This window comes from Eleutherodactylus coqui, chromosome 6, assembly GCF_035609145.1.
Source record: "Eleutherodactylus coqui strain aEleCoq1 chromosome 6, aEleCoq1.hap1, whole genome shotgun sequence".
Classification (NCBI taxonomy): domain Eukaryota; kingdom Metazoa; phylum Chordata; class Amphibia; order Anura; family Eleutherodactylidae; genus Eleutherodactylus; species Eleutherodactylus coqui.
The window spans coordinates 222,363,946-222,508,124 of record NC_089842.1 but is presented as its reverse complement, the minus strand read 5'-3'; the positions used below and the strand labels follow the sequence as shown (position 1 = coordinate 222,508,124).

Below are 144,179 nucleotides of genomic sequence, written 5' to 3'. Positions count from 1 at the left end.
AGCAACCGGTGGGGTGCTGCGGGTGACAAAAGGCAGGTAGTCTGCAACAGCCGGTGGGGTGGAGTGCTAAAAAGGCAGGTGGCCTGTAGCAGCCGGTGTGGTGCTGCAGGTGCAAAAAGGCAGGTGGCTTGCAGCAGCCGGTGGGGTGCTGCGGGTTCCAAAAAACAGGTAGACTGCAGCAGCCGGTGAGGTGCTGCGGGTGCCAAAAGGCAGATAGTCTGCAGCAGCCGGTGGGGTGCTGCGGGTGCCAAAAATAGGTAGCCTACAGCCGGGGTGCTGCGGGTGACAATGAAGGTAGCCTGCAGCAGCCGGTGTGCTGCGGGTGCCAAAAGGCAGGTAGCCTGCAGCAGCCGGTGGGGTGCTGGAGGTGCCAAAAAGCAGGTAGCCTGCAGCAGCCGGTGGGGTGCTGGAGGTACCAAAAGGCAGGTAGCCTGCAGTAGCCGGTGGGGTGCTGCGTGTGCTAAAAAGCAGGTAGCGTGCAGTAGCCGGTGGGGTGCTGCGTGTGCCAAAAGGCAGGTAGCCTGCAGCAGCCGGTGTGGTACTGCGGGTGCAAAAAGGCAGGAAGCCTGCTGCAGCCGGATGGGTGCTGCGGGTGCCAAAAGGCAGGTAGCCTGCAGCAACCGGTGGGGTGCTGCGGGTGCCAAAAGGCAGGTAGCCTGCAGCAGCCGGTGGGGTGATGCGGGTGCCAAAAGGCAGGTAGCCTGCAGCAGCCGTGGGGTACTGCAGGTGCAAAAAGGCAGGTAGCCAGCAGCAGCCAGTGGGGTGCTAGAGGTGCCAAAAAGCAGGTAGCCTGCAGCAGCCAATGGGGTGCTGGAGGTGCCAAAAGGCAGGTAGCCTGCAGTAGCCGGTGGGGTTCTGCGTGTGCTAAAAGGCAGGTAGCCTGCAGTAGCCGGTGGGTTGCTGCGTGTGCCAAAAGTCAGGTAGCCTGCAGCAGCCGGTGTGGTACTGCGGGTGCAAAAAGTCAGGTAACCTGCAGCAGCCGGTGGGGTGCTGCGGGTGCCAAAAGGCAGTTAGCCTGCAGCAGCCGGTGTGGTGCTGCGGGTGCCAAAAGGCAGGTAGCCTGCAGCAACCGGTGGGGTGCTGCGGGTGCCAAAAGGCAGTTAGCCTGCAGAAGCCGGTGGGGTGCTACGGGTGCCAATGCAGGTAGCCTGCAGCAGCCGGTGGGGTGATGCGGGTGCCAAAAGGCAGGCAGCCTGTGCTGCGGGTGCCAATGCAGGTAGCCTGCAGCAGCCGGTGGGGTGATGCAGGTGCCAAAAGGCAGCTAGCCTGCAGCAGCCGGTGGGGTGCTGAAGGTGTCAAAAGGCAGGTAGCCTGCAGCAGCCAGTGGGGTGCTGCGGGTGCCAAAAGACAGTTAGCCTGCAGCAGCCGGTGGGGTGCTGCGGGTGCCAATGCAGGTAGCCTGCAGCAGCCGATGGGGTGATGCGGGTGCCAAAAGGCAGGTAGCCTGTGCTGTGGGTGCCAATGCAGGTAGCCTGCAGCATCCGGTGGGGTGCTGAAGGTGCCAAAAGGCAGGTAGCCTGCAGCAGCCGGTGGGGTGCTGCGGGTGCCCATGCAGGTAGCCTGCAGCAGCCGGTGGGCTGATGCGGGTGCCAAAAGGCAGGTAGTCTGTGCTGCGGGTGCCAATGCAGGTAGACTGCAGCAGCCGGTGGGGTGCTGAAGGTGCCAAAAGGCAGGTAGTATTTTGGGATATTTATCTATATATAAAATTGAATGTATGTCTGCGTGTCTGTTTGTCCTTTATGCGCTACTGCACCATTCATCCGATCGCCATGAAACTTTGGGAAGTTGTTAAGTACACTCCTGGGAAGATTATAGGCATAGTACAATTATGCTATGATAAATGGCGCGCGTGCGAGCGTCGTCGACAGTTACGCCCCCCCACGTAGATCGTTTGATTTCCATCACTGCCACTAATTCTCTCACTTCGCGATGTCGTAGAAACATGAAATTTGGCACCAGCATTGATTATGTCATAAATAGGAAAAGCTAATGGGTCCCAACTCGATTATTCAATTCTAAGCGCCAAAGAATTAGCATCCAAATTTTACGTACGGAATCTAATTCTCTCACTTCCCAATGTCATAGAAACTTGAAATTTGGCACGAGCCATGATTATGTCATAAATAGGAAAAGCTAATGGGTCCCAACTCGATTATTCGATTCTAAGCGCAAAAGAATTAGCGTCCAAATTCCTAACCATTCCTGAATATACTTGTATTAGCAGATTTGCTTAAATGGGTTGTTCAGGACTTTTACTGTTGATAATCTATTCTCAGGATAAGTCATCAATAGTTGAACAGTGGGGGTCCGCTCAGGATCCCCTCTCATCTGCTGTTTTCTGGGCTGCTGTCAGTGTGAACAGCCCTGGAAGCAGATAGCGCTGTCCGTATTGCAGTGGTCGGTGTTGGTACTGCAGGTACAGCATTGATTCAATGCAGTACCAACCCGGGTTGCTGCAATGTTGACAGTGCTACTTGCTTCCAGCGCTGTCAGCAGGCCCGGCAAACAGCTGATCGGTATGTATCCCAAGTGGCAGATCATCAATAGTGTAGAGAGAAAGAAAAAAAATTCCCTGACATCTCCCTTAATTTCTGTATCAGGTTAAACGGAATGTAACGGGCCAACAACTGCAGGAATTAAAAATTTCCAAGGTGACTTGTCCATAAGCAGGCATGAATGGTCTGTAGTCAGTCAAGCTTACTTGGTTGGACCTTAAAGAATCCTAAAATATAACTTTTATTCTAATTAATTAAAAAGGTATAGAAGGACAAACATATACATGTATTTACAAAAAGAGAAAGGGTTGTTGAAAATAATCCGTTTAGAGCCACTAAAGCACTAAGATAATGACTGATTTGGTTAAGTTCCAACGGTGGGCGCTCAACCAACTAGTTCAATCAGTCCAGAACGTAACAGATTCTTTAAGGTCTTTAAGGCGTGCTCTAAAAACGTACCTCTTCAGGGAGGCGTACCGCATCCCCTAAACCAGTGGGTCACCAACCTTTTTGGCACCAGGGACCGGCTTCAAGCAAGACCATTTTTACAAAGCCCGGCAGGGTGGGGCAGGATATGGGCGGGGCTTTGGTTATATGGGGCGGAGTTATGAAGGGGGTTGGAGTTTAGTGCATACCTATTTAATTATGACATTTAGAATGTCCTGGCAGTACGCACATAGGGCAGTATAATATATCCCTGCCCCCGCCTGGCAGCACACACATAGGGCAGTGGGCAGTATATAATCTATCTCCCAAACCCCCGCCCCCCCAGCACACACATAGCGCAGCATATAATTTACTCCCCCCCAGCACACACATAGGGCAGCATATAATTTACTTTCCCCCCCCCAGCACACACATAGGGCAGCATATAATTTACTTCCCCCCCAGCACACACATAGGGCAGCATATAATTTATCTCCACCACCCCCCCAGCACACACATAGCGCAGCATATAATTTACTCCCCCCCAGCACACACATAGGGCAGCATATAATTTACTTTCCCCCCCCCAGCACACACATAGGGCAGCATATAATTTACTCCCCCCCAGCACACACATAGGGCAGCAAATAATTTACTCCCCCCCAGCACACACATAGGGCAGCATATAATTTACTTTCCCCCCCCCAGCACACACATAGGGTAGCATATAATTTACTTCCCCCCCAGCACACACATAGGGCAGCATATAATTTACTCCCCCCCAGCACACACATAGGGCAGCATATAATTTACTTTCCCCCCCCCCAGCACACACATAGGGCAGCATATAATTTACTTCCCCCCCAGCACACACATAGGGCAGCATATAATTTACTCCCCCCCCGCACACACATAGGGCAGCATATAATTTACTCCCCCCCCCCCAGCACACACATAGGGCAGCATATAATTTACTCCCCCCCAGCACACACATAGGGCAGCATATAATTTACTCCCCGGCACACACATAGGGCAGCATATAATTTACTCCCCCCCCCCAGCACACACATAGGGCAGCATATAATTTACTCCCCCCCCAGCACACACATAGGGCAGCATATAATTTACTCCCCCCCCCAGCACACACATAGGGCAGCATATAATTTACTCCCCCCCCCCAGCACACACATAGCGCAGCATATAATTTACTCCCCCCCAGCACACACATAGGGCAGCATATCATTTACTCCCCCCCCAGCACACACATAGGGCAGCATATAATTTACTCCCCCCCAGCACACACATAGCGCAGCATATAATTTACTCCCTCCCCCAGCACACACATAGGGCAGCATATCATTTACTCCCCCCCCAGCACACACATAGGGCAGCATATAATTTACTCCCCCCCCAGCACACACATAGGGCAGCATATAATTTACTCCCCCCCCAGCACACACATAGGGCAGCATATATTTTACTCCCCCCCAGCACACACATAGCGCAGCATATAATTTACTCCCCCCCCCCAGCACACACATAGGGCAGCATATCATTTACTCCCCCCCCAGCACACACATAGGGCAGCATATAATTTACTCCCCCCCAGCACACACATAGGGCAGCATATAATTTACTCCCCCCCAGCACACACATAGGGCAGCATATAATTTACTCCCTCCCCCAGCACACACATAGGGCAGCATATAATTTACTCCCCCCCCCAGCACACACATAGGGCAGCATATATTTTACTCCCCCCCAGCACACACATAGGGCAGCATATAATTTACTCCCCCCCCCCCAGCACACACATAGGGCAGCATATAATTTACTCCCCCCCACCAGCACACACATAGAGCAGCATATAATTTACTCCCCCCCAGCACACACATAGGGCAGCATATAATTTACTCCCCCCCAGCACACACATAGGGCAGCATATAATTTACTCCCCCCCCCAGCACACACATAGGGCAGCATATAATTTACTCCCCCCCCCCCCAGCACACACATAGGGCAGCATATAATTTACTCCCCCCAGCACACACATAGGGCAGCATATAATAAACTCCCCCCCAGCACACACATAGGGCAGCATATAATTTACTCCCCCCCCCCAGCACACACATAGGGCAGCATATAATTTACTCCCCCCCCCCCAGCACACACATAGGGCAGCATATAATTTACTCCCCCCCAGCACACACATAGGGCAGCATATAATTTACTCTCCCCAGCACACACATAGGGCAGCATATAATTTACTCCCCCCGAGCACACACATAGGGCAGCATATAATTTACTCCCCCCGAGCACACACATAGGGCAGCATATAATTTACTCCCCCCCCAGCACACACATAGGGCAGCATATAATTTACTCCCCCCCCCAGCACACACATAGAGCAGCATATAATTTACTCCCCCCCCAGCACACACATAGGGCAGCATATAATTTGCTCCCCCCCCAGCACACACATAGGGCAGCATATAATTTACTCCCCCCCCAGCACACACATAGAGCAGCATATAATTTACTCCCCCCCAGCACACACATAGGGCAATATATAATTTACTCCCCCCAGCACACACATAGGGCAGCATATAATTTACTCCCCCCCCCCCAGCACACACATAGGGCAGCAAATAATTTACTCCCCCCCAACACACACATAGGGCAGCATATAATTTACTCCCCCCCCAGCACACACATAGGGCAGCATATAATTTACTCCCCCCCCCAGCACACACATAGGGCAGCATATAATTTACTCCCTCCCCCCAGCACACACATAGGGCAGCATATAATTTACTCCCCCCAGCACACACATAGGGCAGCATATAATTTACTCCCCCCCCCAGCACACACATAGGGCAGCATATAATTTACCCCCCCAGCACACACATTGGGCAGCATATAACTTACCCCCCCCCCCAGCACACACATAGGGCAGCATATAATTTACTCCCCCCAGCACACACATAGGGCAGCATATAATTTACTCCCCCCCAGCACACAGATAGGGCAGCATATAATTTACTACCCCCCCAGCACACACATAGGGCAGCATATAATTTACTCCCCCCCAGCACCCACATAGGGCAGCATATAATTTACTCCCCCCCCCCAGCACACACATAGGGCAGCGTATAATTTACTCCCCCCCAGCACACACATAGGGCAGCATATAATTTACTCCCCCCCCCAGCACACACATAGGGCAGCATATAACTTACCCCCCCCCCCCCAGCACACACATAGGGCAGCATATAATTTACTCCCCCCCAGCACACACATAGGGCAGCATATAATTTACTCCCTCCCCCCAGCACACACATAGGGCAGCATATAATTTACTCCCCCCCAGCACACACATAGGGCAGCATATAATTTACTCCCCCCCCCAAGCACACATAGGGCAGCATATAATTTACTCCCCCCCAGCACACACATAGGGCAGCATATAATTTACTCCCCCCAGCACACACATAGGGCAGCATATAATTCCCCCCCCCAGCACACACATAGGGCAGCATATAATTTACTCCCCCCCCAAGCACACACATAGGGCAGCATATAATTTACTCCCCCCCAGCACACACATAGGGCAGCATATAATTTACTCCCCCCCCAGCACACACATAGGGCAGCATATAATCTACTCCCCCCCAGCATACACATAGGGCAGCATATAATTTACTCCCCCCCCCACGACACACACATAGGGCAGCATATAATTTACTCCCCCCCCAGCACACACATAGGGCAGCATATAATTTACCCCCCCCCCCCCAGCACACACATAGGGCAGCATATAATTTACTCCCCCCCCAGCACACAGATAGGGCAGCATATAATTTACTACCCCCCCAGCACACACATAGGGCAGCATATAATTTACTCCCCCCCAGCACGCACATAGGGCAGCATATAATTTACTCCCCCCCCCCCCAGCACACACATAGGGCAGCGTATAATTTACTCCCCCCCAGCACACACATAGGGCAGCATATAATTTACTCCCCCCCAGCACACACATAGGGCAGCATATAAATTACTCCCTCCCCCCAGCACACACATAGGGCAGCATATAATTTACTCCCCCCCCCAGCACACACATAGGGCAACATATAATTTACTCCCCCCCCAGCACACACATAGGGCAATATATAATTTACTCCCCCCCCAGCACACACATAGGGCAGCATATAATTTACTCCCCCCCAGCACACACATAGGGCAGCATATAATTTACTCCCCCCCCCCCAAGCACACATAGGGCAGCATATAATTTACTCCCCCCCAGCACACAGATAGGGCAGCGTATAATTTACTCCCCCCCCCCAGCACACACATAGGGCAGCATATTATTTACTCCCCCCAGCACACACATAGGGCAGCATATAATTTACTCCCCCCCAAGCACACACATAGGGCAGCATATAATTTACTCCCCCCCCCAGCACACACATAGGGCAGCATATAATTTACTCCCCCCCCCCAGCACACACATAGGGCAGCATATAATCTACTCCCTCCCCCCCAGCACACACATAGGGCAGCATATAATTTACTCCCCCCCCCCCACGACACATAGGGCAGCATATAATTTACTCCCCCCCAGCACACACATAGGGCAGCATATAATTTACTCCCCCCCAGCACACACATAGGGCAGCATATAATTTACTCCCCCCCCCCAGCACACACATAGGGCAGCATATAATTTACTCCCCCCCAGCACACACATAGGGCAGCATATAATTTACTCCCCCCAGCACACACATAGGGCAGCATATAATTTACTCCCCCCAGCACACACATAGGGCAGCATATAATTTACTCCCCCCCCCTGCGCACACATAGGGCAGCATATAATTTACCCCCCCAGCACACACATAGGGCAGCATATAATTTACTCCCCCCCCAGCACACACATAGGGCAGCATATAAATTACTCCCCCCCCCCAGCATACACATAGGGCAGCATATAATTTACTCCCCCCAGCACACACATAGGGCAGCATATAATTTACTCCCCCCCAAGCACACACATAGGGCAGCATATAATTTACTCCCACCCAGCACACACATAGGGCAGCATATAATTTACTCCCCCCCCCAGCACACACATAGGGCAGCATATAATTTACTCCCCCCCCCCTCAACACACATAGGGCAGAATATAATTTACTCCCCCCCCCAGCACACACATAGGGCAGCATATAATTTACTCCCCCCCAGCACACGCATAGGGCAGCATATAATTTACTCCCTCCCCCCAGCACACACATAGGGCAGCATATAATTTACTCCCCCCACAACACACACATAGGGCAGCATATAATTTACTCCCCCCCCCCAGCACACACATAGGGCAGCATATAATTTACTCCCCCCCCCAGCACACACATAGGGCAGCATATAATTTACTCCGCCCCCCCCAGCACACACATAGGGCAGCATATAATTTACTCCCCCCCAGCACACACATAGGGCAGCATATAATTTACTCCCCCCCCCAGCACACACATAGGGCAGCATATAATTTACTCCCACCCCCCCAGCACACACATAGGGCAGCATATAATTTACTCCCCCCCAGCACACACATAGGGCAGCATATAATTTACTCCCCCCCCCAGCACACACATAGGGCAGCATATAATTTACTCCGCCCCCCCCAGCACACACATAGGGCAGCATATAATTTACTCCCCCCCAGCACACACATAGGGCAGCATATAATTTACTCCCCCCCCCAGCACACACATAGGGCAGCATATAATTTACTCCCACCCCCCCAGCACACACATAGGGCAGCATATAATTTACTCCGCCCCCCCCAGCACACACATAGGGCAGCATATAATTTACTCCCCCCCAGCACACACATAGGGCAGCATATAATTTACTCCCCCCCCCAGCACACACATAGGGCAGCATATAATTTACTCCCACCCCCCCAGCACACACATAGGGTAGCATATAATTTACTCCCCCCTCCTCCCCGGCAGGATTACCTTGAAAACTGACCTAAGTCCTAAGAGGTGTACAGGCTGCTTCTTGCACAGAGGCGGCTCTTCCTCCTACTCGTGGGACGCTCTGCTGTTTGGTGCTGCAGTCCTCAGCGCTTCAAGAAGGCGCCTTGTGATTGGTTGCGGCAGCTGCTTCCACACCAGCAAGGACCATTATATTTCAGCCGCACTTCAGTAGCAGTGAGAGATTCCAGCAACCTCATTGGTTGTTGGGTACACACACCCCAGTTTGAGGTGTGGGGGGGGGTGTACCCAACAACCAATGAGGTTGCTGGAATCTCTCACTGCTACTGAAGTGCGGCTGAAATATAATATATGCGGCCCCTTCACTCACACTAACCTGCTATGTGTGGCAGCGGCCCCTTCAGCAGCGCTCTGCGCTCACACTAACCTGCTATGTGTGGAAGCGGCCCCTTCAGCAGCGCTCTGCACTCACACTAACCTGCTATGTGTGGAAGCGGCCCCTTCAGCAGCGCTCTGCACTCACACTAACCTGCTATGTGTGGAAGCGGCCCCTTCAGCAGCGCTCTGCACTCACACTAACCTGCTATGTGTGGAAGCGGCCCCTTCAGCAGCGCTCTGCACTCACACTATAGCAGGTTAGTGTGAGAGCGCAGAGCGCTGCTGAAGAGGCCGCCGGATTGTTCCTTTTAGAACAAAAGTTCCCGGCGGTGCCGCGGACCGGCAGTAAACACCTAATGGCCCGGCCCCGGTCCGCGGACCGGTGGTTGGGGACCCCTGATTAAAGAAGAATTTCGGTTAATCCCTTTGCTTTTATGCTCTTTACATTACAAGGGTTGCGCCATCGGTTGATCATTTTCTCCTTTTCATAATTAACCCATATAAAAGTAACACATTATTCGTCCCGCACAGTGAATATCATCAGAAAAAGCGATCAAAAGGTCATATGAACTTCAAAATGGTACCAATAGAAACTACAGGACGTCCCGCAAAAACTATGTCGACAGAAAAATAAAAAAGTTATGGTGGTCAGAAGATGGCGGCTGAAAATTGTTTTATTTTTTTTTTAAAGATATTTTTTTAAAGTAATATAAGAAGAACAATGATGATATAAATTTAGTACCGTAGTAATCGTACCGACCCCAGAATAACATGATGTGTGGAGCTGATTGGTGGGAGTCCTGAGTGGTGGACTCCGTTGATCTACATCCCCAGAATCCATATTACACGTGTTGGCAGTGGCTCAGTGATGGCCATATATAGCATACTCCAACGTATGTGGATGTATACAAACATGATCCATCAGAAAATGCACAATCATCAAGCGATCAGGACAGATCATCTAGTAGTCAGGGCCTAAATGTGGATGAAAAGAGAGTCCTGAGACTTGTTTTTCTGCCACAGATCGTCTGGTAAATACAGGTTGGAGTGACATGTGAATATACACCAGAGTCTGGAGCCGTGCTGCGGTTTCCATTATGGCGCTAGGTGGCGCTGTCTGGCAGCAGATATACTGTATATAATGTGCAGGTGCTAAATTTGCTGCTGTGGCAGGATGCAGACTTTGGGCTCCTAAAACCTCTACTCTATGAACGAGCCTCCAGCAGGGGGTCTCCTTACCACTGCCCCCTCACACTTTAAGGCCGAGCTCACATGAGCGTAAAATTACCATGTATTACGTGTGTGATATCCACGTGTGTAATATCCGTGTCTGTGATATGTGGTAATTCCCAGGCAATCAAATACATTGCATTTCTCTGTTTCGCTCACATTTGCATGTAAGTGTATATATATATACAGTTAGGGCCAGAAATATTTGGACAGTGACACAAGTTTTGTTATTTTAGCTGTTTACAAAAACATGTTCAGAAATACAATTATATATATAATATGGGCTGAAAGTGCACACTCCAGCTGCAATATGAGAGTTTCCACATCCAAATCGAAGAAAGGGTTTAGGAATCATAGCTCTGTAATGCATAGCCTCCTCTTTTTCAAGGGACCAAAAGTAATTGGACAATGGAATCTAATGGCTGCAATTAACTCAGAAGGCGTCTCCCGCGTTAACCTGTAATCAATTAAGTAGTTAAAAGGTCTGGGGTTGATTCCAGGTGTGTGGTTTTGGATTTGGAAGCTGTTGCTGTGACCAGACAACATGCGGTCAAAGAAACTCTCAATTGAGGTGAAGCAGAACATCCTGAGGCTGAAAAAAAAGAAAAAATCCATCAGAGAGATAGCAGACATGCTTGGAGTAGCAAAATCAACAGTCGGGTACATTCTGAGAAAAAAGGAATTCACTGGTGAGCTTGGGAACTCAAAAAGGCCTGGGCGTCCACGGAAGACAACGGTGGTGGATGATCGCTGCATACTTTCTTTGGTGAAGAAGAACCCGTTCACAACATCAACTGAAGTCCAGAACACTCTCAGGGAAGTAGGTGTATCTGTCTCTAAGTCAACAGTAAAGAGAAGACTCCATGAAAGTAAATACAAAGGGTTCACATCTAGATGCAAACCATTCATCAATTCCAAAAATAGACAGGCCAGAGTTAAATTTGCTGAAAAACACCTCAAGAAGCCAGCCCAGTTCTGGAAAAGTATTCTATGGACAGATGAGACAAAGATCAACCTGTACCAGAATGATGGGAAGAAAAAAGTTTGGAGAAGAAAGGGAACGGCACATGATCCAAGGCACACCACATCCTCTGTAAAACATGGTGGAGGCAACGTGATGGCATGGGCATGCATGGCTTTCAATGGCACTGGGTCACTTGTGTTTATTGATGACATAACAGCAGACAAGAGTAGCCGGATGAATTCTGAAGTGTACCGGGATATACTTCCAGCCCAGATTCAGCCAAATGCTGCAAAGTTGATCGGACGGCGCTTCACAGTACAGATGGACAATGACCCCAAGCATACAGCCAAAGCTACCCAGGAGTTCATGAGTGCAAAAAAGTGGAACATTCTGCAATGGCCAAGTCAATCACCAGATCTTAACCCAATTGAGCATGCATTTCACTTGCTCAAATCCAGACTTCAGACGGAAAGACCCACAAACAAGCAAGACCTGAAGGCTGCGGCTGTAAAGGCCTGGCAAAGCATTAAGAAGGAGGAAACCCAGCGTTTGGTGATGTCCATGGGTTCCAGACTTAAGGCAGTGATTGCCTCCAAAGGATTCGCAACAAAATATTGAAAAAAATATATTTTGTTTGGGTTATGTTTATTTGTCCAATTACTTTTGAGCTCCTAAAATGTGGAGTGTTTGTAAAGAAATGTGTACAATTCCTACATTTTCTATCAGAGATTTTTGTTCAACCCTTTAAATTAAACGTTACAATCTGCACTTGAATTCTGTTGTAGAGGCTTCATTTCAAATCCAATGCGGTGGCATGCAGAGCCCAACTCGCGAAAATTGTGTTACTGTCCAAATATTTCTGGCCCTAACTGTATATATATATATATATATATATATTGAGACTCTGAAGGGGTTAATTCTGGACGGCCGGTATGTTTCACTTCGGTTCAGAGGTTATGCTCAGTGGGTATGAAGGGAGTTTGTGTCTCACTGCATAGGACACGGGGAAAAACCAGGGGTGTAATATGATCTCCAGCAAAAGTTAGTTGCTGGAGATGTTTTGTAAAACATGTTTGGGTCTGTTTTTTTTGGAATAGATGGCAGGCTTGGTAGTGGGGCTGTCCATTCCACCCCCTCCACTCCAGGTCTTATTAGGGGGAGGCAAGCTCCCCAGGTGTAGAAGCTGGGTAATTAACCCAGTCCATAAAGTCTGCAGCTATGCAGACAGGGAGGAGGCCGGGTGCAGCTAGATATGCTGGAAGCTGCTGGTCTCAAGGGACGCTCTATCCTGGACCCAGGGAAGAAACTGGACTGCGTGCTATTGTGTGGTTTTTCGTGCGGCTGCAGCAAGCCATACAAAAAGTCAGGGAAGAACTCTGTATAGTAAGTGCTGGATAAGCAGGATTTTGTTTACACCTAAAGTTAAGGCTCTGTCTGAGCTAACTCTCCCACAATATATATAGATAGATTATATATATATACGCATCTTCAGATCTATTCCATTATGTCTGAGGAAGAACCCTGAGAGGTTCGAAAGCTCGCCATTAAAACATCATGTATTTTTTTTAGCCATTAAAAGGTCTCGTATCTACAAGATTACTTGGTTTCTCTTGCTGGGAACAATCATATATTGAAATTGCTCAAGAACACGTGCAAAGGATGCATCCTCTCCCTTTTTTTCAACCTCTATGCGGAAGTGATCATGAGGCGGCTGGAGTATTTGGTCAAGAGTCGGACACCACTGAAAGAATAGAATTGGAATTACCACTGGGGCCACTATGGGGGTCACCTACTATAGGGACCACTATGGGGTACCCTATTTACTACGGCAGTCATTATTATTACATAGGTCACTATAGGAGCTCTATTATTACTATGGCCTCTATGGGGATCACTATTATTATTGGGGTCACTATGTGGTACCCTATTACTACTGGGGTCATTATCACTACTGCAGCTGCTATGGGGGTCACTATTACTACTGGGGCCACTATAGGAGCTACATTATTACTGTGGCCACTATGGGGATCACTGTTATTATTGGGATCCCTTCCTACTGGGGCCACTATGGGGTACCCTGTTACTACTAGGGTCATTATCACTACTGCAGCTGCTATGGGGGTTGCTATTACTACTAGGGCCACTATGGGGGTCACATACTACTGGGGACATTGTGGGGGATCCCCTTACTACTAGGCCCACTATAGGAGCTCTATTATTACTGTGGCCAGTACGGGGGTCACTACTGGGGCCACTATGGGGGGGGTACTATTACTCCTGCATCAACCAATATAGGGGAACAATTGATACTGGGGTCACTATGACTATAAACAGTCTTACAATTACAAGGCAACAATAAAGCTGATGTGGCCCTCGGTGAAAATGAGTTTGACACCCCTGCTATACAGTATAGGCTGGTATCCTACTTTTCCTGAATCCTTAGACCCAAAGAGAGGTGTCTGCTGGAGTTAGGAGGACCTATCTGATTGCATTGACTGCCTAGATATGGTGGATGGCATTTCCATGCAGTTAGTATATACCGTATATACCGGCGTATAAGACGACTTTTGAACCCCGAAAAATCTGCTCTGCAGTCGGGGGTCGTCTTATGCGCCGGTAATACAAAAAAAAAAAGTGTAAAAAAGAAAAAAATCATTACTCACCTCCCCCGGCGTTCTGTCGCGCTCCGGCAGGATGTCGCTCGCTCCTCGTCCCCGGCGCAGCATTGCTTTCTGAATGCGGGGCTTGAAATCCCCGCTTCCAGAAAGCTAATACACACGCCGTCAGCCGGTACAGCTATTCAATGACAGCATTGAATGGCTGTGATTGGCTAAAACACACGTGGCTTCAGCCAATCACACTATTCAATGACATCATTGAATGGCTGTGATTGGCTGAAGGCGCACGTGTGTTAGCAATCACACCCATTCAATGATGTCATTGAATAGTGTGATTGGCTGAAGCCACATGTGTTTTAGCCAATCACAGCCATTCAATGATGTCATTGAATGGCTGTAACTGGCTGACGGCGTGTGTATTAGCTTTCTGGAGGCGGGGATTTCAAGCCCCGCATTCAGAAAGCAATGCTGCACCGGGGACGAGTAGCGAGCGACATCCTGCCGGAGCGCGACAGAACGCCGGGGGAGGTGAGTAATGATTTTTTTTTTCTCCATTGTAATACCGGCGTATAAGGTGACAGTTGGGGGGTCGTCTTATACGCCCCGTCGCCTTATACGCCGGTATATACGGTACACATATAGCACATTAGCATTTTTATTCAGATATGAAATGAGTATGAGCGCTGAGTTTCTGGTAGTTGGAGAGCGAGGTGTTTTTTTTACATCCCAGCATTTAAAGTCCCATAACTTTTGTTATTCTTCCTCTGAAGTCTGTTTTTTGTGTGACAAACTATAGTTTTTATTGGTACCATCTTGGGCTACGTATGGATTTTTAAATCACTTTTATTGCGTTTTAGTGCAAAAAAAAAAGGCTTTTGTTCTCTGCTATTTTTTATGTTTCTTTTTTACTAATTTATTAGGCTGTTTTTACATTTTTTTTATATATCCCTGCAGGGGACTTTAAGCTCTATTTCCCCTGTGAATACTTTTACATGCCATGATCAATATTGATTGCGGCATATAAGGGGTTAACAATGGGGATTGGTGTTCTCACTGATCCTCACTGTTACAGCAGGAGGCCAGCTGTCAGTCACAGCCGCTTCCTGCTGCGGATGGCGTGAGTTTAGCTTTTGAGCCCGTGCCATCGATAGAACATAAATGTATGCAATGGGAAAGGAACTACGTAAATTTATAAAAATCACCAGGATGCCTAGAAACTATGTTCCAAGTGTAACAGGGTGGGAGGAATGGTCTGGAGTGGAAGGTATGTGTCACAGAGGTTATTAGCCTCTGTGAGGTAGTCCGGTCCTCTTTCACTCCAGGCCAGACCTTACCACCTGTCCAGCCTGCCATTTAAGGAGACAGGTGGAAGGTAGAGGGAGGTGTGTGCACCTGGGAGATACAGGCTGCAGTTACTCTGTGACTTGAAAGTGTGAGCAGAGAGAGGCGCTGTGGACGAGGCGCTACCTGGTGGGAGCAGGACCCCTGGAGGGGATACGCCTGCCCTTGGACTAGAGCCTGAGAGATTGAAGGCATAAGGACCAGCTGCGCTCTGGACATCCACAGGTCTGTGCACCTCTATGGACTTGTATGGTCTCCTCAGCTGAGGAGTTACCTGTGTCACCTCCGGACTGAGGAGGGTTAAACCTGAACAGAAACTTTTTTGTTGTTGCTATCATTTACCATTTATCTGGAGACCCAGTTATTTATGTTTCTGTTAAAGACTGTATAAATAAACCAAACAAGAAGAAAAGTGACGGTTTGGAGTGCTCTTTAACCCCCGCTGTGCTACACAAGCTAAAAAAAAAACATCCACTGTAGTTATAGCATGGTTGCCATGGATGCTACAAAATTCATGAAGCAGAAGAACTTGAAGACTCGGTGAGATGATGAAGGATCCGGACGTGAGTGGTTGCATATGCTCAGACTGAGGTTCCACCTCCAAAGTTCCCAGAAAAATGCTCTTCTCAAAGTTGATTCGTAACTTTCCGTAATTCAGTTTTCAGTTTTTTTGTAACTTTGCTTCTAATAAACATATGAAAACCAAACTTGGTGCAGCTGTCCTGCCAGTGCCTTGTCTCTTGCTTCCATCACATTACAGTATATGATGTTGTATAGGGAGTAATAGTCGTGTCTCTTATTACCCAAAGTGGGAAATAGGAGACATTACTTAGGGTAATAAGAGGTAAATTTTTTTCTCTGTTGCACAATATGCATAATTAAATGGATGTTATGAATGTAGAGCCTTTCTGCAACTGATGGCAATAAGGCATCTGTGCACGCTGATGTAGTGCCACAAAAAAATGGGGCATCTCTTATGAACGCAATCAACACTTATTACCCCTGCTGAATTTGTTGCAGCCATGGGTTATGAGCACATGCACATTAACTTTTTGGAAGTGCCATTCCTTCTCCCTCCCTCAAACTGTTCACTTCAAAAAACTGCTAAAATCTATCTAGGTGAACAAAAGCTCGCTGACAGATCAGATTTTATTCTACACATAAAAGTATAGAGAAAAGGAGTAGAATTAGAGAAAAGCATAGAGATACAGAGAGGCTACTGTGATATATAGTATTTTGTGGTTTCACAGCTATTGGAGTCACAGCTACACTGCTCAGTGCTTCTCTATAATGTCTTCCATGTTGTGTTTTTGTTTATGAAAGATGTAGAGAGGAGTAGATACTGCTCCCCGATCAAAATGTGCTACGAATAGGAGAGATATGAATTAGGATCTCCTCTCCTCTGTTTACAGTGTATGGGAGGGATCGAGAAGAGATCCTGCTCCTCTATGTGTATAGTGTATGGTAAATTGCAAATATACACGTATAGCAGCGGGATTTCTGCTTCTCTCAAAAAACTGTAAACATAGAGAAGAGGAGATCCTACTCCACTATTTCTATCTCTCCCATCATCTGCAGGATCTCACCCATGTGTACACTATATGGAGAGTAATAAAAAAGGAAGCAGGATCTCCTTATCTATGTGTACAGTCTATAGAAGAGAGAGAAATGGGGAGCAGATCTCCTCTTCTCTGTGTATAGTGTATGGGAGAGATAGAGATAGGGGAGCAGGATATATCCTACGTGTATAGTGTATGGGAGAGCTAGACATAGGGAAGCAGGATCTCCTCTTCTCTATATGTATAGTGTATGGGAGAGATAGAGATAGGGGAGCAGGATATATCCTATGTGTATAGTGTATGGGAGAGCTAGACATAGGGTAGCAGGATCTCCTCTTCTCTATATGTATAGTGTATGGGAGAGATAGAGATGGGGGCAGGATATATCCTACGTGTATAGTGTATGGGAGAGATAGACACAGGGAAGCAGGATCTCCTCTTCTCTATATGTATAGTGTATGGGAGAGATAGAGATAGGGGAGCAGGATATATCCTACGTGTATAGTGTATGGGAGAGATAGACATAGGGAAGCAGGATCTCCTCTTCTCTATATGTATAGTGTATGGGAGAGATAGAGATGGGGGGCAAGAACTCTCTATGTGTGTGGTATATAGAGAGACTGAGAAAGGGGAGCAGTATCTCATCCACTCAATGTTTTTATTGTATGGACAAGATAGAAATAGGGGAGCAGGATCTCCTCTTCTCAGAGAGAGAGAGAATCTCCTCTTCTCTTTGTGTATAGTGTATGGGAGAGATATAAACAGAGAAGAGGAGATGCTACTCCTCTTCTCTGTATGTACAGTTTATGAGAGAGATAGTTAGAGGGGGAAAGGATCTCTTCAATGTGTTTAGCGTATGTTAAAGATATACTTAGAGAAAAGGAGATTCTGTGCCTCTGTGTATTATGTATGGAAGAGATAGAGATAGGGGAGCAAGATCTCCACTTCTCTATTTGTATAGTGTATGCAAGCAGAATCTTTTCTTTCAAAATGTATTTATTGAGGTTTTCTTTAGCAAATCTCATTCAGTAAAAAGGTGAATAAATAAATAAAACTTACTTATCAAGGTTACAAATATGTGCACTGCCTTGCTGAGTAGCGTGCAACAGGTCATGGTCTGTTAACAAATAGAGATGAGCGAACGTACTCGTTTCGAGTAATTACTCGATCGAGTACTTCCATACTCGGGTGAAAAGATGCGGGGGGAGGCGTGGCGGAGTGGGGGTAGCAGCGGGGAACAGAGGGGAGCCCTTTCTTTCTCCCTCTCCCCCCCCCCCCCCCCCCCCACTCCCCGCTGCAACCCCCCACTCACCCACGACGCCCTCCGAATCTTTTCGCCCGAGTATGGAAGTACTCGAAAATCGCGGCGCTCAGGCGAAAAAAGGGCGTGGCCGAGTAGGTTCGCTCATCTCTATTAACAAACCATAAATGGATAGAAGTGAGAATTTTATTTAAAGCAGTGTCAGTGCTGATCCTACATGCAAACCGTGATCTGGTTAAAACCTTGAAAACTTGGTAATAAAATTCTAGATTATGTAAAGCAGAATCTTTTCTTCTCTGTATGTATAGTGTATGGAAGAAATAGATATAGATGAGCAGGATCTGCTATTCTCTTTGTGTACAGTGTAATGGGAGACAATAGAGCAGAGGATATCCTTTCTGATTAGTTTATGTGAAAAAATAGGGGAGCAGGATCCTATCTACATGTATAGTGTGTGTTAGAGATACACATATGGGAGCAGTATCTCCTCTTCTCTATGTCTCTAATGCATAGGACAGATAGAGCTAGGGGAGCAGGATCTCCTTTCCTCTATGCATATAGCATATGTGTGAGATAGAGAAGAGCAGATCCAGCTCCTCAATTTCTATGTGTACAGTGTATGGAAGACCTATACACAGGGGAGAAGGATCCCCTCTGGCTGTATAGTGTATTGAAGAGATAGACATAGGGGAGCAGGATCTCCTGTTCTCTATGTGTACAGAGTTATGGGAGTGATAGACAGAGAAAAGGAGATCCTGCTCCTATATGTGTACAATGTATGTGAGAGACTGAGATAAGGGAGCAGGATCTCCCTCTGTGTGCGGTGTATATTAGAGATTCACATAGGAGAGCAGGATCTCCTCATCTCTACGTGTTTATTGTATGGGAGAGATAGAGATAGGGAAGTAGGATGTTCTCTATCTGTATAGTGTATGTAGAGACAGCTATAGGGGAGTAGGAGCTCCTCTTTTCTATGTGTATAGTATATGGGATATATAAAGATAGAGGAGATGGATCTTACTTATGTGTGTGGTGTATAGAGAGATAGAGACAGGGGAGCAGGATCTCCTCTATTTGTATAGTGTATGTTAAGGAAGCAGGATATCCTTTTCTCTATGTGTATAGTACATGGGAGAGAGATAAGGGAGCAGGATCTCCTTCTCTTGGTGTACAGTGTATGGGAGAGATAGGGGATAAGGATATCCTCTTCTTTAGAAATAGTTGATGGGAGAGATCTCTGTACTGACCCTTGATATCTTTAAATAGTTATAAGAGCGCCCCCTTGTTACAGCCCTGGGTATAATAGATAATGGGAGAGATCTCCGTACTGACCCCTATTAGAGAGCCTCCTTGTTACAGTCACAGTCCTGGGTATAGATGATGGGAGAGATCTCTGTATTGACCACTGCTATATTTATACATGGTTATTAGAGTGCCCCCATGTTACAGTCCTGGGTATAATAGATGATGAGAGAGATCTCTATAATGACCCCTGATATATCGGCTGTCTTTTTTTTCTAAACATAATAACTCCAATTTTGATAACCTCTCCGGATGTTGCAGTCCACCCATTCCATTTATTACTTTAGTTGCCTGACTTTGTACCCACCCAAGCTCTGATATTGCAGCAGTTCAGGCACTAAAGTGGAGCCTCAGGTGTAGCAGCCGCAGGTCTAGAGAGTAGTCAGATAGAAAGCCAGGAGTCAGCAACAGGAAGTCTCGGTTTGCAGTGCATTGGATAGAATCATAGAATGGTAGAGTTGGAAGGGACCTCCAGGGTCATCTGGTCCAACCCCCTGCTCAATGCAGGATTCACTAACTCATCCCAGACAGATATTTGTCCAGCCTTTGTTTGAACACTGCCATTGAAAGAGAACTTACAACCTCCCATGGTAACCTGTTCCACTCATTGATCACCCTCACTGTCAAAAAGTTTTTTTCTAAAATGTAATTTGTCCCCCCCCCCCCCTTTCAGTTTCATCCCATTGCTTCTAGTCTTTCCTTGTGCAGATGAGAATAGGGCTGATCCCTCTGCACTGTGACAGCCCTTCAGATATTTGTAGACGGCTATTAAGTCTCCTCTCAGCCTCAGGAAGAGTAGAGTGGGATAATTACCACACGTGATCTAGACTCTATGCTTTTCTTAATACATCCCAGAATTGCGTTTGCCTTTTTGGCTGCTGCATCACATTGTTGACTCATGTTCAGTCTATGCTCTATTAGTATACCCAAGTCTTTATCACATGTGCTGCTGCTTTGCCCAATTCCTCCCATTCGGTATGTGCTTTTTTAATTTTTCTTGCCCAGATGTAAGACTTTGCATTTCTTTGTTTAAATACCATTCCTTTAGTCGCCGCCCACTGTTCAAGCTTTTCTAGATCTTTTTGAATACTCTCTCTCTCTTCCCTAGTGTTAGCTATCCCTCCTAGCTTTGTGTTGTCAGCAAATTTGATCAGTTTCCCACCAATTCCCTTCTCCAGATCATTTATAAAAACGATGAACAACACTGTGCCTAGGACAGAGCCTTGTGGTACCCCACTTGATACATTCTTCCACTTGGATGTGCAGCCATTTATGACTACTCTTTGAGTCCGATCACTCAGCCAGTTGTGAATCCACCTAACAGTTGCCTTGTCAATCCCATATTTGGTAATTTTTTCAATAAGTATAGTATGAGATACTTTGTCAAATGCATTACTAAAGTCAAGATATACTATATCCACCGCATTGTCCTGATCAACCCAGTCAGTGATTCTGTCATAGAAGGAAATTAGATTCGTCTGGCATGACTTGTTTGTTACAAACCCATGCTGGCTCTGGTTAATTACTCCATTTTTATCCAAGTACTTGCATACATGCTGTTTAATAATTTGTTTAAAGATTTTTCCCGGTATAGAAGTCAGGCTCACAGGCCTGTAGTTTCCTGGATCCACCTTCTTCTCTTTTTTGAAGATAGGAACAACATTTGCCTTTTTCCAATCTTCTGGGACTTCTCCTGTTCTCTAGGAATTTTCAAAGATTATGGCAAGTGGTTCAGCAATTTCCTCCACTGCTTACTTTAGTATCCTAGGATGTAATTCATCTGGACCTTGAGACTTCAATTCATTTAGGTTAGCTACTTGAAAAAGACTCAGTCTAGTCGAAACGTTGTTTTAGCGCTGGGATGAATAAAGGATTTTATTTGCACCTGATTGCTGCCATCTCCACTCCTTACGGATTCATTTATGTTAGCTAAATGTTCCCTCACCATCTCTCTGCTTATAGATAGCCTGCATTCTTTTATTCGCCCAATAGCACAGGGAACATCAGTCAATGTTACATCTACTTTTTTAGAGAAAACTGATACAAAATAGGAATTTAAAAGTTTGGCCTTCTCAACATCATTCTTTACCAATTCATCATTTTCATCCTGTAAGCGTCCAATAGCATCTTTGACTTTTCTTTTGACATACCCCCAAAATCCCTTTTTATTGCTTTTGGCCTCTGTTACAAGCCTCAGTTCATTATTAGCTTTAGCTTTTCTGACGATTGACCTACAGTTTTTGCAGACGACATTATATTATTCTTTAGATATTTCCCCCTCTTTCAATTTGATACACATATTTTTCTTCCTTTTTAACATGTGTGCAAGTTCTGTGTTCATCTGTCCTCGTCTTTTTAAATGCCTTCCATTCTTCCTTCTTTTAGGGATTGTTAATGATTGTGCTTTGAGAATCTCATTTTGCAATATTTCCCAACTTTCTTGGACATTTCTATCCTTTCTGAGTTCATTAAAATCTGCCTTTCTGAAATCCAACCTTGAGGTCTAGGTTTTCTCAGGTCTTCCTCCTCTTTTTATCCAAAATTCAAGGATATCACGATCACTGCCTCCTAAGGGCCCAGCCATCCTTACCTCCTCAACCATTCCCTTCCTGTTGGTAAGAATTAGCTCCAAGATAGCAGATCCCCTTGTTTTCTCTTTGACCTTTTGGAAGATAAAGTTGTCAGCAAGAGTGGATAAGAATTTGTTGGATCCATTACTTTTATCTGAGAGAGATTCCCAACAAATGTCTGGATGGGTAAAATCTCCCATGATCACTATGTTGTACTTTTTTGAGAGCCTGGCCATTTGATGTGGAAAGAGTTCATCAATATCTTCTGCTTGCCCAGGTGGCCTACAGTAAATGCCTACAATAGTGTCCTTTCTGTTGTTCCCTCCTTGTATTCTTACCCAAACAGTTTCTACAGAACTCCCATGCTCTGAAGCTTGAATCTCTGTGGAGATTAATGTTCTCCTAACATACAACACAATACCTCCTCCCCTTTTTTTTAGGTCTGTTTCTTATAAATAAGTTGTATCCTTCAAGCCTTGTATCCCAATCATGTGTATCATTCCACCAAGTTTCCGTGATGCCTATGACATCATATTTCTCTTCCTGTGTTAGGAGCTCAATTCTCCTTATTTGTTTCCCATGCTCTGTGCATTTGTGTAGAAACATTTTAGTTTGTGATCGGTGTCTCTTTTTCCTCTACTTTCCTTCTGAATTTTTAGTCTTTGTTCTTTCTTCCCACTTCTAATGGCAAGCTTTTCAAATATATTAATTACCTGTATATTTTTACCTGGCCTTTCACTTCCCTTCCCAAATTGTTCTAGCTTAAAGCTCTCCTAATGAGGCGGGTAATGTATTCAGAAGGGAAGCCAAAAGTAGGGTATGGGTAATCACACTTTGTAAGAGAGAAGCAAGTTTAGGAGATGATGCTTGATCAAGGCAATAGAGCACAATAATCTCGCTGGGAGCTGGTGGAAGGGCCAGGCTTTTATAGGAAATTCTAAAGCAGGGTGGGGCCAGGACAGGGAGGCAGGAACTGAGAAGGGGAATTTGTCCAAAGGCTTGGATGGATCAACAGGGAGAGCTGCTGGTCTGGGAACAGGAGTTCCTGGGTTTGAGTCCCAATAGACTTTTCTTTCTTGAGTACCGGTGCCCAAAACTGTCTACAATATTCCATGTGTGGTCTGACCAGTGACTTGTAAAGAGGAAGAGCAATGTTTTTGTAATGCAACTCTAAACCTCTTTTGATGCCCTTCATGATCCTATTTGCCTCGACAGCAGCTGCCTGACACTGGTTGCTCCAGTTAAGCTTACAGTTATAATACCCCCAGGTTTTTTTCCATACCAGTGTTCCCCAGTGGTTTCCCATGTAGTGTTTAATGGTGACATGTATTTCCTTCCTATGTGCAGAACCTTACATTTATTAGTGTTACACCTTTTTTGCCACTTTTTTGCCTCAAACTTATCCAGATCCTCTTGCAATCTCATTGTGTCCTTTCTTCTGTTAATTACTTTACATAGTTTTGTATAATCTACCACTATTTATATTTTACTGCACAATCCTTCTACTAGGTCATTACTAAATTTATTAAAAAGAAAAGAGCCCAAAACTGACTCCTGTGGTACCCCACTAGTAACAGTGACCCCTCCAGTTCTGCCCCCTGTAATACCCCACTAGTAACGGTGACCCAGAGTATGTGCCATTAATAACCCTCCTCTGCTTTCTATCACTGACCAGTTACTTACCCACTTATACACATTCTCGCCCAGACCAAGCATTCTCATTTTAACCTTTTATGCGCACAGTATCACACGCTTTGGACAAGTCCAGATACACAAGATCCAGTGACTCTCCCCGGTCCAGTCTAGAACTTACCTCCGCGTAGAAGCTGATCAGGTTGGTGTGACAGGAGTGATCCCTCATAAACCCATACTGATACAGTGTTATACAGCTATTTTCCTTGAAGTCCTCTAGGATAGTATCCCTTAGAAACCCTTTAAACATTTACCCACAATAGAAGTAAGACTTACCGGACTGTATCTTTCAAGTTCACTTTTTGAATATCTGCACGACATTGGCAATGCGCCAATCCAGTGGAACAGACCCTAACACTATAGAGTCCTTAAATATAAGAAAGAAAGGTTTATGTATCACATTACTTAATTCCCATAGAACCAGGGGGTGTATGCCATCGGGGTATGGCAATATCTCTATTTTAATCTTTTTAAGACAGCTCTGCGCTTCTTCCTAGGTTAGACTAGTGACATTTAGTGGAGAGTTTACTTTATCACTCTTCATCTCATCTAACATTTCTTTTTCCCTTGTGAATACACTGGAGAAAAAGTTATTTAACAGATTTGCTTTCTCCTCATCACCCTCTACAATTTCTACTACATTATTTATTAAAGGCCAACACTTTCAGTATTAATCGTTTTACTGTATATATAGTTGAACAGTTTAAGGTTAGTTTTACTCTCCTTTGCAATAAGTTTCTCTGTCTCCATCTCACAGTAAGTAATTAGGATGTTTTTAAACACTTCACATTTATTGTCTGTAATCTTATTTTTGCGGTCATTGGCCCAGTCTGTAAGGTTAAGGGCATCTCTGAGCTGGTCAAACTTGGTCTTCCTAAAGTTTAGCGTTTTTGTAGTTTCCCTATAAAACTCTCTTGTGAAGGACAAGTTGAATGTATTATATTATGCTCACTATTTCCCAGGTGCCCCCCAACCTGCACCCCTGTTATTCTGTCAGGTCTATTTGTTAATATTAAATCCAAAATGTCCGTCCCTCTAGTCAGATCTTCTACAAGTTGGGTAAGGTAATTATCTTTAGCAATTGACAGAAAGTTGTTACTTCTATGAAATCCGCAGGTTTCGGCTTTCCAGTTTATACCCGGAGTTAAAGTCACCCATAATAATGACCTCATTGCGATTTGCTGCTTCACCTATTTGCTTGAGTAATAGATTTTCAATGGCTTCTGGTATATTTGGTTTCTATAGAAAACCTCTATGAGGGTCTTATTATTGTTTTTCCCTCCACATGTTCATCTCCCTTCCATATATATTCCCATAATAAGGATATTACATAACAAGAAGCCCCTCCCCCTTTTTGTTTTTTATTTTCCCTTCTGAACAGACTGTAACCCTGTAAGTTCACCGCTCAGTCACGGCTTTCATTCAACCAGGTCTCTGTTATTCCCACTGTGTAGTTTTCCTCAGACATTATTACTTCCTGCTCATCTACTTTATTGGTCAGACTTCCTGCAAAGAAACTACTTTGGAGGTCCTTGCCCTGAGCTTACATCCTAGTTCCCTGAAACCGTTTTTAAGGACCTTCCACCTAACTCTAACTTTGTCATTGATGCCAATGTGTAGCATGACCGCTGGATCCTTACCAGTGCCTCCTAGTAATCTGTCAACCCGATCCGTGATGTGTTGAAACTTGATCACCAGGTAGACAACACACCATTTGATGATTCCTTTCTTCATGGCAGATTGCCCTGTCTGTCCCCCCAATAATTAAGTCCCCCACTACCAGGACCTGTCTAGCCTGCTCTGCACTCCCTGTCCCCTTCTTACTGGAGCAAACATCCCCCTGGTGGTCAGAGGCATCCCCTTCATCTGCCAACTTTACAGACTTGTTGGGGGTGTTTAAGTTCAAGACTAGACTCCCTGTATCTCTTCCCTCTATCCCTCCTCCTGTCATCCTGCTTTCCCTAACTACCATCCACCCCCACATCCACCCCAGCGACTGCTCCGTGAGCAGCAAACCCCTTTCCATGTTGCCAATGGATCTCAGTATTGCAAGCTGCTCATTTAGATCCGGGATCTGGGCTGCCAAATGTACAACATGCTCACATCCCGTACAGTAGTATGCAGCCGGCTGGTCATGGACGGCATGCATGGCACAAGATGTGCACCGGACGGCATGCATGGCACAAGATGTGCACCGGACGGCATGCATGGCACAAGATGTGCACCGGACGGCATGCATGGCACAAGATGTACACTGGACGGCATTGTCAGTCATGGAGCACATTCTAAATAGCGATCATTATAGCGATTATATATTTGTATATTTTATCTAATCTATGTATATTCAAATAAGCAGTAATTAAATAAGTTACTCTTCCAAAGTCACTGATCTCAGGTCACACACTTATGACACAGTTCAGTTAGAGGGCAGCTTCCCATGCTCTTAGGTGTTGATTGATATAGCTCTTAGCTGTAGCGCTTCTGTTGCTCCTCTGGTTAGAATGGGCACAGAAGTTCCACAGATGCAATTTATTAAATCCTGATTGGGTAACCCCGCCCCTAATTATTCAACTGTGAAAGCATTGGAGACTGAAATCCAGAAGCAGCCTACATGGGCTTTTTAAATGTAACAATGTTTATCAATGAAATGTTAGGTTGTGCTTCTGGGACCTGTAGTACGATGGGTTTACAGGAGTACATTTCCACAGGTGTGGCATGTTTGTGCTGGCTGGGTGTGGTGTTCCCCAGCCACTCTCCACTGGTCTGCTGCATATATATACCAGTCCCTCTGCAAGAGGAAAATGGTATCCCTTCACTCTAGGGTTTGGTTTTCTTGTATGCTTGTTGCCTGTGCATTGGTATGAGCTGTGTCATTTTTAGTATCTGTGTAGGTTTCCAGACACTAGGTGTGAACAGTCCTGTTCTGTGAGTTGGTGTGAGCTGTGTCATTTTTAGTATCTGTGTAGGTTTCCAGACACTAGGTGTGAACAGTCCTGTTCTGTGAGTTGGTGTGAGCTGTGGCCTGTCCTGCTGTGGATCATTTGCGATCCAGGAATAGGTAGGTCCCTAGGTCCCAGCGCAGGGTCATCCTTATTAGGAGGATCACCCTGCTTGTAGGAAGGTTTCACGTTGTGGTTGTCCCGTTAGAGTAGGGATATGTTATGTCTGCCCGTGAGACCAGTTCACAGTCCTACCTTGGTGTTCAGTGTGCATTTTGTGTGTGCTTTTGGCATTTGTGTGAACGCCACCTTGTGTCCGTGCTGAGGCATGATGCCCTGTTGTGCCCGGCAGACGTAACAACACACTTATGATGCAGCACACTTAGATCACAGTACAGCCCACTCACTTGGGTTTTGATTTATATCGCTCTTATCTGTAATGTATCTGTTTGATAGCAGGGTCTCCTCTTCTCTAGGTGTATAGTGTAGGGGAGAGATAGAGAAGAGGAGGTCCTGCTCCCCTATGTGTATAGTGTATGGAAGAGATAGGGGAGCAAGATCTCCTCTTCTATATGTGTATGGGAGAGATAGAGAAGAGGAGATCCTGCTCCCCTATGTGTATAGTGTATAGAAAAGATAGACAAAGGGGAGCAGTATCTCCTCTTTTCTATGTGTATAATGTATGGGAGAGATAGGGGAGCACTAGCTAACACTAGGGAAGAGAGAGAGTATTCAAAAAGATCTAGAAAAGCTTGAACAGCGGGCAGCGACTAGCAGAATGGTATTTAACAAGGAGAAATACAAAGTCCGACATCTGGGCAAGAGAAATAAATAAAGCACATACCGAATAGGAGGAAGCAGCAGCACATGTGAAAAAGATCTGGGTATACTAATAGATCATAGACTGAACATGAGTCAACAATGCGATGCAGCAGCCAAAAAGGCAAACACAATTCTAGGATGTATTAAGCATAGAGTCTTGATCACATGGGGTAATTATCCCCCTCTACTCTTCCTTGGTCAGACCTTATCTGGAATACTGTGTCCAGTTCTGGGCACCCCACTTTAAAAAAGACATAGACAAACTGGAGCAAGTTCAGAGAAGAGTTACCAAGATGGTAAGCAAATCATATCCTATGAGGAACGGTTAAAGGATCTGGGAATGTTTAGCTTGCAGAAGAGAAGGCTGAGAGGAGACTTAATAGCTGTCTACAAATATCTGAAGGGCTGTCAGTGCAGAGGGATCAGCCCTATTCTCATTTGCACAAGGAAAGACTAGAAGCAATGGGATGAAACTGAAAGGGAAGAGATACAGATTAGATATTAGAAAGTGAGGGGGATCAATGAGTGGAACAGGTTGCCACTGGAGGTGGTAAGTTCTTCCTCAATGGAAGTGTTCAAACAAAGGCTGGACAAATATCTGTCTGGGATGATTTAGTGAATCCTGCATTGAGCAGGGGGGGGGTTGGACTAGATGACCCTGGCGGTCTCTTCCAACTCTACCATTCTATGATACTAACAGGATCTCCCTTGCTCTGTCATGGCAAGAAATAGTGTTATTCTTTTCATACAGACACAGTATCTGATTCTGATGTCACCTGTACAGTTAGATAGACTCTTACAATCACGCATCCTTCTTTATCTCTTTTGGTCTTCTTTTCCAGCAGCCTATACTTTGAAGTGAATGAGTCTGAAAGCTGTAGTTGCCATGAGGACTCTGAACAATTGGATCCAGAGTAGCTCATCTATATATATAAAGACGAAAGCACTGACTGACTGACTGACTGACTGACTCGCCACTAATTCTCCAACTTCCCGATGTTGTAGAAACATGAAATTTGGCACGAGCATTGACTATGTCATAAATAGGAAAAGTAAAGGGTTCCCAACTCGATTATTCAATTCTAAGTGCAAAAGAAGTAGCGTCCAAATTTTACGTACGTAATCTAATTCTCTCACTTCCCGATGTCGTAGAAATGTAAAATTTGGCACAAGCATTGATTATGTCATAAATAGGCAAAGTTAATCGGTCCCAACTCGATTATTCAATTCCAAGCGCAAAAGAATCAGCGTCCAAATTTTATGTACGGAATCTAATTCTCTCACTTCCTGATGTCATTTAATATAAAGGAAACGTCGCATGGTTACCTCCACGTGGTGTTTCCTGGGTATCGCAAAGAACCATGCAAAATGGTGAACATATTTTTTTCTCGGTATCTCTAAAGTAACCATGACTTTATAAGATTTTCCGTGTGAACACCAGATAAACACCAGTACCAAATTAACTTCGCTGGGTATATTAGCTAGTCAAAGTATATAAGGGCAAATGCCTAATCTTGTATTTTAAGTGTTTTGTGGCCAGCTCAATACAAACCTCATGTACATTAGATATCATGAAGGGGTTAAATGTAGATTGTAATATCAAAAATAAGATATTTTTTATATAACATTGAACATAAAAATGTAATTTCCAGAAGAGGTCATTTTCTGATGGCACGTCCCTTTCATTTCGAGCTGCTAAAGAGGATGTGGTAAGAGAGCTATACAAGCACACAAACACTCATTCCTTACATATACCCCTGTGCTATGCCCTCGGTGCTCTCATGGCTCCTGCTATACCTTATCACACTAATACCGCTTGGTATTAATCAGTGATATCTAACGGTATAAGAGTAGGAACAGAAAGCTAATTATCTCTGCTGACAAAATGAGAATGTGCACAGGAAAATCAGACAGGTTTGTAAGCTGCCCATGGAAGTCATTCTGCGGAGAAGCGGCTCATTTTGGCCGTTTCGGTCAACCATTGTTTCCAAATTTTCAGCAGAGTGGGAAAATATTGGCCAGGAGAAAATACAAGCTAGACCAGGTCTTTGCTGCATAGCGATGAGAGGCAAGAACAGGTTGTATATAGAAATCATGGGGCTCCATAGCAAAAAAATTGCAATCTAGCTATTATAGACAGAGGCGGACAGAGCAGATAAAAAGAGGCGGAAAGAATGAGAGGAGGAAAGAAGAGATAGAACAGAGATAAAAAAAAGAGTGCAGAAAAACAGACGGGGGGGGGGAAGTGATGGAGAGATGGAGAAAAGAAGGATACGGCGACAGCAGAAAAAAAATGAAGGAGAGTGAGAAAAAAATGAAAATAAAGCAGAACAAAAGAGACAGATAGAGGTTAAAAAACTAGCGGATGCTGACCCTCAATCCTGAAGCCACTTGGCCACACAGATAACGGTGGAGGAGTGCGGATTGGCTGATAATGCAAGAAGGCTGCAAAGCTCCTGCAACCGTAGAGCGAGGGACCTGGAGGCACGGATGACCAGCTGGGCCGTCAGCAGTCTTGTGACATGGATGATGATTGACAGTAAAGGTGGCGCTGCACAGAACAGCTGCCAGCATTAAGGAGACACAGGGCTTTCTTTGACAGGTGCAGATGAAACCTTATTTCGCTTCTGGGCTCCTCTGGACACCGGGCTCCACAGTGAGCGCATGGTCTGCCTACAATAACTGGGCAAACACCACGAAACCGCTGCCTGTTGATGGGGTCGTCTTCTAGCTTATATCCTAAGTCATGTTACAACGCCTGCTAGAAGTTCAGACATTGAGTTATAGGTGGCGCTGCAGAGACATTCTACCATCTCTCATTTGCATACCTGTTTCCCAGTGAGCACTGCATTGCCTATGAGTCTCCTCACGCCAACCCAGAGCTCTCCACAAGGAGAATAGTCCCCCTTCCAACCCATTCACCCCTGGCACAGTCCAGCCTGTGTAGTTCCTACATCCCAAACCTTCCACCACGTCAGTCACCTACTACAGACTGAGTCATCAGATGGATTTAGTGAAAATATGACACTTCCACACAAAATCTTATTCTTCAATGGACCTAATCACAGTGGCGCTGGACACAATAATACTGAAGGAGTTGGGCCATGGGGCAGCTCGGTGCTAGCCCTTAAACTGCAGAACGGGAGTTCTCTGAGCACAGCAAGAAATTAACATGCAAAGCAAACGGGCGAGAACCAACGAAGCGCACAGGAATCTCAGGGCGAAGTCCAAAACCAGCATGAAATTAGGAGGCTTGTGCTGTAAGGTCACTTCTTGTGCTTTGTGTGCAGGATGCATGGTGGCCGCCAGCCGCTCTCTTGGATGGTAGGTGACATCGGTAAGTCTCTGGGAAGCAGTCTCTTTATTCAGAGCTCTCTTTATACGTTCCATTCATGCTGTGAGGACGTTGCTTCCCTCGTCGACTGGTAGACAGAAGACGACGCAGAGAAGAAGTAGAGCTGAGGTCACAACTGTGCATGGGCGTCCCAACCAGATGTCTCTCAGGGTCGAAGGAAAGAGGACTCCTTGGGGCCTGTGAAATGACAGAATGGCACAAATCATCATAAAGAGGGAAACACGACTAACAAAGTTATATGAGAGCGCAAGCAGCATCAACATTGGGTACAGTTAGAGCCACTATGGACTCCGCCATGTTCTACACACTGTAGTGGGGACATAAATAACGGCAGGAGAGAAGTAATGATGCCTTTATCTCAGGGAAGCAACATACAAACATAAGAATTGTAGTGAAACCCAAAAAAGGAGAATCCTCTATATGGAAGAGGCAAGGTGTATCGGAATGACTCACTTCTCAGTCACCACTACAGAGAACTGAACGGTTTAGCGAGTGAACGAGCGGATGATTTATCTGTCTGCGCGAGCGAATGCTAGATCGTTACGTGTAAAAGCCCCCTTAATAGAGCAAACCGCAATCCTTGCAGAAGCTTTTTGTATTGGTTAATGACAGGGGTTCTCAGATCTACCCCCCTCTATCCACGGATTAGAGTGTATGAAGACCCGCTCCTCACAACGCAACCAGACCTTTCATTCCAAATATGGACAGATCTCCATTCCTTCAGAAGAATCGGTGATCTGGTGATTATTCCAATTGTCAGATTGAAGTCAAGGAGGAATATTTTCCCTAAAATGAGGCTTCTACCTAATGGGGGGGGTGGGGAGGGGTTGCCTTCCTCTGGATCAACATTCTAGGATAATGGGCTGAACTGGACAGACGGGCTTGTTCAGCCTTACATACTAAGTTACTATACACATTACCGGCTTTGAGTTTTCTCCTCCATCCTTGAGACTCCACCGAGATCTATTCAGGAACCTGGCCACGAGCACTCGGGTATTCCGGCCTCCCTTCAGGTCTCCCAGGGACAGAGCTCCACTTCTGGAAAGCTGCTGAACAGTTTTGCGGCTAAAATGGATTCTGCTCTTTCCCTCCGAATTAGCACGAAGAAGAGTCGACGAGCCCGGTGGACGCAGTCTGTGCAAACCAACTCCATCATATAGTCCTGCAGCAGAAGAAGCGTCATTCACACAATGTACATGTTCACCTCCAGCTTCAATCCCCACACAAAGCACCAGACAAAAGCAAACAGAATGAAATCATCCTCTCCCATCAGCTGCTATTCATCTTAGTGGTTGCAGAGCTGTCCCAGCAATCACAATGGGAGCTTCCGAAAATGATAACTGTGCCTCGTTAGGTGTGCAGAATGTAAGATCATCTGCCGTCCACTACGCTCCGTAACTAACGAGTGAAGTGAGAGCAGTGTGCACCGCATCATCCGACAAGAACACAGCGCGTTGGACATTACGATGTAGATCACATCTACTCAAATTGATAAATACGGTCTTCAGTCCATTGTTGATTTCCCCCTGACCTGTTTCCACAGATGACATGGAGACGCTGTCCTCTTCTAGAACTTTGGTGCAATCAGGGACCCCAAAATCTGAGGAAATACGAACAGAAATAGATTATAATGTGATATAGTCCTGACAGCGTGGCGTCGGATGATGTGTGCACTGTGAAGTCACCTCTGTGGGACATAAACTGCATAATGTGTTATCTGTAGATAAAGACGTGGAAGGACAAGAAGAAGGAGGACAGCAGCTTACCTGTACTGAGCAGTGAGGAGATTCCGGGGTCACTGTGTGAGCGGATGACGAGTCGCGGAGTGACATCTATGGCTAAGGCCTTAGGCCGGGTGTTCTCACTGTACCTGCGGTGAGGACAATCTGGGGTCTGGCATGGAGAGCTGTGGTGGAGAGAACAGCCGGACCCCCTGTTCACTTCTCTTTCACGTGAAACCTTTCCTTGTACGCGCAACTCTGGAAAACAAGGACCAATGGTGCACCCAATGGTTTCCAGCCTGTTACAGCTCCGTGTGGCACCACTTGCTACATGGGGAGGAGGCTCACTAGGGGTAGAACAAGAGAAGGAGCGCCCCCCTTTAACACGAGGAACTGCAACTTCTTCAAAAGGCCCTTCCAGGCTGATAGTGGGGCTCTGCTGGTGATGTCCACATTGTCCACAATCAGCACTCAGACAGTAGTCGGCTCGGCTGCGCTTGATGAAGCGATACTGGACATAACCCACAGATCCAGCGGAGCCCTGCATCTCCAGCAGGATGGATTCCTCAGAGGGGCTGCTGTCCTCTGAAATGAAGAGAGATTGTGCTCTGTGAGGCTTCACATCACCCCAGATCCTGCACTTCTCTGGTGATAATGCACCATTGTCAAGATGGTGGCTCTATCAGTTTCAGAAAATGAACCAGCAGCATAGCATGCAATTACAATCTAGGTGATCAGAGACCCCAAAAATCCATAAAAGTTGAAAGGACCTGGTCACTTCAGTTGAAAAGTCCAAACAAAATTCACATCTACACGAGTCTTTATCTTCTCCAACTTACTGTACCCTCACCATTTCCACAATGGCTGCTCTTCTATCTCTGCCATCTCACTATCACCACCATGGCATCTCTCTTAACTCATCATTACTACCATGGCTGCTCTCCTATCTCTTCCAGCTCATCATTACTACTATGGCTGGTCACCTAACTCACTATTTCGATTAGAGCTACTCTCCTATGTCTAACAACTTAACATGGCTCCCATGGCTGCTCTCCTCACAATGCACTCACCATTACCACCATTGCTAATCTCCTAACTCACCATGTACTCTCCATTTCCACCATGGCTGATCTTCTATTTCTGTCAACTCAACATGACCACCAAATCTACTTTCCTAACTTACCATTACCACCATAACTGCTCTCCTATCTGCCAAATCACTGTTAGCTCACTATTATCACCAGAGCTGCTCTCCTATATCTGCTAATTCACCATTACCATCATAGCTGCTCTCCTAAATTTAACTCTGCCAACTCACTATTACCACCATGACTGCTCTCCTAGCTGTCAACTCACCATTACTACTATGGCTACTCTCCTAACTCACTATGCACTTACGATTACCACCATAGCTGCTCTTCTATTTCTGCCAACTCACTATTAGCACCATGGCTGCACTCTTAATTCACCATGTACTTACCATGTACTTAATTCACTGTGTACTTACCATTACCACCATTTCTGCTTTCCTAACTCACTATGGACTTATTACCAGCATGGTTGCTGTCCTGTTTCTGCCAACTCACCATCACCACCAAGGCTAATCTCATAACTCATTATGCACTTGCCATTACCCCCATGACTGCACTTCTAATTCACTATGCACTCGTCATTACCATCTGCCAATTCAACATTAACACCAAATCTGCTTTCCAAGGTCAGTATTACCACCATGACTACTCTCCTAATTCACCATGCACTTATCATTATGACCACTGCTGCACTCCTAACTCACTTATATCACCATGACTCCTTTCCTAATTTGCCATTATCACTATACTTGCTCTCCTATCTGCCAACTCACCATTAATACTACGGCTGCTATCCTAACTCACTATGCACTCACGATTGCCACCATGGCTGCTGTCCTACCTCTGCCGTCTTAGTATTACCACCATGGCTGCCCTCCTACCTCATCATTTTCACAGTAACTGCTGCTCAATTTATGCCAACTCATATTTACCACCATGGATCCACTCCTAACTCACCATTATAACCAAGGCTAATCTCCTATCTCTGCTATCTCACTATTACTACCATGGCTGCTTTCCTAATTGACCATGCACTCACCATTTCCACCATGGCCACTGTCCTAACTCACCATGCACTCACTATTACCATTATGCTGCTGTCCTATTTCTGCTAAATCACAATTACCACCATACCTTCTGTCCTAACTTACTATTCACTGACCAATATGACCATGGCAGCCCTCCTAACTCACCATTATAACCATGGCTATTCTCCTATCTCTGCTATCTCACCATTATTACCATGGCTGCTTTTCTTACTCACTGTGCGCTCATCATCATCATTATCACAATGGCTACTGTCCTATGTCTGCCAGATCACCAGTACCACCATCGCTGCTCTCCAATCTCATCATTACCACCATGGCTGCTCTCCTAACTCACCATTACCAGCATTGATCTTTTCATATCGCTGCCAACTCATCATGACAATCATGGCTGCTCTCCTATCAACCAACTCCCCATTACCACCATGGCTGCTCTCCTAACTCACCAATATTATCATTCATGTTCTCCTATCTCTTCACTATTGCTGCTCACCTATCTCTGTCAACTCACCATCATCACCATGGCTGCTCTCCTAACTCACTGTGCGCTCATCGTCATCACCATGGCTAGAATCCTTTCTCTGCCAACTCATTATTACCACCATGGCAGTCCTCCTATCTCTGCCAACTCAGCCCTACTACCATGTCTGCTCTACTGATTCACCATGCAGTTACCATTACCACCATGTCTGCTCCCTGAGCTCACCAATATTATCATGGCTGCTTTCCTAACTTACCATTATCACCATGGTTCCTCAGCTATCTCTGTCAACTTACCATTTACACCATGGCTGCTTTCCTAACTCACCTTTACCACTATGGCTGCTCTAATAACTCACTGTGCACTCACTCTTACCACCATGGCTGATCTCCTCTCTCTGCAAACTCACCATTGCCACCATGTCTGTTCTCCTGACTTACTATACAATTACCATTACCACCATAGCTGCTCTCCTATCTCTACCATCTCACCATTACCATCATGGCTGCTCTCCTAAATCACCATTACCACCACGGCTGCTTTCCTATCTCTGCCAACTCACCATTACCACTATGGCCTGTGGAGTCCATTCTGTCAGATACGCTGAGACATGAGACTTCATTTGCTTGGGCAACATATAATGTGGCCTACGAGAAGGAAACATTTCAGAAGACTAATATCAAACTAGCATGTAACAGGAACACACAGCAATCACTCTTACCTGGCTGTCCTCTCTCATCCCCATTACACTCTCGTATGATGGTGGGAAGTCTACCGGGTAGAGAGGGATGGGGCTGTCCATGGATCCATTATATGTGATACTGGAGGAAAACATTGACCATTTTGGACTTGAATTTAGTTAGTAATTTCATGGACCTATAAGTCTGACATCAGCTAGGGGTGACTGTACCTCTGTGCATCGGTCTCCGAGCTGCAGGTGTATTCTGGTGGGTAATATGGTGGTGGAGGAACAGGCGGAACAAACTCTTCGCACTCAATCATGCGCTGCAAGATAGCGTCTTGGGGGGAGAAGCACTCCAGGTTGACAGAAGTGGATCTCTGGGCAGCCAGCTTAGAACAAAAAAAAGAGATATGTGAGATACGCGACAGGATGAGTGATTTCAGCTGACGTTTGTGTGTCTGCACACGTGGTACAGAACTTACTACATGGGTGACATCCAATGAGAAAATCTGAATGCAGCAGATGACAGCGGACAGGGTGCAGATGATGGTGGAAAAGATGGTGAGGCCACAGACACTGAACAAAAGGTCCTAGGACACACAGAGAGCAGTCAGTAAGAGAAAAACGTACCACCACAGACAGCGGCAGAGGACTTTCCCACAGCAGAAATACCGAGGATGCCAGGTGGTAGAAGTAGGAAGATGGCATAAGAAAAACAACAGAAATACGTTCATCTCCTCAATTTTCAGCATATCTTACTAATAAAAATCAACATAGGTCACAATGTCTTATCTACCTGGACTACTGCTACCTTTTCCAGTAGATCCCTACCTGGAAATGGATGTCACTTAATATACACTAAATGTGGTACTACTAGGGAAAAGTGATATGGAAAAAGACCTGAGGGGACTAGTGGACTGTAGACTTAACTGGAGCAATCAATGCCAGTCAGCTGCTGCAAAAGCAAATAAAATCTTGGGGTGCATTAAAAGAGGTATAGGGGTGAGGGATGAGAACGTTATCCTCCCACTATATAAGGCACTTGTCAGGCCTCACATGGAATGCTTTCCCATGATCTGTTTATACCCACGACTGCGACGGTAACAAGAGGGCATCTGCTACATCTAGAAGACAGCAGGATTTACCGCCAACATACAAGGGGGTTCTTTACCACTGTGTGAGCAGATGACGAGTCGCAGAGTAACATCCACGGCTAAGGCCTAAGGCCGGGTGTTCTCACTGTACCTGCGGTGAGGACAATCTGGGGTCTGGCATGGAGAGCTGTGGTGAAAAGAACAGCCGGACCCCCTGTTCACTTCTCTTTCATGTGGAACCTTTCCTTTTACGCGCAACTCTGGAAAAAAGGACAAATGGTGCACCCAATGGTTTCCAGCCTGTTACAGCGCCGTGTGGCTCCACTTGCTACATGGGGAGGAGGCTCACTAGGGGTAGAACAAGAGAAGGAGCGCCCCCCTTTAACACGAGGAACTGCAACTTCTTCAAAAGGATCCCTACCTACACTACTGCCCCCTTCATCAATGGATCCCTATCTGGACTGCTGCCACTTTCTCCAACGTATCCTTATTTGGACTACTGACAACTTGGAGCAGAAAAACGGAGCATGGGAATGTTGGAGCGGCACCAGAGCCGCAAGAAGACCAGGAGAGCCCCTTGAGAGGAGCTGCTGGAAAGATCTATCCAGCAGTGAAAAGAGAAGAAGAGAACAGGTAGCGGGGTGGCAGGAGGCAGAGAGGTTCCGGTGCTGAGCCTGCAGGTGACATTATCGGCTGCAGAGGAGCTGCTGACAATAGCGGATACGTATATTTTGTGTGTCTGTGTGTAAGTGTGTGCCTAAGTGTGGGGGTGTAAAAGAGTGAGTGTGTAAGTGAAGAAAATCAGTGTAAGTACCTGTGTGTAAGTGCCTGTGTGTAAATGCTGTGTATAAGTGCCTGTGAGCGAGGTGTAAGTGAAGCAGAATTGGGTGACTGAGTGAGAGCAAGTAGTAAGTGTGTTATAAAAAAAATAAATAAATGAAAAAAAAGTATGAGCGGTTGCAAATGGGTGGAGGCACATGAGTGGTTGCGAATGGGCGGAGGCACGTGAGCGGTTGCGAACGGGCAGAGGCACGCTTGCAGTGTAATCTAGTCATTCTTCATTACTTTCATAAGTAAATTGTAGATCCCCATTAGGATGAGCTCCATGCCTGGCAATGCCATCCAGTATGCTACTTGTGCAATGTATGTGGTCTTTGATCAGCCGATCAAGGCTGCATACTGTTGCGCAAGATGCGTGCTCGTTGCATATTTGGAAGCCCAAATCCTGGATCTAAATAAGCAACTGGCAAGACTGAGAGCCATTGACAACATGGAAAGGAGTTTGCTGCTCACTGAGCAGGCACTTGCTGGGGTAGAGGCGGGGGCAGATAGTAGTATGAAGAGCAGGATAAGCAGGCAGTAGCTGGGTGACAGTTAGAAGGGGTAGAGCAAAGAGAACCATGGAGGCTATTCTTGAACTGGCACACCCCAACACGTTTGCAAAGTTGGCAGATGAGGGGGATGACATTACAGAGCCAGCACCGCTGCAGTACGACATGCCCTCTGAACGCCAGGGAGATGATTGCTCTAGTGAGAAGGGGGCGGGGAGCGCAGGGTAGGCAAGGCAGGTCCCAGTGGTGGGGGATTCAATTATAAAGGGGATAGATAGGGCAATCTGCCACAAAGATAGAGATCGTAGAATGGTGTGTTGTCTTCCTGGCGCTCGAGTTCGACACATAATGGATCGGATTGACAGATTACTGGGAGGGGCTGGAGAGGATCCAGCAGTCATGGTGCACATTGGCACGAATGAACAATTTAGAGGTCAATGGAGGGCCCTCAAAAATGATTTCAGGGAGCTAGGATCCAAGATTAGGGCGAGTGCATCCAAGGTAGTTTTCTCGGAAATACTACCTGCACCAAAACCACACTAGAAAGGCACCAGGATCTTAGGGAGGTAAACAAGTGGCTCCAGAGTTGGTGTAAGAAGGAGGGGTTCGGGTTCCTGGAGAACTGGGCTGACTTTGCTTACGGCTACAGGCTCTACCGTAGGGATGGGCTGCATCTTAATGGGGAGGGTGCAGCTGTACTGGGGGAGAAGATGGCTAGAAGGCTGGAGAAGTGTGTAAACTAGGGACTTTGGGGGGGGGGGGCAAAAAGAGAAACAAGGGATAGACAGTGTAGATAGCGACCTGGGACCAAGTAATGGGAATAGGGGTCGAGCGGGGGGTGGGGTTAGTACAGTTAGAACTGACAGAACAGCCAATAGTACCATTAATAGCACAATGAATATAAAGAACAACAACAATCGTATAAATTATATGGCAACGAATGCAAGAAGTCTGATCGGTAAAGTGGGTGAGCTTGAAGCGAGAATGACTAATGAAAATTACGATATAGTGGGAATAACGGAAACATGGCTTGATGATAAGTGTGATTGAGCAGTGAATTTACAGCATTACAATCTCTTCAGAAGAGACCTTGGGGAACAGAAAGAGGGAGGGGTATGTCTCTACATTAAATCCTACTTAGTGCCGAGGTTACGAGAATATGTAGGTGCAGGAGATGAACAAGTGGAATCTCTATGGGTAGAAATATAGGGAGAAAAAAATAACTAAATACTGATAAGGGGTTTCTATAGGCCACCAAAAGCAACAGAAGAAACTGAAATCTTAATATTAAGGCAAATAGAAGAGATGTCAAACCGCAATGAACTAATTATTATGGGGGACTTTAATTATACAGATATAATATGGGAAGACGAAACCTGCAAATCTCACAAGGGCGATAAGTTCTTAAGAACAATTAAAGATAACTACCTTACCCAACATGTGCGGGAGCAAACTAGAGTGAGGGCCATCCTGGACTCTGGACTAACAAACCAGACAGAATCATAGAGGTGCAGGTGCAGGGACACGTTGGAAATAGTGACCACAATATAATTAATTTCCAGCTGTCATTCAATAAGAAGCCTTATCAGGGAGCGACAAAAAAACTGAACTTCAGTAAAGCCAAATTTGATCAGCTCAGAACTACTATCGGTAACATTAATTGGGACAGTGTCCTCAACAATATCAGTACAGACCACAAATGGGGGAAGTTTAAAAACATCCTAATTACCTCATGTGAGCAGTTCATTCCCTTCAAAAACAAAAGAACTACAAGTAGAAGGAAACCAGTGTGGCTTGACAAGACTGTAAGGGGGCAATAAACGAAAAAAAAAAGCATTTAAACTACTAATACAACAAGGCAGCAAAGAAGCGCTAAAATCATATAGGAAAAAAACCAAAATATGTAAAGAAAAGATCAAAATTGCTAAGGAGGAGGCAGAAAGACTGATCGCCAAAGAGAGCAAAAATAACCCTAAAGTATTCTTCAATTATATAAACAGTAAAAGAAGAAATGATGAGGACAGCACCTTGGTATCACAGAGTCTTGAGAGTGGTACGTATTACCGGATACTCCCTTTATCCACCAAAGTGGAGAGCCGTATGTAAAAAAAAAAAAGAGACTCAAAGTCTGAGTGTAATCCTTTTCTCTGTTATTCTATAAACAGTTAAAGTATTGGCACTGAGAGTACTGGCCCTCTAACAAATAATGCAGGAGTAATCATAGAAGACAATGGGGGGGCAGGCAAATCTATAAAATAGTTTCTTTTTAAATGTATTCACAAAGGAAAAAGAAATGTTGCACGAGACGCAGGGGAATAAAATGGACCCCCTGCTAAATATTGCATGCCTAACACAGAAGGAAGTGCAGAGCCGGTTAAAGAGGATTAAAATCGATAAATCGCCGGGCCCAGATGGAATATACCCAACGATTCTAAGGGAACTAAGTGACTTGATAGCTAGACCACTATGTGTTATATTTATGGACAGTATTGAGACTGTGGTTGTACCACTGGATTGGCGCATTGCCAATGTGGTTCCAATATACAAAAAGGGGTCCAAAAGAGAGCCTGGTAACTACAGGCCGGTAAGTCTCACTTCAATTATTAGAAAAATATTTAAGGGGTTTCTGAGAGACACCATCCTAGAATACATCAAGGAAAACAAGGGCATAACTCCTCATTAGCATTGGTTCATGAGGGGTCGACCATGTTAGACCAATCTGATCAGCTTCTACAATGAAGTAAATTCTAGGCTGGACCTGGGGGGGGGGGGCAATTGATCTCATATATCTGGATTTTTCAAAAGCATTTGACATCGTGCCGCATAATTGGCTGATATATAAAACGAGGCAACTCGGTTTTGGTCGAAAACGTGTGTATCTGGGTAAAGAACTGGCTCAGAAATAGAAAGCAGAGGGTGGTAATAAATGGTTCATACTCTGATTGGGTCACTGTTGCTAGTGGGGTGCCACAGGGTTCAGTATTAGGCCCCATTCTGTTCAATATATTTATCAATGACCTGATAGACGGGCTGCACAGTAAAATATCAATATTTGCAGATGATACAAAATAATACAAAACAATTAATACAACAGAGGACAATGTGCGACTACAAACAGACCTAGATAAGCTGGGGGCTTGGGTAGAAAAATGGCAAATGAAGTTCAATGTTGATAAATGTAAGGTTATGGACATGGGCAGGAGAAACGGATGTCACCAATATACACTAAATGGGGTACTGCTAGGGAAAAGGGAGATGGAAAAAGACCTGGGAGTACTAGTGGACTGTAGACTTAACTGGAGTAACCAATGCCAATCAGCAGCTGCAAAAAGCAAATACAGTCTTGGGATGCATTAAAAGAGGTATAGGGGCAAGGGACGAGAACATTATCCCCCACTATATAAGGCACTTGTCAGGCCTCACGTGGAATACTGTATACACTTTTGGTCACCGGTGCTCATGAAAGATGTTGCAGTGCTTGAGGGGGTTCAAAGAAGGGCAACTAAATTAATAACCAGAATGAGAGGACTGGAATACCCAGAGAGGCTATCAAAATTGGGATTATTTACCCTGGAAAAAAGATGGCTAAGGGGCGATCAAATAACTATGTATAAATACATGAGGGGACAATACAAGGATCTCTCCCACGATCTGTTTATACCTAGGACTGCGACGGTAACAAGAGGGCATCCGCTACGTCTAGAAGACAGCAGGTTTTATCACCAGCATTGAAGGGGGTTCTTTACTGTAAGAGCAGTGAGACTGTGGAACTCTCTGCCTGAGGACGTGGTGATGGCAAAATCTATAGAGTAGTTTAAGAGGGGACTAGATGCCTTCCTAGAGCGCTATGATATTACAGGACATAGACATTAGGTGTACAGCAGGGTTGATGATCTCAAATATTGATTCAGGAATTACTCTGGCTGCCATTATGGAGTCAGGAAGGATTTTTTTCCTCCAAATGAGCTAAATTGGCTCATTGGTTTTTTTTTTTTGCTTTCCTCTGGACCATCAAGGGGGGTTGAAAGAGGCTGAACTAGATGGACATTGTCTTCATTCAGCCTAACATACTATGTTACTATGTTGACCAATGGATCCCTAAGTTGACTAATTCCAGCTTTACCAACTTTTCCAAAGGATTCCTACTTGGACTACTGCCACCTTCACCAATGGATCCCTAAGCGCTGCGGAATAAGTTGGCGCTATACAAATAAAGATTATTATTATTATTATATTAAGTCGACTACTGCTACCTTCACTGATGAGTCCCTACCTGCACTGCTTCCACCTTCACCAATTGATCCCTACCCAGACTAATGCCTTCACCAATGGATCCCTACCTAGACTACTGCCAGCTTCACCAATGGATCCCTACCTGGACTACTGCCACCTTCAGCAATGGATCCATAAGTTACCAAATGTCACCTTTGCAAATGTAATATCTACATGGATTATTGTTATCTCTTCCAATGTATTACTACCTGGACTACTGCCAGCTTTACAAATGGATCACTAATTCGACTGCCACCTTCACCAATAGAAGCCTACCTCGACTAATGCCACCATCACTAATGGATCCCCACCTGGACTACTGTCACCTTCATTAATGGATCCCTACCTTGACTGCTTCAACCTTCATTAATAGATCCCTGCCTCGACTACTTCAACCTTCATTAATGGATCTCTACTTGGACTACTTCTACCTTCACAAATGGATCACTACTCCGTCTCCTGCCACCTTCACCAACAGATCTCTAACTGGTCTACTTCCACCTTTACTAATGTATGCCTAAATTGACTAATTCCACCATTACAAATTTATGTTTTTACAAATGTATTTTTAACCTGGACTACTACCAACTTTCCCAATGGATTTGTACCTGTACTACTGACACTTTTACCAATGGATCCCTACCTGAAGTGCTGCCATCCTTACCTATGGATCCCTACCTACACTACTGCCTCTTTCATCAATGGATCCCTATCTGGACTGCTGCCAGCTTCACCAATAGATCCCTACCTGGACTACTACCAACTTTTCCAATGAATCTCTATCTGGACCGCTTCCACCTTCACCAATAGATCTCTACCTGGACTGCTGCCACCTTCCCCAATGGATCCTAACCTGGACTACTGCCATGTTCACCATTGGATCCCTAGCTGGACTACTACAACCTTCACCAATAGATCCCTAAGTTTACTTATGCCACCATTACAAATGTATCATCTACTTGGACTATTGCCACTTTTTCTAGTGGATCCATATCTGGAATACTGCAGCATTCACCAAGAGATCTCCACCTGGACTACTGCCACCTTCACCAATAGATCCATACTTGGACTACTGCTACCTTCACCAATAGATCCCCACCTGGACTACTGTCATGTTCACTTACAGAATCCTACCTGGACTACTGCTACTTTTATTAATGGATCCCAAAGTTGACTAATGCCACCTCTACAAATGTATTATCGTCTGCCACCTTTCCTGCCTGGACTACTGCCACCTTCACCAATGCATCCCTACGTGGACTGCTGCCACCTTTGCTAATGGATCCCTACCTTGACTACTGCTAGCTTCACCAATGGATTCCTCCCTGTACTGCTGCCATGTTCACCATTGGATCCCTAGCTTTAACAAAACCACCTTCACCAATGGATCTCTAAGTTGACTAATGCCACCTTTGCAAATTTATTATCTACATAGATTATTCTTATCTCTTCCAATGTATCCCTACCTGGACTACTGCCACCTTCACCAGTAGATCCCCAGCTGGACTACTGCCACCTAGACCAATAGATCACTAACTCAAGTGCTGCCACCTTCACCAATGTATCCCCAAGTTGACTAATGCCACTTCTACAAATGTTATCTGGACTACTGTTATCTTCAACCAATGGATCCCTACCAGGATTACTGACACCTTCACAAATAGATCCCTACCTGTACTGCTGCCACCCTTTACCAATTGATTCCTACCTGTCCTGCTGCCACCTTTACCAATGGATTCCTACCTGTACTGCTGCCACCTTCACCATTAGATCCCGGCCTGGACTACCGACATCTTCACTAATGGATCCTTAAATTGACTAATGCCACCCTAACAAATACATTTATTTTCTACCTGAACTACTACAAACTTTTCCAATGGATTCCTACCTGGACTACTGCCACCTTTACCAATGGATCCCTACCTGGACTGCTTCTACCTTCATCAATGGATCCCTAAATGACTACTGCCAACTTCACCAATGGATCCATACTTGGACTAATGCCACCTTCTCAAATGGATCTATATTTGGATTGCTGCCACCTTCTCAAATAGATTCCTATCTGGACTGCTGCCAACTTCACCAATGAATTCCTACCCAGGCTGCTACCAACTGCAAAACAAACTGACACAGAAATGCCAGTTTTAGCCATCATAAGTAATGCATTAAGGGTTACCTACTTTTAGAGCGATGCGGATACTGTCACATTGGTGATTGGGGTACAGAGTCAGTCTCTCCAGCTCCCTGCAGTTTGGCAGCGCTTCCTGCTGTCCAACGGGGTGGCAGCAAATGCACCAGTTGTTTTCCTGAAAAGCAGAGTGCAGGTAATAAGAGCCACGTCTGATGGCACCAGAAGAGTCCGCAGAGAGCACGCTCACCCACCTTCTTACAAGAATTAAAGGATTTGACCAGCTGCCCATTCTGGCAGGAGAGGATGGAGCCAGCCAGGCTCAGCATGACACTTAGGGCACTGACCAACGTAAAGGCCGTTACCTGAAAGAGGGACTCAGTATTACTTTCATCACTGCACGGTTATATACCAATCATCGCTCTAGCCAAGCTTTTATATGCATGCTATTGCTTCGCTATCCACTTCTAATCCGTGTCACTGCCACCAATGAATGTCACCTCCTGCCCCCAACCCATCTGTATACACCATCCTGAGACTTATTTTCCTCCAAGCGGGATGGTTTAGAGTACAGAAGAACAATCTGCGGCACGGGGGCCATATGCTACCCACTATACAGTTTTTGTAGCCCCCAACCATCTAGACACAGAATTACTTGTCTGCATGCGGCTGCTCACATGTAGCTTTCCCATCAGAGAGAAAAGGAGCAGCGCACTGCTCAGGGCCAGGTACGGGCAAGGACAAATGGGGCACCATGTAGCTATCTCTGGATCCCCGATACATTGGAATGGGGACCCAGGAGCCCCACTTGGCACTCCATGATGCAGCATATGAGTTAGATGTGGCCAACTATATATGTGCAAGTCTTTCAAATGTAGTGGATGGGGGTTCTGAAAATCTAGGCACCACAACACCCATTATCTACAATGAAGAGAGCCAAATGCCTGCATAGTCTCCTCCTCTCTGGAGCATTCATTGTGGAGGTAAAGAACACCCATCATCAGGACCGGAGGCACAGGAGAAGCTGTCAGAGCCCTACAGAATATCCTCCAGCATGGGGACCAAAGGAACAGGGGGAGCTACCAGAGCCCTACAAAAACGGCTCCAGCATCAGGACCGGAGGAAGAAGAGGAACTAATAGAGCCCTACAGAATACCCTCCAGCATCAGGACTGGAGGAACAGGAGAAGCTGTGAGAGCCCTACAGACTATCCTCCAGCATTGGGACCAAAGGAACAGGAGGAGCTACCAGAGCCCTACAGAATACCCTCCAGCATCAGGACCAGAGGAACAGAAGCTGTGAGAGCCCTACAGAATACCCTCCAGCATCAGGACCAGAGGAACAGAAGCTGTGAGAGCCCTACAGAATATCCTCCAGCATTGGGACCAAAGGAACAGGAGGAGCTACCAGAGCCCTACACAATACCCCCAGCATCAAGACCGGAGGCACAAAAGGAGCTACCAGAGCCCAACAGAATACCCTCTAGCATCAGGACCGGAGAGAGAGGAGGAACTACCAGAGCCCTACAGAAAACCCTACAGCATCACGACCAGAGAAACGGGGGGATCTACCAAAGCACTACAGAATACCCTAAAGCAGTGATGGCGAACCTTTTAGAGACCGAGTGCCCAAACCGCAACCCAAAACCCACTTATTTATCGCAAAGTGCCAACACATCAGGAGGCGGGGCTTGGCACAACGTATCATTGTACCCCCGTCGTTCTAAAAAGGACAGGGCTGCTTCAAAGCAGACTGGGTGCAGATTCTGACTGCTTTTTGGATGCAGAAATGCTGCAGAACGTCCTCAGCGGAAATTTCTGTGAAAAATTCTACAGCATTTCTGCATCCAAAAAGCAGTCAAGGTCTGCACCCTGTCTATTTTGAAACAGCCCTGCCCATTTCCGCCACATGTAAACATACCCCAGCGGTAATAGTGACACCCCCCCCAGCAGCCCCAGCGGTAATAGTGACCCCCACATCACAGCGACCCCAGCGGTAATACTGACCCCCCACAGTGATAATAGTGACCCCCCACCACACAGCAGCCCCAGCGGTAATGGTGACACCCACCCATAAGCCCCATGGTTAATAGTGACCCCCACCCCACAACGGCCCCAGCGGTAATAGTGACCCCCACCCCACAGCGGCCCCAGCGGTAATAGTAACCCCCACCCCACAGCGGCCCCAGCGGTAATAGTGACCCCCACCCCACAGCGGCCCCAGCGGTAATAGTGACCCTCACCACACAGCAGCCCCAGTGGTAATACTGACACCCCCCCCCCCCCCGCACCCCCAGCGATGATAGTGACCCCCACCCAGCGGTAATAGTGACCCCCACCCCCCAGCGATAATAGTGACCCCCCACATCACAGCGGCCCCAGCGGTAATAGTGACCCCCACAGCAGCCCCAGCGCTAATAGTGACCCCCACCCCACAGCGGCCCCAGCGGTAATAGTGTCCCCCACCCCACAGCAATAATAGTGACCCCCCCAGCGGCCCCCAGTGCATTAGGGACACCCCCCAGCACCCCCCAGTGCATTAGGGACACCCCCCAGCACCCCCCAGTGCAGTAGTGACACCCCCCAGTGCAGTAGTGCAGTAGTGACGCCCCCTCCAGTGCAGTAGTGACACCCCCCAGCGGCCCCCAGTGCATTAGGGACACCCCCCAGCGGCCCCCAGTGCAGTAGTGACGCCCCCCCAGTGCAGTAGTGACGCTCCCCCCAGTGCAGTAGTGACGCTCCCCCCCAGTGCAGTAGTGACACCCCGCAGCGGCCCCCAGTGCGTTAGGGACACCCCCCAGCGGCCCCCAGTGCAGTAGTGACCCCCCTCCCCCAGTGCAGTAGTGACGCCCCCCCCAGTGCAGTAGTGACGCCCCCCAGCGCAGTAGTGACACCCCGCAGCGGCCCACAGTGCATTAGGGACACCCTTCAGCGGCCTCCAGTGCAGTAGTGATGCCCCCCCCCCAGTGCAGTAGTGACGCCCCCCCCAGTGCAGTAGTGACACCCCCCAGCGCAGTAGTGACACCCCGCAGCAGCCACCCAGTGCAGTAGTGACACCCCCCAGTGCAGTAGTGACACCCCACAGTGGCCCCCCAGTGCAGTAGTGACACCCCACAGTGCCCCTCCCGAGACCCACATACTTAGCTCCTCCTCCTGAAAGCTGATGCTCCTCTTCTGGTCAGCATGGTCCGGCATGCATATTAACATTTTCTTACCCACTTCTGCCTCAATAGGTAATTCCCAGCAACCTGATTGGTTGTTTGGTGAATCAACCAACCCAAACAACCAATCAGGTTGCTGGGAATTGCTGATTGCTGCAGAAGTGGGGAAGAAAGTGTTAACATGCTCCCGACATACACTCTGACACACACGCTGCTGGACGCCTCCCCCCCCCTCCCGGCGGAACCAAGTAGTAGGAGACGTCGGGGCAGGGGGAGAGGGATTCTAGCTGCACACTGAAGTCACTGTGTGCTGGGATCAGCGCGGCTAGCAGTGCCGTTTGTGAATGCCGGCACTGGTATTCACAAGTGGTGAGCGGCCGATGGGGCGCGTGCCAGTAGGGAGGGCTCTGCGTGCCGCCTCTGGCACGCGTGCCATAGGTTCGCCACCACTGCCCTACAGCATCAGGACCGGAGAAAGAGGAGGAACTACCAGAGCCCTACAGAAAACCCTACAGCATCACGACCAGAGAAACGGGGGGATCTACCAAAGCACTACAGAATACCCTACAGCATCAGGACCGGAGGAACAGGAGAAGCTGTGAGAGCCCTACAGAATATGCTCCAGCATTGGGACCAAAGGAACAGGAGGAGCTACCAGAGCCCTACAGAATACCCATCAGCATCAGGACTGGTGGGACAGGAGAAGCTACAAGAGCCTTACAGAATACCCATCAGCATCAGGACTGGAAGAACAGGAGGAGCTGCCAAAGCCCTAAAGCATACCCTCGAACATCAGAACCTAAGGAACAGGAGGTGCTACCACTGCTCTTTAGAATACCCTCCAGCATCGAGGAACAGGAGAAGCTACCAGAGCCCTACAGACTACCTCCTTGCATTAGGACCGGAGAAACAGGAGCAGCTACCAGAGCCTTACAGAATACCCTTCAGCATCAGAACTGGAGGAGAAGGAGTGACATTTAGAGACCTACAGAATACCCCCCAGTATCAGGGCTGGAGGAACAGGAGGAGCTACCAGAGGCCTACAAAATACCCTCTATTATCAGGACTGGAGGAACAGGAGGAACTTCCAGAAACCTACAGAATACCCCAAGCATCAGGACCAGAGGATCAGGAGGAGCTGCCAGAGCCCTACAAAATACCCTCCAGCATCAGGACAGGAGGAACAGGAAAAGCTGCCAGAGCCCTACAGAATACCCTCCAGCATCAATACTGGAGGAACAGGAGGAACTACCAGAGCCCTATAGAATACCCTCCAGCATCAGGACTGGAGGAGCAGAAGGAGCTACCAGAGCCCTACAGAATACGCTCCTGCATCAGGACTGAAGGAACAGGAGGAGCTACCAGAGACCTACAGAATACCCTCAGCTTCTGGACTGGAAGAATGGGAGGAGCTAAGAGAGCCCTACAGAATACCCTCCTGCATCAGGACGGGGGGGGGGGTAACCGGAGCAGATACCGGAGCCCTACAAAATATTTTCCAGCATCAGGAACAGAGGAACAGGAGGAGCTACCAGAGCACTACAACATACGCTGCATTATCAGGGCTGCAGAAATACCAGGGGCTGCAGGAGCCCTACAGAATACCCATAAGCATCAAAACCAGAGGAAGAGCAGAAGCTACCACTGCCCTACAGAATATCCTTCAGCATCAGCACCGGAGGAACAGGAGGAGCTATCAGAGCCCTACAGAATACCCTCCTGCATCAGGACGGGGGGAACAGGAGGAGATACCAGAGCACTATAGAATATCGTCCAGCATAAAGCCTGGAGGAACAGGATGAGCTGCCAGAGACCCATAGAATACCCTGCAGCATTAGGACCAGAGGAGCATTAGGAGCTACCAGAGCCCTACAAAATACTTTCCAGCAGCAGGAGCAGAGGAACAGGAGGAGCTACCAGAGCCCTACAAAATACTCTCCAGCATCAGGACCGGAGAGAGAGGAGGAGCTGCCAGAGCCCTACAACATACTCTGCATCATCAGGGCTGCAGGAATACCATGGGCTGCAGAAGCCCTGAAGAAAACCCTCCAGCATCAGAACCGGAGGAACAGGAGGACCTACCAGAGTCTTACCGAATATCCTTCAGCATCAGGACCGGAGAAACAGGAGGAGCTGCCAGAGCCCTACAGAAAACCCTCCAACATCAGGACTGCAGGAACAGGAGGAGCTGCCACAGCCCTACAGAATACCCTCAGCTTCAGGACTGGAGGAACGGGAGGAGCTACCAGAGCCCTACAGAATACCCTCCAGCCTCAGGACCGGAGAAACAGGAGGAGATACCAGAGCACTATAGAATACCCTCCAGTATAAAGCCTGGAGGAACAGGATGAGCCGCCAGAGCCCCATAGAATACCCTGCAGCATCAGGACCAGAGGAGCATTAGGAGCTACCAGAGCCCTACAAAATACTTTCCAGCATCAGGAACAGAGGAACAGGAGGAGCTACCAGAGCCCTACAACATACTCTGCATCATCAGGGCTGCAGGAATACCATGGGCTGCAGGAGCCCTACAGAATACCCTCCAGCATCAGAAGCGGAGGAACAGGAGGAGCTACCAGAGCCTTGCAGAATAGCCTCCAGCATCAAGAATGGAGGAACAGGAGGAGCTACCAGAGCCCTACAGAATACCCATCAACATCAGGACAGGAGGAACAGGAGGAGCTACCACTGCCCTACACAATGCATATTAGCCTTTTACTCCCCAACTCCACACCATTCACAACTTGTTTGGTTGTTTGGATTTACACATTCACGGTGATTGATTGTTTAGGTTGGCTCGTGTAGAGGTGGGGAGTAAGAGGCTAATATGCCTACAGAATACCCTCCAGTATCAGGACCTGAGGAACAAGAGGAGCTACCAGAGCCCTACAAAATACCCTCCAGCATCCGAACCGGAGGGACAGAAGGATCTACCATAGCCCTACAGAATACCCTCCAGCATTGGGACCAAAGGAACAGGAGGAGCTTTCAGAGCCTTACAGAATATCCTCCAGCATTGGGACCAAAGGAACAGGAGGAGCTACCAGAGCCCTACAGAATACCCCCAGCATCAGGACCGGAGGCACAGGGGGAGCTATTACAGCCCGACAGAATACCCTCTAGCATCAGGACCAGGGGAACAGGACGAGCTGCAAGTGCCGCACAGAATATCCTCCAGCATCAGGACCGGAGAAACAGGAGGATCTACCATAGCCCTACAGAATATCCTTCAGCATCAGGACCGGAGAAACAGGAGGAGCTGCCAGAGCCTTACAGAAAAACCTCCAGCATCAGAACTGGAGGAACAGGAGAAGCTGCCAGAGCCCTACAGAATATCCTTCAGCATCAGGACCGGAGAAACAGGAGGAGCTGCCAGAGCCTTACAGAAAACCCTCCAGCATCAGAACTGGAGGAACAGGAGGAGCTGCCAGAGCCCTACAGAATACCTTCTTGTATCAGGACTAGAGTAATGAAAGGGGATAAAAGAGCCTTACACAATACCCTCCAGCATCAGGACCTGAGGAACAAGAGGAGCTAAGAGAGCCCTACAGAATACCCTCAGCTTCAGGACTGGAGGAACAGGAGGAGCTACCAGAGCCCTACAGAATACCCTTAAGCATCAGGACCGGAGGAATGGGAGGAGCTAAAAGAGCCCTACAGAATACCCTCCAGCATCAGAACAGGGAGAACAGGAGGAGCTACCAGAGCCCCACAGAATACCCTTAAGCATCAGGACCACAAAAAAGGAGGAGCTACCAAAGTCCTACGAGATACCCTCCAGCATCTGGAGCAGAGGAAAACATGGAGGTACCAGAGCCCTACAGAATACCCTCCAGCATCAGGACCAGAGGAAGAGAAGGAGCTGCCAGAGCCCTACAGAATACACTTCAGCATCAGGACTGGAAGAACAGGAGGAGCTACGACAGCCCACAGTATACCCTTCCTACAAAATATTCTCCAGCATCAGGATGGGAGGAACGGAGCTACTAGAGCCCTAAAAGACATCCTCAAGCATCAGCACAGGAGAAAAAGGGGGAGCTACCAGAGCCCTACAGAACACTCCACAGCATCAGGCCTGGAGGAACAGGAGGAGCTACCAGAGCCCAACAGAATACCCTCCAGCATCAGGACCAGAGGAACAGGAGGAGCTACCAAAGCCCTACAAAACATCCTCCAGCCTCAGGACCAGTTGAACTACCAGAAACCTACAGAATACCCTCCAGCATCAGGACCGGTGGAACAGGAGGAGCTACCATAGCCTTACAGAATATCCTCCAGCATCAGGACCAGAGGAAGAGAAGGAGCTGCCAGAGCCCTACAGAATACACTTCAGCATCAGGACTGGAAGAACAGGAGGAGCTACGAGAGCCCACAGTATACCCTTCCTACAAAATATTCTCCAGCATCAGGATGGGAGGAACGGAGCTACTAGAGCCCTAAAAGACATCCTCAAGCATCAGCACAGGAGAAAAAGGGGGAGCTACCAGAGCCCTACAGAACACTCCACAGCATCAGGCCTGGAGGAACAGGAGGAGCTACCAGAGCCCAACAGAATACCCTCCAGCATCAGGACCAGAGGAACAGGAGGAGCTACCAGAGCCCTACAAAACATCCTCCAGCCTCAGGACCAGTTGAACTACCAGAAACCTACAGAATACCCTCCAGCATCAGGACCGGTGGAACAGGAGGAGCTACCATAGCCTTACAGAATATCCTCCAGTATCAGGACCAGAGGATCAGGAGGAGCGGCCAGAGCCCTACAGAATACCCTCCAGCATCAACACCGGAGGAACAGGAGCAACCACCGAAGCCCAACAAAATACTCTCCAGCATCAGGACTGGAGTAAGAGGAGTATCTACCAGAGCCCTACAGAAAACCCTCCAGCATCAGGACCGGAGAAACAGGAGGAGCTACCAAAGCTCCACAGAATTCCCACTAGCATTCGGACCGTAGGAACAGGAGGAGCTACCAGAGCCTACAGAATACCTTCCAGCATCAGGACCAGAGGAAAAGATGGAGCTACCAGAGTCCTACCGAATACCCTACAGCATCAGGACCAGAGGAACAGGAGGAGCTACCAGAGTCCTATTGAATACCCTACAGGATTAGGACCAGAGGAACAGGAGGAGCTATCAGAGTCCTACAGAATACCCTCTGGCAGTTACTGACCAAGCTGTCATACATAGACTCCATGAGGGTGGCCTGAGGGCCCGATGTCCTTCTAGTACCTCTGCTCCAGCATCGGGCAGTTTGATTGGCAGCTCCAGCATTGGTGCTCCGTTTCCTTTACAGATGAGAGCAGGTTCAGGACAGACGTGACCGAGGCTGGAGATCATGCGTGATTTGTGTGTTCCAGTCATATTTTGAGGAGTATATTTTTCAATTCCTGAATATCCGACCCTCCTACTGTGACCCAACCTCGTCCCGTCATGTCATGTCATGGTCCATACTTACCACCAGTGTGATTGGCTTTTTCCATGAGATGCAGCCAATAAGGCCTGAAACAGCCAACTGAGCAGCAGGAGGAGAGAAGAGAAAAGCAAAAGGGGGACATAACAGGGAAGGAGAATAATGTGAGTGCAATGACCGCAGGAAGGTACAAGCCAAGGCTCAGAGGTGGGGAAAGGCAAGACAGGGAAGGAAAGGTTTCATTAATAGATGAGGAGTCAATATACAAAGGGAAGGGGGAAAAAGAAGGAAAAGGGCCATCAGATCTCACACATTTATCATATGAATCACAAGGTTTCTTTGTTACAATGTAGGTATTCACAAGTCTCCATACATAGGGACCCTGACCTCATTCTCGCCCTCTTGTGGTGGTCGTCGTACTTCTGTGGACTCCACAGATCTCAGCTCATTTTTACTGATGGAGGTACAGAAAGGCCACGATGGAACAGGAAAGACCCGAACCACCTAAAGCTAGTACGACTGTAAGAGACGAGGGGATGAGGGTTGGGTACAGCATGTATTTTCCAGAGATGACCTCTTTATATATGGAGACTTCTATAGGACTCCTATAGCCCTACAGGACCTGGTCAAGAGGCAGAACAACTTTAAGGTCAGTGCAGGATTCATTTAATCATCCCAAACAGATATTTGTCCAGCCTTTGTTTGAACACTTCCATTGAAGGAGAACTCACCACCTCCCGTGGTAACCTGTTGCACTCATTGATCCCCCTCACTGTCTATTGTCTAATTTGTAAGTAGTAGAAAAAAGTGGCAACATAGAAAGGTATCAATAAAAGAATAACCTTTATTCCTCCATAGTCATCATAAAAATGGTAGGCTACTTATACCAGCTGTACATATATAAGTGATACATCTCCCTGTATATAGTGATATGGAGCATGCTGGTATAACCTGGGTATCTCCTGTATATAATTATATATGTACAGCTGGTACAAGTTATACATCTCCCTGCATATAGTGATATGGAGCATGCTGGTATAACCTGGGGATCTCCAAATTATATATATACACACACTCACACACATATACACAGCTGGTATAACTTATACATCCTGTATATAGTGATATGGGGCATGCTGGTATAACCTGGGGATCTGTTGTATATTATTGCACACATTTACACACAATTAAAAAACACATCAAAAAACTGCACGTAGTTTAAAAAAAAAAAACATGTATTGTTTAAATCCACGTGTTTTCACGTAATCCAGGAAATGATTCACATTTAGAAAACTTATGCCAAGGGGCTAGATCATGTATATATGCTTGTTTTGCAGCAGTATGGGTACCAGTACATATGGAGGGGCACAGCTGAACTTTTGCACCTGGGCCCCTGAGGTTTTAGTTACACGCCTGCTCTCAAGTCCTGGCCTCTCTCTTTCATCTACCTGTTCTTCTCATTTATGTTACTTGAGCTCATTCCCGACTTCCAACGCCGACCACATCCTTCCTCTACTTGTCCTCCTCCACTGAACTTCCCCTGTCTGAACCAAGCTTTCCCCACCTGTCATCCTCATTACCTGCGCTCAGTCCTGGCCTCCCACTCTCAGCATACGCTTCCAATACAGACATGGATTCTCTACGCCCCTGACGGTTCTTGCCTTTCCCCCACTTGTTGGATCATGGGGTCGGGACACCAAGGAGAAGGACGTCTGCAGCTTCTAGTAGTAAAAGCAGTAAACATTTATTGAACTATGGCAAAAGCAATGGGGTGCGCAGCCCATAAAAAGCAACGGCACATATGAGGCTCTTGATCCCAACCTGTGGTTCAAGAACCGTTCACTACTTTGACTGCTTGGTGCTGGAGCCGTCCTTCTGCTCGGGGTCAAGCTTTTCACTTTTTTCTATGTGGTTCTACAAGGAATGCTTGACAAGTCTGACAGTGCGGCCGTGTGGATGGTGAGCAAATGCCATTTTTCTTTTGGGGTGGGATGCCTGCAGCATATTATCTACCCTCCATGCCTCACCCGAGGCAGCCTCACCTGATGTCCCCAGCACTAAGTGTCCAGCAACAAGTGTTTGATGCTGTAGAATGATGCAGTTATACAGCGCAGTTCGACAGTGCAGGAGACAGGTAACGTGCACAACTGCCCAAAGCCTGGAGCAAAATGCTCTCCTCTTTGCATTGATCTCCATCACTATCCTCTTTTCAAGCCTGCACACTTTCTTCCAATGCCCAGCCCCAACACACTCCATCCACATCAGCCCTTCCCTCCTCTCCTCACCTATGTATGGCTCCCATGCACTGTTCAACTTCCTAAGACGCCTTCAACCCCCTAATACTGCAAAGAAACACCTTAGACACCCACATAAATCCCCTAGCCACGTGCTCACCCTTGCTACTCTGCTACTCCTAGCTGCAGGGGACATCTCTCCCAACCCAGGCCCACCCCGTACTGTTCTCTACCAAAATGCCCCCCTTGCCCCATTCAAATGCGCCCTATGGAACTCCCAATCTGCGTGTAACAAACTCCCAACTATCCATGACCTTTTCACCACTAAACACTTGAACTTGCTCGCCCTCACGGAAACCTGGATACAGCAGTCCGATTCTACCTCCCCCGCTGCATTGTCCTATGATGGCCTGCAGTTCTCCCACACCCCCAGATCGGATGACAGATGCGGTGGAGGAGTAGGCATCATCCTCTCCCCAAACTGTACCTTCCAGGTCATTCCCGCAGCTCCCTCGCTTACCTTTCACTCCTTCGAAGTCCACACCCTGCGACTCTTCCGCCCACTGCCTCTGCGTGTCGCAGTTATTTACCGCCCCCCAGGTCCTACCCGCCTGTTCCTAGACCACTTTGCTGCCTGGCTCCCCCACTTCCTATCCTGTGAAATCCCAACCCTCATCCTTGGTGATTTCAACATTCCTACTAACGACTCTAGCTCCTCATCTGCCTCCCGGCTCTTAACACTTACCTCCTCCCTTGGCCTATCGCTAATCTCTGACTCCCCCACTCATAGAGATGGTAACACTCTCGATTTAGTTTTCCTCCGTCTCTGCTCTGCTTCTCACTTTACTAACTCCCCACTTCCACTCTCGGATCACAACCTTCTCTCTTTCTCCATCAGGCACCCTAGCATCTGCCCTGACCCTCCTATCTATCGCACCTCTAGGAACCTCCAGTCTGTCCGCACTAAACAGTTTGCTGAAACTATTCAGTCCTCCCTATCGCCCATCTCTCGCCTCCCCTGCCCTAACCTGGCAGCCGAATACTACCACACCACCCTCAGCCGTGCCCTGGATGAAGTGGCACCGCCCGTGACGCGAGCTGTCAAACGCAGACCACGGCAACCCTGGCTCACGTCCCAAACGCGCTTCATCCGGCGGTGCTCTAGGTGCGCCGAGCGGCTGTGGAGAAAGTCAAAGCTGCCAGCTGACTTCCTCCACTTCAAATTCATGCTTAAAATGTATAACCTAGCCCTTCACCATGCCAAACAAGTCTATTTCACCTCCCTTGTCTCCTCACTATCCCACAACCCCAAACAACTCTTTGAGACCTTTCACTCCCTCCTCAGCCCCAAGGAACAGGCCCCTGCGACAGACCTGACTGCTGGAGAACTAGCTGCCTATTTCAAAGAAAAAAATCGACCACATTCGAAAAGAAATCTCTGAAAGCTGCATGGTTAGCCCTGATCCCAGCTCCATCAGCACTGCACCCAGCACCTACTCACTATCTACGCTAGAATCAACGACAGAGGAAGAAGTCTCCAGGCTCCTTTCCACTGCCCGCCCTACCACCTGCGCCAGCGACCCTCTCCCCTCTCACCTCCTCCGCTCCCTTTCCCCAGCTCTCATTACTCACCTTACCACAATCTGCAACCTCTCCCTAACCTCTGGCACTTTTCCCTCCTCATTCAAAGACTCCATTATATCCCCTCTGCTTAAAAAACCAACTCTGGACCCGACTAATGCTGCTAACTACCGACCCGTCTCAAACCTCCCCTTTATCTCCAAATTACTGGAACGCCTGGTCTACTCTCGGCTTACTCGCTTTCTCTCTGACAACTCACTCCTCGACCCCCTCCAGTCTGGTTTCCGCTCTCTACACTCGACCGAAACTGCCCTTACAAAAGTAACAAATGACCTGATGACTGCAAAGTCGAGAGGTGATTACTCTCTACTAATCCTCCTTGACCTGTCTGCTGCATTTGACACTGTCGACCATAATCTCCTTCTCACTATGCTCCACTCTATTGGTCTAAAGGATACTGCTCTCTCCTGGTTCTCCTCCTACCTCTCTGACCGCTCTTTCAGTGTTTCCTTTGCTGGTTCTATCTCTGCTCCACTTTCTCTCGCTGTCGGGGTACCCCAGGGCTCGGTCCTTGGTCCCCTTCTTTTCTCTATCTATACTGCCCCAATCGGACAAACAATCCACAGATTCGGCCTTCAATACCATCTCTATGCTGACGACACCCAACTATACACCTCCTCTCGTGAGATCTCTGGACCATTCCTCCAAAATATCACCGACTGTCTGTCCGCTGTCTCTAACACTATGTCCTCCCTTTTTCTCAAACTAAACCTCTCTAAAACTGACCTCCTTGTCTTTCCACCTTCTAACCGACCTCCCCTCAACATCTCCATTCCAGTGTCTGGCACCATCATAACCCCCCGACGGCATGCCCGATGCCTTGGGGTCACACTGGACTCTGACCTCTCCTTTACCCCCCATATCCAATCTCTGGCCCAAACATGCCACATGCACCTCAGAAATATTGCTAAAATACGTCCGTTCCTAACCACGGACACGCTAAAGACGCTCGTGGTTGCGCTCATCCACTCCCGGCTTGACTACTGCAACTCGCTACTCATTGGCCTCCCCCGCACTAGACTCGCTCCGCTCCAATCCATACTAAATGCAGCAGCTAGACTCATTTTTCTATCCAGTCGTTATTCAGACGCCTCTGCATTATGCCAGTCGCTGCATTGGCTGCCCATCCACTGCAGAACTAAATTTAAACTCCTCTGCCTCACTCACAAAGCTCTGCATGGCGCTGCGCCACCATACATCACCTCCCTCCTGTCAGTACACCACCCAGCCCGCTCACTCTGATTGGCTAACACACTCAGACTAAACACCCCTGTAATACGAACCTCTCATGCTCGCCTACAGGACTTCACCAGAGCAGCACCCATCCTCTGGAACGCTCTACCCCAAGGCATCCGGACAATTCCCGATGCACGAAATTTCAGACGTGCCTTAAAAACGCACCTCTTCAGGGAAGCTTACCAAATCTCCTGACCTCGTCCCTCGCCCCTCCCTATGGTGCCCCACCCTGTTTGCCTTCTGATAAATGATCTGTACATAAAATTTCCTATTGCCTATGTTCCCCAACCCCTGCACCTCCTGTACCACCCTCAACCCATTTGTGTCTAACCCAATGTACCTTATATTGTAATTGTTGTATTGTTTTGCATTTATCCATGCCTGAAAGCGCTGCGGAATAAGGTGGCGCTATACAAATAAAGATTATTACTATATCCCCAACATCTGTCTTAATGCTTCTTAGTACAACGCCTCTCGGAAGTTTTTATTCTCCTCTCCCTTGGTGATTTTTCCTGTTTTGTTGCATTACGACCTGGAATAAAAATGCCTTCTAGATTGTACGTAATGGACTATTCTGTTATTACAGGTTGTTACAGTGCAAGGAAAAATATCGTGTGAGTGCATATGTATTCACCCCCTATAGGGCTCTGTCCCACGAGCACATCAACAGCGCTCCGTATAAGCGCCTGAATGGGCGCTTTTCCGCGATCATGGCCAGCGTTTGCTCAACCATTCACATGACCGCAAAATAAAATAATGCCGCACCCCAGTAAACCCTCGCTCTGCCAAAATCCTTGGGATGCCTTCCAATGCCTATATGGAGGCACCTATAAACTTTTCACATCGTTGTACACTGCAAAAATGCCTCCCCCTCCCTTCTCTTTCCCTGCTCCATTAGGAGTCTATAGGACCCGCCCGCGTATATTGGCCAAAACATAGTTCCAGAACCATCTCTTGTCTGAGCGTATATGGGTCGGCCGCGTTTATGTTCTATTTTTCATGCTACCGCTGTATTTATGCGCGTATATTCGCCCGTGTGAACGGCTACATTGGCAACTAATGCTTCACATCGGTACCATATATGCACCCGGGCGTGAAAACGTGGCGTCTATGCGCTTGTGGAAATAAAGCCTTACTATGAAATCCGTAAATAAAGTCCGGTCCAAGCACTTAATTTAAGAAGTCACATAATTAGTGAATTAAGTGTATAATCAGTGTCACATGATCTGTAACATTAATTTGCAGGAATGCTGCAGGAAGGCGGTAAGCTATACAGGAGGAGAGGGAGGGACCCGGCTATGGGACGCCACAGGCCGTATGCTATACAGGAGGAGAGGGAGGGACCCGGCTATGGGACGCTACAGGCCGTACGCTAGACAGGAGGAGAGGGAGGGACCCGGCTATGGGACGCTACAGGCCGTACGCTAGACAGGAGGACAGGGGGGATCCATCTATAGCATGCTAAAGGCTTACGCTATGCAGAAGGAGACGGAGGACGCTACATGCCGTACGCTAGACAGGAGGAGAGGGAGGGACCCGGCTATGGGACGCCACAGGCCGTATGCTATACAGGAGGAGAGGGAGGGACCCGGCTATGGGACGCTACAGGCCGTACGCTAGACAGGAGGAGAGGGAGGGACCCGGCTATGGGACGCTACAGGCCGTACGCTAGACAGGAGGAGAGGCAGGGACCCGGCTATGGGACGCTACAGGCCGTATGCTATACAGGAGGAGAGGGGGGGACCCGGCTATGGGACGCTACAGGCCGTACGCTATACAGGAGGAGAGGGGGGGACCCGGCTATGGGACGCTACAGGCCGTACGCTATACAGGAGGAGAGGGGGGGGACCCGGCTATGGGACGCTACAGGCCGTACGCTATACAGGAGGAGAGGGGGGATCCAACTATAGCATGCTAAAGGCTTACGCTATGCAGAAGGAGACGGAGGGACCCGGCTATGGGACGCTACAGACCGTATGCTATACTGGAGGAAAGGGAGGGCCCCGGCTATGGGATGCTACAGACCGTATGCTATACTGGAGGAGAGGGAGGGCCCCGGCTATGGGACGCTACAGGCCGTACGCTATACAGGAGGAGAGGGAGGGCCCCGGCTATGGGACGCTACAGGCCGTACGCTATACAGGAGGAGAGGGAGGGACCCGGCTATAGGACGCTACAGGCCATACGCTATACAAGAGGAGAGGGAGAGACCCGGCTATGGGATGCTACAGGCCGTACGCTATACAAAAGGAGACGGAGGGACCCTGTTATGAGACAGGCCGCACGCTATACAGGAGGAGAGGGACGGACTCTGCTATGGGACGCTACATGCCGCACGCTATACAGGAGGAGAGGGACGGACTCGGCTATGGGACGCTACAGGCCGAACGCTATGCAGGAGGAGACGGAGGGAGCCGGCTATGGGACGCTACAGGCTGTACGCTATACAGGAGGAGAGGGAGGGACCCGGCTATAGGACGCTAACGGCCGTACAATATACAAGCAGGAGAGTGAGAGACCTGGCTATGGGACGCTAAAGGCCATACGCTATACAAGAGGGGAGGGAGAGATCCATCTATAGGATGCTAAAAGCCTACGCTATACAGGAGGAGAAGGGGGGACCCTGCTATGAGACAGGCCATACGCTATACATGAGGAGAGGGAGGGCCCCGGCTATGGGATGCTACAGGCCATACGCTATACAGGAGGAGAGGGAGGGCCCCGGCTATGGAACGCTACAGGCCGTACGCTATAAAGGAGGAGAGGGAGGGTCCCGACTATGGGACGCTAAAGGCCATATGCTATACAGGAGAAGACGGAGGGAGACTGCTATGGGATCCTTCAGGCCATACGCTATACAGGAGGGGAGGGACGGACCTGGCTATGGGACGCTAACGGCTGTACAAGAGAAGGAGGGCCCCGGCTATGGGACGCTACAGGCCGTACGCTATACAAGAGGAGAGGGATGGACCCGGCTATGGAATGCTACAGGCCGTACGCTATACAGGAGGAGAGTGAGGGCCGCGGCTATGGGACGCTACAGGCCGTACGCTATACAGGAGGAGAGGGAGGGCCGCGGCTATGGGACGCTACAGGCCGTACGCTATACAGGAGGAGAGGGAGGGCCGCGGCTATGGGACGCTACAGGCCGTACGCTATACAGGAGGGGAGGGAAAGACCCGGCTATAGGACGCTAATGGCCGTAGAATATACAAGCAGGAGAGGGACGCTAAAGGCCATACGCTATACAAAAGGAGAGGAAGAGATCCATCTATAGGATGCTAAAGGCCTACGCTATACAGGAGGAGACTGAGGGACCCGGCTATTAGACAGGCCGTACGCTATACAGGAGGAGAGGGACGGACTCTGCTATGGGACGCTACAGGCCGTACGCTATACAGGAGGAGAGGGACGGACTCTGCTATGGGACGCTACAGGCCGTACGCTATACAGGAGGAGAGGGACGGACTCTGCTATGGGACGCTACAGGCCGTACGCTATACAGGAGGAGAGGGACAGACTCTGCTATGGGACGCTACAGGCCGTACGCTATACAGGAGGAGAGGGACAGACTCTGCTATGGGACGCTACAGGCCATACGCTATACAGGAAGAGAGGGAGGGACCCGACTATGGGACGCTACAGGCCATATGCTATACAGGAGAAGACAGAGAGAGACGGCTATGGGACGCTACAGGCCATATGCTATACAGGAGAAGACAGAGAGAGACGGCTATGGGATGCTACAGGCCATATGCTATACAGGAGAAGACGGAGAGAGACGGCTATGGGATGCTACAGGCCATACGCTATACAGGAGGGGAGGGATGGACCCGGCTATGGGACGCTACAGGCCGTACGCTATACAAGAGGAGAGGGATGGACCCGGCTATGGGATGCTACAGGCCGTACGCTATACAAGAGGAGAGGGAGAGACCCGGCTATGGGATGCTACAGGCCGTACGCTATACAGGAGGAGAGGGAGAGACCCGGCTATAGGACGCTAACGGCCGTAGAATATACAAGCAGGAGAGGGACGCTAAAGGCCATACGCTATACAAGAGGAGAGGGAGAGATCCATTTATAGGATGCTAAAGGCCTACGCTATACAGGAGGAGAGGGACGTACTCGGCTATGGGACGCTACAGGCCGTACGCTATACAGGAGGAGAGGGAGGGACTCTGCTATGGGACGCTACAGGCCGTACGCTATACAGGAGGAGAGGGAGGGACCCGACTATGGGACGCTACAGGCCGTATGCTATACAGGAGGGGAGGGAGAGACCCGGCTATAGGACGCTAACGGCCGTAGAATATACAAACAGGAGAGGGACGCTAAAGGCCATACGCTATACAGGAGGAGAGGGACGGACTCGGCTATGGGACGCTACAGGCCGTGCGCTATACAGGAGGAGAGGGAGGGACCCGGCTATGGGACGCTACAGGCCGTGCGCTATACAGGAGGAGAGGGAGGGACTCGGCTATGGGACGCTACAGGCCGTGCGCTATACAGGAGGAGAGCGACGGACCCGGCTATGGGACGCTACAGGCCGTACGCTATACAGGAGGAGAGCGACGGACTCTGCTATGGGACCCTACAGGCCGTATGCTATGCAGGAGAAGACGGAGGGAGACGGCTATGGGACGCTACAGGCCGTACGCTATACAGGAGAAGAGGGACGGACCCGGCTATGGGATGCTACAGGCCGTACGCTATACAAGAGGAGAGGGAGAGACCCGGCTATGGGATGCTACAGGCCGTACGCTATACAGGAGGAGAGGGAGAGACCCGGCTATAGGACGCTAACGGCCGTAGAATATACAAGCAGGAGAGGGACGCTAAAGGCCATACGCTATACAAGAGGAGAGGGAGAGATCCATTTATAGGATGCTAAAGGCCTACGCTATACAGGAGGAGAGGGACGTACTCGGCTATGGGACGCTACAGGCCGTACGCTATACAGGAGGAGAGGGAGGGACTCTGCTATGGGACGCTACAGGCCGTACGCTATACAGGAGGAGAGGGAGGGACCCGACTATGGAACGCTACAGGCCGTATGCTATACAGGAGGGGAGGGAGAGACCCGGCTATAGGACGCTAACGGCCGTAGAATATACAAACAGGAGAGGGACGCTAAAGGCCATACGCTATACAAGAGGAGAGGGAGAGATCCATTTATAGGATGCTAAAGGCCTACGCTATACAGGAGGAGAGGGACGGACTCGGCTATGGGACGCTACAGGCCGTGCGCTATACAGGAGGAGAGGGAGGGACCCGGCTATGGGACGCTACAGGCCGTGCGCTATACAGGAGGAGAGGGAGGGACTCGGCTATGGGACGCTACAGGCCGTGCGCTATACAGGAGGAGAGCGACGGACCCGGCTATGGGACGCTACAGGCCGTACGCTATACAGGAGGAGAGCGACGGACTCTGCTATGGGACCCTACAGGCCGTATGCTATGCAGGAGAAGACGGAGGGAGACGGCTATGGGATGCTACAGGCCGTACGCTATACAGGAGAAGAGGGACGGACCCGGCTATGGGACGCTACAGGCCGTACGCTATACAGGAGGAGAGGGAGGGACCCGGCTATGGGACGCTACAGGCCGTACGCTATACAGGAGGAGAGCGACGGACCCGGCTATGGGACGCTACAGGCCGTACGCTATACAGGAGGAGAGCGACGGACTCTGCTATGGGACGCTACAGGCCGTACGCTATACAGGAGGAGAGGGACGGACCCGGCTATGGGACGCTACAGGCCGTACGCTATACAGGAGGAGAGGGACGGACTCTGCTATGGGACGCTACAGGCCGTACGCTATACAGGAGGAGAGGGAGGGACCCGGCTATGGGACGCTACAGGCCGTACGCTAGACAGGAGGAGAGCGACGGACTCTGCTATGGGACGCTACAGGCCGTACGCTATACAGGAGGAGAGGGACGGACCCGGCTATGGGACGCTACAGGCCGTACGCTATACAGGAGGAGAGCGACGGACTCTGCTATGGGACGCTACAGGCCGTACGCTATACAGGAGGAGAGGGAGGGACCCTACAGGCCGTATGCTATACAGGAGAAGACGGAGGGAGACGGCTATGGGATGCTACAGGCCATACGCTACACAGGAGAAGAGGGATGGACCCGGCTATGGGACGCTACAGGCTGTATGCTATACAGGAGAAGACGGAGGGAGACGGCTATGGGATGCTACAGGCCATACGCTATACAGGAGGGGAGGGACGGACCTGGCTATGGGACGCTAACGGCTGTACAATATAGAAGAGAAGGAGAGACCCGGCTATGGGACGCTACAGGCCATACGCTATACAAGAGGAGACGGAGGGATCCATCTATAGCAGACCTGGGCAAAGCACGGCCCGCGGGCCACATCCGGCCCGCTGAATAGCTCGGACCGGCCCGCAAAGAGTGTCCTGGTGACTCACCAATGAGTCCGGTGCTCATGTCCACGGGGAAAATCGGGCCCGCTACGGATTCTACATGTAGAATCTGCAGCGGGTCCCTCCTGCCCCGTGGACATGAGCGCTGAAAATACAAATAAATGACAATAAACTCACCTCCCATCCGCTCCGTTTCTTCTCTTCGCGGCGGCGTCATCTCTCGTCGCGGCCGGATCTTCATTCTTCGGCTCGGCGGATGTGCACGATGACGTCGGTGACGTGCCCCGCGCATGCGCCGGGCCGAAGCAAAATGATCCGGCCGCGGCTGAGAGAGGATGGCGCGGCGCCGAAGAGAAGAACCGGAGCGGGTAAGTAAAATGTGATTTTTGTGTCCCGTGGATCCGGACGGCTTCCATAGGCTTCAATAGAAGCCCGCGGGAGCCGTCCCCGCGGGAGACCCGCATGAAAATGGAGCATGGTCCAGATTTTTTCATGCTCCATTTTTTTTTAAATCCCTTTTATTGACGATCCGCGGGTGGTCAATGCATCCCTATGGGGTGCGGATCCGCGCGCGGGAGATTTTAAATCTCATTTTGCCCGCAGCGGATTTTAACTCTTCTCCCGCGCGCGGATCCGCACCCCATAGGGATGCATTGACCACCCGCGGGTAGATAAATACCCGCGGATCGTCAATAAAAGGGATTTTAAAAAAAATGGAGCATGAAAAAATCTGGACCATGCTCCATTTTCATGCGGGGCTCCCGCGGGCTTCTATTGAAGCCTATGAAAGCCGTCCGGATCCGCGGGAGACCTAAAATAGGAATTTCAAGGATTTACTCACCCGCAGCGGGCCGCGAAGCTCTTCTCTTCCTCACGGCCGCATCTCCCTTGCTTCGGCTCGGCGGATGTGCCCGGCGCATGCGCGCGGCACGTCGACGACGTGCCGGCGACGTGCCGCCGGCGTAAGGAATTCATCCGCCGGCCGAAAAAGAAGATCCGGCCGTGAGGAAGAGCAGAGCTTCGCCGCCCGCTACGGATAGGTAAATTCCTTTTTATTTGTATTTTCAGTGCTCACGTCCGCGGGGCAGGAGGGACCCGCTGCAGATTCTACATGTAGAATCCGTAGCGGGCCCGATTTTCCCCGTGGACATGAGGCCTAAGTGATGCCACTGTAACTTCTGAGTGGAGATGGGAGTGCTCCTTACCGCTCCCCTCTCCATTGGCAGACACGGGGGCCGTGCCGTAAAACGGGGTGAAACACCGGGTGTTCACCGCGCCGTATTACAGCGCCATTCATTTTCAATGGCGGCCGTATTCTGGCCGCAAATCGGGCGGCTGGAATACGGCCCCATTAAGGCAATGTGCATGGAGCCTTCGTATGTTGGTCTGGCCCTCTAAAACCATTCCAATTTCTCATGTGGCCCCATGGGAAAATTAATTGCCCACCCCTGATCTATAGGATGCTAAAGGCCTACGCTATGCAGAAGGAGACGGAGGGACCCTGCTATGAGACAGGCCGCACGCTATACAGGAGGAGACGGAGAGATCCATCTATAGGATGCTAAAGGCCTACGCTATGCAGAAGGAGACGGAGGGACCCTGCTATGAGACAGGCCGCACGCTATACAGGAGGAGACGGAGAGATCCATCTATAGCACAGGTGTCAAACACAAGGCCCACCACCTCATTTTCCCTGGCCCGCCGGCTGTATAGCAAGTTCCCTCACCCTCCATGCGGTTGTCAGTAGGCAATCTTCTATCAGCTTCTTCTGTCTCAGTAGAGCAGACAGTAAGAGGAGTGCCGATATCACACTGACAACGGCCGCGGAGGAGGGAAGACGGCTGCAGAGAACATGATCTCTTGTGCGAGGAGAGCAGCGCTGAGGAGGAGCAGCTGCAGGGCGAGAGCCTGGTCAGCACTGACCTCCTCTCACCGGCCCTACCTCTGTTCATGGCTGCAAATCTGTGCAGACGGACTCGGCTATGGGACGCTACAGGCCGTACTATATAGAGGAGGAGACGGAGGGATCCGGCTATAGTACGCTACAGGCCGTACTATATAGAGGAGGAGACGGAGGGATCCGGCTAGAGGACGCTACAGGCCGTACTATATAGAGGAGGAGACGGAGGGATCCGGCTATAGTACGCTACAGGCCGTACTATATAGAGGAGGAGACGGAGGGATCCGGCTAGAGGCCGCTACAGGCCGTACTATATAGGAGGAGGAGACGGAGGGATCCGGCTAGAGGACGCTACAGGCCGTACTATATAGAGGAGGAGACGGAGGGATCCGGCTATAGTACGCTACAGGCCGTACTATATAGAGGAGGAGACGGAGGGATCCGGCTATAGGACGCTACAGGCCGTACTATATAGAGGAGGAGACGGAGGGATCCGGCTATAGGACGCTACAGGCCGTACTATATAGAGGAGGAGACGGAGGGATCCGGCTATAGTACGCTACAGGCCGTACTATATAGAGGAGGAGGCGGAGGGATCCGGCTAGAGGACGCTACAGGCCGTACTATATAGAGGAGGAGACTGATTGATCCGGCTAGAGGACGCTACAGGCCGTACTATATAGAGGAGGAGGCGGAGGGATCCGGCTAGAGGACGCTACAGGCCGTACTATATAGAGGAGACGACGGAGGGATCCGGCTAGAGGATGCTACAGGCCGTACTATATAGAGGAGGAGACGGAGGGATCCGGCTAGAGGACGCTACAGGCCGTATTATATAGAGGAGACGACAGAGGGATCCGGCTATAGGACGCTACAGGCACTACGCTATACAGGAGACGGCTATAGGACGCTACAGGCGTACACTATACAGGAGGAGACTGAGGGAGCTGGCTATAGGACGCTACAGGCGTACACTATACAGGAGGAGACAGAGGGAGCTGGCTATGGGACACTACAGGCCTTACGCTATACAGGAGGTGACGGAGGGATCCATCTATAGGATGCTAAAGGCCTACGCTATACAGGAGGAGACGGAGGGATCCATCTATAGGATGCTAAAGGCCTACGCTATACAGGAGGAGACGGAGGGATCTGGCTATAGGACGCTACAGGCCGTACTATATACAGGAGAGGGAGGGACCCGGCTATAGGACGTTACAGGCCCTACGCTATACAGGAGACGGCTATAGGACGCTACGGGCCGTACGCTATACAGGAAGAGACGATGGGACCTGGCTCTGGGCCGCTACAGGCCGTACGATATACAATAGGAGACAGAGGGATCCATCTATAGGACGCTACAGGCTGTATGCTATACAAGAGGAGACGGAGGGATCCATCTATAGGACGCTACAGGCTGTATGCTATACAAGAGGAGACGGTGGGACCCAGCTATGGGACGCTACAGGCAGTACGCTATACAAGAGACGGAGGGATCCCGTTATGGGACGCTACAGGCAGTACGCTATACGGGAGGAGACGGAAGCATTTATGCTAGATCTATATAAGAAGGAACATATGAATGTCCTGGAATAGTCTAATTACATCTCAGACTTCAATCAAAGGAAATTATGATGATCTGAAGAGGCCGATGTGTAGATGTGCTGAGCTAACTAACATACCCAAGAGAAAAGGTGGCTCCACAAAGTACCGAGGGTGAATACTTACACACCGATGTTCTCAAACTCTTGCCTTTGTGCCACAATAAAAAATATTTGCCACCTTCCAAGCGGTTGGCACATTGTGTAAATCAGATGGTATAAACACCCATCTTAATTCCAGGTTATCATGCAACAAAACAGGAGAAATAGCAAGGGGGTGAATACTTTCCCAAGGTACTGTATATCCTTCAAGACATGGAAACTGTCACATTCACTTAGAAGAACTTAGTTGGCCAATAGCTGAAAACAACATTTCATTCTTCATATTGCTGTGGCCCCGAAAACGGAACAGAGGAGACAGCTCAACGCGAAACGCACCAGAGGTTACCAGGACTTACAGAGAATCCGGCCCACGATGGACAGGAGTGTTTGATCTTCGTGTTTGTGGTGATAGAGGCTGTGACCAGACTAAACGTGACTATCAGGACCCCCAGAATCACCTGCACAAAGCCCAGAGCGAGCAGCACATGAGTCCAGGCCCGATGCAGCCGTAACTGGGACAGGCTGCGGGATGTCCGTCCGGTGAGGGAAAAACTAGACTCCGTTGGGGAGGGCATCACTAGACAGGGCTCATCAGGAGGTGACCCCCAGTCTATCATTACAAGGGGGTCGATGGGGAGCTGCGTCAACAAGCCGCCTAATGGCTGCAGCGCACAAGTTCCACGGAACGGAGGTGGTGAGAGACTGACCCTTCGTTTTCAGTTAGCAGCACAAACTCAATTTCATGATACTCAATCCCAAAAGCCAAAAATTCCACCGATCCAGAGTTTAGTGGGAACATTGGACAACACGGCTGAGGGCGGCCATGCAGACAATACTGCAAGGAGCAAGGCAGAACGGATGGGCGCTCTCCAAGTAACGGCCCCAGGCAACACAGTGGCACATCCCCAGAGCTAACGAAATTCCAGGATCGCTCCCAAAGTCATCGCTAAGCAGAGAACACACTTTGTTATATTACCAGCAGAGGAATATGTAAAAGAGGACATAACTGAAGCCGGGGGCTCAGCTCTGGGCAAACGCAGTGACGGGCAGAAGGTGGGCGAGCAGCCAGGAAGACATCACTGGACACGGGTGGAACGATGCTTGTGTGGCGAGTTCAGCAAGAGAAGATGCTGCAGCGAACCAGGAAAGCCCAGACACGAGCGTTCATAAGACCTCACCGTGACTCCAGACCCCCGTCCTTCACACACCGCACATCCATTTGTAGTGGGGGTCCCTGGATATTCTGCATGCTGGAGAATGAGAGTTGCAGCAGACGTCTTCGGCCAGAAGGCTGCAGACCACTGAGGAAAAAAGCCAAAACCGACCCTCTAAATGTGCACAGAGAATATCCTGTCCTTACAGCTGCAGTACTACACAGCTCTCCTCCCTCCACCCTGCAAGGCAGGCTGGGAAATGTAGTCTGCAAGGAGATGGGGACTTGTGAGGTCACAGATTTAAAGGGAGAGTAAGCATTAACCTTTCACTAGCCGTCCAAATCGGGTTCGTCTTCAGTAGAAGAAGAAAAAAGTAAATACTCTGAAGACGACTAGAAGCAACAAGCTGTAGAGCTGCGAGTCTTCCAGACGATTGCAGTCAGAGGATATCTTCTTTTTTTGAATAGGGGTGGATAATATGTAACAGATGAAGTTCTCGGCTGAAGAGCTAGCACTCACTAACCATCATCAGTGCAGAGCCATCCAAAAATTAGAGGACTATTACGGCTTTGTTCCCATCCCCCATCCCCCTGCGGACCGGCTCTCTAATGGAACCCTTTTATCTGGATCCTGTAGGTCTGCTCGGGTTTCAGGCAGCAGAAAGGAAATGAACGTCAAGCTCATCTTTTATTAATGCCTCATACTGGTACACAGCTACTGCACCAAGTGCGGCCGGCACCTCCCCCCCCCCCCCGCTGCAGCAATCACCATGCCGGGAAATACTCCAGGGGTCCCCAAAACCTGATGGGCACGCGAGGACGCAGCGCCAATTCAAGAGGACGACACGGAGGACACTTGATAAAATGGTTTAATTTGGCATCAGCTAGTCACCAGATCTGGCCCCTCCCCAACAGCACGGGGGGGGGTCGGGAACAATCCGACACTACATGCATTACCCCTTTAACAGAACATACATGTAAACATGAGGCATGCATACCCCCCTCCCAACATCACAGGGACACCCGGCATTAACTGTAGAGCCCTCCACAGGCAGAGAAGGGTTAATCCTGAGTGGAAAAAAGTGTTATGGCGTGGAAAGTGGGAGAACCCACCGACCTAGAAAGGAAAGGCGCATGACGCAACCGCAGAGCAGGCTGCTGCACGTCCCCCCATACAGTGTCACACTGACAGCTCCCACAACATGGTGCAATACAGACACACGAGTGTTAATGAAGAGCGGCACAACCAGCGTCTGTCAGCTGCCGCACAGTCCGACGTAGCAGGGATGTTGCAGATAGATGGCTCTATCCTAAGGCTTGAACGCACTTTGGGCTGCCCCCGCCGCTACGTTGGTCGCAGCTGTCCGCACCGCAGGGTTGGTAAACACACCAGCAGCAAACTCTTCCTGCGCTTTCTGGAAACTGGCGCCGGTTCGGCGGTAAATGGAGTGGATCTGGGGGAGGAGTCAAGAGTGTTAATAAAGGGGTATGACCGTACGGGGACCCCATGTACCCTGCCTGCCACCGTCTGCCCTACTCACCCTCTTTAACATGATGATTCCCATGGTGGCAGTCGCTGTGAGGAGCAGTGCGACTATAATCATTATTGCAGAGACCCCAGGATAACCCTGCTTCAAGACAGAGAGAGCAGAGATCCAGCCGCTGCAGAAGGGAAGAGACAGAGCATTCTGGTTAAAAGGGAAACCTTCGCATATTACTCAGAGGAAAGATTTTTTTGGCAATTTGTTAAAATTTTAGATGTCACAATCTATATTGTAGAAAATCCTGAGAACTCACATGGACCACCATTCCCAACGGTCACAGCTCCCCTCCTCCCCCTCCCTGCACACCGAGCACCATTCCCAACGGTCACAGCTCCCCTCCTCCCCCTCCCCGCACACCGAGCACCATTCCCAACGGTCACAGCTCCCCTCCTCCCCCTCCCCGCACACCGAGCACCATTCCCAACGGTCACAGCTCCCCTCCTCCCCCTCCCCGCACACCGAGCACCATTTCCAATGGTCACATCTCCCCTCCTCCCCCTCCCTGCACACCGAGCACCATTCCCAACGGTCACAGCTCCCCTCCTCCCCTTCCCTGCACACCGAGCACCATTCCCAACGGTCAAAGCTCCCCCTCCCTGCACACCGAGCACCATTCCCAACGGTCAAAGCTCCCCCTCCCTGCACACCGAGCACCATTCCCAACGGTCAAAGCTCCCCCTCCCTGCACACCGAGCACCATTCCCAACGGTCACAGCTCCCCTCCTCCCCCTCCCCGCACACAGAGCACCATTCCCAACGGTCACAGCTCCCCTCCTCCCCCTCCCTGCACACAGAGCACCATTCCCAACGGTCACAGCTCCCCTCCTCCCCCTCCCTGCACACCGAGCACCATTCCCAACGGTCACAGCTCCCTTCCTCCCCCTCCCTGCACACCGAGCACCATTCCCAACGGTCTCAGCTCCCTTCCTCCCCCTCCCTGCACACCGAGCACCATTCCCAACGGTCACAGCTCCCCTCCTCCCCCTCCCTGCACACCGAGCACCATTCCCAACGGTCACAGCTCCCCTCCTCCCCCTCCCTGCACACCGAGCACCATTCCCAACGGTCACAGCTCCCTTCCACCCCCTCCCTGCACACCGAGCACCATTCCCAACGGTCACAGCTCCCCTCCTCCCCCTCCCTGCACACCGAGCACCATTCCCAACGGTCACAGCTCCCCTCCTCCCCCTCCCTGCACACCGAGCACCATTCCCAACGGTCACAGCTCCCCTCCTCCCCCTCCCTGCACACCGAGCACCATTCCCAACGGTCACAGCTCCCCTCCTCCCTGCACACCGAGCACCATTCCCAACGGTCACAGCTCCCCTCCTCCCCCTCCCCCTCCCTGCACACCGAGCACCATTCCCAACGGTCACAGCTCCCCTCCTCCCCCTCCCTGCACACCGAGCACCATTCCCAACAGTCACAGCTCCCCTCCTCCCCCTCCCTGCACATCGACCACCATTCACAACCGTCAGATTCCCTCCTCCCCATTCCTGCACATCGACCACTATTTACAAGTCACAGCTCTCCTCCTCCCCCTTCCTGCACACCGACCACCATTCACAAGTCACAGCTCCCCTCCTCCCCCTTCCTGCACACTGATCACCATTCACAATGGTCACAGCTCCCCTCCCTGCACACTGTCCATTCACAGTAGTCACAGTTCCCCTCCCTGCACACGGACCACCATTCACAACAGTCACAGCTCCCCTCCTCCTCCTTCCTGCACACTGACCACCATTCACAAGTCACAGCTCCCCTCCTCCCCCTTCCTGCACACTGACCACCATTCACAACAGTCACAGCTCCCCTCCTCTTCCTTCCTGCACACTGACCACCATTCACAATGGTCACAGCTGTCCTTCCTGCACACTGACCACCATTCACAATAGTCACAGTGCCCCTCCTCCCCCTCCATGCAAACCATTCACAATGGTAACAACTCACCCCCTGCTCCTCACTGCACACTTACCACCACTCACAGCTCCCCTCCTCCCCCTTCCTGCACCCTGACCACCATTCACAAGTCACAGCTCCCCCTCCCTGCACCCTGACCATCATTCACAATAGTCACAGCTCCCCTCCCTGCATCCTGATCACCATTTACAATAATCACAGCTTCCCTCCCCCTTCCTGCACCCTGACCACCATTCACAAGTCACAGCTCCCCCCTCCCTGCACCCTGACCATCATTCACAATAGTCACAGCTCCCCTCCCTGTATCCTGATCACCATTCACAATAGTCACAGGTCCCCCCTGCACACTGACCACCATTTACAATAATCATAGCTCACCTCCTCCCTGCACCCTGACCACCATTCACAATAGTCACAGCCCCCCCCCCTCTGTACACTGACCACCATTCACAATAGTCACAGCTCTCATCCCTGCACCCTGACCACCATTCACAATAGTCACAGCCCCCCCCCCCTCTGTACACTGACCACCATTCACAATAGTCACAGCTCCCCTCCTCCTTGTACACTGACCACCATTCACAATAGTCACAGCTCCCCTCCTTCCCCTCCCTGACCACCATTCGCAATAGACACAGTTCCCCTTCTCCCCCTCCCTGCACACTGACTACCATTCACAATAGTCACAGCTCCCCTCCTCCTTGTACACTGACCACCATTCGCAATAGTCACAGGTCCCCCTCTCTTGCACACTGACTACCATTCACAATAGTCACAGCTCCCCTCCTCCTTGTACACTGACCACCATTCGCAATAGTCACAGGTCCCCCTCTCCTGCACACTGACCACCATTCACAATAGTCACAGCTCCCCTCCTCCTTGTACACTGACCACCATTCGCAATAGTCACAGGTCCCCCTCTCCTGCACACTGACTACCATTCACAATAGTCACAGCTCCCCTCCTCCTTGTACACTGACCACCATTCACAATAGTCACAGCTCCCCTCCGTGCACACTGACCAATCACAGTAGTCACAGCTCTCCTTTACCCCTCCTTGTACACTGACCACCATTCACAATAGTCACAGCTCACCTCCTCCCCCTTCCTGACCACCATTTACAATAGTCACAGCTCCCCTCCCTGCACACTGACCACCATTCACAATAGTCACAGCTTCCCTCCTCCCCCTCCCTGCACACTGACCACCATTCACAATAGTCACAGCTTCCCTCCTCCCCCTCCCTGCACACCAACCACCATTTACAATAGTCACAGCTTACCTCCTCTCCTCCATGCACTACACAGATGGGAGACATATATAGATAACACAGGATCCACCATTCACAATAGGTGATGTTACAGCTCCCCTCCTCCTCTCCCTGCACACTGACCACTAAGCCGAATACTAGCCCGACACTTCCTGTTCTGTAGGCTTCTCAGCAGTTGTGTCACTATCCGAACAGACAGGAAGAGCCCATTATACACACACTGAATAATCTCTGCATTAGGTGGTGCCTGACGTCTTGTGACCAGTAACACATGATAGCGTGTCACCATCTGTTCGCACATAAAGTGCTGACCTCTCCCCTGCCCAGCAGAAGACAACATGGGTAAACGGAGAGACTCTGACTGCGGGCAGATTGTTGGTGCTCGGAGGTGCAGTGCCAGTATTTCCCAGACAGTTGCACTTGCTTGCTCCCAACCCGCAGTATGAAGTGCACCAAGACCGGTTGAACCCTGGACAGACATGACAGAAGGTCCCAGAGCAGCAGGCCACATGTGGTTGATCCTAGCGTCAGGTGCCACGTCTGGTATCTCAGCAACGATGTGCCAGTGGACCAACTGACCCAGCAAAAAAACAGCGGAGAAGTTAGACTAATTCCCAAGATATGTCAGGATGACCATGTGGCAAACCTTATGTCAACTGGGATCAAGAGTCGAAGACTCACAAGGGTGCTTCTGCTAACCCAGAGTCATCACCACAACGCCTTGCATGGACCCAGGGACAACATTAATGGACCCTAGACACATGGCAGAAGGTCGTCTGGAGTGAAGAGTTCCATTTCCTGCTGAACCATATGGATGGCCGGGCCTGCATGAAGCCGTATCCTATAGGTGCACTGTTGGGGGTTCAGCAGGCCGATGCTGGCTGTGTTAGGGCCTGGGACCGTTTGTCATCGTACCCCAATATTTGAATGGTGAACACTACAGGAACCAGTTTGCTGACCATCTGCACCCATATCTTCAGGAAGTCCTCCCCGCGGTTGGAGGAACAAGTCAATGAATTCTCCAGACTGCAGGCCGCCAAACTCCCCGGACTGTAAACCCAGAGAACATGTTTGTGATCAGCTAGAAAGCACTATGGGACCTGCTCCCACTTATTCCTAAAGTCTACAGCAACGGACGGAGCCGCTGAAGAGGAGGGCACGGGGCGAGTCAAGTGTGGAGGATGTTCACCACCTTGTGGAATCTGTTCCATGATGTCTGAGAGCCTTGATCGCCCAAAAGGGTGGACTAACCTGTTATTGAGTGGGTGCTCCTAGTACAGTGATTGTTCAGTGTAGATAAAACACGGCCCACCATTCACAATAGGGGGATACAACTCACCTCCTCCTCCTCCCTGCAAGTTCACAGAGTATGCCTACAACACTCTCTCATAGAAGTCAACAGGTAATGTTAAAGCTCACTTTCTGCATGCACAGGTCATAAAGCATGAACACAACAATCTCCCAAATACGTCAATGGGTCCCCTCCATTCCATTGTGCCTATGGCCAATGAGGCTGTGTCACAGCTAACCTCCTCCCCCTCCCTGCACAAGTCAAAGAGCATGCCCATAACCCTTTCTCAAAAAAAAGTCAATGAGGTCTGCTCCTTTCCCTTGTGCCTATGGCCCATGAGGCAGTTGTAGAGCATAGTACTAAAAGGCAGCTAACTACAGCTAGGGCAAGATTGGCACCCCCCACAGTCATGTTCAGACAATAGCATAAAAGTATCAGAGAACATAAACGTGGTAAATGTTTCACTCTGCGGCTTTGTAGGCGATGTGCCAGCAGATGGCAGGAGAGCGGCTGTCACACCCTGCGTTCCCTGACCATTGTGAGGACCGTACCTGAAGCCCCATCCGGGGATCCCCACCGCCGCCAGCACGTACACCACGTCTTGTACAAAGTAGATGAAGAAGAAGACGAAGAAGTTGAAGGAACTGTCGCTCCTGAGGGAGAGAACAGAACAAGGTTTAACACCGGCAGCTGAGCGTGTTGTCGGAGGTGAAGGCGGAACACGCCATTCTCAAACTCATCTCCATGAAGGGTTAACAGTGTTTTATTAACCCCTGCACGTGGGGTGTAAGACACGGCTGTAATACCCCGCTGATGGCAAGCGAGAGATCTCCCCTCTGTTCCTCGCCGCTCTCCCCACAGCTCGCCGCCGGTCCGAGCGGGCAAGTACTCGCTATAAAGCTGGTGATCCTTCGACAGAGGATAATTGGCAGGTTAACGAGATACATCCCATAAGTGCTAGATAATAACCGCGTGTACCACCTTATGGCACGAGAGTCTATAGGACATGGAGATAGCATGATTTAGAGGTTGCTATACTAGATTGAGGAGGATGAGCCGACAGCCTTATGTCCCACTTGGATGTAAAGGGATGGAGGGTGCCATTTTGGATGCCCAGCATTTCCCCATAGGTGCAGTTAGACAAGACTACAGAAGCCATTTCTACTATGGAAAAAACTTGCAAGCTTTTCCAGTTGCCTGCGGTTATGAGACCAGTTACAAGTAATAAGTGGCAGACAAAACCGTCCGACCAGTAATATATCTCATGTTTCCCCGAAAATAAGACAGGGTCTTATATTAATTTTTACTCCAAAAGATTTACCGTGTATACTAGAGCATAAGCCGACCCGAGAATAAACCGAGGCACCAAGTTTAACCCAAAAAAACTGGGGAAACTTCTGAGTATAAGCCTAGGGTGGGTTTATACTCGAGAGAGGTCCGTGCACCATTGCTTTCAATGGGGCCCCAGCTGCTGCCGGCAGCTCCATTGAAAGCAATAGGCTGCGTGCAGTGATTTTCGGGGAAGGACTTTAAAAATAAACCCTTCCCTGAAAATCATTCCTAAATAATAATCATCCCTGTAAAAAAATTAAAAAAATAAATACTCACCTGTCCGCCGCTGTCAGGGCTCAGGCGCGTCCAGCCACTTGGTCCTCAGGCAGTGCAGTGAAGTTCTTTGAATTCCCCCACCATCAGCGCTGTGTAAATTGGATCACGCGCCAGCGAATCACAGCCGGCGCTCGATAAACCAACCACAGCCATTCAGCGATGTCATTCACTGAACGGCTGTGAATAATAGAGTGCCAGCTGTGATTGGCTGGCGCTCGATCCAATCACAGCGCCTACTTACATTGCGCTGACGGTGGGGGATGACAGAGCAGAGAGATGACAGCGGGGAGAATTAAAAGCAGTTTGGCACACCGCCAGGGAGACCATTGCTCTGGGGACACAGACGCCGGCTGGGAGGTGAGTTGCTTTTTTTGGCCTCACTCGAGTATAAGCAGGGGGGGGGCTTTTTAAGCATTAAAAAACGTGCTGAAAAAGTCAGCCTATACTTCAGTATATACGGTAATTTTTCTTTATTTTTTACATGGAGTCTATTTATATTGACTTTTTTATTAACTGTAACTAGGGATTAATTTTGAAGTAGGGTTTATAATTCAAGTGTCCTCAAAAATTCTGAAAAATCATTCTGCATCCTCAAAAATCATGCTAGGGCTTATTTTTAGGGTAAGGTCTTACTTTCAGGGAAATTGGGTAGTACCGTCCGACCAGTAATTTATAGTACAGTTTGCGGTGCAATGCGCATGCTGTGGATTTTATGGCCCTTCGTAGAGCGGCTTGCCGTTATTATAGGAAGATTTGATCTGTTTCACATTTCGGGAATTGGGCAGTTTTTTTTTTAGAAAAATGTTGTTGTATAAAAAGTCGTAGATTTGTATATTGGTTAAAAGTGTTCTAGAGTTGGTCTTTTGAGATGGATGGGATATGGAGGTGTGTGGCTGGGTGTGGGAAGAAGTGTGCGTTGTGTAGCTGTCCTGCATTGAAGAGAATGATAGTTGTCCGTTGTCCCAGAAATCCCAAAAGGTTGCAGAATCTCAGCGTTTGACCAAATGGCAAGAGAGTTCAGGGATGAGAAGTGTTCATGCAGATAGGAGGTCACGGTGGTCAGACCATCTTGGGTCCTCCATCCAGCTATGGTCACCTGTAGTGGAAGAGTGTATGGAGAGGACAAATGATTTCAGGGACCTAGGATCTAAGCTCAGGGCAAGGACTTCCAAGGTAGTTTTCTCGAAAATACCACCTGTACCACGTGCCACACCAGAAAGGTAGCGGGAGATTAGGGAGGTAAGCAAGCGGCTCCCAAAAAAAAAAAAAAAAAAAAATCATGTAAAGAAAAGATAAAAATTGGTAAGGAGGAGGCAGAAAGACTGATCGCCAAAGAGAGCAAAAATAACGCCACACTATTCTTCGATTGCATAAATAGTAAGAGGATTTGTACTGAGAGCACTGGCCCTTTAACCCCTTAATGACATGGCCTATTTTGGGCTTAAGGACGCAACGATTTTTGGCGGATTTTCTTCTCCATTTATCAAAAGTCATAATTTTTTTATTTTTCCGTCGACACGGCCAAATAAGGGCTTGTTTTTTGCGTGGCGAGCTGTAGTTTTTATCGGCGTCATTTTTCGATACATCACATGGAGAGAAAACGCATCAATTCTGCCATTGATTTTTTTACTTTTTTTTTTACAGCGTTAATCATGCAGCATAAATAAGACAATCCATTTTTTCTGCGGGATAGTACGATTACAGCGATACCAAAATTCTTACATTTTTTTTAGGTTTTTCCACTTTTCTGCAATAAAAACCCTTTTTTTGGAAATCTTTTTTTCTAGATCACTGCATTCAAAGTCCTGTACCTTTTTTATTTTTTGTGAGACGAGCTGTAGTTTTTAATGGTACCGTTTTATTGCTTTTTTAGTGAGGCAAAATGCTAGAAATTAGCATTTTGCCTCGGTTTTTTAAGCGGTTTTTTTAACGCTTTTTTCCGTGCAGTCAAAAGCATGTTAAACTTATTGTACGCATCGTTACGGACACAACAATACCAAATATGTGGGGGTTTTAATTTTTATCCTTTTTTTTTTATGCTAATCTGAGAAAAAGCATAAAAAAGGGGGGTTTTTTTACATATTTTTTTTTTAATTCGTTTTTTTAATCTTTTTATTTTTTACAACATTTGTGTTCCTCTGGGGGACTTACACTACAGTACTGCTGATCACTGTGATAAGGCATGGCAGGCCTACTGCCCTGCCATGCCTTATCGCTTATATAGCGATCTGAGGCACTGGCAACACAGAACGCCAGTGCCTGGGGTCCTGTTGCCATGGCGACAGGCCGGGCTCTCGCGATAACATCGCGAGAGCCAACCGAAGACACAGAGGGAGTCCGCTCCCTCTGTGAAATCTTTCCCTGCCGCGATCTACTTAGATTGCAGCAGGGGTTAACAGCGGGGGGGCGCATCTCCGATGCCCCCCTGCTGTTGCAGCGGGACGCCGGCTGTGACTGACAGCCGGCTCCCGCTGCGGGATAGCGCGGGATCATATGTGATCCTGCGCTATCCCCAGGACGTAAGTTTACGCCCTGTTGCGGGAAGTACCCCGCTGCCAGGACGTAAACTTACGCCCTGGAGCGGGAAGGGGTTAACAAATAATGCAGGAAAAAACAGACGATATTGGGGGGGTTGGCAAGTCTATTAACCCCTTAATGACACGGTCCTTTTTATTCCCCCCCCCCCCCCCCCCCACACACACACACACACACACACACACACATTTTCGATTTTTCCTCCCCTTTTAAAAATTTGGTACTGCTTTATTTATCCATCGACGTCGGTGTATGAAGGCCTGTTTTTTAACGGTACTATTTAATGTACCATATAATGCACCGAAAAAGTTTAATAAATTCTAAATTGAGTTAAATGAAAAAAATACAACATTTCCCCATCTTTCGGTGCATCTTGTTTCTACGGCGCACAAACTACACTTCAAACAATAACATAAGTGTATTCTATGGGTCGGTACGATTACTACGATGCCAAACTTATATAGTTTTTTTTTTTTGCTGTACTACTTTTTTTTTCCCAAAGACATTACTTTTTTTTTTTTTTTTTTTAAATGCCAGACAAATCTAATTTCCTTCTATGACAGAATCACCGACTGGGTTGATCAGGGAAATGCGGTGGATATAGTATATCCTGACTTTAGTAAAGCATTTGACAAAGTATCTCATACCATACTTATTGATAAAATGACCAAATATAGGATTGACAAGGCAACTGTTAGGTGGATTCACAACTGGCTGAGTGATCGTACTCAGAGTGTTGTTCAACATTTTTATAACTGATCTGGAGGAGGGAACTGAGGGGAAATTGATCAAATTTGTTTACCACGCAAAGCTAGTGGTCAGCGACTAACAGATTGGTATTTAACAAAGAGAAGTCCTACATCTGGTCAAGAAAAATGAAAAAAAAAAAGCACATACAGAATGGGAGGAATTGGGTTAAGCAGCAGCACATGTGAAAAAGACTTGGGTATACTAATGGATCATAGACTGAACATGAGTCAACAATGTGATGCAGCAGTCAAAAAGGCAAACACAATTCTGGGATGTATTAAGGTAAGCATAGAGTCTAGATCACGTGAGGTAATTATCCCCCTCTACTCTTCCTTAGTCAGACCTCATCTGGAATACTGTGTCCAGTTCTGGGTATCCCAAGCTGGAGTAAGTTCAGAGAAGAGCTACCTGGATGGCGAGCGGTCTGCAAATCCTGTCCTATGAGGAATGGTTAAAGGGGTTTTGTCATTAGAAAAACACAACGTACTTATTCCTCCACAGACAGTTTTCTTACCGCAGCCTCTTCTCCCCGATCTTTACCCGCTTCTTGCAGTCTCTCGGGTCATGTCACCTCCAGCTGGCCGGATCCTCTTCTTCCTGTTATGGAGCATCAATTCGCAGCATTCTTCTTCCTGCTGGTCAATAAACACTACGTCACTAGTGACGTAGAATTCACAGCCTAGCAGGGAATGCAGAATCCTATGCCTGCCGCTGCTGAGCATGAATGCTGTCTCACCGCGAGTTTTCATACACAATTGCCGCAAGGCAGATCGTATATACGCAGCAGCGGCAATAGCCGGGCATAGGATTTGGCATTCACTGCTAGGCAGTGAACGTTATGTCACTAGTGATGTAGCATTCATTGACCTGCAGAATGCCGAGAATGTACGTAATGTCACAGTAAGAAGAGAGAGGATTCTCTGGCTGGAGGTAAGGTGATATGGGGGACTGGAGGAGACAGAAGAAGACCGGGGAGGAGAAGATGTGGTAAGAAGACTGCCTGGGGAGGAATAGGCAAGTATTAATTTTTTTTTTTTCTAATGACCTGGGATGGGATCCCGCAGTAGGCCTCGGTCACATGAATGAGTAAACAATATCCAGCACTCCAGGGAATCTAGCCGTTGTTACTGGGGCAGCTGGGTTACTATGTGTGACGGTTTAGGCCACTAACAAGGTGGCTGAGGGATGGGCAGAGCGCGCGTGTTCACATGATATGGCCAGCTTTGATTTGGAAGCAGGTCTGGATGAGGCATGAACTCCAAGTTGGTCCTCCTCTCCCTGCATCATAAATAGATAGGAGTGGGTGTGCTCAGATGAGGGTGCCCCTTGTATGTAGGTAAAGGCACTGTTAAGGAACTGCCCATGTCCCCGCTGAGCAGAGTGTTAATGTCTGTGCCGGCGGGGAAGGGGCAGCAAGAGGAAAGGGGAGCCAGCTCTGTGTGCAGACTGCTACTGAGTGGAGTAGTAGTGGTAGTGCCGTCGGGAGGTGGTAAGAGGGGTGCCAGCGCTGCGCACATGGCTCGTTTGGTGCTAGGTCTGTGTGCAGTCTGCCGCTGACTGGAGTAGTAGTGGTAGTGTCGGCGGGAGGTGGTAAGAGGAGTGCCAGCGCTGCGCACATGGCTCGTGTGGTGCTAGGTCTGTGTGCAGCCTGCCGCTGACTGGAGTAGTAGTGGTAGTGTCGGCGGAAGGTGGTAAGAGGAGTGCCAGCGCTGCGCACATGGCTCGTTTGGTGCTAGGTCTGTGTGCATTCTGCCGCTGACTGGAGTAGTAGTGGTAGTGTCGGTGGGAGGTGGTAAGAGGGGTGCCAGCCCTGCGCACATGGCTCGTTTGGTGCTAGGTCTGTGTGCAGCCTGCCGCTGACAGAGTAGTAGTGCTAGTGGCATCAGGATGTGGTAAGAGGGGTGCTAGCCCTGTGTAAGTGGCTCATGTGGTCCCAGGTCTGTGTGCAGGTGGCCACTGCTGTGGGTGCAGCTCTCTACCTTGCTCGATGGGGAGATGCTGACTGCGCTGGGTCATGCTTGTGTGGCGCCGAGTACTCTCCGCTGCCTTGCTTGGAGAGTCTTGGGAGGAGGAGGGCATTTCTTAGCCCTTTAGTGCGTGACCAGATTTGCTTTTATGTTGCCACATTCCAGGAGCCAGAATGTTTTCGTTCTTCCATAACGGAGCGCTATGGGGGCTTGTTTTGTGCAAAATGAACGCTAGTCTTCATCTGTCCTATTTTTCGCAACGTGACATTCTGATCACTTTTTATTCCATTTTTTTGAGAGAGGAAAGACTAACAAAGTCTGTAATTCCAGAGATCTCCCCTCCGCTCCTCCCCGCTCTCCCCCTCCGCTCCCTGCCCGCCGATGGCAGCCGAATCTTTGCTCGCGAGCGGGCAGGTACTCGCTAAGGGCAATGCTCAATCGAGCAATTGCCCTTAGCGAGTATGCTCGCTCATCTCTAGTGATGATGCATGTGACTTTTTGATTGCCTTGTATTCCTTTTTTTTTTTGTCAGGCAGGATATACAAAATTAGTTATTTTGGGCATTTTTTTTTTATTCATGGAGTCCACTATACAGGTTAAATAACGTACTAACTTTTTTTTTTATGCAAGATATTACAAAGGTTTTTCCTATGTCGGGGCAATCCCTTTAACCCTTTCCAATCCAATTTGTATCCTGGTTTTCCTAGAGGGCTTACTCTTTTTCTGCTGTTATACAACAGCGCTATCTGCTGGCTAAAGCCAGTACTGCATGAGGTGACAGGTTGAATAGGGTCCGACAGCAGAGAGGCTGGCAATATACAGTAAGGGAACCTTGACGGACGTCTTCAAATATCGGAGCTGTACAGCCTTAAATCATAATGTCTTCAGACGTCAGACATTGGATTGGAAAGGGTTAACAGATCAATGTTGATCACAGCATTTCTAAGGTTTCCAGAGGGAGGGTGCTCCCTCCATGACATCAGCCTGCGATCGCTAGGAGAAGCGATAATGCATTGCAGTTATATCCGTAACGATCTGTACAATTAATTGAACACACTTTTATCCTGCAAGGCAAACGCTATTACAGTAAAAAAAAAAATGTTCATTTTGCCTCCCAAAAAAAATGACACACGTCCCCCAAAATGGTACCAATAACAACTACAACTCGCTACACAAAACACATATAGCCTCACAAAGCTCTGTCCGTGGAAAATATAGTTATGGGACTTTCAATGCAGCAACGTGGAAAAATAAATAAATAAATAAAAATTAAAAAAAAAAAGAGTTTTCCACCCCATTATATATTGTATGTACCCAAGAAGTGATAGAACACCTACAGCTCACCTCGCAAAAAACAAGCCCTCCGACGGCCGTGCCGACAGAGAAATACAGAAGTTACAGCTTTTGAAAAATGTAGAAATCCATGGCGTCCCAATGACCCAAACAGGCGGCATCACGAGGGTTAATGTTGGCGCTCATCTCTCCGCTAACGATGGAACACGAATGTCGCGTTCTATTTACTTGTGATGCGAATGAGTTAAATCAAGGGGAATCTTCATACAAGCCGCACTCTAAATGTACGGGGACCCCCGGCAGCGGGCCGTAGGATCGCCTCTTACCTGAAGGCCTTGTAGAGGGGTCGGTACCAGCAGACGAAGGAGCAGGGTGTGAAGAGGATGGCCCAGAGGATAGACAGACCGAATCCAGAGCCCTGATTCCCGTCTACACAGAACTGGGCGAGGCAGGCCAAGAGGTTCAGCAGCAGATTCCCTGCAGTGGCTGCAACAAGGGGGACACAATGTAAGTATATGGAGGGAGCAGCAGGGGGCACCGCGCAAGCCGTCTACGCACCGAGCCACAGGTAGTACATGATGGACACCGTCTTCTGGAACTCCTGGGGGATGTCCACACCGATGTCCTGGTAGAAGCAAGGCCGCACCGGGCAGAAGGATGGCAGCGGGGGCCAGTTGTTCTGCCTCACTACGACGGCACAGAAGGAGTTAATTCACAGGTAACCACGAGACCAAGTGCGGCCCCCGGGGACGATACTGCCCCGAGCCCCCCGTGACCCAGCATTCCTGCAGCTCTTGAATGCTAGAACTTCCCAGCTCCCTCCCCCGTGACCCAACATCCCTGCCGCTCTCAGTGCTAGAACCCCCCAGCCCCCCCGTGACCCAGCATCCCTGCCGCTCTCAGAGCTAGAACCCGCCAGCCCCCCCGTGACCCAGCATCCCTGCCGCTCTCAGAGCTAGAACCCCCCAGCCCCCCCGTGACCCAGCATCCCTGCCGCTCTCAGAGCTAGAACCCCCCAGCCCCCCCGTGACCCAGCATCCCTGCCGCTCTCAGAGCTAGAACCCCCCAGCCCCCCCGTGACCCAGCATCCCTGCCGCTCTCAGAGCTAGAACCCCCCAGCCCCCCCGTGACCCAGCATCCCTGCCGCTCTCAGAGCTAGAACCTCCCAGCCCCCCCGTGACCCAACATCCCTGCCGCTCTCAGAGCTAGAACCCCCCAGCCCCCCCGCCGCTCTCAGAGCTAGAACCCCCCAGCCCCCCCCGTGACCCAACATCCCTGCCGCTGTCAGAGCTAGAACCCCCCAGCCCCCCGTGACCCAACATCCCTGCCGCTCTCAGAGCTAGAACCCCCCAGCCCCCCGTGACCCAGCATCCCTGCCGCTCTCAGAGCTAGAACCCCCCAGCCCCCCCGTGACCCAACATCCCTGCCGCTCTCAGAGCTAGAACCCCCCAGCCCCCCCGCCGCCCTCAGAGCTAGACCCTCCCCGCACCCCCTGAACCATACGGGAACATACATGCGGCTCCGCCCAGTGCGGCGCTCTGCAGCTCCCGCTCCCTCCGGTCCAGCTCCTCCGCTTTGCGGTTCAGCTCCTCCTGGCGGCGCAGTAACTCTGCGGTCGCTGCGGCCGTCGATTCCTTCAGACACAGAAGAGCGATGAGAAGAAGGGGGAGAGAAGCGGCACAGGAGGACGAGACGGCGGAGGCCTACCTGCGTCCCGTACGAGCCATAGTTCTTGGGTTCAGTGGGACTTGGTTTCTTCCCGGACGGGGTGACGGCGGGCGAGAGAGCAGCAGCAGGTTGGGCGGACGGCTCGTGGTACGGCGGCGGCATCTAGACAGGACACATCACATGACCAACAGTGCAAGAGAAACCTGCGGCACGAGGAAGGGGGAGGGGGCAGCCGGTGTAAAGGGGGGACTGGCGCTGTACCGGGACCACCAACCACTAAAGGGGGCAGCGGGTGAGGCGGGGGGGGGGGGGGGGGGGGTGCCGCTGGACATATGGACCACAGACCCTCACCCCCAAGTTGTCAAAGGGATTGTAGACGTCCAACGTGGCGTACTGACTGCTGGGCCGATGCTCCATCACTGCCGAGTCCTGTGAGACAGAGGGACAGCAAAGTTAGAGACCCTCCCCCGAGCAACCGTCCCACCAGAGGAGAGACCCTCCCCCCGAGCAACCGTCCCACCAGAGGAGAGACCCTCCCCCCGAGCAACCGTCCCACCAGAGGAGAGACCCACCCCCGAGCAACTGTCCCACCAGAGGAGAGACCCTCCCCCGAGCAACCGTCCCACCAGAGGAGAGACCCTCCCCCCGAGCAACCGTCCCACCAGAGGAGAGACCCTCCCCCGAGCAACCGTCCCACCAGAGGAGAGACCCTCCCCCCGAGCAACCGTCCCACCAGAGGAGAGACCCTCCCCCCGAGCAACCGTCCCACCAGAGGAGAGACCCACCCCCGAGCAACTGTCCCACCAGAGGAGAGACACCGCCCCGCCAGAGGACAGACACCCCCCGAGCAACCATCCCGTCAGAGAGACCACCCTCCCGAGTAATAGTCCCTTCAGAGGAGAGAGAGAGAGAGACCCCCGAAGAAATGCCGGGCCAGGAAAGAACCCTCGAGGAACTGCTCCTCTCCCCCCCCCGAGAGACTCGCACAGCTAACAGCGCCCCCTCCCGCTGCTCCGCGCTCACTACCTGGAAGGGGTTATCAGGCTCGCTGAACGGCGCCGCCATGTCTGCAGTCTGCGCTGATTGGACCAGGCGACACCCGGAAGCGGCGCGAACAGCCGGTCACGTGCTGAACCCATGACAGGGGATCAGCTGACCCAGAGGCCGGCGCGTGCCCGATGACGTCACCTTTCCGCATATATATAAATGTCACACAGGAGGGGGGAGAAGAAACCCCAATACCAGGCGGCTCACACCAAATACACAGGAGGGGGAGACACCCGAATACCAGGCGGCTCACACCAAACACACAGGAGGGGGAGACACCCGAATACCAGGCGGCTCACACCAAATACACAGGAGGGGGAGACACCCCAATACCAGGCGGCTCACACCAAATACACAGGAGGGGGAGACACCCCAATACCAGGCGGCTCACACCAAACATACAGGAGGGGGAGGAGACACCCCAATACCAGGCGGCTCACACCAAATACACAGGAGGGGGAGACACCCGAATACCAGGCGGCTCACACCAAACACACAGGAGGGGGAGACACCCGAATACCAGGCGGCTCACACCAAACACACAGGAGGGGGAGACACCCCAATACCAGGCGGCTCACACCAAACACACAGGAGGGGGAGACACCCCAATACCAGGCAGCTCACACCAAACACACAGGAGGGGGAGACACCCCAATACCAGGCGGCTCACACCAAACACACAGGAGGGGGAGACACCCGAATACCAGGCTGCTCACACCAAACACACAGGAGGGGGAGACACCCCAATACCAGGCTGCTCACACCAAACACACAGGAGGGGGAGACACCCGAATACCAGGCGGCTCACACCAAACACACAGGAGGGGGAGACACCCCAATAACAGGCAGCTCACACCAAACACACAGGAGGGGGAGACACCCGAATACCAGGCGGCGCACCCCAAACACACAGGAGGGGGAGACACCCGAATACCAGGCGGCTCACACCAAACACACAGGAGGGGGAGACACCCCAATACCAGGCGGCTCACACCAAACACACAGGAGGGGGAGACACCCCAATACCAGGCGGCTCACACCAAACACACAGGAGGGGGAGACACCCCACTACCAGGCGGCTCACACCAAACACACAGGAGGGGGAGACACCCCAATACCAGGCGGCTCACACCAAATACACAGGAGGGGGAGACACCCCACTACCAGGCGGCTCACACCAAATACACAGGAGGGGGAGACACCCGAATACCAGGCGGCTCACACCAAATACACAGGAGGGGGAGACACCCGAATACCAGGCGGCTCACACCAAACACACAGGAGGGGGAGACACCCCAATACCAGGCGGCTCACACCAAACACACAGGAGGGGGAGACACCCCACTACCAGGCGGCTCACACCAAATACACAGGAGGGGGAGACACCCCACTACCAGGCGGCTCACACCAAATACACAGGAGGGGGAGACACCCGAATACCAGGCGGCTCACACCAAATATACAGGAGGGGAGAAGACACCCCAATAACAGGCAGCACACCCCAAACACACAGGAGGGGGAGACACCCGAATACCAGGCGGCTCACACCAAATACACAGGAGGGGGAGACACCCCAATACCAGGCGGCTCACACCAAACACACAGGAGAGGGGGGACACCCGAATACCAGGCGGCTCACACCAAACACACAGGAGGGGGAGACACCCCAATACCAGGCTGCTCACACCAAATACACAGGAGGGGGAGACACCCCAATACCAGGCAGCGCACCCCAAACACACACAAGGGGGAGAAGACACCCCACTACCAGGCAGCTCACACCAAATATACAGGAGGGGGAGAAGACACCCGAATACCAGGCGGCTCACACCAAACACACAGGAGGGGGAGACACCCCACTACCAGGCGGCTCACACCAAACACACAGGAGGGGGAGACACCCCAATACCAGGCGGCTCACACCAAATACACAGGAGGGGGAGACACCCCACTACCAGGCGGCTCACACCAAATACACAGGAGGGGGAGACACCCGAATACCAGGCGGCTCACACCAAATACACAGGAGGGGGAGACACCCGAATACCAGGCGGCTCACACCAAACACACAGGAGGGGGAGACACCCCAATACCAGGCGGCTCACACCAAACACACAGGAGGGGGAGACACCCCACTACCAGGCGGCTCACACCAAATACACAGGAGGGGGAGACACCCCACTACCAGGCGGCTCACACCAAATACACAGGAGGGGGAGACACCCGAATACCAGGCGGCTCACACCAAATATACAGGAGGGGAGAAGACACCCCAATAACAGGCAGCACACCCCAAACACACAGGAGGGGGAGACACCCGAATACCAGGCGGCTCACACCAAATACACAGGAGGGGGAGACACCCCAATACCAGGCGGCTCACACCAAACACACAGGAGAGGGGGGACACCCGAATACCAGGCGGCTCACACCAAACACACAGGAGGGGGAGACACCCCAATACCAGGCGGCTCACACCAAATACACAGGAGGGGGAGACACCCCAATACCAGGCAGCGCACCCCAAACACACACAAGGGGGAGAAGACACCCCACTACCAGGCAGCTCACACCAAATATACAGGAGGGGGAGAAGACACCCGAATACCAGGCGGCTCACACCAAACACACAGGAGGGGGAGACACCCCACTACCAGGCGGCTCACACCAAACACACAGGAGGGGGAGACACCCCAATACCAGGCGGCTCACACCAAATACACAGGAGGGGGAGACACCCCACTACCAGGCGGCTCACACCAAATACACAGGAGGGGGAGACACCCGAATACCAGGCGGCTCACACCAAATACACAGGAGGGGGAGACACCCGAATACCAGGCGGCTCACACCAAACACACAGGAGGGGGAGACACCCCAATACCAGGCGGCTCACACCAAACACACAGGAGGGGGAGACACCCCACTACCAGGCGGCTCACACCAAATACACAGGAGGGGGAGACACCCCACTACCAGGCGGCTCACACCAAATACACAGGAGGGGGAGACACCCGAATACCAGGCGGCTCACACCAAATATACAGGAGGGGAGAAGACACCCCAATAACAGGCAGCACACCCCAAACACACAGGAGGGGGAGACACCCGAATACCAGGCGGCTCACACCAAATACACAGGAGGGGGAGACACCCCAATACCAGGCGGCTCACACCAAACACACAGGAGAGGGGGGACACCCGAATACCAGGCGGCTCACACCAAACACACAGGAGGGGGAGACACCCCAATACCAGGCTGCTCACACCAAATACACAGGAGGGGGAGACACCCCAATACCAGGCAGCGCACCCCAAACACACACAAGGGGGAGAAGACACCCCACTACCAGGCAGCTCACACCAAATATACAGGAGGGGGAGAAGACACCCGAATACCAGGCGGCTCACACCAAACACACAGGAGGGGGAGACACCCGAATACCAGGCGTCTCACACCAAACACACAGGAGGGGAGACACCCGAATACCAGGCGGCGCACCCCAAACACACAGGAGGGGGAGACACCCCAATACCAGGCAGCGCACACCAAATATACAGGAGGGGGAGAAGACACCCCAATACCAGGCAGCGCACCCCAAATACACAGGAGGGGGGGACACCCGAATACCAGGCAGCGCACGCCTACAAGTCAACGCACCCCAAACACACAGGAGGGGGAGAAGACACCCCAATAACAGGCAGCGCACCCCAAACACACAGGTGGGGGAGAAGACACCCCAATAACAGGCAGTGCACCCCAAACACAGGAGGGGGTGAAGACACCCCAATAACAGGCAGCACACTCCAAACACACGTGGGGGAGAAGACACCCCAATAACAGGCAGTGCACCCCAAACACACAGGAGGCGGAGAAGATACCCCAATAACAGACAGAGCACCCCAAATACACAGGAGGGGGAGAAGACACCCCAATAACAGGCAGCGCACCCCTAACACACAGGAGGGGGAGAAAATATCCCAATAACAGGCAGCGCACCCCTAACACACAGGAGGGGGTGAAGGCACCCCAATAACAGGCAGCACACTCCAAGCACACAGAAGGGGGAGAAGATACCCCAATAACAGGCAGCGCACCCCAAACACACAGGAGGTGGAGAATATACCCTAATAACAGGTAGCGCACCCTAAACACACAGGAGGGGGAGAAGACACCGTAATACCAAGCAGCGCACCGCAAATGCACAGGAGGGGGAAAAGACACCCCAGTACCAGGAGGATACCCCAACATTGGCCACATCACCCTAAAACCACATAGAAATGGAGAAGGACTCCCCAGCACCCAACACCACACCTCAAAATCATGCAGGTGATGTTCGGACCCCAACACCAGGCAGTACACCCCGAAATCACACAGGAGGCAGAGATCAGAAAATCTATTTATATGACATCTTACAAAGCATAACACTTGAGAGTCTGGCCCACAAGACCTTACAATCTAGAGGAACCAGGAGCAGGATGAGCAGTGCTGGTAGAGCCAAGAGGAGCAGGGTGAGTAGTGCTAGACGTTTCTTCCAGATAGAGGAACCAGGAGGAACAGATTGAGCAGTGCTAGAAGCACCAGGAGGATCAGGATAAACAGTGCTGGAAGAGCCAAGAGGAGCAGGGTGACAGTACTGGAGGTTCCTCCCAGATAGAGGAATCGGGAGGAACAGGACGAGAATTGCTAGAACAGTCAAGAGGAGCAGGGTGGCACAGTGCTGGAGGTCCCTCCCAGATAGAGGAACCAGGAGAATCAGGACGAGCATTGCTGGAAGAGTCAAGAGGAGCAGTACTGCAGGTCTCTCCCAGGTAGAGGAACCAGGAGCATCAGGTTGAACAGTGATAGAAGAGCCAAGAGAAGCACATTGACCAGTACTGGAGACCCCTTCTAGATAGAGGGACCAAGAGAAGCACTACTGGAAGAGCCAAGAAAAGCAAGGTGACAGTGAAGTCCCTTGCAGAGGAATCAGGAGTAGGATGAGTGGAGCTGGTAGAGACAATAGGAGCAAGGTGACAATGAGGTCCCTCCCAAATAGAAGAACCAAGAGGAGCAGGGTGAACAGTGCTGGAGGAGCAGGGTGAGCAGTGTTGAGGAACTAGGAGGAGCAGAGTGAGCAGTGCTGGAGGAACTAGGAGGAGCAGAGTGAGCAGTGCTGGAGGAACTAGGAGGAGCAGGGTGAGCAGTGCTGGAGGAACTAAGAGGAGCAGGGTGAGCAGTACTGGAGGATCTAGAAGGAACAGAGTGAGCAGTGCTGGAGGAACCAGGAGGAGCAGGGTGATCATGCTGGAGGAACTAGGAGGAGCAGGGTGAGCAGTGCTGGAAGAACCAGGAGGAGCTGGGTGAGCAATGCTAGAGGAACTAGGAGGAGCTGGGTGATCAGTGCTGGTGGAACCAGGAGAAGCAGGGTAAGCAGGGCTGGAGGAACTAGGAGGAGCAGGGTGAGCAGGGCTGGAGGAACCAGAAAGAGTTGGGTGATCAGTGCTGGTGGAGTCAGGAGGAGCAGTGCTGGAGGAACCAGGAGGAGCTAGCTGAGCAGTGCTAGAGGAACTAGGAGGAGCTGGGTGAGCAATGCTAGAGGAACTAGGAGGAGCAGGGTGTGCAGTGCTGGTGGAACTAGGAGGAGCAGGGTGAGCAGTGCTGGAGGAACCATGAGGAGCTAGGTGAGCAGTGCTAGAGGAACTAGGAGGAGCAGGGTGAGCAGTGCTGGAGGAACTAGAAGGAGCTGGGTGAGCAGTGCTGGAGGAACTAGAAGGAGCTGGGTGAGCAGAGCAGGGTGAGCAGTGCTAGGGGAACTAGCAGGAGCAGTGTGAGCAGTGGTGGAGGAACTAGGAGGAGCAGGGTGAGCAGTGCTGGAGGAACTAGAGCAGTGCTGGAACTTTGGATAGCTCCGGTGCTATGGCATTTAATGCCTCTCCAGTAGAATGTGATTATCCATCTTGTGGCGTTTATATCAGTCATTTTCTCCAGCAGTGTTATATTCAGGGACTGGTCACATGACAAGGCAGCGGGTCCCCGACTGGAGTGGCCCCACTGTACTATGAGTGCTTATCCTCATGTGTGTTAGAAGATCAGCAGCGGAGAAGTCCTGCGAGTCCGTCTGGTCCTGTCCCACGAGTGCTCGCAGATCCCGAGAGAGGTGAACATTGCCTCTTGCTGCTCTCACCTGCTGCTGGTCCTGGGCGTTCTGCCAGAGGAGACAAAAGAGGTAAGAGTCTGATCATTGCCCCTTGTGGCCCTCACCGTGCCCCCAGCACACACTTACTCTAGTAAGATTATACTTCTCCCGGATTTGCTCCCTCATCATCGCCCTCTCTGCCTTCTGCTGCGCGTATAATGAGTGCCTCCTCGTCCTGCTCAAGACAAAATGGCAAACACTGTGAGCACCTGTAAAGGTAATCACTGACTAATATACACCTGATTGTAGTCATAGGGCTGTGGAGAATTACTCCATCACTCATCTGTATACTTGACTGTATATACTACCTCCTACATAATACATCTCACTGGTCATCATATAACTCCCAGTAGATAATAAACCTAATTGTATTATATATCTAACTGTATATTATATACCTCCTCGTACATAATACACCTTACTGGTCATTATATACCTCTCCATAGATAATAAATCTAATTGTATTAAATATATGACTGTATATTATATACCTCCCTCCTCGTACGTAATACACTCCTCACTGGTTATTATATACCTCCCCGTACATTATACACCTGTGGGATGTGGTGGTGCCCCCACTGTACCCCTGGCTCACGTGTCTGGTGGTAGAGGTCTACAGTGCGACCCCTCTGAGCTCCGTCTTTCCCTTATGGCCATTCTCGGCTCCGGCTGGGACCACAGTTCCTGAGGGGCCCCTCCAGATGTGCAGCATGATATACTTTTCACTGGTCCGCCAAACAGTGTCTTGACAACAAAGGCCATAATTAAAGATGTCGCAGGACGCAGATCATCAGGGGCTTTGAATACATAACCTAAAACAAGACACCATGATGAGTGGGGGGTAAGGATGATTGGAGAGCTGATGACATCATGATGAGCGGGGGAAGGGGGGGGATTTTTAGAGAGCCGATGACATCATCATCATGAGGGGGAGGGATGATTAGAGAGCTGATGACATCAGGATGAGTGGGGTTGGGGGGGCAATGAGCAGAGCGCTAACAACATTGTGAAGGGGGGGAGTAATGAGCTGAGAGAGTTGATGATATCATGAGGGGGAGGAGTTGTCAGGAAGATGATGTATGATTATTTAGATTTTATCCAGCCATTTTAATTACAATTTTGAGTCTCTGACCAGAATATACTGAACTAACATTGTTCTGGACGGAGAGCCAAGTAAGTAAGTTTGGGTCTAAACCGATTAAATCTGTATATCAAAAGAGAGAAGTCAACATGATGGACTTTTAAAATGTATCGTTTTTTTTCTAGCAACATCGCATGAGTGAAAACATTGCAAATTTGAAGGAAACCATTGAAAATCATTCATTTCGGAATTCTGCTTTTTTACTCACATTTGCAAAAATTGCGCGATTTTATCGCAAGTGTGAAGGCGCTCATGTCCACACGCGGGTCAGATTCCGGATGCAGGAGCTCATGTCCACACGCGGGCGGATTCCGGATGCTGAAGCCCGCAGGGGAATCCGACCCTGCCCGTGGCTGAGGACCCTGCTTACCTGTCCGGGTCTTCTTTTTTCTCTACTGCGGATGTCTGCGGAAGCGTCTGCCGGTGCACATGCACAGAAGAGTGGGGTTTTTTTAAACTTCTGCTTTCCCGCAGAATCAACGGCTCGTCCAGGGTGTCAATTGCGGACAGGTTGAAGATCGGCCAGCATCCATTGACTTCAATGGAAGCTGTCTGTGTGGGAACCGTACTGAAATGGAGCATGCTGCGATTTGATTTCCGCACCCAAAGGTCAGCAAATCAAATCCGCATGCTTTAATTCAGTTGTGGACGCCCATGGGTGGATTAAATTGCGGATCATGCACGTGGATGCCACGCGCCGATTCCGCAATTCAAATTCACCCGTAGACATTGGGCATTAGAAGGCTTTAGAATGAGAACATGTGGTCTCCTGTATTAGAATAATCATAGACTAGTAGAGTTGGAAGGGACCTCCAGGGTCATCGGGTCCATCCCCCTGCTCAGTGCAGGATTCACTAAATCATTGCAGACAGATATTTGTCCAGCCTTTGTTTGAGCACTTCCATTGAAGGAGAACTCACCACCTCCTGTGGTAACCTGTTCCACTCATTGATCAACCTCACTGTCAGAAAGTTTTTTCTAATATCTAATCTGTGTCTCCTCCCTTTCAATTTCATCCCATTGCTTCTAGTCTTTCCTTGTGCAAATGAGAATAGGGCTGATCCCTCTGCACTGTGACAGCCCTTCAGATATTTGTAGACAGCTATTAAGTCTCCTCTCAGCCTTCCTTTTTGCAAGCTAAACATTCCCAGATCCTTTAACCGTTCCTCATAGGACATGATTTGCAGACCGCTCACCATCTTGGTAACTCTTCTCTGAACTTGCTCCTGTTTGTCTATGTCTTTTTTTTAAAGTGGGGTACCCAGAACTGGATACAGTAATCCAGATGAGGTCTGACTAAGGAAGAGTAGAGGGGGATTATTACCTCACGTGATCTAGACTCTATGCTTCTCTTAATACATCCCAGAATTGTGTTTGCCTTTTTGGCTGCTGCATCACATTGTTGACTCATGTTCAGTCTATGATCTATTAGTATACCCAAGTCTTTTTCACATGTGCTGATGCTTAGCCCAATTCCTTCCATTCTGTATTTGTTTTTTTCATTTTTCTTGCCCAGATGTAAGACTTTGCATTTCTCCTTGTTAAATACCATTCTGTTTATCACCGCCCACTGTTCAAGCTTTTCTAGATCTTTTTGAATACTCTCTCTTCCCTAGTGTTAGCTATCCCTCCTACCTTTGTGTCATCTGCAAATTTGATCAGTTTCCCATGAATTCCGTCCTCCAGATCATTAATAAAATGTTGAACACTGGGCCTAGGACAGAGCCTTGTGGTACCCCACTTGATACATTTTTCCACTAGGATGTGTCCCACTTGGCCAGTTCTGAATCCACCTAACAGTTGCCTTGTCAATCCCATATTTGGTCATTTTTTTCCATAAGTATGGTATGAGATACTTTGTCAAACGCTTTACTAAAGTCAGGATATACTATATCCACTGGAACTTTCAGATCAAACCAGTCGGTGATTCTGTCATAGAAGGAAATTAGATTTGTCTGGCATGACTTGTTTGTTACAAACCCATGCTGGCTCTGGTTAATTACTGCATTTTTATCCAAGTATTTGCATACATGTAATTTGTTCAAAAATCTTTCCCGGTATAGAAGTCAGGCTCACAGGCCTGTAGTTTCCTGGATCCACCTTCTTCCCTTTTTTGAAGATAGGGACAACTTTTCCTATTTTCCAATCTTCTGGGACTTCGGTTCTCCAGGAATTTTCAAAGATTATGGCGAGTGGTTTAGCAATTACCTCCGCTGCTTCCTTTAGTATTTTAGGATGTAGTTCTTCTGGACCTTGAGACTTGGGAGCTGGCTTACATTGGAACACATAATCCCTTGAATATATATTTTCTTCATAATGATTTTACGTGCGATTTGAGCCCACACACAAGTAGTTTCGGACGTATCTGGTCTGAGATATGCAATTCTTTGTTCCTCAGCATCGTGCAAATATAGGAGTCCCTGCATCTTATTTGCAGTGATTCGACATTTCACAAAATATCCTTATCAGCGGGGTGCGACGTACAGATCTTTCATAATTTCTAAATTACATTTTTTCTTTGTCTTGAGGGCCCATCCTTTCGTTAACTTTGCCTCCAAAAGTTATGAGGTCTGGTGACAACCATTTGGACCCGTGGGGGGGGGGGGGGGGGGGGGGCTACCAGGGTGTGAAGCCTGTTTCCTCTCCTTATCTCCTAGTGTAAACATTTTCTGGCTTCAGCAGGGCTATAGGACATCAGAGACCCCCTGGGGGATGTGACAGGCTCTTTGAAGCCTGCTGCTCAAAGTTTCCTACAGCACTCATGTGAGGGTATATGTATATATTGCCATATGTTTTTTTATGCTTTTATACTTGTATGCAAGTTCTTTGCAATGCTATAATGCAAAAAACTTAATATGTAGCCTTAAAAATCATATCAGATATGCCAAGGCTTTGCAAGGCAGAGAGAGTTGTGTCCAGGGACTGGGTGAAGGTGAAGGAGGACTGGATGCACAGACCGCGTGCTTGGCTGTTTTCCCATATCAAGATAACGACTGTTTAACTACGTATATGACTAATACTGCCTCAGGCGGAACTGCAGACATCACATATATGGTTATGCGGTGGATTTGAGCCAATAAGACAGTTACACACTTCTAATGACGTGATAAGGGGTATAAAGCCTCATGTAATCTATAATAAAGTGCGCAGTTATTTCCCCGTGTGAGGAACTATACCAGACCTCTGTGGGTGGTGACCCGGCAACGGGGCATTGGGGTGGGCCTGATTGGTGCTGTACACAGAATTTCCCTGACACTCAGCTTTCATATATGCGGAAAGGCCTCTAACTCTTCTCTCTACAAATTATAGAAAATGACTGACAGACTACAACCTCCACATCACAATACATATCTATCAATCTCATATCTTTATCTAACTCTCTTGTATCTATCTACCTGTCTATCATTTTATCTAGTAAGGGTAAATTCAAGGGGGAAGGATGTCACTCCACGTTCCTAATGTTCTGAATGTCAGCTGATTGATACTGGACAGCTGGGGGGGCACTTTATTAATCTCTTTATACCACAGTCCCAATTTCTCAAGTCAAGTTGGAAGTTTTGAAGACAGAATGAGAAGGTGTCATATCTGTTGAACCCCTAGAAGTGAGGGGAACCTTTGGTGATGAGATGAAGACATGTCATATCTGTTGAATCCGTAGAAGTGAGGGGAACCTTTGGTGACAAGATGAAGACATCATATCTGTTGAACCCCTAGAAGTGGGGGAAACCTTTGGTGATGGGATGAAGATGTGTCATATCTATGGAACCCCTAGAAGTGAGGAAAACCTTTGGTGACGGGATGAAGACGTGTCATATCTCTGGAACCTCTAAAAGTGAGGGGAACCTTTGGTGACAGGATAAAGACGTGTCAGATCTGTGGAACCCCTAGAAGTGAGAGGAACCTTTGGTAAGAGGATGAGGATGTGTCATTTCTGTGGAACCCCTAGAATTGAGGGGAACCTTTGGTGACAGATGAGGAGGTGTCACATCTGTGGAACCTCTAGAAGTGAGGAGAACCTTTAGTGACGGGATGAAGACATATCATATCTGTTGAACTCCTAGAAGTGAGGGGAACTTTTCGTGATGGGATGAAGACATGTCATATCTGTGGAACCCCTGGAAGTGAGGGGAATCTTTGGTGATGGGATGAGGAGGTATCATATTTATGGAATGCCTAATAGTGAGGGGAACCTTTGGTGACGGGATGAAGACGTATCATATCTGTGGAACCCCTAGATGTGAGGGGAACTTTTGATGAAGGGATGAAGACATGTCATATCTGTGGAACCCCTAGAAGTGAGGGGAACCCTTGGTGACGGCATGAGGAGGTGTCATAGCTGTGGAACCCCTAGAAGTGAGGGAAACCTTTGGTGACGGGATGAGGAGGTGTCATATCTGATGAGGGGGACCATGTTAGTGAAAGTGAGTATGACTACATTTCGTATCTATCTCTGTATGCTTCTTCCATTTTGCATGTTTCTGTCTCTGTCATATTCTTGTACATTTTTCCTTTAACAAGCAACAATTGCAGAAATGTGCTAAAGAATGAAAAGGACCTTGATGGCTTAGAACTTTCCAAAGAAGAGACTGAGAAAGCAGACTCAGTGGCCCGGGGTCGACGCGGCCTGTTCTCATTAGTTCCTATTATTATTTCCATTTTATTGTTATACATTCCTGTACCCTTGTTCTAAGAAGTCTGTTGTTACATCCATCCCTCCTTCCACGCTCAAAGCACGAACCCATCATACCCACACGCATAGCCAGATAGAATTACAAGGGTTCATACAGGTTTTCCCAAAAAAAATTTCCATAACTTTTCCATGGCAATATCTTGATTTTCAAAGACACTCGAGAAACTCGAAATACACGGAATCAAAGGCTTAGGACTCCTTTACACTGGCAATCGTGATATCGCTGCATAAAAAATGATTTTTGAGCATCAGGACTACTTTTTCTTGCAAAAACATGGCTGCCACGTGCGATTTGGTTTCATAGGTTTGCGCTTTCACTCACTCTCGCATCGCTCAAAAAATGCATAATTTTCTTGCAAGTGTAAAGGCACCCTTTTTGTTTTTGTTTTTTTTTTATATACAAAAATAATAAAAGTGACACCGTCCTAAGTCGAGCTATTTCCAGTTAAATATTTTTTTTTTTATAAAAAATCACCAACCATGAGAGGCCGGTTGAAAACAAAAACTTCAAAATCCGAAATATTTTTTGTATTTTTAGGACTGTATTGAGGTTCTTGTGTGTTTTTAGTTTTGTTTTTCTTTATTCCTTTGGCCTATAGTGGTGAACACCATACTGGATCGTAATGAAATAAAGAAATTATTTTGGACAAACATAACTAAAACACACAAGAATTTCCGAAATTATTATTATTAGGCCGCCTGCAGACGGCCGCGTCAAATCCGGCTGCAAGAATTCTCGCAGCAGGACCCGGCCCGAGCGTCTGCAGAGAGCAGCGTGACACTCACCTGCTCCTGCGGCCCCGGCTCTTTCATGTGCCGGCTGCCGGGCAGCCAGGGCATGTGCAGAGTGGGGCCGGCGACCGGTGAGTGACGTTTCTGTGCGGGGCTCGTAGCCCCACACAGAATTAGAGCATGCCGCGGTGTGTTTGCTGCGCAGGATTTTGCGCAAACCGCGGCCGTCTGCATAGGATTGCGTTTGTTAACGCAATCCTATGGCAGCTTCCAGGGACGGAAATTCCGCGGGAAATCCCGCCGCGGAATTCCCGCTCATGTGCAGGCGCCCTTACCCAGAAAAAATTCCATGCCAAAAATCCACGACAAATAAGAAAATTCCATGACATTTCCAGGTATTCTATGACTTTCATCAAATTCCAGGTATTCCAGATTTTGCATGACGCATATGAACTCTGATTACTATAATAAGTACGAGGTATTAGTTTGTGGATTGGCCAAGTCACTTAAGACCGCTTCAAGGGTCCTCGTTGTCTCATGGGTCCCTACTCTAACGAGACAACTACACCCAGGAAACCTGCCTGCAAGCAGGGCAATCGCCCTGATAGGAACGGGCCCACACTGAATCCTAAGTATCTAAGTCGCCCAGAGATGATAAACAATCCACAGCAGGACAGGATGCAGTTCACACCTACACACCAGGAATTGCATGCAACCCAGAACAGGACAGTTCACATCACATGTCTGAACACCTGCACAGACACAGAACACGTCGTTGTTCACGGCACAGAACAGGATTCCACTCAGATCTCACATGCATACAGATATCAAACCATAGCTAGTGCAAGTGTCCTCACACCAACGGAAAAGAGAGTCAGTCATCGTGCTGACATACAGGGAACAGGGTCAGGAATCACCCATCTGACCATATGAGACATCAGATGTCTGGAGGCCGTACCTGTAAAAGAGGAAGGTAGAGGGGGTCTGCAAGATACAGACGGGGACAACAGGTGTCCAGACCGTCTTCAGGGAAGGTGAGAGAAACACTTCACACTGATATAACACCAAGTTCTGAGTGAAGGTATACCAGCTTCCTTATGCAGAGGAACTGGTATGTATATGTAGCAGACCAGTAGAGATTGGCTGGCTGGAGAAATCCGCAACTAGCCAGCAAAATTATTCCATCACCTCAGTTTATGTGGTATGCAAGTTATTCCGAGCTTAGCTATAAACAAACTATTTTGAAAACCCAAAGACATGCCTTTGAAAGCAGATCTTTAAGCTTTCACTAACAATTTAGCACCCAACCTGGGGCATTGGGTCTGACGCCAGACCACAGTGAAGAATTCAGTGACTTTCACTTCCCCGGGAAACACAGACAGAGCGCCCTCTACAAATGAAAAGTGAGAAACTTTATTTCTTACAAATGATCTGATTTTCCCTAAGGCTGTGATTGCCCATCTGCGCTGAAGACTGAGGGCATTTTACTATCATGCTTTCATCCGTTTCTAAGAACCTGACAGACGGTATGTTTTTGGGAAAGAACGTGAATTGCGTCCAGACTTTTGTGAGGCGAGTGCTGTGAACATGCATTATTGCCCTGAGATAAGATTGAGTGAATGAATAGCAAAGTTGAAAGGGATTGAAAGGAAGAGTTAGTTAGGAATGCATGGTTCTCCTTTCTTCTTTCCCCTCTGACTGACAATCCAGAGAAGATAGTAGACTAAATAATACATAGTGACTATTGTCAATTTACGGACAATTTAGAACCTATTTTCTTGTGTTTCATCGCAGTTGTCTGTGATCCAAACCCTCTTCTTAAGGCAATTTACACAGCACCATGGAGAGCAAACACAGCATGCGTTCTGTTTTATATTCTCTCTGGCTTAAAGATGGATTTTATGCTCACCTAAAAATCATTGTTCAGCCAAAGAATCAAAAATAGGAGCATTTACACACAACTATTATCGCTCAAACAATGGCTTTTAAGTGAATTTTGAGTGATAATCGTTGTGTGTAAACAGGCCTTTACTGCGTTAGACAGGGAATATTTTAATGTGACATATACACATTAAAGGGGTTGTCTCACGAAAGCAAGTGGGGTTCAGCACTTCTGTATGGCCATATTAATGCACTTTGTAATATACATTGTGCATTAAATATGAGCCATACAGACGTTATTCACTTACCTGCTCCGTTGCTGGCGTCCCCGTCTCCATGGCTCCGTCTAATTTCGGGGTCTTCTTGCTTTTTTTTAGACGCGCTTGCGCAGAAGGGTCTTCTCCTTCTCGTCAGTCCGGGCACGAGCGGCGTTCTGGCTCCGCCCCCTTCGACGAGTCATCGTGTAGCTCCACCTCGTCACGTGTGCCGATTCCAGCCAATCAGGATGCTGGAATCGGCAATGGACCGCACAGAGCCCACGGTGCACCATGGGAGAAGACCCGCGGTGCATCGTGGGTGAAGATCCTGGTGGCCATCTTGGATAAGGAAGAAGTAGGAAGAAGGAAGAAGTCACAGAGCGGGGATTCGGGTAAGTAATATATATTTTTTTATTTAAACACATCCCTTGGGTTTGTCCTGCGCCGAACAGGGGGCCTATGCAAAAAACAAAAACGTTTCGGCGCAAGACAACCCCTTTAAGGTGAAGTGTTTGTTTGTTTTTCCTGCCCTACCGGGTGTGGCTTCCAGTTGACTGCTGAATTGTCAGTAATCGAAGTGGTCTACTGTTTATTACTGCCAGGTGTGTAGTGTAGTGTAGTGTAGTTCCCCCAGGTGTACTATTGGGAGAGTAAAATGTGACTGTTATCAGTAAGAGAAATCAAGTAATCTTGTAGATATACAGATAGTCCCCGACTTGCGAACATTCGAGTTACGAATTTCGCTAGATACGAACTATCTGTTTTGCACAGTATGATGTAATGCTATGGCATTACATCATACTGTGCAGGGACCGGGCAGGCTTCTATCAAGCCTGATAGAAGCCTGTCCGGTCAGATCGCGGTTGCGGGGCAGCCGGGGACCTCCTGAAGGGCACTAGGGCTGTCTATGCAGAGCGCCTAGCAAGCCGTGCGCTTGATAGGCACTCTGCATAGGCAGCCCTGGGGCCTTTCAGGAGGTCCCCGGCTGCCTAGCAACCACACAGCGTCCCGCGATCTCATCGTGGGACGCTGTACGGGCCCCCTGAACGTCGGGTGCAGGCTGTTTCTTACAGCAGGCACCCGGCGGCAGCAGTTCCGACGAGCCGCGCCGCTCGTCAGAACTGTTAACACTTTAAATACCGCTGTCAGAGCGGTATTTAAAGTGTTAACAGTTAGGACAAGCGGCGCAGCTCGTCGGAACTGCTGCCGCCGGGTGCCCGCTGTAAGAACAGCCGGCACCCGACGTTGTATGGAGTGGGATCCACCTGCGATCCCACTCCATACTACCATTTGTTCGACTTGCGAACAAAACGGACTTGCGAACGGGCTCCCGGAACGGAACCTGTTCGCAAGTCGGGAACTACCTGTACCTTTTAATGGCTTACAAAAATACATGATGTTATAGCAAGCTTTCGGACCTGTGCATGGTCCTTCTTCAGGAATAAATCTACAGACATATTTAATAAATACACATGATCACATGGGAGGACACGAACATGGTGAACTTAATTTGCACTGAATAAACACCAGAGACAGAGGGTGAGAGGTTACGTTCACACAACGGATTTTAGGAGCAATTGGAATATGTGGCATTGAAACTAGCAGGGAATTTCAAAAATGTTTAAACTCCCATTTCTAAAGAGGATATCAACTATGACTGCAGAATTGTCATGCATAAGATTGTGACACAATTCCTAGTCAGCAGCACTGCAGATGGGCTGCAGACTTTCCACTTCTCGCTAGAGATGAGCGAGCGTACTCGGAAAAGCACTACTCGCTCGAGTAATTTGCTTTATCCGAGTATCGCTGTGCTCGTCCCTGAAGATTCGGGTGCCGCTGCGGCTGACAGGTGAGTCGCAGCGGGGAGCAGGGGAGAGCGGGCGGGAGAGAGGGAGAGAAAGATCTTACCTCCGTTCCTCCCCGCTCTCCCCTGCAGCTCCCCGCTCCGTGCCGGCACCCGAATCTTCAGGGACGAGCACAGCGATACTCGGATAAAGCACATTACTCGAGCGAGTAATGCTTTTCCGAGTACGCTCGCTCATCTCTACTTCTCGTCTGACGGTACTGTAACCCTCGGTTCTGAGGTGGGTGAACAGTTAATTTGTTTGTTAGAAGTGGGTATGGCCCATATGGGATGCTATTGTGAGCAGATAAGAGGATGCATCAAGGGGATCTTAAAAAAAAAAAAAAGAGTCAGAGTCATCTCATGGGTAACTAGAAGTATGTGACATGTTTAATGGAAGCCATTGCAGTGCCTATGGAGGTTGTGATCTACTTACACAGACCATTGGAAGTTCTTTGGCTGTGGCCTCTAAGTTCTGCATTGTTGGACATTTTTGGAAAGCCATATAACATTCATTTTATAGGAGTATAGATCATTCCAGAAAAAGAGGAGCCCACAGTATTTGGGTGATGCGCATCTTGACTAATACCATTGTAGTTATGCCTCCAGATATCTACATTGTGCGCGGAAATAGGACAAGTGGGAGCTACAGACTGGGATTGGTAAATTAGACTAATCGAAGACAGGTTCAAATGGGTTTAAAGGAATTGGAGGGTGGTTTATGGGAAATATTCAAGCTATTTTTCAGATATTATTGTTATGTTTTATCATATAAAGCCCAAATACACTCCCATCACTTTTGTTTTGCAGAATTTCATCCTCGCTGACTGCTCCCTCTTATCTGTGCCTTTGCATATTTTAAGTGTCAGTCTTCACTGAAACTTTGGCATTCTATTCATGAACTCCGAAGTTCAGGATAAGCAGTGTTAGAGACTTGTCTAGAAAAGAAAGGGATGTAGTGCATTTATTTGTAGCAAGAAAAGCATAAAATGTGTTTTTGGTTGATATACGTTCAAACTTAAGAGCTAGCTATTTAATCAATTGATAGCAGTAATAGAACGTTACTGGTATCAGTTGATTAAATAGGCACACAATTAAGAGCTGATGAGCCATAGAGCATAATTTTAGTTTTTTTTAATGGGAATGTGGCTTGCAGTCCCAAGGTGGGCCATTGCAATCTAGCAGAATGCCGGAGTGAGGCGGCCCAGCGAACAGCTATTGTTGGCCTATCCAGAGGGTGAGCCATCAGTTGCCTATGACTGGACAACCCCCTTGGTACTCCTTGCTCTCAGTTCTTAACCATTGTGACGACTGGTCATAGGCGGGATCCTTGTGTAACTCTGTGTGCAGTGGTGCCTGGAAGTGGAGATAAAAGTGGCAGCAGGGAGCAGTAAGTGATATTTGCTAATAGGTGTTGGATCACATCTGTTGGAAAGGGCCAACATTGGGCCCCTCATGTCCAAGGGGTCTGGTACTCAGGTCCCATAAATACTATGGGCAACCATGAAGACAAAAATTGGGAATAATAGAGGTACACCTTTTAGTAGCCATCTACTCTGTCAGCTTTGTGCCTAAATGTAAGGCCTCATGCACACGGGTGGATTTGCATTACAGAATCCGGAGCGGACGTCCGCCTCTGGATTCCGCAGCACATACCGCGCAAAGCATGCTATGGAGAAGTGATCCTTCATGCACATGAGTGGAAACCAATTACGGTTTCTGCTCGCGGATGAAACATCGCAGTATGCTCCATCTTTGCGCGGACGGCTTCCAGTGACACTGTGGAAAGGTTGTGGATTCCACTTCATCGCCTAGTCGAAGCAGCAGGAGTTTTAAAAAGAAAAATCTGTACTGTGTATGTATGACATGTGCAGGGGGGAGGATAGAAGAGCCAGGAGCAGGAACTGAGCTCCCGCCCCTTCTCTGCCTCCTCTCCGCCCCTCTGCACTATTTGCAATGGGGAGAGGCGGAACAGGGCGGGGCTAATTCTTGGCACTTAGCCACGCCCATCCCACCTCCTTTCATTGCAAATAGTGCAGAGGGGCAGAGAGGGGGCGGGAGCTCAGTTCCTGCTCCTGGCTCTTCCATCCTCCCCCCCCCCTGCACATGAGGACGAGTTTATCGGCTCGGCGTGAAAACCGAGCCGATATACGTTCGTGGGAATGCAGCTTTAAGAGAAGCATAGAGTCTAGATCATGTGAGGCAATTATCCCCCTCTACTCTTCCTTACTCAGACCTCATCTGGAATACTGTGTCCAGTTCTGGGTGTCCCACTTTAAAAAAGACATAGACAAACTGCAGCAAGTTCAGAGAAGAGTTACCAAGATGGTGAGCGGTCTGCAAATCATGTCCTATGAGAAGCGGTTAAAGGATCTGGGAATGTTTAGCTTGCAAAAAAGAAGGCTGAGAGGAGACTTAATAGCTGTCTACAAATATCTGAAGGGCTGTCACAGTGCAGAGGGATCAGCCCTATTCTCATCTACACGAGGAAAGACTAGAAGCAATGGGATGAAACTGAAAGGGAGGAGACACAGATTAGATATTAGACAGTGAGGGGGATCAATGAGTGGAACAGGTTACCACAGGAAGTGGTAAGTTCACCTTCAATGGAAGTCTTCAAAGGCTGGACAAATATCTCTCTGGGATGATTTAGTAAATCCTGCACTGAGCAGGGGGTTGGACCCAATGACCCAGGGGGTCCCGTCCTATTCTACCAGTTTATGAGTCTATGTGTATTTTCCCCAATTTCAGATCCAGACTCAAAAGAGCAGTCGCAGAGTTGTGTTTTCAGGTGACTATTCAAATATTAGGGAAAGTTTGGATCCAAGATTTGATGGACCATACCACATTCAGTTGACAACTGCCTCTTCAGTCAAAATTGACAGGAAAAGACAATTGGGTCCTTGCCAACGACTGTGTGTGAGACTCCATCTGGAAAAGAAGAACCAGATACCCGCTAGACCACGTGTCAAACACAAGGCCCGCGAGACGAATCCGTCCCGCTGCCTCATTTTCTGTGGCCCACGGCGTGTCGACGGCCGCTCACCACTCTAGCGATTACCAGCTGGGGTGCCGCAGCTCCCCGCTGGTAATCGCGCTGTTACCACTGATCCCGGCGCACAATCTGACGTCAGTGTGCACTCGGGGATCAGCGCGAGCAGAGGGGGAGCAGCACTGATAGCAGGGAGGAGGTAAGTATATGGGTTGGGGGGTACTATTATTACTGAGGGGGGGTTAATGGTGGCTGCTGGGGGGGGGGGTTGATGGTGGCTGCTTGGGGGGCTAATGCTGGCTGATTAGTGGGGGGGGGGGGGGGTTAATGGTGGCTGCTTAGCGGGGCTAATTCTCGGAACTTAGCCCCGCCCCCAGCCCGCCTCTCCCCATTGCAAATAGTGCAGAGGGGCAGAGAGGGGGCGGGAGCTCAGTTCCTGCTCCTGGCTCTTCCATCCCCCCCCTTGCACACGAGGACAACGTATATCGGCTCGGTGTGAAAACCGAGCCGATATACGTTCGTCTAAATGCAGCCTAAGGGTGATATGGCCCTTGGTGAAAAGGAGTTTGACACCCCTGCGCTGGACTATGCATATCCTTTAAGTTATGGTTATAGTACCATGGATTTGGGTGAGAAGGTTAGAAAATAATTGAACACCTAGGATATTCCTCAAAAACGTGCTGCAGAGCTAACCACTATATGTTTAGAAACATTAATCTCTGCATAGATACAGCAGCTATCTTGGATTGGTTATAGAGACCTCCATCATGATAAAATCCAAGCATGAAGAGACTCTCTTGTCCGCATAGCGCCTCTTCAGAGATTTTAGTCATGAATTAGCTCAATTGAGAGCCATATTTTTAACACGTCTCCCAGTCCTAGTTATCGGAGGGTCTCGCAGTGAGCGCGGCTCTCAACCTTCAGTAAATGCCAATAGGAAAGAGTACTATTTAGTCATACCAAAAAGATGTCAAACGGGCCTACGCGTTTCATCTGGAGGCCGCAGATCTTCAGGGACCATGATAGACCTCAGATGTCAGTATAGCAAGATCTAACAGATCCACCATATGGATTTCCTTTGAGATTCTATTTTCCCAATCACAATGCAATTATGACATTGGGATGCCTCTCAATGCTAGTATTTCTGGTATATGCTCAGTCTCACCACACTACCTGCTGCAGCTGGTCAATCCCTGCATACACTACAGAAGTAGTATGATATTCCACCCCCAGCATTAATGGTGGTCACCTAATCTATTATTGGCATATTACAGTCGGAGTGTCCGCTAGTACATTAGTTTCAGCAGACCATAGAGAAAATAGGTGGCAGCAATCAGTGCTAAACCCACTGTATGATAACAGCTGAAAGCTTAAGATCCTAGTGAGGGGTTTCAGGATACCACCCACACCTAACGCAGGGAGATAAGCATCCTAACTAGAGGATATCTATTCATCCAAAAGAAAATAGATGAAAACAAAACCAGCGCCCTGATGTTGGCCAGCTGGTATAACCCTCAGCTCAGTAGGCCTGGGAGCCGTATTAAATATATGGCTCTCAACTGAGCTAACTCATGACTAAACTCTCTGAAGAGGTGCTATGCGGATAAGAGTCTCTTCATGCTTGGATTGTACCATGATGGAGGTCTCTATAACCAACCCAAGATAGCCGCTCTATCCACAGAGATTAAGGTTTCTAAAAAGTATTTTGTTAGTCCAGTCTGCAAAGGGTATTGTAACGTCTTGACTACCTCTGCCCCACTGAAAATTGGGACACTTAGGCCTCCTTCCCACCCGAACGGATTTCCGCAGCGTAATTCACAGCAAAAATCCGCTGTGTTGCCCGCAGCTATTAGGTTCTATTGAACATAATAGCTCAGGCACACAATTCCGCACCGTGAACTCTCCCGTCCTCACCCCGGCATGCTCTATTTGCCGCGGGTGTACGCGCTGACGGCTTCAATTGCAGTCAATGGAAGCCGCCCGTTTACGCTATCTCCCGCTGTAACATAGCAGAAGATAGCGTGAAAACGCTTTCCCGCCTACCGCATCCCGTGACGCAGCCAGCATGTCACATGACGTGCTGGCGGTGGGCGGGGAAGCGTCATGTGGGAGCGAGGACGCCGGATCCGCTGGTAAGTATGGGGTCTCTGGGGGGCGCCATGACGGGCTTCGCCGCGGAATATTCCACGGCGGAGCCTGTCACGGCCGTGTGCAGCCGGCCTAAGTCTGTTAAAAATTGTGAAGTACGTGTAGAAAATTAAAGAACTGTCGAAGGTATACCCCTGCTCCCATAATATCCTCCTCTATGCCCTGTGTGTATATCCCTCATTGTGGTCAGGATATGTTAAAAAAATAAATAAAAAGTTTCTTGGCACCCCTGTGTTTTCACAAGAACACTGGAGCACAACTGCCCCCACAATGGTTACAACATGGCTCGGTGACCCCTGGTTGTTTCTGATGGGCTGGGGATCATCATGCCATCTCCTCTGCCCAGAAAAGATGGCACTTTAAACGGTATGCCTCCTGGACAGGATGTGCGTGTGTGAAACTCACAAATAATGTCCTGCACCTCTGTTTCTAAATCACATCCCCTATGGGGGTTATAATGGGCTACCTACCTAATAAGATATTGTCTACTATATGGGATGAGACGGTAGAAAATTGGGTCAGCGCTATGCTCTGCCGTTTAGATGGCAAGTTGTCTATAGAGTCCTAGATCACACGGTAGTAGCCATGTTTTGTGCTACCACCACATGATGGTCTTCAAACAATACATCCGGCTGGTCTTCTAGAAAGTTGTGGATAACTGAGAGCCTCATCTAATATCTATGGGTATAGGTAACAGGATGACTTGTCCATTCATTAGTGTAATCTACAGATCGTCTAGATTAGTTACAGTATTAGGGCTGGCTCACCAACTAATGCAAGTCAAGCTGAATTGATTATCATTACCCAATACACAATAGTGCTAGATTACCGTACAGCTGCCTAAGAGTGGCATATGCCAATACGTTTTTTTACTGTCACACCAAGACCTCTCACACAGGCCTTTACTGCAGATTGCGCCCAGTTTCAGCAGTGCTGGCATGTGTTATGCCAGCGTTTCTAGCACAGCTGAAACCACAGGCAAGAATGCTGCGAGGAAGAAAAAAAAAAAATTCATGCTCACCTGACAGATGCCACCGGGCACTTGTCAAGCCAGCAGAGGATCTTTTGCAAGCGATGGAGATTAGAATCCCCGCCTCCAGCCAGAGATTGCTTTGCCAGCTTGACAAGTGCCCAGCAGCCTGCAGGGAGGTCTGGAGACTCCCTGATGGCACCTGCCAGGCGAGTATGGATTTTGTTTTCCCTCAGGTAGTGTTGCTAGGGCATTTAATCCTGCCCAACACACGTTGTACCGCGTTTTCGGCAGCAATGAAACCGCTGCCCATTCATTTCAATGGGCGACACAGGGCCGAAAGACAGCCAAAAATAGAAAATGCATCGCTGTCAAAGAGCAGCGTTTTGACGCTTGTGTGAGCAGCCCTATTGAAACGAGAGTTTAGCGCTGCGCTAAAAGGCAGCGCAAATAAGGGAGATGGAATAAATCCTCCACACAGTGCCACCTATATGAATAGGTGGCACTGTGGAGGATTTATTCCATCTCCCTTATTTGCATATTACCCAGAGGAGCACGCTTGGCCACTAGTCTCCACACTTAGTTTATAGTTGCTCTCCCTAAGGAGAAAAGAGAGTTTCTGAAAAGGCAGCGCTAAACGCTGTTGTTAAAAAAAAAAAAAAACACCCTATCTGTGTGAGGGAGGCCTAAGGTATTTTCCTGCAAACACCTGACTACAATTTAGGGCAAAAAGGGAATCCTGTCAGCGACCTCCCAGACTATTGAGTAATAAAGTAATAGCTCTGGGAGCATCACTAGTGGGGGAGGGGGGGGGGGGCGGACACTAGCAGTAACGAGTAGCGGGATATAATATGGTATATATCATGTGATATAACAAGAGCACGTAACATTACCTCATGGGCTTTTGACTTATTACTGGTGGATGCACAAGGTACTTAGGAAACTGCTCTACAGAACAGAGTTACAATTAATGTTTGATCATAGGTATAAGAACTATTGTTTAAACCTAACTGATGGCATGATTGACATTCCAGTTCAGGCAGAAGGGAGCCAATGAGGTCATGAGCAGGAGGGGGTTGGGAAGGAGCAGAGAGCCTATGACCTCATGAGCAGGAGGGGGTTGGGAAGGAGCAGAGAGCCTATGACCTCATGAGCAGGAGGGGGTTGGGAAGGAGCAGAGAGCCTATGACCTCATGAGCAGGGGGTGAGAAGCAGAGAGCTAAAGACCTCATGAGCAGGGGGTAGGGTAAGGAGCAGAGAGTGTGTGTGTGAATAAGCCGAGACCTCATGAGCAGGGTGAGCTGCCTGTCCACGGGCATTGCGGTATCCCGCAGTGGATCTCTGCTGTCAGCCTGACAGATAGGCTGACCGCAGAGAAATCGCAGCATGCTGCGATTTGCCGGCCAATAGCGGGGGGGGGGGGGGGGGGGGGGAAATCGCAACGATTCTCTGCTCATGGACAGGGGAGGCTGCGCGTTCACTGTGGCCGGATTATCGCCGCGGGAAACGCAATTCAGTCGCCCGTGGACAGACAGCCTAATGAGCAGAGAAAGCTGATGTTATGATGAGCAGGAGGGGAGAGGTAATGAGCGGACAATATAATGAGGAGGGGGGGGTGGTAAGGAGCAGAGAGCTAGTGACATAAGGGTGGTAATAAGCAGAGAAAGCCAATGATGTCATGAGCAGAAGGGAGGTAAGCAGCAGAGAGCTGATGACATGAGTGGGAGGTAATGACATGGATTTTGATGCACAATTTCCCCACAAAATCCACCCACTGCAATGAATTCTGTGGTGTGATACAATGGCGTATCTGCATGACTGAGTGAATTAGCTGAACCATAATCGTTCCGTGTAAAAAGGCACCGACAGGGGTCTGCAAGCCAATCGGCTTCCTGAGGCGAGGTGTGAAGTGGCCCCAATGCTCTTACAAGCATTGAAAGCACCAATACACAAGTAACCCAACATATCTGAGCCATTAAGACTTGGCTGAAATGACAATAGTGACAGCCTCCACCCGCCAATTCAGTGGCCCCAGTAGTAACCTCAGCAGCAGCCCTAATCGTTATAGTGACCCCAGTAGTAACAGAGCCCCCCGTGGTAAGAGACCCCTTATTGCCCAAGTAGTTTCTCATTTTGTGGCCCCTATAGCGTCACCAAAAGTCCACAATAGTAGTACCGTAGTTAAGCACTTAATGGCCACAGTAGTAAGTGACCCTAGCAATGGGGACTTCCTTATTATGGCCACTAGTAGACCCAGAAGTACTAGTGCCACCAGAAGTAACCTTGTTAGTGGCAACAATAGTAATAGGGACGCATTAGGCTCAACATAGCAAATCAAATGAACTGGATGGCTGAGGGGATTGTCAGCCTTACACACTGTATGCGAGCAGAGAGAAGCAAGCTCAGAGTAACAAATGCCCAGCTAACCTCCTGCACGGCAGGGACTGAACAGAGTTCCTCTTTTACTGCAGGAACTGGTCACCTGCAGTACAGGAGGAACTCTCCAGGAACATGCCACCCCGATGTGCTGCTCACAGACCGGGGACAATCTAATCTTACTACTCAGAGCTGGATATTTTGCACTACGAAAACTGCAATAATTCCCCCATCAGCGGTCAGAGGAGACCAGCAATCCCTCTACTGCTACAAGGGAATGAGGCAGAACCAGTCGTCGAGGTGCAGCTGCCCATCACTGCCCTGGGATTTGCCTACGTTCACAGCCCCACTCAGTTTCCTCCAGGCAGACCCTCACCCCATTAGTACATACCTGAGTTGTTGCCGGCAGCCCATTGTGTCCCTCTGTGAGTGCGGACCAGGCTTCAGGCTAATCCTTTAAGTTGGGATCAGGTCGTCACAATCCTTATTCTCCTCAGGCTGCAGATTACAGCCCGCAATGTGACAAACACCCAGTCACATGGAGAGACCACAAGAGCTTACTGCCCCCATGACCACCATCTCCGACACCAGGAGGAGGATGCGGCTGCCACGCTGTGCGGAGGGGGAATCCCAGGATGCCTAGACAGGACTCGTCAGCGCACAGCCTCACATAACAAACAGCTTGTGTTTTATTTCACAAATCACTGTACAAAACGTTTTATATAAAAACACTGCGAGATGTAGCGAGCTGCCCGCCACCGTAACACTGACATCATAAATTATAGGACAACTGTACAGGTGCAGTGTAACCCACCCACCACAGCGAGCGCGTCTATGTACACGGTGGCGCCGCCCGCCTGTTTACACAATATATATATTTATAGGCTATTTCACATATTAACAGATAGCGCAGGTCGTGAGTGTTCAGATTATGGCGGTCCTAGTCCTCATCGGCTGATGTCACGGCCCATGTCCCAGTGTTTGGAGGCGTGTTCACTCTTTAGCGAGCTGAAGAAGGGGTGCTTCAACGCCTGAGAAAGCGTGCAGCGCTTGGACGGTTCGTACTCCAACATGGACTCGATCAGGTTGAACAGCTGGTGGTGCTCTTCAGCGTCACACAACATGTATCTCTGTAAGGAGCGGACACGTCAGTCCCACTAGACAAGAAGGCGTGTCCCCCATCCCTCCATGTCACCTGCAGCCAAGAGACCCCAACCACCACAAGCTACAACCTGCTGTCCCTACCCAATCAGCAAGTACCTCTCCCCGCACACCATATAGCAGCCCTCCTTACCCTCAGGGGCTTGCAGTTGTCTCGCACATATCTGCCTGCAGACGTGCTGTCATCCCAGTCGAGCCGGCTGTGATAGAAGTATTTCTGCTTCCTGTAGATAAGAAGTTGAGTAAGACCGTGACCCCAGAGATGAAAGAGGGCGATGGCAGAACCTTCCATACACTCACCTCGTCTTTCGGATCATCCGGGATGGGATCGGGCCCAGAATTCTCTCCATCATGGCCAGGTGCTCCCGGTTGTCATGTGTCTGTGGACAGCAACAGGATTAGTGAAGGGCACCACAGTGGGCACAGTACTGAGGGCAAAAACCTCACCTGGAAGAGGGTGAAGCCCACGTAATACTCAAAGATGATGCACCCAATGCTCCAGACGTCGCAGGGCTGACTCCAACCGAGCTCTGCAGATACAGGGGGAGGTGGTCAGCAACAGAAAGCTCATCCTCTTCTCAAAAGCCAAACAGAACTGGCACTTACCTAAAATCACCTCTGGGGCACGGTAGTGCCTTGTGGACACAATGGTGCTGTGGTGCTCATGGTCAAAGGTGGCGCTGCCAAAGTCCACCACCCGAATGTCTGTGTTCTTTACACACCTTTCATCTCTCTTCTTGGGTGGAGGGAGGTCACAGGGAGAGACCACACAAGTACAAGCATTAGGCCTAAGCTGAAGAGAACCAATAGCGGTGTCCCCCCGACACAGAAACCAAGTACCCACCTTATCCATGTTATAGGTCAGCTCAAAGTCCGAGTTCACGAAGAGAATGTTCTCTGGCTTCAGGTCTGTATGCGTCAGCTTATTGTCATGAAGAACTGCAGAGAACAGTTTTAAGTTTACAATGTAGCCCACCCCAGGCTAGATCCCCCCACCCTCCCCACAGGCTCAGCACTTACACTTCACCGCATGACACACTTGATGAGCCATGCGCCTCACTTGGTGAATGGGGTACGGAAGGTAGTTGTTTTCCTTGAGGAAATCGAATGTGCTGAGGCCAAGAAGTTCAAAGGAGATGCACATGTGTCCATGATAGTCAAACCAATCAAACATTCGGACGCAGAGGCTGTGGGGAGTACAGAACCGGTCACACATGAGATTACAATGGAAGAACCACCATCACCTCCAGAGGGCACACTTACTGCTTGTTATCTGGATCCTTTTCGTTGATCTTCTCCAGGACGTTTATCTCTAGTCTTGCTGCCTCCTTGTACTTTTCTACATTTTTAATAATTTTTAGAGCTACTCTGGCAGCTCCCCTGCAGAGAGCATAGGACAACGTTACAGACCAGCCCAGTCAACACGGGCGCTTGGATAAATGGCAACGATCACTCACCTCCGGTGGTCTACACACTGCACGACTCGGCCAAATGTTCCTTCTCCCAGAGTACTGATAATCTCATCTGTGAGGGAAAGCAGAAGCAGGGGTAAGGACGAAGCACTCCCTGCAGCTAGAGCCAATGAAAGGCCAGGAGTCATACAATATATGTCAGGCTGGGCGTGGAGCCATAAGAATTACTCTAACTTCCTGCCCCAGAACACTATATAACATGGGAGCTTTAATGAGAGTAAAGGAGGAAGAGGAGGAGGAGGAGGGGGCTGCGCTGTCTCTTTAAATACAAAATCAGATAAAACACAAAAGACAGACAGGTCTGCAGCGTCTTGGGGGAGGGGGAGCTTAGAACTAGAGAGCTAAATTATGTTACGATTTGGCTGTACATCTTTCTTGTAGCCAGTCGCCGCTGCGATAGATCAGGTGACCCTCCACGTCGTCTTCCACACTCTTGGCCTGCCTGCTGCTCTGGCGACTCCTCTGTTGTGACGGGCCCGTCAATTCCCGGCAAAACATCACCATTCACCAGCCAATCAGATTTTCAAACCAGCGGCACATAGGTTGGTTGGTTTGGAAATTCACATTGTAGTTTGAGGTAGGAGGGTGTGCAGTAGATTCCCAGCCAATTCATACGGCACATAGGAATATATAACGATAGGGATATTGCAAGGGAACAGGTCAAGATACAAATACACTAACTCAAAGAAAAAAAAAAAAAACAAACAAAAAAAAACATTCTGCAGATTGTCTTATCGATGCAAAAGCAGGAAAAACAGGAGCACAAAGTAACAGAAAGGTCAACAAGTCTTCATTTTCCCTACAGCCCCCCAGTATGCACATTACAGGCCCATATAGCTCAGCAGATGACTACCCCCTCCCCACATGCACACCTGGCTAAACCTCCCGACTTACGGATTGAGCAGTGACGTTCCCCCTCCCGACGATCAGCAGGTGGAGCCACCTCTGCTATACCCCTAAGGTGCATCCGCATCTACCAGTTAATCTGTTCCCATATCTAGTTCTAGAAGCACAATTCAGTGACCCCCGTCCCCACGATCCTACAAGCTCAGGTGTGCCGGACGGCTGTAAGGGTGCTATTACACAAGCACTAGCGGCAGCCGCTTGCGTTTTCCCGACAGTTATCTGGCAGCACCTGTGAGTGCAGCTGCCACTCAACAAGCTGTCACAGCGAGAATTGACAATAGCGCCAATTGCAAGGCAGTACTTGCGGTCACATGTACCACCCACCAATCCTTAGGAAAAGGTAAGCGCTGGAAGCTTGTGTAGCAGCGCCTTAAGTGTGTCGTCCTATAGGCAGGATTTCGCCCATAGGACGCACCACAGTAAATGCCACACCAAAATCAGAAGGGCTGCCTGATCTGCAATTTCGCATTTAAGTCCAGTTAGACCTGCAGATTTTGGCGTGAAATTCCAGAGCTGTGGATTTGGGTGCACCCTGCACGCCAATTCTGGCCCATTCGGAAGCACCCCGAAGTGTCCCAGTATACAGGATCTTACATCACTATATACCACGTGTGCAGACACACTACACAGCATATAATAAGCCGTAAACTTGCCTAACCATCGGATCTAGGCCTCTAGTAGAGAACCGCAGCCAACCCCCATGACTATCCCTTAATAAACACAAGATGGGGGAGGGGTGCACTTACCCAGTCTTGCTTTAAGAAGAGAGAAAGGGGGGAGGGGGACCAGAGGGAGATGAAGGGAATACTCACCGATGACGATTGGCTATAAGACCTTGTTCTACGCTTCCTGCGTTTCTGCTTGCGCCGGCTGCTCTTGCAGCTCCTGTAGCTGTCATCTCGCGATCGGCGGTAGTCGTAGGAGTGCCGGTATTCTGCCTCATAGTAGACATCTCCCCTCTCTCGGCTGTAGCCATTCCTTCTGTAGTTCTCACAGTATCTGCGGTCGTACGCCCGTCTGTCTGATGATCGCGCTTCATAGCTGGGGAGGAAGAAATAGTCAGCAGGACCCAGAGCAGGGAGCCACACATGCAGCTGTGGGACGGTCACCTACCTGCGGGACCTCTCGTGATAACTGTCTCCATGTCTGTAGCGCCGGTCACGCCCCCTGCCGCTGCTGCTGGACCTCGACCTGCTCCTTCTCCGTCTGTGCTTGCGGCTTCTGTAACGTTCGTGGTAGCTCCCTCTGCTGCCTCTCTCGGATGAACGGTACCGTCTGGAGTGCGGCATCTGCGGAGGAAGGAAATGCAGGTCACCCCACTACAGCATCCGTGATCCGGGGAGCACACCACCCCAAATGAGGCTTCATTCAGACTCCCAATCCGCGAGGACAGCAGACGTTCCCATCCTATTCTCACCCATGGCATGGAGATAAATAGAACGGCTCTTTTCCCCGAGTACCATCAGTTAAGGGAGGGGTGGAAATACAGATGTTGTGTGGTCTGTAATGCCCCCAAGAAGCAGACGGACGGACGACAAACCAGTCTAAACCCTGCCGACACAGTAAAATCCAAGACTGCCCAGGGATCCAGAAACACAAGAGACCTACACAAGGCCCCATGTGGTCAAGGCAACGCATAACAGGGTGCCGATGGAGTGAGGCCCCCTCCCGTCATGGCTTAGAGGGGTTTTCTGGGATGTGGGAGAAAAACAAAAATCTAAGTTATCTAGGCTTAAAATGGTGAGAAACAGAATACTCCCCGACTCCAACAGCCCCCGCTGCTGCGCACAGAACCAGAAGTAGTGGCGGACAGTCATGTGACAACCCAACCAGTCCCAGGCTTCAGTGGTAATTCTTCTATGGCCGCAGACCCCATTGATTTCATGCGCAAATACATAGGGAATATGTATGTTTTCAGGCATATTTACTGCATATTTTCACAATCCCATTGACTTAAATAAGCCATTTCAGCCCATAATATGGATCAAAAAAAGAACATCGCAAGAATCTGCTCCTTTCTCACCATGAACACGTTAAAAACACTGTTGTCCTCATCCACTATTGGCTTATTACAACTTGCTGCCTCCCCCTCTCCACTATATCCTGAATGCGGCAGCCAGGCTCATCTTCCTGTCCAGCTGCTACTCTGACACCTGTGCCCTCTGCCCTCTGCCAGTCACTGCACTGGCTGCCCGTCAGATACAGAATTCATTTCAAACTCACCACCCTCATCCACAACCCGCTCCACCGCCCCGCATTGTATCCATCTCAATCCACCACCCAGCCCGCGCCCTCCGCTCTGCTCATGAAATCAGACTAAATGCCCCTTTAACTCAAACCTCATATTCCCGCCTCCAATACTTCTCCAGAGCAGCACCAGTCCGCTGGAACGCACTACCCAAAAACTATCTGGGCAATCCCTGACTCACAAAACTTCAGGCGTGCTCTAAAAAGCACCTCTTCAGGGAGGCATACCAAATCCCCTAAACCAAACCCCTCTGTACTCTGCCTGATAACATGCTTCCTGACCTACTGACTGCAACCACTGCTAGCCGCCATCAGCCGCCCCCTGCAGTCATAACAATTCAGCCACTATACGGTTTGACCATTGTCTGTGTATAGCATCCCTCACTCTCCACCTCGCCATACCGTGCCCATCTCCAGCCCCTTTACCTTCTGTATCACCCCATTACTTGTAGTATGTAAGCTCGCCGGAGCAGGGCCCGCACCCCTATTGTTTCCATCAATTGCTAGATCTATCTGTGGTTTTGTTTCTGTTCCCCGTCTTCTAAGCGCAGCAGAATATTTCGGCGCTATATAAGGGTGACTACCCACTAGCGGTTTTTTTTCTGCTGCGAATTTGCTCCTATTTTTTCTTCCAATTGTCAATGGGACTTCCTAATGTTAAAACCGCGACGCAACACAACTGACAATTGGAAGAAAAAATTAGGAGCAAATTTGCAGCAGAAAAAAAAAAAAACGCTAGTGGGTCGTCACCCCAAGGCCTCATGTCCACGGGGAAAATCAGGCCCGCTACGGATTCTCCATGTAGAATCCGTAGCGGGTCCCTCCTGCCCCGCGGACATGAGGCATAAAAATAAGAATTAACTCACCTCTCGCCCGCTCTGGATCTTCCCTTCGCCGCGGCTTTATCTTCTCTCATCGGCTCGGCGGATGCGCAGGGCACGTTGGTTGCGTGCCCCGCGCATGCGCCGGCCCGAAGAAAAAAGATCCGGTTGCAACGGAGAGAAGATGAAGCCGCGGCGAAGGGAAGATCCGGAGCAGGTGAGTATATTCTTATTTTAGGTCTCCCGCGGATCCGGACAGCTTCCATAGACTTCAATAGAAGCCTGCGAGAGCCGTCCCCGCGGGACACCCGCACGAAAATGGAGCATGGTCCAGATTTTTTCATGCTCCATTATTTTTAAATTCCCTTTTATTGACCATCCGCGGGTATTTATCTACCCGCGGATCGTCAATGCATCCCTATGGGGCAGGGATCCGCATGCGGGTGATCTGCTGCGGATTTTAATTCTTATTCTGCCCGTGGACATGAGGCCTAAAGATTATTATTCTGTGAAACGCAGGTTCGAATATTCCAATGCAAATCAACAGGGATTCAGCAATGCATATAGTGCGCATAATATGGTGCGCAAATACACCTGAGTGAATGAACCATTAAATAGACTTTAATACTGTATACAAGACATCACATGCCTATTACCCGCATATAACAAGTATACTGCGCATATGACATTATTTGAGTATTCCCCAAGGTAACCAGTATACTCTGTACACTGGAGGTTATTATATGAGTATTTCCAGTACATAATCAGTATACTCCGTATATGTGAGGTTATTATACAAGTATTTCCTATATATAAGCAGTATACTCCATATACATGAGATTATAGGAGAATTCCCGGTGTATAGCTAGTATATTCCATATACATGAGGGTATTATGCAAGTATTCCCAGTATATAAAGGGTATCTCCACATATGTGAGATTATATGGGTATTCCCTGCACATAACCAGTATACTCCACATGTGAGGTTATTATACGAGTATTCCCTGTATATAACCTGTATAGTGCACATATGCGAGGTTATTATAGGAGTACTCCCTTACATAACTGGTATACTCCGTATAGGAGATTATTCTATGAGTAATCGCTGTATATACACCTGGTATAGTGCACATATGTGAGATTATACTGGTATTCCCTGTATATAACCGGTATTCTGCATGTGTGAGGTTATAAGTATTTCCTGTATATAACCAGTATACTGCACATATGGGAGGTTATTATACAACTATTCCCTGTATATAATTAGTATATTCTGTATATAAGGTTATTATAAGCGCTGCGGAATAAATTGGCGCTACACAAATAAAGATTATTATGAGTATTCCCTGTATATAACCAGTTTAGAGCACATATGCGAGATATGAGCATTTCCTGTATATCAGGGGTCCCCAACTCCAGTCTTCCGGGACCACCAACAGGTCATGTTTTCAGGATATCCTATGGTAAGAACACCTGTGGCAATGTCTGAGGCACCGACAATAATTACATCACCTGTGCAACACTGAGGAAATCCTGAAAACATGACCTGTTGGGGGTCCCTGAGGACTGGAGTTGGGGGACACTGCTGTATATAACCAGAGTATTCGTGTTTCTTGACGCCACCAGAAGCTAAGGGTTTGACAGGAGTAACGCCCCTCTCACACCCCTAGCTCCCGATAGGCTCAAGAAGCGAAGGTACTCCAAGTAGCTCCAAGCCGGGGAACCTAGGAGAATTGCGGGGGGAGCTGAATCGGGATCCATTCTGCAGGAGGAGTGGGACCCAGGGGTGGCAGTGAGAGCGCTGCCGCCTGCTTTGGCCGCAGGGGGAGGCGAAGAGGAAGTGTAGAGTGGAGAATGTCTGTGGGGACACCCGTCACAGAGCTGCTGCCTGCTTGGCCCCGCTGTGGGAGTGGAAGCGCCCTGCATCTATTCAAGGGCTGCAGGAGTGGGACCTGGGGACAACAGCGCCGACCACACTACAACCTCTTCCAGATGCTGTGGCCGCAGGTGGAGCGTCAGCCCAAGAGTACTGTGGGGCCGTGCTGCGTGAGCTGGAGCAAGGCACAGCAGCGGGTACGCCAGTCATAGCGGTCCCTGAGCGTGAGCAAGCCAAAGCAGCGGGCACGCCAGTCATAGCGGTCCCTGAGCGGGAGCAAGCCAGAGCAGCGGGCACGCCCCTCATAGTGCTCCTGGCTGCTTCGGCCACAGGGGGAGCGGCCGCGGGAATAGACTGTGGCGGCGAGGGAAATGGGGGACCTGTCAGGTGAGAGGCAAAGCACCCTCCAAACATTTGTGCCAAGGAGGGAGGGTTAGGATGAGGGGTAGGGCTAACAGTTAGCCTTATATTATATATATTGACTGTTACCCTTTGCCCTCATCCTAAGCCTCCATCCCTGTCAGAAATCACTGGAGCTGCTGCATTACTGTAGTGGGCTGCCAGGACCTCCGGTCCACCGACCTCTGCAGCCAGTTAGCTGCAGGGGACGTCACCCCCTGTCAAATCTTGACTCCACCAAGTCCTCCTGGTGGCGTCAAGATACACTAATACCTATAACCGGTATACTCCATATGTGAGGCTATTATGAGTATTTCCTGTATATAACCAGTATACTCCGTATATGAGGTTATTATATGAGCATTTCCTGTATATAACCAGTATACGTCATATATGAGGTTTAGAGTATTCCCTGTATATAACTGGGATAGTGCACATGTGAGGATGTTTTAAGAGTATTACCTGTATATACTCTGTATATGAGTATTCCCAGTGTATAACTGGTATAGTGCACATATGTGAGGTTATTCTATGAGTATTTCCTGTATATAACCAGTATACTGCACATGAGAGATTATTATATGACTATTCCCTGTATATAATTAGTATACTCCGTACATGAGGTCATTATGAGTATTCCCAGTGTATAACTGGCATAGTACACGTGAGGTTATGAGTATTTCCTGTATATAACCAGTATACTGCATATATGTGAGGTTATGAGTATTTCCTGTATATAACCAGTATACTCCGTATATGAGATGAGTGTTCCCTGTATACTCCATATGAGGTTATTTAGAGTATTTCCTGTATATAACTAGTATACTCCGTATATGAGATTATGAGCATTTCCTCTGTATGTGTACACTGCACATGTGAGATTATACGACTATTCCCTGTATATAACCAGTATACATCGTATATGAGGTTATTATGAGTATTCCCTGTATATAACCAGTTTAGAGCACATATGTGAGATATGAGCATTTCCTGTATATAACCAGTATACTCCGTATATGTGAGCTTATTATAAGAGTATTCCCTGTATATAACTAGCATATTGTACATATGTGAGGTTATTATACAAGTATATGAGCAGTATACTCCATACATGAGGTTATTATGAGTATTTCCTGTATATAACCAGTATACTGCACATATGTGAGGTTATTATATGAGCCCTTTCTGTATATAACCAGTATACTCCGTATGTGAGGTTATTATGAGTGTTCCCTGTATATAACCGGTATAGTGCACATATGTGAGATTATCCGACTATTCCCTGTATATAACCAGTATACTCCGTATGTGAGGTAATTATTAGAGTATTTCCCCGTATACTCGGCATATACGCGGCACCTAGGAGCAGCCGCCATTTTGTGCCGTCTCCTGCCTCAGCCGCCGCCATCTTACAGGTCAGTGTCTCTGGCGGCCCGGGCCTCCTCCCTTACCCCCGTCGCTCTGCGGGCCCCTCTCACCGTTCTTGCAGCTAGGCCGGTTCTCTTGTCCCACAAGAAGTCCGTGTTTGCGGTGAGTAAGCCCGGGGCTGCCGAGCCCTCCTCCCGCTCCTCTCTGCGACTGTCCTCCGTCTGCGCGGCCCCGACCAGCGGTCACCAGCACGGCGTACGTCATTCACTCTGCGCGCTCATTGGCAGGTGCGGGGCGGGGGCGGGGCCCGAGCGCCACCTAGAAGCTTCTCTGCTGGGCACGTGACACCGCTGGCCGCGCCATCTTGTGTGCGCCCTGACTGTGGCGACGGCTGTAGTTGACGGGGAGGAGCCGTCCATGGGGATATATGGGACAAGTGTGACCCACATAGACCCTGATAGGGTGAAGGTGACGGCCAGTGGGACTCCCTCCCCGCTCTCAGGCCGTGTAGTAACAGTGGTGAGGGTCCCTCAGTGCCGCCGCCTGTTCTGGGACTGAGGACGCTGTGATTGGGGGGGTTTTCATCTCTTATTTTTCTAAAGCCATAATGTTAATACCTCCCGTGTCCCGCCGGGCGCGCGCGGGCCGCCCCTGTGTCCCGCCGGGCGCGCGCGGGCCGCCCCTGTGTCCCGCCGGGCGCGCGAGGGCCGCCCCTGTGTCCCGCCGGGCGCGCGAGGGCCGCCCCTGTGTCCCGCCGGGCGCGCGAGGGCCGCCCCTGTGTCCCGCCGGGCGCGCGAGGGCCGCCCCTGTGTCCCGCCGGGCGCGCGAGGGCCGCCCCGTTTCCCGCCGAGCGCGCGAGGGCCGCCCCGTTTCCCGCCGAGCACGCGAGGGCCGCCCCGTTTCCCGTCGGGCGCGCGAGGGCCATCCCGTGTCCCGCCGGGCGCCTGAGGCCCGTCTGTTTTCCGTCGGGCGCGTGAGGGTTGTGTGCGGGTAACCAAGAAAAGGACCTCCAGGGTAGTTTTCTCAGAAATACTTCCTGCACCAAGAGCCACACTAGAAAGGCAGCAGGATCTTAGGGAGGTAAACAAGTGGCTCCGGAGTTGGTGTAAGAAGGAGGGATTTGGGTTCTTGAAGAACTGGGCTGACTTTGCTGCCAGCTACAGGCTCTACCGTAGGGACGGGCTGCATCTTAATGGGGAGGGTGCAGCTGTGCTGGGGGAGAAGATGGCTAGAAGGCTGGAGGAGTGTTTAAACTAGGGACTGGGGTGAGGGCAAAAAGAGAAATAGTGGGGTAGTCAGTGTAGATGGTGACCTGGGGCTTGGGCAGAAAAATGGCAAATGAAGTTCAATATTGATAAATGTAAGGTTATGCACATGGGCAGGAGAAACGGATGTCACCAATACACACTAAATGGGGCACTGCTAGGGAAAAGGCAGATGGAAAAAGACCTGGGGATACTAGTGGATTGTAGACTAAACTGGAGTAACCAATGCCAGTCAGCTGCTGCAAAAGCTAATAAAGTCTTGGGGTGCATTAAAAGAGGTATAGGGGCGAAGGACGAGAACATTATCCATCCATTATATAAGGCACTTGTCAGGCCCCACATGGAATACTGAGTACAGTTCTGGTCACCGGTGCTCAGGAAAGATGTTACAGTGCTTGAGGGGGTTCAAAGAAGGAAAACGAATACATGGAAAGAGAGGACTGGAATACCCTGAGAGGCTATCCAAATTGGGATTATTTACCCTGGAAAAAAAACTAAGGGGCGATCAAATAACTCTGTATAAATACATTAGGGGACAATACAAGGATCTCTCCCATGATCTGTTTATACCCAGGACTGCGACAGTAACAAGAGGGCATCCGCTACGATTAGAGGAAAGCAGGTTCCATCACCAACACAGAAGGGGGTTCTTTACTAGAGATGAGCGAGCTTTTTGTAAAATTCTAGAGCTCTACTCGAGTAACAAACCCCATTGACTACAATGGGAGACTCGAGCATTTTTGTATGTGGGACGCCGGGTCCTGAGCGCTCTCACTCGCTCTCTCTCCCCCTCCCTTCATGCCAGACCAAAAATTTGCCAATGGCGCGCGCTGGGGCGGGGTTGAACACGATTTGATGCTCGTTCGAGTAATGAGCACCATCGAGTACGCTAATACTCGAACGAGCATCAAGCTCGGCAGAGTATGTTCGCTCAACTCTATTCTTTACTGTAAGAGCAGTGAGACAGTGGAACTCTCTGCCTGAGGAAGTGGTGATGGCAAAATCCATTGAGGAGTTTAAGAGGAGACTAAACGCTTTTTTCGAGTAGAAGGATATTACAGGATATAGACATTAGGCGACCAGCAGGTTTGTAGTTCCGGGTCTAACAGTCAGGTAGGAACTATCAGAGGTTGATCCAGGGATTATTCTGATTGCCATTATGGAGTCGGGAAGGAATTTTCCCCCAAATGGGCTAATTGGCTCCTGCCTCTTGGGGTTTTTGCCTTCCTCTGGATCAACTAGAGGGTGGAAACAGGCTGAACTAGATGGACTTTGTCTTCATTTAGCCTAACATACTATGTCACTATGCTACAGAGCCTTGTGGTACCCCACTTCTTTCGTGTAAGAGCAGTGAGACTATGGAACTCTCTCCTGAGGACTTGGTGACGGTAATACGACATAAGAGTATAAATCACAATACTTGGCAGTGTCAGTAGCACTCACCAAAAGTCCACAAGATGGCGGAGCGGTTTACTGCAGGCCAGGGCAGGATCCGATCCTGATCCTTATAAACCGACACTTGAACAAAAGGATATCGTCACTGCATGGGTGTTTCTTACCCACATGCCATGCTTGCATATGCTCCATGTCAGCCATCTATTGCATAGCAACCCCATAGATGCAAATGTTACTGTTGCAGCATATCCATGTGCAACGTCATCTACCCCCGTCAGAGTCAAATTGTGTGGGACCTGTTCTCTAGAACCCAATCATATAATAAGGAGTCTACCATGCAGAAAAAGCAGTTGGTGAAATGATCAGTTAGATCCCGCCAAATTCTTGGTATCGCAAACTTCATGGCTCTATTTTCGCCTCTGAACTAACTTTGAAGAGTTTTCTTGCAGTTATCACGGCTGAAGTGAGGGGCCCATGACTTCTCTTGCTCACCCACAGCCATCCCAAAATATGTAGTAGGCTGCATTCATTTTTGTTGTTGTTGAAAAAGAAGGCTTCTTTGCCCGTGTTTTGATGAAGTCTCCACATACATAACAGAAAGCATCTGCAAGATATTTAAAACCTCTTGATGCCATAGGCCGCCTGCAGACGGGCGGGTCGGGACGGGACCCGACCCGAGCGCCTGCAGGGACCAGTGCGTACTCACCCGCGGCTCCGGCTGTTTGATTTGCCGAGCAGCCGGCGCATGCGCAGACTGGAGCTGCGGCAGGTGAGTGACATTTCTGAAATAGAGCATGCCGCGATTTGTTTGCCGCGCGAAATCTAGATTTCGCGCGGCCGTCTGCATAGGATTGCGTTTGTTAACGCAATCCTATGCAGACTTCCAGCCGCGGAATTTCCGCTCGTGTGCAGGGGCCCATACTTGATTCAAATAATCACCTATTTATCTACACATGTGAAAAAAAACCCATAAATAACAGAATTATATTAGCATACAAAATAATTACTGTACATATTGTGAGACCGTGACCGGCAAGGTGCTGGAGGGCAGGTATGTGTCGCCTAGGATGCTCTCCTATGCTGCCTTGGGGAGCGCTTGGGCAGATACGTGCCACCGAGCAGCCTGGGCTCGGTGGAGGAAGCCGACAGTATAGTGTTAGTAGCATTAAGCTACTAACACGCTGTAGCAAGTAAGTGGCTCCAAGCCACATAATCCGGGCCGGCTTTTCCTGGAGTGACCAAAGCGAAGGGTGGGATGGTCACTCCCACGTACCAGGTGGGGCTGGTACCAGGCCTTATAAAGCCTGGGCCTACAGGGCCTAGGGAGAGAGCTGAGACCTTTGCAGGTCTGAGAGTCCTGGCTGGCTGTGTACAGGAGCCATTTGTTTACCAGTACGTAGACAGGGACGCTCCATGTATAGTAAGTGCTCGGACGAGCAGGATTTACGTTATGTTTGCCTGATGTAAAGGCCTGTATTTTGCTTTTGTTTGCTTGGAAATAAACCCAGGCAAAGCCTGGACTAAAGACTTTATCCCATGTGTCACTGTCTCTGACTGCTTATGCCCAGGTTGCTACCGATCCTAAATGCTAATCCCTCACAATATATAATCATGAACCTGCACTGTACATATAATCTTAGTCAGCAATTTGACAATCAGAGTCTTGGCTCAATAACGCTGGGTTCACACAGGGTGAAAATCCCGCAGAAATCTTGCGGAATGCCCGCAGTGGGACCACACGGAACTTCAGTGAGATTTCCACAGCTTGAAGTCCCGCGGGTTTTAGTGTGGGTTTTCAAGCAGCATGTTAATTTCAGCACGGCTTGGTCGCAGCGTGTGGATGAGATTTTTGCAAATCTCGTCCACTTTGCTGCTTTACCCCAGGATAAAAAATTGCCATGGGAATTTCTGTGCAGAAAGCCTGCACAGAAATTCCGCGGCAATTCCGCCCCATCTGAACCCAGCCTAACTGTTAAAAACCATTTGTCCGTTATCCAAATAATGTGAAAATACCAGTGACTTCCCGAACACACAAAATATATATATATATAGGCCTAGCCATGTGTCCTGTAATCAGATTGGGGCTACAATGGGGGTATTGCTGAACACAGAACTGGTGCTATAAAATTTTGGGTGCGTCTCAAGTTTTTCCTGCTTGAAACAAAGAAAACGATCATGAAAATGACAAATTTGCGAAAATGAATGAAATTTTATTTTTCACTTGCTTTATAATAATTTTTGCAAAAAACTGTGTAGTCAGAAGGCTCCGTACACACCTAGATAACGAGCTAAGAGGTCTAGTTTCCAAAATGGGGTCACTTTCTACCGGAGGAAGTGGTGATGGCAAAATCCATAGAGGAGTTTAAAAGGGGACTTGATGTCTTTCTGGAGAAGAAGTATATTACAGGATATAAATATTAGGTTAAGTGTCAATCCTGGTATACAGGCAGGTAGGAACTATTAGGGGTTGATCCAGGGAACAGTCTGATTGCCATTAGGGAGTCGGGAAGGAATTTTTCCCCCAAAAGGGCTAATTGGCTTCTGGCCTTGGGTTTTTTTTGCCTTCCTCTGGATCAACAACACAGTAGGATAGACAGGCTGGACTAGATGGACAATGTCTTCATTCGGCCTTACATACTATGTTACTATGTTACTTGTGGGAGACGTTCTATTGTTTTGGCAGCTTGATGTCTCTACAAGTGAGCAATGGGGTCTGGAATTTATTCAGTTGTGCCCTGAAAGCCAAAGGGTATTCTCTCCATTACAGTCCTAGCCATTTGTCCAGTAAGCAGATTAGGGCCACAATGGGTATGTCTCTGAACACGGGACAAACAGGGGGATCCATTTTGGGGTGTAAGTCTTCATTGATATGTGTGTTGTACAAAAAACTGTTTTTAAAATGACAGAATTGCAAAAAAAATTAAAATCGTAATTTTTTCCTTCTGCTTTGCTTAGATCCATTTAAAAACTGTGGGGTCAAAATACACAGTACACTCCTAGATGAATTCGTTAGGGGGTCTAGTTTTCGAAATGGAGTCAGTTGTGGGGATTCTCTATCATTTTGGCCGCTCAAGGGCTCTATAAGTGGGCAGTGGGGCACTGTTCAAGCAAAATGTCTGTTCTGAAAGCCACTGGCTGCTCCCTTCAGTTTGGGCCCCGTTGTACATACAGACATAAGATTAGGGCCACAACAGGTATGTTTCTGGGGTGTAAATCCTCATTTTCATGTGAACTATAGGAAAAAAATTGGCTTAAAAATTACATATTTGCAAAAATATTAAATTTTATTTTTTTCTCCTCTAAATTGCATTAATTCCTGAAAATAAACTGTGGGGTCAAAACACTCCTGACCCCCTCAGTGAATATATTAAGGGGTGTAGTTTGTAAAATGTGGTCATTTGTGGAGGTATTTATCATCCTGACACCTATGAGCCTTTGCAATCTTGGTTTGGTGCAGGAAAACAAAGTGTTCCTCAAAATGTTAATCAATGTTAAATTTGTACGTCTTCAATGGTTAAAAAAACCTGAACTTTTTCCAATGTGCAGCCAGAATAAAATAAACTGATGGGAATATATATCTCATCAATAATGTGTACAGTATGTTTGCACATATTGATATATTGCAGTTTAACATGTGACAGCCATAGTGACATCAGGCGAGGCAGAGGACAGCCAGCCAGTAGCAGGAGGGCAAGGGGTGAAAACCAGAGTGACGTCAGGAAAGAGGTGGAGTACAGCCATCCAAGGAGCAGGAGGGAGAGAGGTAACAGCTGTAGTGATGTCAGGAGAGGCGGAGTACAGCCAGCCAGGAGTAGGAGGGAGAAAGGTAACAGCTGTAGTGATGTCAGGAGAGGCGGAGTACAGCCAGCCAGGAGCAGGAGGGAGAGAGGTGACATCCATAGTGATGTCAGAAGTGGAGTACAGCCAGCCAGGAGCGCAAGGGAGAGAGGTGACAGCCGTAGTGATTTTCAGAGAGGCGGAGTACAGCCAGGCAGGAGCGGGAGGGAGAGAACAGATAGCCATAGTGATGTCAGGAGAGGCGGGGTACAGCCAGCCAGTAGCAGGAGGGCGAGGGGTGAAAACCAGAGTGATATCAGGAGAGAGGCGGAGTACAGCCAGCCAAGGAGCAGGAGGGAGAGAGGTGACAGCCGTAGTGATGTCAGGAGAGGCGGGGTACAGCCAGCCAGGAGCGGAAGGGAGAGAGGTGACATCCATAGTGATGTCAGAAGCGGAGTACAGCCAGCCAGGAGCGCAAGGGAGAGAGGTGAAAGCCGAAGTGATTTTCGGAGAGGCGGAGTACAGCCAGTCCGGAGCGGGAGGGAGAGAGGTGACAGCCGTAGTGATGTCAGGAGAGGTGGGGTACAGCCAGCCCGGAGCGGGAGGGAGAGAAGAGATAGCCATAGTGATGTTCGGACAGGCGGAGTACAGCCAGCCAGCAGTAAGACGGAGAGAAGCGACAGCATTTGCTGTCTAGTACTACTATGTTACCCTGGTTACTATGTTTTCCACAGAGCATATTCAGAGTGTAATAATGAATATGTCCATTGTATTCCAAGTTTGATTCAGAAACTGCACCAAACCGGGTCTTTCATAAACATGAATAAACTGAGACCTCTGTCAGTTCAGGCATCCAAAGTTGTCTGTGACGTCCAGTAGTGGATTGCAACTAGCCCTTGAAAATAAACTCCGAGACTGTCCCAGCAAATTGGTGTATCGCAAACCTGTCAACAAATGTTGAAATCTCTGATGCGGAAACCATACCGAATAATGAGCAGGAACTGAAATAGCTCAGGGAAGCTAAACGACTAAATTACTGTATGTGGTTGCTCTGATTGCTGTGAGCACCTTTTGGACCGATTGCTGTACCTTATGAAGGACGAAGCGTGGTTTCATTTATCAGATCATGTGAATTTGCATAATACGAGGTGCTGGGCTACTGAACACCTCCACCTGGCTAATAAAATACCACTGCACAACCAGAGAATTGATGTTTGTTTCACACAGTCAAAAATACAAATAGTTAGCCCAATTTGCTAATCAACTGTGAATACCTGTGCTTTATCTAGAAATGTTTTGACTATGACTATGCAATGCCACTAGTATACAGAGCAATGAAAAAAAAAAAAAACTAATCGAACTGCTGTGCGAGAAGCCATAATGTTTTCTAATACGCCATCTTGCCTTTGTCTCATAACATGTTTTGTTTCTTGTATTTTTCTTTATTCTCTTCAGCTTACATCCAGATGTGCCGGCTAAGGAAGAAAGCAACTGGAGGCGTACAAGGTCACCGCGCTGAAGCCTGAAAAGAGCAATTATTTTTTTGTATAACCAGATGGGAATCACCTGCAGCCGATTGGGAAAGCAGCGGGGAGGAAACTAGAAGGCCTTTTTTTTTTACATGGCCAAGAAAATTGTATGAGATTCCAGAATTGCGAGACGCACAAATTTCGCACTAGTATGAACCTCAGGTCATACACAAGCGATGCGGGAAACAAATCACTGCACATCCCATCTTTGGCTCTGCCCTCGCGTCGCAGCGGCCATTGTTTTCATTGGGACCAGCGGCAGCTTCACACAACGTGCTAGGTGCACACAATGCAAGGTTCTCCCATTAAAACAATGGGAGAGACTCCATGATCCTCTGACGCAGGCTGACAGCCGCAGCAGAGGTTTGCTACTTCTCTGAAGTGATGCAAGACGGTTTTGAGATAACGCCTTACATCCACAGTGAAATTGTATGTTGGTGAACGTGATAAGGGCTGCTGCTAACTGCTCGTTATCACCCCCCCCCACCCCCCGCGTGTGAAATTTGACTAAGTGATAAAAGCTAGAAACAGCTGCTTGATTGGCCAGTATAGCGAAAGCAGCAGAGCAGCCAGCAGGAGGGCAGGGCGGCTGCAGGAGATTTCTCTCCTCAGGCTCCGCCGCTCCTCTCCCTTGACTTAACATAGGGGCTGTTCAATACTGAAAGGCTGCTATTTACATTGAACGCTCATCGTTCAGCTCATCGTCCATCGTTTATGTTGCATAAACGATGGACAATGAACTGATCACGCTTTGTTCAGTGTAAATAGTGGCTGTTCAGTATTGAACGACTGCTATTTTAAGTCAATTGAGAGGAGTGGGGGAGTGCAAAGAGGGAAATCTCTTGCAGCCTCCCCGCTCACAAGACAATGAGGACCCTTGTCGTGGGCTGTGAGCTTGCATGTTTTTGGCAAACTATCAAAGATTTCAAATATTTTTCTAAGATGCGGCCTGGAATCGTGATGCTGGGGAGGACGGCATGTCAATACTTAAGAAGGTGCTGGCTAAATACAGGCATGTGTGCTACGCAGAAAGGTGTGAATGGCATCCTACCCATTCATTAAAAGGTATACTTCAACTAACCCCCTAACGACCCATGATGGATCTCATATAATGGGTGGCAAGGAGAGGCATGGAGTAGGCTCAGGAGCCAAGCTCACTTCATACCTGGTAGCTACCAGCTGTTTTTGACTTTGCAGTCAGAGTTACCACTGATCGCAGCTGTTTAAAGGGGTATTCTGGAGACTGGACAAAATTTCTCTAACATTTTCACTTATTGCAATCATTACTAAATGTCCATTTCAAAATCGGCAAACTTCAGTATCTTTATTTGCCAACGTGTGCCACCACTGCCTTCCAGCCAGATTCAGATTTCCACATTATTTAAAATGGCCAGCAAAAACTACATCTTCAACAATTCCCAATAACCGGTTTCAGATTAGTACGCATTAACAACGGTAGAAACTGTCATTACAGAATTTGAAGGCACCGAGCATACCTCATCAGTAAGCCAGTCGTAATCACTGGATACCAATGGAGAACTAAGCAAGGCTTTATAAAACAGGTTATAACATTAGGGTGCAAAATTACATGTTATCACCTAATTAACCCTTAGCAATCCAATTTTGGATTCAGGGTTTCCTAGGGGGTTTTCTCTTTCTGTCATTATACAATGGTGCCATCTGCTGGCTCGAGCCAGCATTGCAGTGTGGGACATCAGAGTGACAACAGAGTGGCCAGTAATGTACATTAAGAATACCTTGCTGGATGTCTTCCGACATCAGAGCTGTACAGCCTTCAATCAGAATATCTTCAGACGTCAGACAGTGGATTGGAAAGGGTTAAGCATATAACTTTCACTTTGAATCACCAGAAAACCTCTTTAACTGCTTAAATGCTATGATCGATCCGGTCCGTGGCATCTAAGCAGCTGGTTGCAGTGATGAGATTGCAGGGTGCCAATGGGTAGGTGCTTAGGGGCTTCTGAAGATTGCCAGGCCTGCCATGGACTTCAGCCTATTAAGCCCTGCCTGTTCTCATCATTGGTTCAGGATTCCTCCTCTGCAGCCTAAACCAATGGTTAGTTGGGAATGTATCCTAGACTACTTCAGATTAGGCACTGCAGCTAAACAACAAAGATGACAGCTCTGTCCTAATAAAGCTCAGCTAAAAAGCATCCAAGGAGCGAGATCTGAGGGAAAACGAGTAGCAGGTAATCATCCCCGGTAGATACCGAGTTAGGGCAATTTTGAGCTCCTGTCAGATGGGTTGTTTTTTTTTCTCTCCGCTTTAAAAAAATCTTAACTTTTCATGTTCAGGTGACACATATAACGTACTGAAAAGTGTTTAAAAAAAAGTTTAAAGATTTCTAAGTGGGGTGAAATGGGGTGGTACTTAATGCGTCAGGACATGAACATGCATCCTGTGGATGTGAGCACGCTGTGACCGACAGCCAGCCTCCTGCTACAACAGCGGGAATCTATAAGAATAGTGATCCCCACTGTTAACCATGTACATGACACGACCAATGTACATCACGGCATCAAAGGGGTTCTCAGATGGAGCGCGATCCCTCTGTGACATTATCGACCCTCTGCAATGTAATCACAGAGGGCCGATAGGTTGCCATGGTAACCGAACGCCAGACATTAAAGGGGTTGTCCCGCGAAACAAAGTGGGGGTATACACTTCTGTATGGCCATATTAATGCACTTTGTAATATACATCGTGCATTAATTATGAGCCATACAGAAGTTATTCACTTACCTGCTCCGTTGCTGGCGTCCCCGTCTCCATGGTGCCGTCTAATTTTCAGCGTCTAATCGCCCGATTAGACGCGCTTGCGCAGTCCGGTCTTCTCCGTGTTGAATGGGGCTGCTCGTGCTGGAGAGCTGCTCCTCGTAGCTCCGCCCCTTCACGTGTGCCGATTCCAGCCAATCAGGAGGCTGGAATCGGCAATAGACTGCACAGAAGACCTGCGGTCCACCGAGGGTGAAGATCCCGGCGGCCATCTTCGCAAGGTAAGTAAGAAGTCACCGGAGCGCAGGGATTCGGGTAAGTACTATCCGTTTTTTTTTTTTCAACACATGCATCGGGTTTGTCTCGCGCCGAACGGGGGGGCTATTGAAAAAAAAAACCCGTTTCGGCGCGGGACAACCCCTTTAATGTCCCGGTCTGCCATGGCCTATGATTGCTATTGTAAGTGATGAGGCATTGCAGTTCAGAAGTACTGCAATGCATTATCAGAGTGCTGATAGCTTTAAATACTTCAAGTCCCCTACAGCGACGGAAGAAATGTAAAATAAAAATAACTAAAAAGCCTTACTGCGCACTCTTGTTTGTATAAATAAAAAAAAAACTGTAAAAATCCCACATATTCATCATATCCATAACGATCTGTACAATAAATTGAACACACTAATCCTGCACTGCAAACACTGCAAAAGAAACCCTAAAAAAAAAAAAACTGAGCAAAAATGCTTATTTTGTTTGTTTCGCTTCCAAACAACACACTAAAGGGGAACAAAAAAGTCGTATGTACCCCAAAATGGTGCAAAGACTACAGCTAGTCACGTAAAAAAAAACTAGCCCTCACAGAGCTTTGACCATGGGAAAAAACGTTATGGGACTTTGAATGCAATTATGTAAAAATAACAATTTAGCCCCAAAAAAGGGTTTTTATTATGCAAAAGTGGAAAAACCTAAAAAATAATAATTTTGGTATCGTCATAATCGTACCGATCTGCAGAAAAATATTATCATGTCATTCATGCTGTATGATTAAGGCCACCTGCAGACAGCCACGTCGGATCCGGCGGCGAGAATTCTCGCCGCGGGACCCGACCCGAGCGCTTGCAGAGGGCAGCGCGTACTCACCAGCGCCCCGCGGCCCCGGCTCTTTCATGTGCCGGCTGCCGGGCAGCCGGCGCATGTGCAGAGCGGAGTCGGCACGCCGCGGTTTGTTTGCCGCGCGAGATTTCACGCGGCCAAACCGCGGCCATCTGCATAGGATTGCGTTTGTTAATGCAATCCTATGCAGGCTTCCAGGGGCGGAAATCCCACGGGAAATCCCGCCGCGGAATTTCCGCCCGTCTGCAGACGGCCTAACTCTGTAGGGAGAAAACAACAAAGAACAAACAACCCTCATACGGCCGTGTTGATGGGGCAAAAAAATAAAATTATGGCTTTTGAAAAGTGGAGATGAAAATCATCCCCCCCCCCCCCCCAAAAAAAAAAGAAAAATCACGGTCTGTAGCCCCTTTACATCCTGGCAGGGAGGCACTTAATGCAACAGGATGTAAACATGCCATGTGGATGGGCGTGGGATCACAACCTGCGCCCACGCCATCCTGCATTAGGGTCCGTCTGTTGCAATAGCAGGGGTGCATAAAGACATTGATCCCTGCTGTTAACTCCCTCACATGCCACAATCCATGCAGATCGCAGCATGTAAAGGGTTCACAGAGGGAGTGTGCTCCCTCTGCGACATAGGACCCCTGTGATGCCATGGCCTATGATTGCTAACCAGCAGTACATAGCTGCTATGGTTCAAGTCCCCTACAGGGATATAAAAAGTGTATTAAAAATTTTTAAAACCCACATATTTGGTACCATTCTGTCCGTAACAACGTGTACAACGGATTGAACACACTGATTATCCCGCATGGCGAAAACCGTAAAAATACCCCCTTAAAAAGGAGCCAAAATACTTGTTTTGTTCGTTTTGCCTCCCAAAAAAGGCAATAAAAGTGATCAATAAAGCTGTAAGCACCCCAAAATGGTACAAGTAAAAACTAAAACCCATCATGCAAAAATCAAGCCCTCCCAATGCTCCGACCATAAAAAAATAAAAGCTATGGGACCTTGAATGCAGCAATGTAATAAAAATAATAATGAAATTTAAAAGGGTTGTCCCGCGCCGAAACGGGTTTTATTTTTTTTTCAATAGCCCCCCTGTTCGGCGCGAGACAAACCCGATGCAGGGGTTAAAAAAGAAAACCGGATAGTGCTTACCTGAATCCCCGCGCTCCGGTGACTTCTTACTTACCTTGTGAAGATGGCCGCCGGGATCTTCACCCTCGGTGGACCGCAGGTCTTCTGTGCGGTCCATTGCTGATTACAGCCTCCTGATTGGCTGGAATCGGCACGTGACGGGGCGGAGCTACGAGAAGCCGCTCTCCAGCACGAGCGGCCCCATTCAGAAAAGAAGACCGGACTGCGCAAGCGCGTCTAATCGGGCGATTAGACGCTGAAAATTAAACGGCACCATGGAGACGAGGACGCTAGCAACGGAGCAGGTAAGTGAATAACTTCTGTATGGCTCATAATTAATGCACAATGTACATTACAAAGTGCATTAAAATGGCCATACAGAAGTGTATAGACCCACTTTGTTTCGCGGGACAACCCCTTTAAAAAAAAGGGGTTTTATTGTGCAAAAGTGGAAAAACTTAAAAGTAATGATATTTTTGGTATTGTCATAATTGTATTGTGTCATTTATGATTAACGCTGTAAAAAAAGGAAAAAAAAACAACCAAACATAATTGTTTTCTCTCCCTGCTCTCAAAAGAAAAATATGGTATCACTAAAAACTACAGTTTGCCACGCAAAAAACATCCATCATACGGCCGTGCCAGCGGGAAAATAAAATAGTTATGGCTTTTGAAACGTGGAGATGAACATTTCCCAAAAATTGTTGTATCCTCGTATCGTGGCAAAAATAGGACGGGTCGCTAAGGGGTTGAAAAATATAGCTCTTGGTCCCCAGCTTCTGACTCCGTGTAACTTTATTTTTCAGCCGACTGCACCATGTGGGGGTTGTTTTGTGTGAGAAGATGTGTAGTTTTTTTTATTGGTACCATTTTGGTGTTCATATGACGTTTTGGTTGCTTTATATTCCATTTTTTCTTTGAGATGGGGTGACCACAAAAACAACTCTGGCGGTGTGGTGTGCCTTTTCTTTTTCTGTGATGGCATTCACAGCGCGGGATTAATAACACTGTGAAACACAACTTTTGTAGCAGATAGGCCGCCTGCACACGGGCGGAAATCCCGCGGCGGGATTTCCGCCACTGAAAGTTTGCATAGGAGTGCATTACAATACGCACTCCTATGCAGACGGCCGCGCGAAATCTCGCGCGGCAAACAAACCGCGGCATGTCCTATTTTTGTGCGGGGCACGCACTCACCCGGCCGCCGGCTCCGGTCTGCGCATGCGCCAGCTGCGCGGCAGCCGGCACATGAAAGAGCCGGGGCCGCCAGGCGCGGGTGAGTACGCGCTCGTCACTGCAGGCTCTCGGGTCGGGTCCCGCGGCGAGAATTCTCGCTGCCGGATCCGACCCGCTCGTCTGCAGGCGGCCATAAGCAGATAGGCGGCTTATGTAAATGTTAGTGCGCTGAATTCAAGTATGATATCCGTAAGGTTTTCCAATTATGGGGAATAATGTAGTCCAATTACCGTTGTATTATATTTTTTGAAAATACAATTAATCCAGTCGGCTCGCTATTAACAAAAGTCATTGCGCAGCTATTTGTCAGTCGCTCGTAAGGCACATTTACACGGAGCGATGATTGCTCAAACGACAGTTTGAGTGACAGTTTTGAGCGATCATCTTTGCATAACTCCAAGTAGCTAATTAGCTACTTAAGAGTTATGCAGGCGGAGCAGGAAACCTCTGTGAGAGCTCGGAGAACCATGTAGCTGTTTTGAATATGCAAACAGCTGCATTATTCTCTGCGCTTTCAACTGGTGCCCCGCTGAGAACTGCCAGAGGGATACCAGCTGAAAGAATGTTATCAGCACCACCTGCTGAGATATCAGCATGCGGTGCTGATGAGTACATTATATTATACATTAAATAGTACCGCTGAAGGAGTTACGATTTTTTAAAACAAAAAAAAAAAAAATGCTTGGTCACCAAAGGGGTTAAATAACTTGAACATGAGGGGTGCTGCTATTATTCCGTTTTACCAGTGTAATCAGCAGGTTTTAACTTTACAACAACATATCAATTACTTTGTTGCAAAAATTTTTCTAAAAATTTGTTGCAGTGTGTAATTGTGTCTACACGTGCATTATGTTATTAGGCAATCATCCATGGCAGCCACGGGGCCTTCAAAAGAACTTTGGATGCCATGACATCATGCAATCTCAATTGTAGGGGGCTAGTCGGAACATTTAAATGCCACTGTCAGAATTGACAGCAGCATTTAAAGGGTTAATGGCTGCAATCAGAGGCATCTTTAATCGTGGCTATTGCAGGCAGGTGTCGGAGGGCCGTATGTATGGAGTGTCCATACACCGACACCAAGATGAGCCTCACAGGTACGACGCTCCCTGGGAAGGGGGTTAAAGATTTGCTGTAAATGTAGGTATTCCGTGTTTGTCTCCTTCTTTTGGGTCACATCACAGGCCCCTCACAGGCTAAGCCAGAACCCTACTGCACACTGATGAGGAGCAAGCCCCCCGAAACGGTCTGTGCATGGTTTAATATTCCCAATCATGGACTTGTTATAAGGTCACTTTGAATTGAAGGCATGCTGCCATCCAATAGATGGCGCTGTAGAGGTGTTTTTCCACCTTTCTGATTTGCATATATCTCCTTCCTTTATAACTGGCTGCTTGCCTCTTGTCAGTTTATTTTGTTGTATCTTTTTAGAAGCATGGCATCTTTTGTATTAAAGCTTTAAGTCCAGGTCATGTGCAGAAAGTGAAATAAAGTGCTGATTAAAAAAATTGCGCAGTAAAAAGTTACTAGCTTTTTTTGAGCCCTACTTTTTAATACACGTTTCGTGTATATGCGACCAGAGGAGACCTAATATGGTTTACACAGCATACACTGTGTGGTATCAAAATCTAATATGCACACTAATACCAATCATGGTTTTTATCACTATAGTAAAAAAAAGGGGCGATTAATATACCATATATACTCGAGTATAAGCCTAGTTTTTCAGCACATTTTTTTGTGCTGAAAAAGCCCCCCATTGGCTTATACTCGAGTGAGGTTAAAAAAACCCTGCAATACTCACTTCCCAGCCGGCATCAGTGTCCTCGGCACGATTGTACGACAAGCTGCTTGAGAATTCTCCCCACTGTCATCTCCCTGCTCGGTTTTGAATTCCCCCACTATCAGCGCTGTATAATTAAGCACTGTGATTGGATCGAGTGCCAGCCAATCACAGCTTGTGCTCACTCATTCAGTGAATGACATCACTGAATGGCTGTGATTGGTTTATCAAGCACTGGCTGTGATTGGCTGGCACTCGATCCAATCAGAGCTCTTACTTACACCGCACTGACAGCAGGGGAATTCAAAGCCAAGCAGGGAGATGACAGCGGGGAGAAGTCTCAAGCAACTTGCCGCACCGCCCAGGAGACCATCGCGCCAGGGACACAGACATCGGCTGGGAGGTGAGCATTACGTTTTTTATTTTACCTAGTATATGCTTGAGTATAGCTCGGCTTATACTCCAGTCAATAAGTTTTACCAGTTTTTTGTAGTAAAACTTATTGACTCGGCTTATACTCGGGTCGGCTAATACTGGAGTAAATATGGTATATATTTTTTTTATCTTGGTAGATCTTTTCAAACACCTTTCTATAGTCCCCAAATGGGAGTACAAGACGCGATCGCATGATCCTTGTTCCCCTGCTGTTATTCTATTATAACTTAGTGTTATAGGTACATTGAGACGGGGGGCCCGGCTGCGGCAAGCGATCAGTGTAGAGATGGAGGCTCCTTCCACTGTCTAAACGGACCCTGTCAGTATTGATCACAGTATGTAAAGGGTTAAACGGATGGGATCGGAGGTATTTCTAATCCCATCTGCTGTGGGCGAGTGTCAGCTGTGCTTCACAGGTCGCACCCAAAGCACATGGAATTAGCTCAGCTCCAGAACATACATTCTGACTTCTGCCATACATGTGCAATCCCGGTGGAACAGGCCATAGTATACCTGCAGTCCATACTACATATGGGGTTAAAAGGACCTAGGCCTATTCATAGCCCTCAGACCAGATTATACCCCCATGATATCAGTAGTGTTGAGTGATATACACAAGATATACACAAGAATTAGTTTGTTTCAACATTTTATTGGGTGCTCAGTAGAGATGAGCGAGCATGTCTCTCACTGACCCCCCACGCCGCTACCTCCCGACCCCCCGCATTTGCTCAGACAGGTATGCAGTTACTTGAGAAGATTGATGCTCGCTCATCTCTAGTGTTCAGCTTTGTCAGGCAAGTTTAGTGATAAAGCTGACTTACACCCCATTTACACTGACAGAGGATCGCTCAAACGACAGTTTGAGTGACAGTTTTCAGTAATCATCTTTGCATACTTTATAGTAGCTAATTAGGGACACCGCTGCTATCTCTCGCCAGACACTACAGCTTTTCTGCATGAGCAAACAGCTGTATTCTTCTCCGCTCTGAATTCACAGCAGGACACAGGCACAGAGAATCTTATTAGTGCAGCCGGCTGATAACAGCCTGATCCGCCGACAACAGCTGATTGCTCAATTCTAGCAAGCTAAAATTCAGCGATCAACGACTCGTGCACAAAAACTGCCCGATGTCCCTGCATTGAGGCTGCATTCACACGAACGTATATCGGCTCGGTTCTCACGCCGAGGCGATATACGTCGTCCTCATCTGCAGAGGGGTGGAAGAGCCAGGAGCAGGAACTGAGCTCCCGCCCCCTCTCTGCCTCCTCTCCGCCCCTCTGCACTATTTGCAATGGGGAGAGGCGGGACGGGGGGGGGGCTAATTCTCGGAACTTGGCCCCACAACGCCTCCTTTCATTGCAAATAGTGCAGAGGGGCGGAGAGGAGGCAGAGAGGGGGCAGGAGCTCAGTTCCTGCTCCTGGCTCTTCCATCCCCCCCCCCCCCCTGCACACGAGGACAACATATATCGGCTTGGCGTGAAAACCGAGCTGATATACGTTCATGGGAATGCACCCTTAGGCTGCAGAGGAGGAATCCTGAACCAATGATGAGAACAGGCAGGGCTTAATAGGCTGAAGTCCATGGCAGGCCTGGGAAACTTCAGAAGCCCCCGAGCTCCTACCCATTGGCACCCTGTAATCTCATTTGCAATGGGGAGAGGCGGGGCGGGGCTGGGCTAATTCGCGGAACTTAGCCCTGCCCCCGTCCCGCCTCTCCCCATTGCAAATAGTGCAGAGGGGCGGAGAGGAGGCAGAGAGGGGGCGGGAGCTCAGTTCCTGCTCCTGGCTCTTCCATCCTCCCCCCCCCCCCCCTTGCACACGAGGACAACGTAAATCGGCTCGGCGTGAAAACCAAGCCGATATACGTTCGTGTGAATGCAGCCTTAGACAGAACAAAAGTCACTCAAAAGATTCTTTTGAGCAAATTTTGAGCGACTCTTGTTGTGTCTAAATCAGCTCTTAAATCTAAACGCAGAAACTTATTACTTCAACCAGAAAACCTTCAATCAGTAAAAATATTAGACTTGCACAAAGATGAAAGATTACTAGAAAACATTCTAATGCAATTGTAATAATTAATGTAACTGTTCATAATATTATAAAAGTCATAACGTCCTGAAACTTCAAAGAGTTTGGCCTATGACAGTTTATTCCCAGGGGTCTACTCTGGCCTGGGCCACACTATACGCGGGTTTATTCCACTCTTCCTTAGTCAGATCTCATCTGGAATACTGTGTTCAGTTCTGGGCACCCCACTTAAAAAAAGACATAGACAAACTGGAGCAAGTTCAGGGAGGAGTTACCAAGATGGTGAGCGGTCTGCAAATCATGTCCTATGAGGAACGGTTAAAGCTTCATGTCCACTTGCATGCACGGTATCCGTGTGCGCCTGAGGACATGGAGAGGGGAAAAAAACAAAAACAGCAATTTCTTAGCTCTCCGGGTCCAGCGCGGGTCTCCTCTGCGCCGGCTGGATCTTCTTTCTTCAGCACGGCGGATTCTTCCGGGAGCGCCGGCCGACGCATGAGCAGTGCTTTTTTGTTTTAAATCTCCTGCTCTCCCGCGGATACGGACGGCCTCCATTGGCTTCAATAGAAGCCGCGGGAGCTGTCTATACGGGAGACCCGCAGGAAAATGGAGCGTGCTGCGATTTCTTCCCATGCGTGCGACCCGCATCCCAGAAAGAAATCACAACTGCATGTTTTTAGCTGCCCTACGGATACTAATGCATCCCTATGGGCAGCAAGATGCACGGATTTTATAAATAAAATCTGCCCGTGGACATTGAGCCTTACGGTGCCTGCACACGAACGGAATTTCCAGCGCATTATTTTAGGCACATTATCTGCCCCAGACCGCAGCCAATATACTCCTAGGAGGATCCGCAGTTGTCCCCAGACGGACGGATTTGTATCGCGTTTTTTCACGCGCGTGAAAAAATCTGCGACCTGTTCTAATTTGGGTCGGATTCTGCGCGTGAAGCCTCCAATACAAGTGAATGGGTGCGTTTTTTCACGCAGTACATCCGCAGTGCAGCTGCAGATGGAGTCACTGGTTGCTATGACTACAGGAAGTAGGCATGGTAGGAGGCGTCCCAACACACAGCACAGAGCTTCACAGGCAAATTTGTAGAGGGAGATAGGTAGTATTTCTTGCCAATGCAGGATGTAAGAATGCCAAATCTGTAGTAATGAATTCCTCTTGTGAATTTTTTTTGCAGTGACTGAAATAAAGTCACGCTGGAGAAGCGCCTGAAAAAAGTTACATGGCTCAACCATGCCCACAAAGACATCTGCTCACCGGGTGAAAGCATGTTGCCAGAATAATTTAATGGTGCTCGCACAAGCAAGAGGGACAAAACGGAGTCTGGGTGTTGGTTTTTAAGCTGTTTTCCAAGGAATGGGCAGTTCTCTAGGGGTTGGGTTTACAATAAGGGGTGTCTGCTGGTTTTTCTGCGCGTTTTTTTCCGCAACACATCCGCGTATATCCGCGCGTGATTTTTCACGCATCCGCACCTATCCGCAAGCACATTTAGGTACCATACGCGCGTGAAAATCCGTAGCGGGTCCCTCTTGCCCCGCGGACATGAGCGCTGAAAAGAAGAATAAATAAGAATTAACTTACCCGCAGCGGGCCGGGCAGGTCTTCTCTTCTTCACGGCCGGATCTTCTTTCTTCGGCCGACGGATGTACTCGGCACGCCGGTGGCGTGCCGCACACATGCGCCGGGCACATCCGCCGGGCCGAAGCAAGAAGATCCGGCCGTGAAGAAGAGAAGACCTGCCCGGTCCGCTTCGGGTAGGTTATTCTTATTTTAGGTCTCCTGCAGATTCGGACGGCTTCCATAGAGACCCGCACGAAAATGGAGCACGTTTTTTTTCATGCTCCATTTTTTTTAAATTCACTTTTATTGACCATCCGCGGGTATTTATCTACCCGCGGGTGGTCAATGCATCCCTATGGGATGCGGATCCGCATGCGGGTGATCCGCTGCGGATTTAAAATCCTCTTTTGCCCGTGGACATGAGGCCTAAAGGATCTGGGAATGTTTAGCTTGCAAAAAAGAAGGCTGAGAGGAGACTTAAAGGGGTGGTCTCGCGAAACCAAGTGGGGTTATACACTTCCGTATGGCCATATTAATGCACTTTGTAATATACATCGTGCATTAAATATGAGCCATACAGAAGTTATTCACTTACCTGCTCCGTTGCTGGCGTCCTCGTCTCCATGGTGCCGTCTAAATTCGCTGGCAGCTTGCTTTTTTACACGCGCTTGCGCAGTCCGGTCTTCTCCTTTCAGCACGAGCCGCTTCAGTGTGCTCCCCGCTACAGCTCTTCTGCGCATGCGCAGATGAGCTGTCACTGCTCGGGAGCGTGCTGGAGCGGCCATTCTGTACCATCCTCTGTTAGAGGAAGGTGCAGAGCCGCCCAGCTATCCAGAGAAGCCGCCCAGCTGTCCGGAGAAGCCGCCCAGCTGTCCTGCCGTCCAGGTAAGTGATAGGCCGGGGGGGGGGCTGCCGCTGCGCCGGGGGGGGCTGCCGTCGCTGTCGCTGCGATGGGGGGGGGGGGCTGCCGCTGCGATGGGGGGGCTGTCGCTAGGCCGGGGGGGCTGTCGCTGCGATGGGGGGGCTGTCGCTAGGCCGGGGGGGGGGGGGGGCTGTCGCTAGACCGGGGGAACTAGTGCTGGGCCAGGGGGTAAGTGATGGGTCGGGGGTGATGTTCACTGACAGGTGAAGGCCCCGGAGCCCAGCGCTGGGCTCCGGGGCCTTCACCTGGGCTGAGGGTCTAGCGCTGGGGAGCCGGGAGCGTAGCGCTGGGGAGCCGGGTGCTAGCGCCGGTTACCTGCTGCCTGGCGGTGGGTGACTGGTCGGCGGCTGCGGGGCGTCTGGTCGGCGGCTGCGGGGCGTCTGGTCGGCGGCTGCGGGGCGTCCGGTTGCCATGGAGACACAGCTGGCAGCGTCTCGGGAGCGCGCACGTCGGGCTGCAGCGAGCGACGGGGAAAGAGCCGGCGGCCATCTTGGGGAAACTTTTATAAGTTGCTGAAACGCTGGAACGGTAAGTACAAACCAGCTAGGAAAGTCATTTACAGGGGTAATTAGTAATGTATGTTTAATTAGGGGGACTGGGCAAAAAAAAAAAATCACTGCTTCCTCGAGACATCTCCTTTAATAGCCATCTACAAATACCTGAAGGACTGTCACAGTGCAGAGGGATCAGCCCTATTCTCATCTGCACAAGGAAAGACTAGAAGCAATGGGATGAAACTGAAAGGGTGGAGACACAGATTAAATAACTGAAAAAACTTAAAAAAACAAATACAGAATGGAAGGAATTGGGCTAAGCATCAGCACATGTGAAAAAGACTTGGGTATACTAATAGATTGTAGACTGAACATGAGTCAACAATGTGATGCAGCAGCCAAAAAGGCAAACACAATACTGGGATGTATTAAGAGAAGCATAGAGTCTAGGTCACATGAGGTAATTATCCCCCTCTACTCTTCCTTAGTCAGACCTCATCTGGAATACTGTGTCCAGTTCTGGGCACCCCACTTAAAAAAAAAGACATAGACAAACAGGAGCAAGTTCAGAGAAGAGTTACCAAGATGGTGAGCGGTCTGCAAATCATGTCCTATGAGGAACGGTTAAAGGATCTGGGAATGTTTAGCTTGCAAAAAGGAAGGCTGAGAGGAGACTTAAAGGAGATGTCCCGCGCCGAAACGGGTTTTTTTTTTTTTAAACCCCCCCCCCGTTCGGCGCGAGACAACCCC

At 49.0% G+C, this 144,179-nt stretch overlaps 2 protein-coding genes across 7 annotated transcripts; both read right to left on the bottom strand.

Moving 5' to 3' along the window:
* Positions 1-30,637: 30,637 nt before the first annotated feature.
* ENTREP3 (endosomal transmembrane epsin interactor 3) lies at positions 30,638-69,916 on the bottom strand. 4 transcript variants are annotated; one of them, XM_066608923.1, is made up of 12 exons: positions 68,846-69,916; positions 53,419-53,475; positions 45,058-45,168; positions 44,856-44,981; positions 36,461-36,568; positions 36,207-36,367; positions 36,018-36,117; positions 35,859-35,943; positions 32,724-33,263; positions 32,489-32,557; positions 31,878-32,119; positions 30,638-31,134 (listed from the first exon to the last, which is right to left on the bottom strand). In XM_066608923.1, exons 1-12 carry the CDS (start codon positions 69,104-69,106, stop codon positions 30,964-30,966), a joined length of 2,031 nt encoding a protein of 676 aa, XP_066465020.1. In that variant the 5' UTR covers positions 69,107-69,916; the 3' UTR covers positions 30,638-30,963. The 4 variants fall into 4 exon arrangements, with proteins under 4 accessions (XP_066465020.1, XP_066465021.1, XP_066465022.1 ...); XM_066608924.1 differs by lacking the exon at positions 53,419-53,475; XM_066608925.1 differs by lacking the exon at positions 53,419-53,475 and having other exon boundaries at positions 69,668-69,916.
* A 577-nt stretch (positions 69,917-70,493) lies between these two features.
* CLK2 (CDC like kinase 2) lies at positions 70,494-122,263 on the bottom strand. Of its 3 annotated transcripts, XM_066608922.1 has the most exons (20): positions 122,107-122,263; positions 116,398-116,573; positions 116,097-116,325; positions 114,747-114,840; positions 114,364-114,430; positions 114,170-114,286; positions 113,927-114,093; positions 113,751-113,845; positions 113,513-113,642; positions 113,354-113,436; positions 113,207-113,286; positions 113,040-113,130; positions 85,841-85,918; positions 85,529-85,651; positions 85,335-85,455; positions 84,380-84,508; positions 84,148-84,307; positions 76,220-76,321; positions 71,184-71,304; positions 70,494-71,096 (listed from the first exon to the last, which is right to left on the bottom strand). In XM_066608922.1, exons 2-20 carry the CDS (start codon positions 116,571-116,573, stop codon positions 70,953-70,955), a joined length of 2,307 nt encoding a protein of 768 aa, XP_066465019.1. In that variant the 5' UTR covers positions 122,107-122,263; the 3' UTR covers positions 70,494-70,952. The 3 variants fall into 3 exon arrangements, with proteins under 3 accessions (XP_066465019.1, XP_066465018.1, XP_066465016.1); XM_066608919.1 differs by lacking the exons at positions 70,494-71,096; positions 71,184-71,304; positions 76,220-76,321; ... (3 more) ...; positions 85,529-85,651; positions 85,841-85,918 and adding an exon at positions 112,412-112,875; XM_066608921.1 differs by lacking the exons at positions 113,040-113,130; positions 113,207-113,286; positions 113,354-113,436; ... (7 more) ...; positions 116,398-116,573; positions 122,107-122,263 and adding an exon at positions 86,516-86,655.
* Between the last annotated feature and the right edge of the window lie 21,916 nt (positions 122,264-144,179).

Coding starts and splice junctions, on each gene's coding strand:
- ENTREP3 (XM_066608923.1), bottom strand. CDS start 69,106: ATGATAGACTGGGGGTCACCTCCTGATGAGCCCTGTCTAGTGATGCCC. Junction 53,476..68,845: donor CATCGTGGGCCGGATTCTCT/GTAAGTCCTGGT, acceptor CCTGCTGCTCAG/TTGGCTGTTTCAGGCCTTAT. Junction 36,368..36,460: donor CATTGGATGTCACCCATGTA/GTAAGTTCTGTA, acceptor TTTTGTTCTAAG/CTGGCTGCCCAGAGATCCAC.
- CLK2 (XM_066608922.1), bottom strand. CDS start 116,573: ATGCCGCACTCCAGACGGTACCGTTCATCCGAGAGAGGCAGCAGAGGG. Junction 113,846..113,926: donor AGTGTGTCATGCGGTGAAGT/GTAAGTGCTGAG, acceptor TGTTCTCTGCAG/TTCTTCATGACAATAAGCTG. Junction 84,509..85,334: donor CGCACTGGGCGGAGCCGCAT/GTATGTTCCCGT, acceptor GTGCCGTCGTAG/TGAGGCAGAACAACTGGCCC.